Source organism: Schistocerca serialis, chromosome 4 (assembly GCF_023864345.2).
Source record: "Schistocerca serialis cubense isolate TAMUIC-IGC-003099 chromosome 4, iqSchSeri2.2, whole genome shotgun sequence".
NCBI classification, from domain to species: domain Eukaryota; kingdom Metazoa; phylum Arthropoda; class Insecta; order Orthoptera; family Acrididae; genus Schistocerca; species Schistocerca serialis.
The window spans coordinates 562097720-562241898 of record NC_064641.1 but is presented as its reverse complement, the minus strand read 5'-3'; the positions used below and the strand labels follow the sequence as shown (position 1 = coordinate 562241898).

The 144179-nt window shown below is 39.2% G+C and overlaps 1 protein-coding gene across 2 annotated transcripts; it reads left to right on the top strand.

The window, feature by feature from the left end:
• The first annotated feature begins 46893 nt into the window (after positions 1-46893).
• On the top strand, positions 46894-86017 carry LOC126475301 (COP9 signalosome complex subunit 7a). 2 transcript variants are annotated; one of them, XR_007586691.1, is made up of 7 exons: positions 46894-47027; positions 47216-47406; positions 56167-56331; positions 56403-56490; positions 63751-63971; positions 83166-83460; positions 85543-86017. XR_007586691.1 is itself a non-coding variant. In XM_050103065.1 (6 exons), the coding sequence occupies exons 2-6, from the start codon at positions 47239-47241 to the stop codon at positions 83328-83330; spliced, it is 807 nt and encodes a 268-aa protein (XP_049959022.1). In that variant the 5' UTR covers positions 46894-47027; positions 47216-47238; the 3' UTR covers positions 83331-83657. The 2 variants fall into 2 exon arrangements, 1 of the variants encoding a protein (XP_049959022.1); XM_050103065.1 differs by lacking the exon at positions 85543-86017 and having other exon boundaries at positions 83166-83657.
• Positions 86018-144179: the final 58162 nt, after the last annotated feature.

Here is a 144179-nt window from a genome sequence, read left to right as displayed (position 1 = left end):
AACATACAAACACTGTTCCTTATGTAAATAGATCAAGTTTGCTGATGTTGATTATTGTAGGTGCAGGTGCACTGTGAGTTGGACGGTGGTGGCAGTCTGAATAGCCTGCTACAGCCATGCCTTGTGCACTTGTTCCCTCTAGAAGGTTACAATCTTGTGTCTGATTAATACATACTTATTTGCTGTCGTTGTCACATACCAGATATCTAGATCAATAAGTGGAAGTAAGGGTTAGTTTTTATTCCATTTATTTAAATATAATTCCTTTTGTTTTTAAGTTACATTTTTGAATGTTAAGAAAAATGCATTTAAGTTTCGAAGAACCCATGGGTGGTCGCCATAGAACTTCAGGGTTTTCAGAACAAGTTTAAAAAACACTGGTGTAAAAAACAGAAATACACTCCTGGAAATTGAAATAAGAACACCGTGAATTCATTGTCCCAGGAAGGGGAAACTTTATTAACACATTCCTGGGGTCAGATACATCACACGATCACACTGACAGAACCACAGGCACATAGACACAGGCAACAGAGCATGCACAATGTCGGCACTAGTACAGTGTATATCTACCTTTCGCAGCAATGCAGGCTGCTATTCTCCCATGGAGACGATCGTAGAGATGCTGGATGTAGTCCTGTGGAACGGCTTGCCATGCCATTTCCACCTGGCGCCTCAGTTGGACCAGCGTTCGTGCTGGACGTGCAGACCGCGTGAGACGACGCTTCATCCAGTCCCAAACATGCTCAATGGGGGACAGATCCGGAGATCTTGCTGGCCAGGGTAGTTGACTTACAACTTCTAGAGTACGTTGGGTGGCACGGGATACATGCGGCCGTGCATTGTCCTGTTGGAACAGCAAGTTCCCTTGCCGGTCTAGGAATGGTAGAACGATGGGTTCGATGACGGTTTGGATGTACCGTGCACTATTCAGTGTCCCCTCGACGATCACCAGTGGTGTACGGCCAGTGTAGGAGATAGCTCCCCACACCATGATGCCGGGTGTTGGCCCTGTGTGCCTCGGTCGTATGCAGTCCTGATTGTGGCGCTCACCTGCACGGCGCCAAACACGCATACGACCATCATTGGCACCAAGGCAGAAGCGACTCTCATCGCTGAAGACGACACGTCTCCATTCGTCCCCCCATTCACGCCTGTCGCGACACCACTGGAGGCGGGCTGCACGATGTTGGGGCGTGAGCGGAAGACGGCCTAACGGTGTGCGGGACCGTAGCCCAGCTTCATGGAGACGGTTGCGAATGGTCCTCGCCGATACCCCAGGAGCAACACTGTCCCTAATTTGCTGGGAAGTGGCGGTGCGGTCCCCTACGGCACTGCGTAGGATCCTACGGTCTTGGCGTGCATCCGTGCATCACTGCGGTCCGGTCCCAGGTCGACGGGCACGTGCACCTTCCGCCGACCACTGGCGACAACATCGATGTACTGTGGAGACCTCACGCCCCACGTGTTGAGCAATTCGGCGGTACGTCCACCCGGCCTCCCGCATGCCCACTATACGCCCTCGCTCAAAGTCCGTCAACTGCACATACGGTTCACGTCCACGCTGTCGCGGCATGCTACCAGTGTTAAAGACTGCGATGGAGCTCCGTATGCCACGGCAAACTGGCTGACACTGACGGCGGCGGTGCACAAATGCTGCGCAGCTAGCGCCATTCGACGGCCAACACCGCGGTTCCTGGTGCGTCCGCTGTGCCGTGCGTGTGATCATTGCTTGTACAGCCCTCTCGCAGTGTCCGGAGCAAGTATGGTGGGTCTGACACACCGGTGTCAATGTGTTCTTTTTTCCATTTCCAGGAGTGTACATTCTGTAACTTTTCTCTGTAGTTTACCATTCTTCTTCCATATTAACAACAATGAATGGTAGAGCGTCAGAATTCCTTTTAGTCTTCTTCTTTCACACTCATTTATTCTTCTTCTGTCACTATATAAATATAATGAAATGTTTCAGAATAAACTATTTTTCCTCATCCTACTATTATATTTTATTTGCAACATTTTAACTCAGCGTTTCCGAAACTTTTTAGCTATGTGGACCACATATTTTGTAAAATAATCTTAGAGGATCAATAGCTAGATATACAACAAAAATATAAACACACACAAATAGGCACTAGTGCATATATATAATTTGTACAGAAACCAGATGGCAGTTATAAGAGTCGAGGGACATGAAAGGGAAGCAGTGGTTGGGAAGGGAGTGAGACAGGGTTGTAGCCTATCCCCGATGCTATTCAGTCTGTACATTGAGCAAGCAGTAAAGGAAACAAAAGAAAAATTCGGAGTAGGAATTAAAATCCATGGAGAAGAAATAAAAACTGTGACGTTCGCTGATGACATTCTAATTCTGTCAGAGACAGCAAAGAACTGGGAAGAGCAGTTGAACGGAATGGACAGTGTCTTAAAAGGAGGATATAAGATGAACATCAACAAAAGCAAAACGAGGATAATGGAATGTTGTCGAATTAAGTGATGCTGAGGGAATTAGATTAGGAAATGAGACACTTAAAGTAGTAAAGGAGTTTTGCTATTTGGGGAGCAAAATAACTGATGATGGTCGAAGTAGAGAGGATATAAAATGTAGACTGGCAATGACAAGGAAAGCGTTTCTGAAGAAGAGAAATTTGTTAACATCGAGTATAAATTTAAGTGTCAGGAAGTCGTTTCTGAAAGTATTTGCATGGAGTGTAGCTATGTATGGAAGTGAAACGTGGACGATACATAGTTTAGACAAGAAGAGAATAGAAGCTTTCGAAATGTGGTGCTACAGAAGAATGCTGAAGATTAGATGGGTAGATCACATAACTAATGAGGAGGTATTGAATAGAATTGGGGAGAAGAGAAATTTGTGGCACAACTTGACTATAAGTAGGGATCGGTTGGTAGGACATATTCTGAGGCATCAAGGGATCACCAATTTAGTATTGGAGGGCAGGGTGGAGGGTAAAAATCGTAGAGGGAGACCAAGAGATGAATACACTAAACAGATTCAGAAGGATGTAGGTTGCAGTAGGTAATGGGAGATGAAGAAGCTTGCACAGGATAGACTAGCAGATTCAGAAGGATGTAGTTTGCGGTAGGTACTGGGAAATGAAGAAGCTTGCACAGGATAGAGTAGCATGGAGAGCTGCATCAAACCAGTCTCAGGACTGAAGACCACAACAACAACAACATATATATACATATGTGCTTACAGTGTGCAAACAAGAAATACACCATGATCAATGTACAAGCCCCCACAAACTGGGGTAAAAAAAAAGGCCCCATATCAACAGAGAAATTCACTGGAGACAGTGATGGCCAAGATCCCCAAAGACGATATAACAATTTTGTTAGGTGATTTTAACGCACAAATCGGCAGAGAAGAACATCATCAAAGAACTGTGGGAAATTTTCCGGCGCACAAATATACAAACAAAAATGGTATGAGACTCGTCGAACTATGCCAGCAGAATAACATACAGAGTATGTCAACATCCCTCAGGAAATCTCAACGAAAACAGAAAACATGGAGGTCACCTATACAAGAGATGGGAGAACTCCAAACAGACCATGTAGCGATTTCCTACCCAGTCCAGGAATCCATGCCGTTCAAGCACGCAGAGGTGCCAATATTGATTCAGACCATTATCTAGCTCGAATCAAGATAAAATTTACACAGAAGAAAATCCATGGGGAAACAACGCACACAGAAAAGTTTGACATAAAATAAATCATGGAATCCAATGTAAAACAGGAATCGGAAAAACAACCAGCAAACACATGGGAAGAATTCCATAGTAAGATCATACTAAAAGCAAAAGGACCAATACCACAGAAAAAGAACGCTAAACACCCTTGGTGGGACTCAAGAGTGTGAAAAGGCACTAGAAATACGCAAACATTCTTTTCAGAACTACAGTAGTAAAAAAGTCCCAGAAGGCGTGTGTTGTTTCCAAAATCGAGAAAACTGTCTGCAAAACTTATTAGGCAAACGAAGCGGAAGTATACGAAGGAGCAACTGGACGCTATAGAGGTAAACTTCTGCAACCACAACACTAGAGAATTCTACAGAATCTTCTCAAGGAAGATCAGTGGGTACACACATCAAAATTTGTGTTTCAGGAAACCAGATGGAAAACTAGCGCTAACTAACCAAGAGCATTGTCAAGAACTGACACGTTATTTCTCCGATTTTCTTAACTGCCCTGACCAACAAACACGTAATTAAACTAAAAAACCAAGAGCATTGTCAAGAATTGGCACGTTATTTCTCCGATTTCTTTAACTGCCCTGACCAACAAACACGTAATTAAACTAAAAAAAAACCACAGGACATCTAGTAAACACGGCATCATTGCAGAATTACTGAAGAACCTGTCCGCCTTGAGTCTCAGGGCGTGCGCTAGCTGTGCGCATCATTTATTTCAAGCAACTTCGGTTCGCAATTGACGTATTGCGATGCAACCAATGCCATTACTTTTGTGATTTTTCATGCTATTGATTGCATACGTAATAGGGAGTCTCCATTTAAAAACACACAAGTTTGTGTTGAAAATAGTATTTGTGTATGTTTTAAAATTTCGCTTAGTATTAGTTAGGTGAGACACTATATATATCACAAAGCGAAAAAAGTAGTCCAACTAAAACATTCATGTTTCTTTACGTACTACACGAATATGTAATAAAAATGGGGGTTCCTATTTAAAAAAAAACGCAGTTGATATCCGTTTGACATATAGCAGCGCCATCTGGTTTCCCCCTTCAAGCTAGACGAGTTTCGTTCTTTGCAGTTTTTTCGTTTAATGCTTATTTCTATCAATGGACCACCTTGTACATATCTGTGTGTGTGTGTGTTTTAATGTGTGTATAGACCTAACTAGCAAAACATACTGCACAACAAGGATTGCAAAATAAAATATTTACATTTTTATAAGAAAATTTTGCTGTATTCACTTAGCTGTTAGAACTAGAGGAAAATTCAGAATCGAGTCGTCAATGTTACAAAGAAGTCTATGGGTCTTTTGACATTGTTTGTCACCCACGTGAGACTCAGTATCTGCATTAAAACTGGTTGATTTTAGCCTTAAACTGATATCTACATTCAATCTATTCCCGTAGCGGTTTTTTTTTTTTTAAATAGCGGAGTTAGAATTGCTTGTTCACAAAGATAGTTGGTCGAAGCCCACATCACGTGTCTCAGTGAATAGTAATTTAAAGCATCTCCACAGGGACTGAGCGATGTCGTATAGTGGTTAATGCCCTCAACTCGCATTCGTGAGACCCTTGTTCAATTCTTGGGTTGGCCATACAGATATCCGTTTTCTGCGATCACGCTTCTCACTCCATGGCAATTGCCGGGATGGTTCCGTAAAAGGGCCATGGCCTCTTCCTTCCCCTCCAGTAGTCAGAAATCCGAGCAAAGCCCCGTCACGGGACGTAGAACACCACCAGTCCTTCCTTCTTCTTGTGTCGGAAAGTTAAATGACCGCATTCAAAAAGTCTTTCTTGTGAAACGTTGTGTCAGAGAAACTGCCAGCTCGATGCGTTACGATCACATTGTGGCATTTTACATGTTTGCACCATGAGCAGCCAGCCAAGACCACTCTCTGACCCTGTAGCGCATTCTGTAGGCGTGTGCACTTCCAGCCACCTGGTGGCACACGATATTGTAATATTCAACGTAAAAAAAAAAGAAAAAAAGAACTAGCAGTCCGTCTTAAAGTAGCAGGGCAGGTTTCGACAGGATAGAATGCCTTGTTAGTGATATAGGATACCGATGGTGTATTTCAACTTTTCTTTCATCCGGTAATCGCTGACCGTGATGATTGACGAGTGAAGCTCCTGAAGCTCCCGGTAATTTTTACCTTGTCTTCGACTCTCGACCAGCGTTCACAGTTCAGTATCACGTCTTATGCATGCCATAACCGAGCCGCGGCCCGTGGCTTGGGAACCGCTGATCTGATTGAAGTTCTTAGCTCGACCTCTTTCATAGTGCTGTGCAAATAAAGAGGACACTATTTATAGTACTATAAAAAGTGTGAAAGGAAAACATTTTATTTATAAGTAGTTTATTTAACAAAAATCAATGTATTTGGATTGATGCAGAAACCAAGACTATGTATTTAATTATAAGAGGTTTTAAGGTTGGTTATTTTTAAATTCGCTGTGGCTGGCAAGTGCCTCGTTTTCTTTGTAACAGGTACAAGAGAGCAAAGCAGGCACACGAGTCATCCACACATGTATGTGACATACATTTAACATATTACACACATATTTGAACAAATATTTCATCCCTTTCTCAAGCGAATTTCTCCCCGCAGTTTCATCTGAATTCTGAGGAAAAATGTAACTGTACCAATACATAAAGTGATTATTGTTTCGAGGAAAAGGACTGTAATTGGCAACTGTCTGATTCTCTGCTCTTTTACACCATGTGACTCTAGACACGATGTTAAATTTCTGGTATTGAGCCTTGTGGCGCGATCTTTGTCTCCGAAACACTATGTGGCTGATGCATTGAACAACGCAAATAAGTAACAGATTGCGCTCTCTGCTTTTAAGTCAACTCACTACAGGACAGAAATATGAACATGTCATTGTCGGATTGATCCACATGCCGCCCGTTTTCATCGTCACACCCACTTCTAGGACTAGGAGGGGTAACTTACTCCTACAGTATTTTTATGCAAATAATGAGTCATGCATATACCAAATTTGGTTGAAATTGCTCCAGGGATTCCTGAATAAAGCTTTTATGTCGCGCCTTGTGACGGGCCGCTTATTACCAGACGTCAGTCAATATTGTTGACCCCTACAAATGGTAGTAGTATTGACTCAGGTGTCACCGAGGTGACAGTTCGTCTAAGTGCCAAGGTGTGTGATGTTCCGCTTATATAAACTCCTTCCGAACAGGCCAACCAACTGCCGTGTCATCCTCAGTAGATACGACTCACTGGATGCGAATATGGAGGGCCATATGGTAGCACACAGCTCGTCTGGCTGTTGTCAGGTCTCGTGACCAGAGTCGCTACTTCTCATTGAAGTAACTCCTGAGTTGGCCTCTCAAATGCTGAGTGCACCCCACTTGCCAACAGCACTCGGTGGACCCGGACGGTCACCCATCCAAGTGCTAGTCAAGCCCGGCAGTGCTTAACTTCGATAATTTGACGGGAACCAGTGTTACCACTGCGCCAAGACCATCGGTGTCCGTTCATATAGGCCGCTTTAAATTATTAAAGCCAGAGATCGCAGTGGGTAAGCGGGTAAGAATGGGAAACTGCATAGAGAGCTGGGAGAGGCAATCACTGAGAGGGGAAATATTAAATGAAAATCGTTTCTGAAGGTTTAGAGCAAATTTTAGGGCGCTGCTGCTAGTAGGTGATCGGTGAACTGAATAGCTGGTCTCGAGCAGCGAGCAGCCGACAGCTGTGGGAAGAAAAGAATGCCGCCAAATAATCACCAGCGCAAAAAAAAAAGATTAAAAAACTGCTAAAGTTCTGTTCTGTTCGTATCTTTTGTGCGTTGTTAATGAGTTGTAATCTACATTTACATCTACATTTATACTCCGCAAGCCACCCAACGGTGTGTGGCGGAGGGCACTTTACGTGCTACTGTCATTACCTCCCTTTCCTGTTCCAGTCGCGTATGGCTCGCGGGAAGAACGACTGTCTGAAAGCCTCCATGCGCGCTCTAATCTCTCTAATTTTACATTCGTGATCTCCTCGGGAGGTGTAAGTAGGGGGAAGCAATATATTCGATACGTCATCCAGAAACGCACCCTCTCGAAACCTGGCGAGCAAGCTACACCGCGATGCAGAGCGCCTCTCTTGCAGCGTCTGCCACTTGAGTTTGTTAAACATCTCCGTAACGCTATCACGGTTACCAAATAACCCTGTGACGAAACGCGCCGCTCTTCTTTGGATCTTCTCTATCTCCTCCGTCAACCCGATCTGGTACAGATCCCACACTGATGAGCAATACTCAAGTATAGGTATCATGCGCTCAGCATGATAGATTCTGACCTTTTAAGTGTAATGATTGATTGTAAAAGATACTTAATAATTTTGAGTGGCTCTAACTGAACATATTATGTAAAAATAGGTACAGTGGTGTGAAAATTAATTTCTGCTGGAACTATTTTTGTAGCATTGCTCTGAAAGGTTTACTCTGCTGAACGATAGTGTTACTGATTTGGGCTGTTCGACTGATTAGCGATGGTTTCGAATGGAGGATTGACAATATATTTTAACAAATGGCGGCTTACGTATTCTGTGCAAGTGAGTTGCTCCAAGGAAGTTGTGGTCTTACTCAAGATTCACAGAATTCAAGTTCGTCCTCGACACTTTCTGAGCACTCAGACTGAAACACGTATGTAACGTAGCAGCGATGGTGAGGCACGTTAAAATCTTTGACCAGAGAGCCTATTATCGTGGTTAGTCTGCGCTTGACCGCGCGAGTGTTGCGAGCAGTTCGCTAGTAGTCGTCATGTAGAGCAGTACGCGAGTAGCAGTAGGCCAGTGCACTCTGTCGGTAGCAGTACGCTAGTAGTCGTCATGCAGAGCAGTCGGTCAGTAGTAGCAGCCCAGTGCGGTTGTGTGACGTAGTCTGTCGGCAATACTGGTCAAGATGCTGAATGAGGTATATTGTTAATTAAGGTAATCATCAGATAATGTAAAGTTTATTTATTGTAATTAATTTCCAACAAGTGCCCCAATAATAATTTTGATTTCAAAGCAATTTTTACAAAAAAAAATTCATTTAATTACGATTTCCTTCATTTCCCTTAAAGAAAAGTTTCAGTTAAATTTAAAAATAAAAAAATATATATATTATTTGCAATGCAGTTCCTCCAAGCCATGCGCAACAATAAGAGCAGAAATTTGACAAGCAGTTTCAATGAGGTAAGAATTTAATTCTGATTGTTTTGCACAAGGGCCAAAGACCGATATTTCGGTTTAATTGAATTTTCATTGTCACTGAAGTTTCATTAGCACTGAATTGTTTTTCATCATTTTTGTGACAGCTAATACTTTCAGTCAGATTGCGATTCTCATTTTTATTGTCATTAAATTTAATTGCTAGGGAGGTTACACTTGGCTCCATTTCTATTAAATATTGTCTTTTAAATTTTTGTGGGGAGGTTACACTTGGCGACACCCAGTCCAGGATCGTATTTCGTTGAGAATCTTTTGAACAACAGTCAGATATCTGCTCTTATTTGCTTAAGTATAATTAGAATTTGGCGCAACGCTTTTACTAATCTTGTGACTTTCTTTCTACAGGTCAACGGCAATTCGTTGCTCTGTTGTATTTGTGTGTTGCTTTTGCATTGTGCTTATTTATTTTGTGAATAATTTTGATTATTGTAAAAATGCCGCGAAAGACTGTGAATAGTGTATCGCGAGGTATTATGAACGAAATTACCGACTTAAACAGCGTGACCGATAGTAACTGTGACACGCAGTGTAATGATGACAATCCTGTGTTCACCAACAATCAGTGCATTACAACCACTAATGATGACTTTTATCTTAATGATGAACAAACGAACTCAATTGTCTCGTCTGTTAATTTGACGACAATTGATGACGCGGGACGCTCTATTGTAATGAGCGATGCCCAGCCTAACACACCCGGTTTGAAAAATTCTCGTGACGAACAGACAAATTTGTCTAATAAAAGTAGTCAGTGTACCGAAAATACGACGGACTCGAGTGAGAAACGTTTTTGTAAATGACAGAATGACCAAATGGTCACACAAAACGTGACAATTGTAGGTACGCAATCAAACAGCACAGATAATAGAGTAGAGAATGTTACATTGGGTCAAATTATGGCAATATTGCTACAAATTGATGAACAGTACAAACAGCGGAAGGAAATGATGGATGATTATTTCAAACAACTTAATGAACAGTATAAACAACTTAATGAAAAACTTGATAAGCAGAACAAACGACTGGAAGAAGAGAACAAACAATTTAGAGAACGGAACAAACAATTTTCTGAAGGTATTAAACAGCCGAGGGAAAAACACGATAACCTTAATGAACAGAACAAACAAGCTAGCGAACAGATTACAGCTGTTACCATACAATGTCAGGACACTAAAGTACAATTACGTGTGAATACTAAGACTTGTGCTAATAACAGTAATGAAAAAGTTGGCACTGTTGCACAAGAATTAAATAGTACACATGTAAGCACAACAGAATTACATAAAGACGAAGTTAATGCAGTCACTGAACAATGTTCAGCAAACGCAACACAGATACACGAAATTAATGCAGTCACCGAACAATGCCCTAAAAACGCAGTACTGATTCGCGACGAAGTTAATTTAGAGTCAGTGGAAGTTTTACACACTCTGAATACGGAAATTGTTAATAAAAGTGAACGACACAACAACCAAATTGACGAAAGCATTACAGTAACAGAATTAACAATTATTTCAGTCACCAATACGTCACAGAACCCGCCACGTTGCAAGCATTCGTCAGAGTCACGCAGCGTGTATAATATGAGCAATTTACAGCAACTACGCGACTTAAAATCCGAAAAGCCACGCGACTTAAAATCTGAAAAGCTAAGCAACTTGAAATCCGAAATGACACAGACAAACAGATTCACACACAAACCCGAACGTGTTTTCAAATTCAATGACGAGAACGTAGATTACGAGCAAATTTTATCCGCCAGAAAATGTAAAGAATTTAATAATGACAGCGTACAGGTACACGCTTTGCACTGTATACGACACTTTATCTTTGTACATTCACCGCTATTACCTGTAATGCAGAAACTGGCTTTGACCCCGATAGGACAATTTGCTATTGTACTTTCAACAGCATTACCTGTAATGCAGAAATTGGAATTAACAAGAATACAACAATTTGCTTTTGGATTTTTACCGCTATTGCGTGCAACGCAAAAGCTAAAATTTATTTGCAGCGCGTAATAGACCTCAGGGGATTCATTACGCTTTAATGAATATGTGCCGTAGCGAGCATAGGGCCCCGAGCTGTAGTAGTGCTGTTTCATCTTTAGTTTTCTGCACTGCTGCCTTTTCTTCTACTATCCTTTATATCTATCAAAACTGCTCTTTAACTATTGCTCTATGTAGAATTAAGAAACGTTGTAATGAAAACCCGATGTGATAAATTTTTATCGAATGTGACAATTTTCATTAGGCACTCCAGAATCATGAGAATTTTAATTACAGATAAAATCGTAATCATCAGTATGTGTAAAATTATTAGTAACAGGAACCACATTTTTGTAACAATAGATTTTTTTTTCACCACAATAGCATGAAAGTCAACCGCTTAGCATACATAACCAACAATGCAGTCTACAAGGTCAACCAAACTTTAATGTTTCGCTGCGTGCACGTATAGTCCCAGATCCAACAAATAGTAACGCACAGCAGCAAGGAAACAACTACGTATAGAAAACGCAGTATTTGAATTCTTATCGCAATGCGCCGTATAGAAATTACTATCATGACAGACGTAAAAAAAAAAAAAAGAAAAATGATGAGCACAATTTTCAGCGTACATTTAATAACAGTAGATCTTATGAGCAGCAACAACATCAGCAACAACAAATAATCATGAGTGGAACAGACAATAAGTGTCATCCATAGCGTAACACGTCAGTAAGAAATAACAGAACAGTTCATATAGTGGATATGCCACAACATTCTCCCGTAAATAATAACACGTACGATAGATTTTAACCAGATACGGCACAGATTGCATATTACAGTAACGCAAACATTACTTTTGACACGCAGAATTTTGTTCACGAGAATGTTATTTGAATCATGCTTTGTTGAATGCTCCACTTTTGTCGCACCCAGATCTTAATAGAAATTTTTCCATTGCCACTGACAGTTCCAACACCGCTTTAGGCGTACATATTTTCCAGGAAATTGAAGAAGATGGTTCAATAGTAATTAAAAACATCGCATTTGCAAGTCGCATTCTGTCACCTGCTGAACGAAATTATTCTGTTACAGAACTTGAAACATTATGTGTTGTATGGGCTTTTACGAGATTTCGGCACTTTCTTTATGGCAGACATACCACCGTTTACACAGACCACAGGGCGATACATTTTTTACTTTCGGCTAAATTCACTCACGACAGATTAAGCAGATAGAAACTTTATTTACAGGAATTTAATTTTACAATAGTTCACATTCCCGGCACACAAAATATTATAGCAGACGCACTATCCCGTTCTCTGAGCAACAATCAGCAAGACGTAGCAACCAACTTCTGCAAAACAAATTTCAGTGTCATGTACATTCAGCAAGTTGCATTTGAAAATTTTATTTCATCGTCATTACAGGACATAGCACAAGAGCAAAATAAAGACAATGTGTGGAAAGAAATTAAACACCTTTGGCAAGATAAGAATAATGTTACGATTAGAAACCATTACACTGTACGCAATGATATTCTGTTTCGCCGCTCTCATCCTGACAGCAACAATTGGTTATTATGCATTCCTGACGAACTGGTCAACAAATTAATCTGGTACACTCATTTAAGTTACGCACATTACGGAGCACGAAAATGTTTTCTTATACTGAGACAGAACTGTTATTTTACCAACATGGAGAAACGTATACGACGAGTTTTAGCGTCTTGTAAAATTTGCCAGAAAGCTAAATCAGACACCACTTCACATATTCCTCCATTATATCCCATTATACCTGTTAAATTAAGACATATGGCCGCTGTAGACATTTTTGGTCCGATTCCGAGAACTAACAGAGGTTTTTGCTACATCTTTGTCGCTGTTGAGCTCACTTCAAAATTTGTTACTTTCACTCCATTACGCAAAGCTACTGCTAAAACTGTTTCGAAAGCATTTGTAAAACATTTTCTATTTCATGTAGGGCATGTGATGAAAGTAATTTCTGACAATGGATCACAATTTCGATGTGGCGTATGGACACGTATGTTACGAGCTAGAAACATTTCTCCGATTTATATATCCAAGTACCACGGTTCTTCGAACCCTTGTGAACGGTTAATGAAAGAAATTGGTAAGCTGTGTTGGATATAGTGCCACAAAAGACATATTGATTGGGATACACACATACTCTCATTCCAAGATGTAATTAATTCCATTCCAAATGAATCCACTATGCTATCTCCGTCTGTTATACTGAAAAACGTTGAACCACCAAACAAAATTAAAGAATTAGTAAACTTCCCCAAATGTCGTCGACTAAGACACCACGAAATAATTGACATTGCGCTGAACAACATCAAACGTGCCGCAGAGCGCCGGAGAAGACAGCAAAAACAGGTTTGTAGACGCCGAGACTTTCACATTGGACAGAAAATATTAGTACGTACACACTATTTATCCAGTAAATTAAAAGGTAAGTGCAGTAAATTTGAACTTCTATACGCAGGTCCATATCGGATTCGCAGCATCCCTCACCCCAATGTTGTACACGTCGAAACTTTGAGAACCAGAAAATCGAAAGGCAATCACCATATGTCAAACATTAAACCGTTTATTGAGTGAAACCACTTTATGATGTAACATGCTATGATGCCATTTACTTATGCAATTATATTCACATGACTAATTACTGATGATTATCGTATTTTTTATTGGCAAGTGCCCGGCAAGGTAAGGTTAGCAGGTCGCTTTTCTTGTCGTTACACATCAGACCGTGCACATTTTCCACTTTTTTTGTGTATATGATTGCACTCCAGTTTTGTTTGTATTCACTGTGAAATAGTTAAGATATAACACACACCAGTTGACTTTGACATTTATTTTGCCCTATGACATCTCAAGATCGTGACTGTTTTACATTTTTTTGCTGCTGCATTGTATTATTCTGTGTACATTTTTGCATCTGAACACTGTCAATGTCTTTGACATATTACGTTTTCTGTCATGTTATGCTGTATGGTTAATTATGTTACCATAAACCTGTCATTATTTAGTGGGTATATGATTTAAATGCAAGACATTAATCTTTGTTCATCAATTTCAGAAAGAAATGATGCGTGTAAGAAATAAATTCAACAGAAATGGGAATTTCACCTACGGAATAAACGAAAGAAGATGCAATAACTTTATGAGGAAGAGTAAATGGATCAGGATTAACAAGCATTAACAAGAATATACTATACTCATCATAGAATAGCAGTCTTAACTAATTTTTTCTTTCAGAATACAAGGTGATTGATGCAGGCTGTCAGACAGAACTACACATCTTAGTTTTAGTGATGAAATATGCTAGAGATAAGGAATAGTTGTATAATGAGTAATGAAGTGATTTTTTGCAGATGATAATGAATGCTGACGAATAATGATGAAGGATATGGTATTATGAATAATGAAGTTTTTCTTTACAGGTGATGATAATAATGAAGTTATGATAATATGGATAATGAAGTGATTGATAATGAAGTTTTTTCTTTACAGATGAGGATAATGTGGAAGTTATGTATTTATGCTATGTAGTTATTTAAGTATTTGTTGCAGTTTGTTTTGACAGCAGGTGTTATATTGCATAGTAGGATGACGGAAAGTTTTGGAAAGGACAGCTATGGAACACATTTTTATACACATTTCACTACCTGTTAATTCGAAGTTCACTACTTTTCAGCATAGTGTGCGTTTCTTCTTTCAGGTCAATAATCCATTTTGTATTTTTTCCAGGAGAAGCTTTTCATGATATTACTAAACCTGTTACTTATTATACCTGTTCTAGTACTTGCATTTTTATTTTTTACCCATTTGTGTTTACCATTTATAAATGTGATCACATGTACTGCCTTGTTACATAACCTTGCTACAGCTGACTCATGACGAATGACGTTACCTATCCTCATTTGCAGCAATAGGTCAAAAGCAAATAGTGTTATGCCTCAGCAATTAATTATCGATCCCAACGCAATGCATTGCTAACAAAAAATGTATTACCAGTCCCAAATAGTGATACCAGTTTGAGAAAGTTCTGAGTAATGCTGATCAGCTCTGAATAGTATGTCACTTCAGTAATGACTTCTTAAAAATAAAAAAATATATATATATAAAATAATGCTTTGTAACTGGCTAATAACTGCCACTGTTTATTGTAATGAGACTACTTAAAATGCCCATGATTATTAATGCTATGACTGTAATTAACTGATTTTTAATAATGACTTCGTAATGATCTGAATAATACTGAATGATGAACTATGTTTTATTCTATTCAGTACTTGCTGGCCACTGAGTGCCGATAATTAATGTCAATCAATGAATTATGTTATTAATTATGCCATTAATTAGCTCTTGTTTTCAATGTTGATACTTTGTAACTGGAAAAGAATGTGATTGTTTAATAATGCTTTGTAATTAGGAAAAAGCTAATGATTCTTACTATATTGAAATGACAAATGATTAATTAACTATGACATACTTTGTAACTGGAAAAGAATGCGATTGTTTCATAATACTTTGTAATTAGAAGAAGGCTAATGATTCTTAATTATGCTTTGTAACTGGAAAAGAATATGATTCTTACTATATATTGAAATGACAAATGATGCTATGCTTTGTAATTAGAAGAAGACTAATGATTCTTAATTATGCTTTGTAACTGGAAAAGAATATGATTCTTACTATATTGAAATGACAAATGATGTTATGCTTTGTAATTAGAAGATGGCTAATGATTCTTAATTATGCTTTGTAACTGGAAAAGAATGCGACTGTTTAATAATGCTTTGTAATTAGAAGAAGGCTAATGATTCTTAATTATGCTTTGTAACTGGAAAAGAATGCGACTGTTTAATAATGCTTTGTAATTAGGAGAAGGCTAATGATTCTTACTATATTGGAATGACAAATGATTAATTAACTATGCTATACTTTGTAACTGGAAAAGAATGCGATTATTTAATAATGCTTTGTAACTAGGAAAAGAAGGTTACTGATTCTATGTAAAACAATTAATGAACATTTTTCTGTAATACTACATACATGGTACAGAAATGTTCAATAACTGGGCTATGAATGCCGCAAACTACTAATGAAGAATGGTATGTGACATAATGTCCTTCACCTTATGAGCTAACTACCCTGAATTACTGCAATGTCCATTTGTCCTGTCTATCCTAGTGATCATGGAGCACTATCTTTGGTTTTGCACTAATTCTACGTTGGTGTGCCTTGTAAGAGCGTGGTGTTGACACGACATGCTGTCCACCACCGTGAGCGATGAAGACGTTATTATGGTCCCACTGTTTGGTGTACCTAATCTACTGCCAAAATGAAAACATGGAACATTACTACGACAGTTCAGTGTCTTGGCTACGCTGATAAATTCTGATGGGAAAAGAACTTCAAATTGTGTCACTTGGTGTTGTACTTCTGTGGAAAGATATGGACTTTCAGAACAGCTGTGTGCAATCTAAAGTGCTACAACCATGATGCAATCCTTCCCTTTCCTATCCTAATTCTTGTCACATAGTGAAAATCATTTTTTGCTAACATCATTTATGTTCATGGGTTATACATTTTTTTTCCGATTCGCTGAACTCCAGTGCGAGTACACTTATGGCACTTGTCGACATGTTTTTTTGCCATTATGTTTATTTGTTGTGAAAATGCTAAAGACATTTTTCGATTTGTTCTGAAGTACAGTATATGTGCACTCTTGTCTTTTATATTGTATATACATTTTTATTTTAATGATATGTTCTGAACTACAGTGCATGTGCACTTATATTAGGTGTTAATATGTTTTCTACTGAACTTCAGTGCCTGTGCACTTTTCTCATTTTTCAGTATGATTTGTACTCATTCTGTATGTTCAATACTTTAGTGCGTATGCACTTATGTCATTTGTTACTAATTGTATATACATTTCGTCAATTGCTAATATGTTCTCAACTCCAGTGCGAGTACACTCATGTCACTTATCAACACGATTTTCTGCCATTCTGTTTATTTGTTCTGAAAATGCTAAAGAATTTTTTCAGTGCATGTGCACTTTGTTTTCTGTCAAATAATTTGTATATACAGTTTTCTGATTTACTACTATGTTTTGTACTCACATCCTGTCTTTGTCTGATATGTTTTGTACTCGGTGCATGTGCACAACATTTAATTTATGTACTAAATTTGAATATCCTATAAATTGTAAAAATTTCTTGCGATGGCGAGTCCAAATGACTCACCATCGCTGCCAAATTTTTGCCCCCCCAGTGGAGGGTTATGAAACACGTATGTAACGTAGCAGCGATGGTGAGGCACGTTAAAATCTTTGACCAGAGAGCCTATTATCGTGGTTAGTCTGCGCTTGACCGCGCGAGTGTTGCGAGCAGTTCGCTAGTAGTCGTCATGTAGAGCAGTACGCGAGTAGCAGTAGGCCAGTGCACTCTGTCGGTAGCAGTACGCTAGTAGTTGTCATGCAGAGCAGTCGGTCAGTAGTAGCAGCCCAGTGCGGTTGTGTGACGTAGTCTGTCGGCAATACTGGTCAAGATGCTGAATGAGGTATATTGTTAATTAAGGTAATCATCAGATAATGTAAAGTTTATTTATTGTAATTAATTTCCAACAAGTGCCCCAATAATAATTTTGATTTCAAAGCAATTTTTACAAAAAAAAATTCATTTAATTACGATTTCCTTCATTTCCCTTAAAGAAAAGTTTCAGTTAAATTTAAAAATAAAAAAATATATATATTATTTGCAATGCAGTTCCTCCAAGCCATGCGCAACAATAAGAGCAGAAATTTGACAAGCAGTTTCAATGAGGTAAGAATTTAATTCTGATTGTTTTGCACAAGGGCCAAAGACCGATATTTCGGTTTAATTGAATTTTCATTGTCACTGAAGTTTCATTAGCACTGAATTGTTTTTCATCATTTTTGTGACAGCTAATACTTTCAGTCAGATTGCGATTCTCATTTTTATTGTCATTAAATTTAATTGCTAGGGAGGTTACACTTGGCTCCATTTCTATTAAATATTGTCTTTTAAATTTTTGTGGGGAGGTTACAAGACATAATATTAATTCAGGGCTGGGTTACTATCGTGAGACGGTAAATAATTATGGGGCTAATCAAACAGTCCTCATATTCGTGTTGTCCTTCCTCGTCCTCAACTTGAACGCGGCACACCTAGGTTCCTCTGAGCCAACTAGTTGACGAAAGAGATTATCCCGAGCGTAGTAAGATCCTGCAGGATTGAAGAAAATTGCCTCAACCTTTTCACGCCACACGCTCAGCTATAGGGGTGCTGGGTTGTTATTATCACGGTAAATTTTTCCAGTCAGAGAGTGATACGTGTAGCAATTCCTCCAGGAGTTACAGAGATATGCTGATACGACACTGTATTTGCGGCCCCGTCCCTTCTCCCACCTCTAGGGTGAAACGTCATCGATACTTACCAATAAGCCTCCCTCATAATTGTCATCCATATCGCGGTATCACTGAGAAATTTGGCTCAAATATGCCTATAACATTTCACTGTAATGACACTAAAACGTGGCGACTTGTGACGTCACCCTCTGGCTCGGAGACGCTTCTAAACAGTACAGTGTCGTTACACACCAAGAAAAGGCCAGAGCTCAGAAGCTTATGTCAGGTGTAAGCCGGGTTAATGATGTGTCATTGGCACCAAATTTCACTAAAATCCTACCCAACGCCATCGTGGACGTTTCACTCAGTGCTAAGGTCATCGCACTCCTTCATACCATTTTACTCCTTCCCGTGACGCCTCGCAGTGGAAGTCAGACCCTCGACGCCCAGGGCACAGTCACGCGGTGTTCTTATGGTGGCCGAAAATAACATTTCCAACACGACGCCGCTCAGAATCGACATGAGAATGCCTCAGAGGGTGACACAAGGGGCGTCAATGAAACCAGCCCTTTCCTTCGAGCGATGATTTCCACACATTTTGCTGCCGAAAACGGCAGTTCGCAATGTAACGAGCAACATGACGACGTTCTTGACATATTTCGACACAGCTTAACCCTCCCCTCCCCCCTATCGGATGATTCAACACTTCTTTAAGGGCTTCAGCCGCGCGGGATTAGCCGAGCGGTCTAGGGTAGTGGGAGTAATCCACCGAACTACAGACGTACATCATTGACGTCGGTTTGCAGTAGGCTTTTGGAGCATATACTGTATTATGAATCACCTCGAAGGGAACGATCTATTGATACGCAATCAGCATGGTTTCAGAAAACATCGTTTTTGTGCAACGCAGCTAGCTCTTTATTCGCACGAAGTAATGGCCGCTATCGACAGGGGATCTCAAGTTGATTCCGTATTTCTAGATTTCCGGAAAGCTTTTGACACCGTTTCTCACAAGCGACTTCTAATCAAGCTGCGGGCCTATGGGGTATCGTCTCAGTTGTGCGACTGGATTCGTGATTTCCTGTCAGGAAGGTCGCAGTTCGTAGTAATAGACGGCAAATCATCGAGTAAAACTGAAGTGATATCAGGTGTTGCCCAGGGAAGCGTCGTGGGACCTCTGCTGTTCCTGATATGTATAAATGACCTGGGTGACAATCTGAGAAGTTCCCCTAGATTGTTCGCAGATGATGCTGTAATTTACCGTCTAGTAAGGTCATCCAAAGACCAGTGTCATTTGCAAAGCGATTTAGAAAAGATTGCTGTATGGTGTGGCAGGTGGCAGTTGACGCTAAATAACGAAAAGTGTGAGGTGATCCACATGAGTTCCAAAAGAAATCCGTTAGAATTCGATTACTTTATAAATAGTACAATTCTCAAGGCTGTCAATTCAACTAAGTACCTGGGTGTTAAAATTACGAACAACTTCAGTTGGAAAGACTACATAGATAATATTGTGGGGAAGGCGAGCCAAAGGTTGCGTTTCGTTGGCAGGACACTTAGAAGATGCAACAAGTCCACTAAACAGACAGCTTACACTACACTCGTTCGTCCTCTGTTAGAATATTGCTGCGCGGTGTGGGATCCTTACCACGTGGGATTGACGGAGGACATCGAAAGAGTGCAAAAACGGGCAGATCGTATTGTATTATCACGTAATAGGGGAGAGAGTGTGGCAGATATGATACTCGAGTTGGGATGGAAGTCATTAAAGCAAAGACGTTTTTCGTCGCGGCGAGATCTATTTACGAAATTTCAGTCACCAACTTTCTCTTCCGAACGCGAAAATATTTTGTTGAGCCGAACCTACAAAGGTAGCAATGATCATCAAAATAAAATAAGAGAAATCAGAGCTCGAACAGAACGGTTTAGGTGTTCGTTTTTCCCGCTCGCTGTTCAGGAGTGGAATGGTAGAGAGATAGTATGATTGTGGTTCGATGAACCCTCTGCCAAGCACTTAAATGTGAATTGCAGAGTAATCATGTAGATGTAGATTTGGAAGGCGCGGCAGTCATGGCCTGTGCAGCTGGTCCCGGCGGAGGTTCGAGTCCTCCCTCGGACATGGGTGTGTGTGTTTGTCCTTAGGATAATTTGGGTTAATTAGTGTGTAAGCTTAGGGACTGATGACCTTCGCAGTTAAGTCCCATAAGATTTCACACACATTTGAATATTTTTTTAAGGGCTGCAACCCCAGTGAAAGCGAACTGACCTCATTGTAGCGTAGCGCATCCGAAGTTTTGCTGTGGTGTACAGAGTGCAGCCTCTAGGGACCGTTCAAAACTATTCGACAAAATCTGAGCGCGATCCGAAGCAGCAAAGGGTGTGTAATGCGTTTTAAGCCCTTCCGTATCGCGCCCTCATGTGGCCTGATCACTGGGAGGTGTGGCTTTGACACATACGTGAATAAAACGACGAAGGTCCCTCTCAGAATACCCATTTCACCAACACCCTCGTTGCAACCCGTGCACGTTTGTTGGCCACATAAAAAACGTACCTGAGCAGAGACCTTGACACACATTCAGGTAACTGGCGCTACGCTGCTGCTCTACTGCTGTAGCGCCTTTTTGTTGGCATCTGGTATATACGGTTTGTCCAAGGGGTTGCTTGTGCTCAGACGCTAGAGCAACAGCGGAGCACCTCTTAGCTGAAAGGGTTTCGAAGTCTCTGTACAGGTACATTTTTAATGTGATTAACAAACGTGCCCTGGTAGCAAAGAGGGTGTTGCTGAACAGAGGGTCTTCTAGGAACCCCTTGCGTTTTATTCGCGCACTTGTCAATGTTGCAACCCCCCTCACTGCACCTTCACGCCACGGAGGACCACACAATAGAAGGACTGAAAAGCGTAGACGCCCATTTCTGCTTCGAATTTCGTTGAATGGTTTTGAATGGGCCCTAGTGGTTCCACCATATATACCAGCAGAAATTGTGATTGCACTACGCTCCGAATGGGGCCACGTCACATTCGATGAAGTTGCAGCCCCATGACGTCCTTACACAACCGTTGAAAAGTCCGAGGGGTGTCAGCAGTGTTGAACAGTGTCAAGAACGTCGTCCTTTCTGCTCATCACACTGTGAACTGTCGTTTTCAACCGCAGAATGTTTGGGACTTAATGCTCCAAGGGAGGGGGTGGTTTCATTGACGCCTTTTATGCCACCTCCTGAGGACTTTTTTTGTCGATTCTGAGCGGCGGTGTGTCTGGAATGTTTTCCTCAGCCCCTCAAGAAAACTGCGTGACTTAAACGCTGGGCGTTAAAAAATGGGTGAAATGTGGGTGAGATGGAGTGTGACAACCATTCCATCGTGTGACACGTCCCTGATGACGTTGGGCAAAATTGTGGAGAAATTTGGTGCCATTGTGACATCATTATCCCAATGTACACCTGACATGAACTACTGAACTCTGACCTTTCTTCACATGCGCCGACACCTTGTTGTTTGAAGCGCCACCGAGCCTGAGGATGACGTTTCAGAGCGCTATGCTTTTACACCATTACAGAGGAATGTTGTAGAAACCTTTGAGACAAACTTACTCATAATTAACTTACTCATAATTAAGTGTGTTGCACAGTGTAATATCCGTCATTGAAAAATATTTGTGTATGTGACGTCTTCTCATTCCAGAGCCCCCCACTTAGGAGTACTTGGGTTGATCATCCTTACATTTTGTTTATACAAAATACTATACAAATAACGAGTTAAGTACACACAAAATTTTATTGAAATTGCTCCAGACACTCCTAAGATGAGCTTCTAATTCACCCCTTTCTCACGACCACCCCTTTGGATGGTAGGTGGTTCTTAGCCCTGCAGAAACATTCATTGGGACAAGCACAACAACTCATCGAACTGCCATTGTACTAATTGGATAGATGATATAGGAATGCACAGTAAAAGAACAAACAAATATTCATGTTTACATATTAGATTAGATTAATCGATTTTAAGGTAAAATAACTATGTCTGAATGGTTTTTTTTGTAAATTTATTTCTGTAAGAATATAGAAATAATTTCTACGTAGATCAACAATATCGAAACATGCCTTAAATGCAATAAAACAATAAGTGAAGAGGAGTTTGCTAAAAAAAATTATGAAAACTATGATCTGCTTGTAAGGAATGCATAAATCAAGATACCAAGGATAGATATAAGCTGAAGGCAAAATATGTGTAATACAAAATAAAAGAAAATCGTATAAAACCTTGTACTAAATTTAAAGAAAACAAAGATCATAGACGAATTTGGAAAAAATAGGAAAGGTATGATATCTTAGTAAAAAATTTGTAAATTCATTTGCTAAAAACTGACAACTAATAATCACTTTTAGAAAATAAACCATTGTATTCTATATTCATAAAGTCATTCTAATTTTTTGTGTAGTATAAATGGACCAGCTGCTCACAAAGTTGAACAACATATTCCAGTTTAGTAAAAAATGTGTGGCTGATACCAATAATAAATACACTCCTGGAAATTGAAATAAGAACACCGTGAATTCATTGTCCCAGGAACGGGAAACTTTATTGACACATTCCTGGGGTCAGATACATCACATGATCACACTGACAGAACCACAGGCACATAGACACAGGCAACAGAGCATGCACAATGTCGGCACTAGTACAGTGTATATCCACCTTTCGCAGCAATGCAGGCTGCTATTCTCCCATGGAGACGATCGTAGAGATGCTGGATGTAGTCCTGTGGAACGGCTTGCCATGCCATTTCCACCCGGCGCCTCAGTTGGACCAGCGCTCGTGCTGGACGTGCAGACCGCGTGAGACGACGCTTCATCCAGTCCCAAACATGCTCAATGGGGGACAGATCCGGAGATCTTGCTGGCCAGGGTAGTTGACTTACACCTTCTAGAGCACGTTGGGTGGCACGGGATACATGCGGACGTGCATTGTCCTGTTGGAACAGCAAGTTCCCTTGCCGGTCTAGGAATGGTAGAACGATGGGTTCGATGACGGTTTGGATGTACCGTGCACTATTCAGTGTCCCCTCGACGATCACGAGTGGTGCACGGCCAGTGTAGGAGATCGCTCCCCACACCATGATGCCGGGTGTTGGCCCTGTGTGCCTCGGTCGTATGCAGTCCTGATTGTGGCGCTCACCTGCACGGCGCCAAACACGCATACGACCATCATTGGCACCAAGGCAGAAGCGACTCTCATCGCTGAAGACGACACGTCTCCATTCGTCCCTCCATTCACGCTTGTCGCGACACCACTGGAGGCGGGCTGCACGATGTTGGGGCGTGAGCGGAAGACGGCCTAACGGTGTGCGGGACCGTAGCCCAGCTTCATGGAGACGGTTGCGAATGGACCTCGCCGATACCCCAGGAGCAACAGTGTCCCTAATTTGCTGGGAAGTGGCGGTGCGGTCCACTACGGCACTGCGTAGGATCCTATGGTCTTGGCGTGCATCCGTGCGTCGCTGCGGTCCGGTCCCAGGTCGACGGGCACGTGCACCTTCCGCCGACCACTGGCGACAACATCGATGTACTGTGGAGACCTCACGCCCCACGTGTTGAGCAATTCGGCGGTACGTCCACCCGGCCTCCCGCATGCCCACTATACGCCCTCGCTCAAAGTCCGTCAACTGCACATACGGTTCACGTCCACGCTGTCGCGGCATGCTACCAGTGTTAAAGACTGCGATGGAGCTCCATATGCCACGGCAAACTGGCTGACACTGACGGCGGCGGTGCACAAATGCTGCGCAGCTAGCGCCATTCGACGGCCAACACCGCGATTCCTGGTGTGTCCGCTGTGCCGTGCGTGTGATCATTGCTTGTACAGCCCTCTCGCAGTGTCCAGAGCAAGTATGGTGGGTCTGACACACCGGTGTCAATGTGTTCTTTTTTCCATTTCCAGGAGTGTATAAGGCTTAAGATAGTAGAAAGTTAACTATATTTGTAATGACAGTTGTAAAATTAGCTTACCCAATAAATACGTTAAGAAAACAGAAAAAATTGCTTTGAAAATGGTAAATAATAAATCTGTTTCAACAACTTATGAAGGCAAGAAGGATATAGAGAATGGTATGCATGAAACTGAATTATCTTAATATGCTATTGTGGCCTATAAAGTTTTTAAATTTACATTTTGATTTGAGTGTGTGAAGCCTATATATTCAGGTTACTTTATCTTAAATTTAGCCTGTAACAACTAAAACGAAAAAGTGGAAAAATTGGGTTTAGCAAAAAAAAGTACGTAAAAGGTGATCCTACACTAATGTTACAAACTTTCAGGGTTGATGTAGGAGGGTAAATGTATCAATTTGAGGAAAGGAACCCTAGTCCAGAAATGCCTGAGACGAAAATTATAAGCTAAAATCAGTCTGATATCTCTGACAGCATATGTCTTCTACTGCAAGCTCCACATTCAGGTGGCAAATTCCAAATTTTGGGAGGAAGTGGTGTGAACAAAAACAAGAAAACAAGTCCAGTAAACATGGACTCCTATCAACTATATATTTGTTCATATTACTGAGCTTCTTAACCGATTAAGTTCAGCTATTCTTGCTCTTCAATTAAACAGAAACAAACGAATTAATCTTGTGACATATTTTGCATATTTCCACTCAATAATGTCGTATGGAATGATTTTCTTGGATAACTCACCACTCAGAAAGTAAGCATTGATTGCACATAAGTGACCAGGAAAAATAATATGTGGTGTTCACCCATGGAGTCTTTAAGGACATAAGCATTATAATTGTACTGTCACAACAGGTATGTTCACTCATGAAACTTATCATAAATAATTCTTTACAGTTTAAGAAGAACATTGAGGTCCATACCTACAACACTTGAGGGAATAATGACCTTTATTGCCTGTTATTAAAGTTGTCAGTTTCTCAGAGAGAAGTGCAATGTGCAGCAACAAAAATCTTTGAACATTTGCCCAGTAACATAAAATGTCTGACAGGTAGCAAAGAAAATATTGTATCTAAAATAAAATCATTTCTCCTGGGCAGCTCATTCCATTACACAGGTGAATTTTCTATTTAAAAACTGTTAGCCAGTAAAAACAGAAAAAACCTTGTTTTTAGATGCAGCTGCATGAATAGGGGAAAACAATAAGGTGTTCATCAATATTAACACTAGTCATTTACACATGTCCTGCAAACATCATTTTGATAAAAGAATCTTTCCTGTGATCAATGGTACATGTAATTAACTAACTAACAAAATTTGCTGCTGTGAAACGTATCTCTTCTTCTGAACAAGTGCTGATAGCTTTTAAGCACTTTAAGAGCCCATGTTTACTAGAAAAATTTTTCTTGTTTTGTACTGATACCACATCCTCCCAAAATACGGAAAGCAAAGACCTTGTAGTAAACAGGTCCACTGTCAGAAGTATCATAACGATTTTCGCTTATGACCAGGATCTCTTACCTCAGACTGATACATTTACTCTTTTTCATCATCCACGAAACTTTGTAACACCATCACAAAATCACTCTTTATTACCTATCACTTAGGGTTAAGGGCAAATTTGGAAGAATTAAGCACCGAAGTGTACTAATGGGGCCAGATTTTTTTCTATTACTATGACTATAATCTCATACAAATACTTGGTTGACAGTCTCTGTGATATGAAATGTCATGGTGACACTGACTAAGTTCCAGGTAAATCAGATGGCAAACTTTGACTCACTGGTAGAATACTGGACAACGAAGGAGATTTCTGACCAGACATTCATATGACCTATTGTTTCATTCCCTTCTGTTGTCTTGTTTACTGGGAATGCAAGAAACATGATACAATGGCGAAATTGCTGCTGTTATACGTCAGTTAACAGGTAATGAGATTTAAGTATTTTGGTTTTGCACTGCCCATCAGTGGAAATGTCGAAAAGGAATTTAGAGAACAAACAGCAAAAGCAGATAAAGTGGCAGGGTGTTTATATTTACTATTTGGAAAAATAAGTTTATAGGAAACGATGCAAAGGCCAGAATAGTGAGACAAATTATGGCATACACAGCTTCGACAAGATCGGAAAAATCAAAAACAAAAAGCCTTTTGGAAACCACAGAAATGAAAATTTTGCGAAGGATGACACAGGGAACACACAGCGAGACAGAGAGACAAATGAAAGCTTTAAAAGTAGACTCCATTATGAGTATCTACATAAGAGAAAGCATTGATGGAAGAAACACATAGAAAGGATGGATGAACAGAAGATTTTAAAAACGTAATAAATGAATCATCAGCTGGTAAACGAAATATTGGCCGTCCAAGAAAAAGATGGAGCGACAACCTCAGGGTACTGAGGGGTACCGAGAGAAACAGGCTTCAGCCTGAGAAGAAAGGAAGAAGAAGAAATACATCGGTTTAGTTTATATTTGCATAATTCACGAGTATATTTAAATACTGAACTCGCCAAGTTTGCTTTGTTTTGTTCACAGTCATTGGTGTGCAAAACAGTTTCATATCATTAACCATAGTTTGAGCATAGTTTACTTTCATGTCTATGTGACTCTGATTAAATAATAGAAATCTCCTTGTTTATTACTGAAAACATGTGGTAAACACGATTAAGTCTTGGATGTGTCACGTTAGACTGAACAAATGAATGTCAACATCAGGCCTGGTCGTTATAGGCATATTATAAATCCTTTTAAGCCTTATTAACCATCTTATGGCGAAGTTTTGTTAACTGAGTTACATCGCCACAGTGCTGTGTAGATACAACACCTTCTTAGAATATTGCTCACCCCCCCCCACCCCCCCATAAACCATAGACCTTGCCATTGGTGGGGAGGCTTGCGTGCCTCAGCTATAGAGATAGCCGTACCGTAGGTGCATCCACAATGGAGGGGTATCTTTTCAGAGGTCAGACAAACTTACGGTTCCTGAAGAGGGGCAGCAGCCTTTTCAGTAGTTGCAGGGGAAACAGTCTGGATGATTGACTGATCTGGCCTTTTAACACTAACCAAAACGGCCTTGCTGTGCTGGTACTGCGAACGACTGAAAGCAAGGGGAAACTACAGCCGTAATTTTTCCCGAGGGCATGCAGCTTTACTGTATGGATAAATGATGATGGCGTCCTCTTGGGTAAAATATTCCAGAGGTAAAATAGTCCCCCATTCAGATCTCCGGGCAGGGACTACTCAGGAGGACGTCGTTATCAGGAGAAAGAAAACTGGCGTTCTACGGATCAGAGCATGGAATGTCAGAGCTCTTAATCGGGCAGATATGTTAGAAAATTTAAAAAGGGAAATGGATAGGTTAAAGTTGGATATTGTGGGAATTAGTGAAGTTCAGTGGCAGGAGGAACAAGACGTTTGGTCGCGTGAATACAGGGTTATAAGTACAAAATCAAATAGGGGTAATGCAGGAGTAGGTTTAATAATGAAAAAAAACAATAGGAATGTGGGTAAGCTACTACAAACAGCACAGCGATGCATTGTTGTGGCCACGATAGACATGAAGCCCCCGCCTACGACAGTAGTACAAGTCTATATGCCAACTAGCTTACAGATGACGAAGAAATTGAAGAAATGTATGATGAAATAAAAGAAATTATTCAGATAGTGAAGGGAGACGAAAATTTAATAGTCATGGGTGACTGGAATTCGGTAGTAGGAAAAGGGAGAGAAGGAAACGTAGTAGGTGAACATGGATTGGGGGTAAGAAATGAAAGAGGAAACTGCCTGGTGGAATTTTGGACAGAGCACAACTTAATCATAGCTAACACTTGGTTCATGAAGGAAGGTTGAAACATGGGAGAAACCTGGAGATACTGACAGGTTTCAGATAGATTATACCATGGTAAGACAGAGATTTAGGAACCCGGTTTTAAATTGTTAGACATTTCCAGGGGCAGATGTTGACTCAGACCACAATCTATTGGCTATTAACTATAGATTAAAACTGAAGAAACTGCAAAAAGGCGGGAAGTTAAGGAGATGGGACCTGGATAAACTGAAAGAACCAGAGGTTGTACAGAGTTTCAGGAAAAGCATAAGGGAACAATTGACAAGAATGGGGGAAAGAAATAGAGTAGAAGAAGAATGGGTAGCTTTGAGGGATGAAGTAGTGAAGGCAGCAGAGAATCAAGTAGGTAAAAAGACGATGGCTAATAGAAATCCTTGGGTGACAGAAGAAATATTGAATTTAATTGACGAAAGGAGAAAATCTAATAATGCAATAAATGAAGCTGTCAAAAAGGAATACAAACGTCTCAAAACTGAGATCAACAGGAAGTGCAAAATGGCTAAGCAGGCATGGCTAGAGGACAAATGTAAGGATGTAGGGCCTTATCTCACTAGACGTAAGATAGACACTTCCTACAGGAAAATTAAAGAGACCGTTGGAGAAAAGAGAACCACTTGTATGAATATCAAGAGCTCAGATGGCAACCCAGTTCTAAGCAAAGAAGGGAAAGCAGAAAGGTGGAAGGAGTATATAGAGGGTCTCTACAAGGGCAATGTACTTGTGGACAATATTATGGAAATGGAAGAGGATGTGAATGCAGATGAAATGGGAGATATGATACTGTGTGAAGAGTTTGACAGAGCACTGAAAGACCTGAGTCGAAACAAGGCACTGGGAGTAAACAACATTCCATTAGCACTACTGACAGCCTTGGGAGAGCCAGTCCTGACAAAACTCTACCATCTGGTGAGCAAAATGTATGAGACAGGCGAAATACCCTCAGACTTCAAGAAGAATATAATAATTCCAATCCCAAAGTAATCAGGCGTTGATAGATGTGAAAATTACCGAACTATCAGTTTAATAAGTCACAGCTGCAAAATACTAACACGAATTCTTTACAGACGAATGGAAAAACTGGTAGAAGCCGACCTTGGGGAAGATCAGTTTGGATTCCGTAGAAATATCGGACACGTGAGGCAATACTGACCCTACGACTTATTTTAGAAGCTAGATTAAGAAAAGGCAAACCTACATTTCTAGCATTTGTAGACTTAGAGAAAGCTTTTGACAATGTTGACGAATACTCTCTTTCAAATTCTGAAGGTGACAGGAGTAAAATACAGGGAGCGCAAGGCTATTTACAATTTGTACAGAAACCAGATGGCAGTTATAAGAGTCGAGGGACATGAAAGGGAAGCAGTGGTTGGGAAGGGAGTGAGACAGGGTTGTAGCCTCTCCCTGATGTTGTTCAATCTGTATATGGAGCAAGCACTAAAGGAAACAAAAGAAAAATTCGGAGTAGGTATTAAAACCCATGGAGAAGAAATAAAAACTTTGAGGTTCGCCGATGACATTGTAATTCTGTCAGAGACAGCAAAGAACTCTGAAGAGCAGTTGAACGGAATGGACAGTGTCTTAAAAGGAGGATATAAGATGAACATCAACAAAAGCAAAACTAGGATAATGGAATGTTGTCGAATTAAGTCGGGTGATGCTGAGGGAATTAGATTAGGAAATGAGACACTTAAAGTAGTAAAGGAGTTTTGCTATTTGGGGAGCAAAATAACTGATGATGGTCGAAGTAGAGAGGATATAAAATGTAGATTGGCAATAGCAAGGAAAGCGTTTCTGAAGACGAGAAATTTGTTAACATCGAGTATAGATTTAAGTGTCAGGAAGTCGTTTCTGAAAGTATATATGTGGAGTGTAGCCATGTATGGAAGTGAAACATGGATGACAACTAGTTGGGACAAGAAGAGAATAGAAGCTTTCGAAATGTGGTGCTACAGAAGAATACTGAAGATTAGATGGGTAGATCACATAACTAATGAGGAGGTACTGAATAGGATTGGGGTGAAGAGGAGTTCGTGGCACAACTTGACTAGAAGAAGGGATCGGTTGATAGGACATGTTCTGAGGCATCAAGGGATCACAAATTTAGTATTGTAGGGCAGCGTGGAGGATAAAAATCTAAGAGGGAGACCAAGAGATGAATACACTAAGCAGATTCAGAACGATGTAGGCTGCAGTACGTACTGGGAGATGAAGAAGCTTGCACAGGATAGAGTAGCATGGGGAGCTGAATCAAACCAGTCTCAGGACTGAAGACCACAACAACAACAGCCCGCATCTCGTGGTCGAGCGGTAGTGTTCTCGCTTCCCACGCCCGGGTTCCCGGGTTCGATTCCCGGCGGGGTCAGGGATTTTCTCTGCCTCGTGATGGCTGGGTGTTGTGTGCTGTCTTTAGGTTAGTTAGGTTTAAGTAGTTCTAAGTTCTAGGGGACTTATGACCACAGCAGTTGAGTCCCATAGGTCTCAGAGCCATTTGAACCATTTGAACAACAACAACAGAATATTGCTCAAGTATAATGTATGGGTTCCTACCAGTTAGCGCCATCAGAGGACACGGAATATAAATACATAGGGTCTTGTGACCTATAGGAGTAGCTTGAAATGGGAGTACCTTGGAGATTCTGAAAACCCAAACTGCCAGATTATCCTTCAAATGCCTACATGCACAGTTTCAATAACCAGTATTAAATGAAAAATCTAGGAGTACACTACAGCCCCCTAAGTATTGGTCTCACACAGTTCATGAAGACAAGATTAGACTAATTATAATGTGCACAGAGGTATTTAAGCAATAATTATTCCCTTGGGCTGTATGCCAAAGCAGTGGGAAGAAGACCTAATATGCAGTACATCGGGGAGTACCTTCTACCATGCACTTGCTAGTGGTTTGAAAAGTATAGAGGCAGATGTCAGATGTGGAAGATTGGGATATTCGCTTGAAGGAGCTCCTGATGATAGCTTTTATGTTCCTGAAATGAACACTTCTTTCTGAAATATGCTTGTTTACATTACTAATATAAGCCTAGATTTCACATTTTACTCAGGACGAAGTAGGTAAATCACAATGACGCAGAATTTTGCAATTGAATCAGATGGCTTAAGCATTCCTGTTATTTGTGTTGTCATGTATACCTGTAAATCGCTTTTAATCCGCCTAAGAGTATGACAAAATCGTCGTTTTTCAAAGTTCTTGCATACTATACCTTCGAAGTTCTGCATATCTACAAGCTAGAGATATTTAAATTATCCTTTTTATTTTTGAGTTCGCTATAAATCATTTTGAATTAGGTTTCAGTCTCTTTACTCATTATTTGATAAAGTGAATTGCATGGATTTCGTGCCCTTACATGTACATGTAGCACATAGAAAATTACAACATGAAGTACAACTACATAAATATCGATCTATTCCACATTTACATTGTGTAAAACATTGTAAATAAATAGCCATTGATCCAAGAGGCAACATTCGATTACTTGCAGGCATGAATATACAAATAAAAACTTAGGCTGGATGCAAAAAATTCCATTTGACATAAGTAAACACAGTTCATTAAAATCCTATCCACAATATAAATCAGTGTGTACAAATGTCAGCGCACAATACGAGTCTGCAGACAGACTGCAGTGTGTGGACAGGAAATTGCTACACATATGGCGTGCAACAAGTATTTGAGTCAACTTTTCACTCATTCTAGTGTTTTTTGTTTGTGTGTCCATACTGCTTTTAAAAAAGGATGACAAACATCAGCACCCTATACAGTGCATCACTGAATTTATTGAAATGTAAAATGCATGTTTATTGAGTTTCAGAGCAAGGAATATCGTGTCTGGGATAAGTGCATATAATTCTAAAAGTCTTTAGCAAGTGGTTGGTAGTCTTCAGGCAAGGAATGCAATCTCCCCAGATACTCAGAAACAAACTGGCCCAATCAGACCGCCATGCATGTCATCATCTCACTTCATTTGGAGAGGTGTGTCAGCCCCAGATCAAATCTGCCTGGAAGGCTAATGATGAGGGCTGGTGTGCCAACCAGCCTGTATGTGGCTTTTAGATGATTCCCCATATGTGACTAGGTGAATACAAGGCTGGTAAACACATCCTGCATCTGTTTATGATTCACAAACGTCTGTAAAATGTTTGCACAGTTTCACATGAGCTAAATATGACAAACTAGATGCAGACAACTTGGGTATACTAATTCTGTCCTGGCCGTGATGGATAGAGGAGGAGAGGGGAAGGGATGGCAACAGGAGGACATCTAGCCAACCTCTACCACTAATAATGCCAAATCCAAGACTTAACATGATGATATTGTGAAGATGCACAATAAAGGCAAGGACAAATAAAGACTCGGAAACAAAGTAAAAGATACTCTTGTTAGCCAGTCCTATAATTTATTAATGTGGATCTCCAAACACATCTTAAAACGTAAAAAAAGTTAGCTGTAACTTGTTACAATTGATATATTACATAAATGATGTACTTCACTTATCTTCATGTTACTCTTTTTCAGAGGAGTGTATATAGCCTCTCAGGTTTTCCTTCATTCACTGCTTTCTTGGACACTGCAGTCGAAAACCTTAAATATTTATAACTTGTTCCAGTTGCTAAGAACCACAGTGTTACTGTCAGCCACTTGTGTTATAAAACCGCTTTCCTCACGCAAATATTTTGTTGTACTGTGAACAGTCACGACCATCTCTGTGTTCATTCGCAAATAATTTTGCAAACTGCCAGGTTTGCCATGCAATTAGTAAGTATGGACTAAATTAAAATGTGAAAAGGGCCTTTGCTTAACGAACCTATGTTTATTTATTTTCTTACTGTCCATCTTTAAGCAATGAAAATGCAATTGATGTTATCTTTTGTGTATGTATACACTTCATAGGCCTATAAAATTACTTAAAAAGTGCACTCGCTGTAAAAGATATTTTCAGTTAATTATTGGTTATCAGTATAGAAAACTGTCCAAAAATTGTCCACCATATAGCGTATTATATGTTCAAAATAGTCACAGATATGTTTAACCTAAATGAACTATATATGTACTTATGATCATCTTTAGCACTCATTTTGAACTCTTCTATTGTATGAAATATGTTTCCTTTAAGGCATCACTATCTGGTATTTTTAATCAAGCTCAGCAATATATTATGTACCTATACTGGTAATGTGTTGGTAACACGTTAAATGGTTTTCCCCCATGTATATGAAACAATCTTGTGTAACACTTGCTGACTTAGTACAGATATAATCAGTTTGACTTTCACTTGTTAATTTCTAGTGAAGATGGATCCCAAGAAGTTTAGTGCCTTCGGCTTATTTATTAAGCTGAAGAGAATACAAATTTACAGTTTTTCTGATTAATAAGCAATTCGTTGATTTGGAGTCACTTACCATCTACTCCGAGATGATAGCCTGCTGTCATGCTTTAATGCTTGTACCTAGTTGTAAGAAAGGTTGTGTCATCTATGTAGATTGTGGATTTACACAACATAATATGAGGCTAGTCATTTACATGTTGTGAAGAGTAAAGGTCCTAACAGTGAATCCTGTGCCACATCCTGTATGATATCCAAGACATTTGATCTTATATTGTTAAATTGCACAATTTGTTTCCTATCACTCAAGTATGATCTTGTCAGAGATTTATTATTTCTGATTTAATATTTCTGATCTGAAGGGGATGCATTTAAAAAGAAAATAGCATTGTAGTAGGGACAAATTCTGACAAACACAGTCCCGTTGCATATTCCCACTGGCATTAAAGAAACATATGGTTTGAAGATTTCATTGTAGACTTGAAAGAATTAAAAGTATAGAAGATTTCCCCCAGGTGTAAGGAAAGTTCCCATAATGGAGACGAGAAGGTTGTAAGCAGGAAATACTTCATTGCGACTAAATGATACAAAAGCGTGTCTGCTCATTCATATGTCTCACTGCACACATAAGTTTTTGTTTATTGGACAGATATTCCTGTTTGGCAACCCATCTGTCCCAGCCCAATGATGGTTCCATCTCTGAGTGGTGCGTCGATGTCGATATCCCCAGAAAGCCTCCCCACTCCACCCCACCCCCTCTGCATAGTGCAAAGGACTGTGGGAAGCTCTGTTTGGGTGTCCACGACCATTTGGTGTGGGGTGTACAGATGGCATGATGAGCTGTGCGTGACTGAAGTGAGGACTGGGCATGGGTGGACATTTTTTGTAGAATTGTTTTGCAGGTATGTCTGACTGGTCATGTCATGTCAGATATGTGTTTGAGGTTCAACCTATTTCTTGGAGAAGCATTGCACAGGTGCACCTGATAGGTCATGCTGTGGCAGACACGTAAGCTAGATGTGAGCAGACTGTTTCTCAGAGATGTGTCACTTATAGTGCTGATACCATACATATGGTGAAGCAGCAGATGGTATGGAAGTTGTCTGCTGCAGCTGTACAGGGATTTGGACAGGAGAGGGGGAAGGGTTGTGGGCTGCAGCACAGGAGACCTTGTGGTAACAGGTGCATCTGCATCGATGTGTAGACTCTTGAGTAGCATCTGTGACGCTGGAAGCCTCAGGAAGACAATTGTGAGGGCATGGTATGTTGATAAACAAGCACAATCGAAATTGTGTGGTGCAGTGTTCCCATGGGCATCCATCATGAAGGTATTATTGATGATTGTGATACTTACATTCTCTGGGTCGAAGTCTTTAATATCTATATTGATAATGACAAGTTCTTCTGAGTCCAATGAGGCTGACTGCATACTGGATGGCAGTCAATCGTCACTGTCGTCATCCATCACTGTGGTGTTATCAGCATTCGGTGGATCATCATCCTATAGCACCCATGTGGGCTTTATGTGGTTAATTGAGACAGTCATCACTTTGCCATTGACCATGATGTCGAATTTGTGTGTATCACTTCAGAGGACTTTGGAAGGTCCTGTGTAGAGTGACTGTAGAGCCGATCTAACGATGTCATCATGCAGCATTACATGATCACAGGAATGTAATGCTTTGTGCATGAACATCTTAAGCATTGAATGTGGTGCAGGTATGCTGTCACATGATTACACTTAATGTTGCATAGGCTTTCAATAGCACAGATTCAGACTGTTGACCCTGATTACTTGTTGTCCTTGGCTTGGGTGAGTCAAATCAACCTATCCAATTATCTATGAATGCACAAGCTGTTGATTCTGCACTGATATCCTCCAGTGGTATCACTCTGACCCATTAGGATGCTCTGTTGATTACTGACAATAAGTATTACTGATTGAAAGAGGGGCTGATCAGGTAGAAGTTTACATGATGTCATCTATTAAAATTTATTTTAATGAAAGTGGGCCTGTAATGGTGATTGTGTTTTTAATTTTGTATTGTCTGTTAGATGCTAAATTTTGGGCTTCCTGTTTTGGATTATGCTCATACCAGACCATAAAGCTGATAGTCTGTGTAATTCTTACTTTTGGTGACAAAATTCAACTGTGAGAATGCTTAGAGAAATCTAATTGTGAGAATTGTGTCTGAAACTTATTGTTATCACAAAATCTGACATACATACATTAATCCATGTTCCATAGAACATGAATACGATATCTCATAATGATGTGGAATGTATCACTTTAACAGAAATTTTCTTTACTCAAAATTATTGATAAATTTTTTTTACAGTTACTACTTCATATCTAAGAATTCATCTATTGAGTAGAAGGAGTTGTCATTCATAAATTCTTTTAATTTACTTTTAAATGTTCGTTGGCTATGTATCAGACTTTTAATACTATTTGGCAAATGACCAAAGATTTTTGTGGTAGCATAGTTCATCCCTTTCTGTGCCAAAGTGAGGTTTAATCCAGAATAGCGAAGATCATCCTTTCTTCTAGTGTTGTAGCTATGCACTTTGCTTTGATGAAAAACTGATTACTTTGAAACTAAGGTTGGTCATTGCGCATTTTAATTAAAGAAAGAATCTGGTTTCTACACTGTTTGGCATATCTGGTTTGCACTGGATAACGCCATGCAAACAGCTCTCACTGCTACAGCGCATCTCGATAATAGAGCTCCAGAATTTAACTAATGAGATACGCAAAAGTGCAATACATTCTGTAAAATCATTGCTATCATTCTTGGTTCATAATTTTTAATAATGGTTTAAAATAGATTGAAAATTAATTGACTCCTGGGATGTGGACAATGAATCTGGGTTAAATGAATTCAACAGCAATCTCATATCATTTGACTTAATAGAATTTAATGAAACATCAATAATACTTAAGCATTCTACGAAACCACATAAGTATAACCCAAGAGTTACTAAAATTAAACGTCACATTTCCTTAAAAAAGATTCAGAAATCTAGTTTTTAAATCCATTCCTCTCACAATGATCGATAAATCCTAAGCAAAATAATGAGAAGCAAAAAAATTCCGAATCTGGATGTCTGACAAACTAAGAATGCTGCATTATCAAATCACTACCGCAAATAAAACAAACTTAATCAATACCTGTAATCTGTTCTTCACAAAGAGTGTAATCGTACCAATGTAAAATCAATTTTTTCTCTATTCACAGTAAATCTTCCACTAATACATAATTCGCAAAAATCTCCATTGCTTCCTGTTTACTAATACTAAACCAAAATTCGACCATTCATATCCAACACCAAACTTCAACTGTCCGTCTTCCCTCTTCTCTAGTGAGCAATAGATAAACCCAGTGTGCATCTTCACAGAGCAAAGGTCACCTATAACTTATTTCTGTGCACTGCAGCTACTCTGCCGAAACTGTGAGCTCATATCCAAGCAATTCAGATCTTACGATCATGATTCCGGACCTCCAGAATAAGAAAAATTCCTACGGAAATTAACACACACACCTTTCAATGGTGGAAGCAAGCACATGGTATGTCGAATTGTCCTAACAGAAATTGTGTGTAGCTTGTGAATTCGCTATGTTGGCATTCTATGCATGCTTGTGCCAAGCTGTGGCAGCCTCATTTGATGTTTGGTCACACTAATCACTGCTTTTATGAGGCCAACTGTCAACCAGATGCCTGAATGAGACAAATTATGAAACTGGCCAAAGAGTGTGATCCACATTCCTTTGGCATCAGAGGTTGGATTCTGTTGTGGCATATGTCAGAAAGTATCAGCGCTTTGGATCCGGGTAGCATTCCCCAAACAACACACAGTCCTGTAGAGACATTGTTTAACAAGTTTATAATTCTTATATTGTTGCCCTGTCCAGATGCCAACTCGTTATAATCTATGTGAAGAGAAATGACGTTGGCACATGATAGGTAATCTGGAATTGTATTGTCCCTTGTAGCTGGGGAACATCGGTAGTGTACTGTGTGATGCAGTCAAGGTGTCGATTGTGGTTGTAGCTGACATCCTTTGACAGATCACAGATTGCATTGGTGAGCAGCTTGTGATTCCTAAATACGATGAAGTGTGTCTCCTCAATATCTTCCCTAAACTACCCTCACTATTTCATAGATGACCAGTTGTTCACAGTCAAAGGCAGACACTTTGACTGTGAAGCATAGGGGCTGAGTCTCAGCTGCCATAACTTGTTGCAGTACAGCCCTAGTCATGGTTTCATTGGAGTCTGTTGTGATGGTAAGCTGTACATCCAGAATAGGATGAGCCATTGTAGATTTTCATGTTAGACTGTGCTTAGCAAGGTCAAATGCATCGTTCATTTTATCGGATCCAACTCCCTGTCTTTTCCACTCATTGTTCAGCCTGGTGAGGGCACCATTTAGGGGTGCTCTTATCACAACTGCTTGGGGTAGGTGACGCTGATCAAAATCCCTAAGAAGTGCTGAAGCTCGTGGTAATTCACATGAAGGTGGGGTTGTGTGATGAGATCAGTTCAGTCAGCTGTAGGTTTGATTCCTGCAGCGTCTAATGGACTGTTACTACAGTTTTTCACAGCTGAGGCTTCTCTTCACTAATGACCAAGCCCTCTTCCTGTATTACAGTGGAACCTGTTGGAGGCGCTGGTTGTATTGCTGGGGTGTGGCTGAAAAAAATGAAGATATCATCTAAGTAGGCATAGCAGAACTTGAACTTAAAAAGTATACCATCTATGAAGTGCTGCTATGTTTGGACTGCATTCTTCAGACCGTATAACATGAAGAGGCCAAATGATGTTATTATCACAGTTTCTGTAACATAGTCTGGGTAACAACTGCGAGTGTGTGGATGAAGTCCTGGATATTATGTATGGAATAGCTATGACACATTGTGTGAGAGCTGAGAGCTCTGTACCCCCCACAGAGTCTGACAGTCCCATCTTTCTTCTGCATGAGTTTCATTAGCTGTCCAAAGCGCAGACTATTCCTGCGTTCAACAATTCGTCGACAGCCACGTTTTTGCTGCACAGGATAGCTGGGGCTAGACGATGCACTTTGTATAAACTGGCAGCTGAGTGGTCGTTAGAATTCGATGCACCACGTCGTTTGTGATCGCGCATAGCAGTGCCTTAGACTGCAAGAAATTTGCTATGGAGGGGGCACCTACATTTGATGCATTGCCTGGCGAAGTGGAGTGCGCCATACTAATCAGTGTTGAGTGAGGTATGTCCAGGGCCATTGGCTGTGGGGGTGCTGGGTATGCTGACAATGGGAAAGGGCTGGGTGGGGAGAGTGTAGTTGCACTGCATCACCTACCCCATCTTCAGCTGTGTGGCAGGCACACACAAGGTTCTTGTACTGCTTGCACACCAGAGCAAGAGAACCGAATGTGTCTTTTATGTACTGTCGGAGCGTCGCATTTTTGGCATGTGTCTGAAGCTGAGAACCGGTCAAGGTACCACCAATGCTTTCTCAAAAGCTTTCTCGCCGTCATGATATACTCCATGATTGAGCTTTCTCACCGTCATGATATACTCCATGATTGTGCCGGAATATGTTACTTCACCAACATTTTGCACTGTTGGGCACAGCGTTGTTTGCAGGATAAGGTTGTCATTGGGGTGAAGAGTCTTAAGATGTGGTGGTTGGTGTTGTAGTACAGGAGTGACACATTCTGTAAATCTGGTGAGCAACTGCTGGTTTCCTGACGACGCTCCACATGAAGCAGTATTGCGGGGAGAGGTGCAGGGTCCAGTCAATCATTCTGTGCATCATGGTCCATGAATCATTAGTGCAAGAGTTGGACTGTTGTCCTAGTAGTGAATATTGAAATACTTTCCTTCGGTATCCTACAGATATCCAAACCTGTGCTTGGTAGGAAGTAGTTGCATGAGTTGTGATTGTGGACATACCATCTACCCCTGCCAGTGGTGTGAACCGCGAGGCGCGTGGTTTTTGTCGACCTGTTGATTTGGCATGGACTGGTGCACCTAATACAACCTGCGTGGCGAGGTGGTAGAATCACAAGGCTGATAAAAATTGCTCACAGCTTTGTCAGACTGATAGTGGTAGCAGAGCAGTGATCTTGTAGTAGTGGCGGCACTTGGCCGATCTTTGCCAGCTGGCACTGCAGTGGTTTGAGTGTCTGTCTGGGTTGCCATTGCCAGTTTCACCGTATTGTACTTATTTTGAGTGGAAGGTGTGAGTATTATATCGCTGATGAGGTCGGCATGTTCTGGCAGATGGCAAATTAGAGTCACCAATTGGGTATCATCATCTGGATTGCATATGGAAGTGAAAACAGATTCCATGGTTGTGAACCAGAGGGCAGATTATTCTGGGTGAAACAGCAATAGTTTAGGTTGAGAAGCCAGTCAGTGTATGTCATGATGGGTGTGTGGTAATGGCGGAGTAGTGGCTGAGTGAAACAGTATCACGGGCAAGATGAACTGCAGTATGCCTCATGTAGTTGTGAACATGGTAACCATATAGTGGTAATGGGTGATCAGTTGTGGAGCCACATGTGAAGCGATCCTATGTCCAACTATTGATCGCAGCACGGTTGATATGGGTGTCACATGAAATGCATCACAGTTTGAATGAAGTACTGTTTGTTGCACTGGTTTACATACAGATCACTTGGCAGTAGTCCATGTCTGAAGTCTGACAGACGATTATCTAGATGTTATAACTGTTGATGGGATTTGGGCTCGGCCCATTATGTAACAAAAAACCTATAGCCATCATGCACTCAGATTTATCTGTTGATCAGTGACTGTAACACTGATTGCACTAATAAATAAATTAATACATTAAGGGATCTAGAAATAGTGTCAAGTGCCAAATGTGTGTAAATATACAGTATATACATAAAAAAAGATTATTCCTTCAAAACTAAAACTGTAATAAGTTACAATAAACTTTCAATTAAGTGTGATGTATAGGCTAAAACTATTTTAAAAAGGTCTTTTTCATTAAAAACGTCATAGAATTTACTGTACATTCTCGAAACAATCACCACTACCATATCACATTTCCACATTCTTAGCACACTGGACTTGCATTTGGAGAACAATGGTTCAAACATGCTTCCAGCTATCCTGATTTAGGTTTTCTGTGATTTTCCTAAATCGCTTCAGGGAAATGCTGGGGTGGGTTCTTTGAAAGGGCATGACTGACTTCCTTCCCCATCCTTCCCTAATCCAATGGGACCGATGACCTCACTGTTTGGTCTCTCTACCCAAATCAACCAATCAATAAACATTTTCACATTCACGAAATAAATTAACTGAGGTAAAGACTGTCCGCAGCTCGTGGTCGTGCGGTAGCGTTCAAGCTTCCCGCGCCCAGGTTCCCGGGTTCGATTCCCAGCAAGGTCAGGGATTTTCTCTGCCTCGTGATGACTGGGTGTTGTGTGATGTCCTTAAGTTAGTTGGGTTTAAGTAGTTCTAAGTTCTAGGGGACTGATGACCATAGATGTTAAGTCCCATAGTGCTCAGAGCCATTTGAACCATTTTTTGAGGTAAAGATTAATGGATAACAATTGTAAAATCTGTGCCTAAAAAGTCGACTGGAGCTTCTATCCATTCTAGAGGCTGTTTGTTGAACATTCTCATACTCACCACTTGATAGGTGTTCAATGATTTAGACAGTCTACAGTAAGGTATCTCAAAATTACTATGATTTCTAGTACCATGAGAGTATAAATCTCATCTAAGCTGGTGCTCTGGTAAGTTATTCATTGTATACAAGAGAACAATGTAAATGTATAAGTTTAATACAGTTAACATTTTTATATCAATAAACAAATATCTGTGGAGGGCAAGCTTTCCTGAATTGATAAGAATCTTAACAACTTTCTTTTAAAGTACTAAAATACCCTGAACATGTGAGGTATTGCCTCCAAATTAAAGTCCAAAGCATTTGTCGAACTGGAAAAAGTGTTCAACAATGTAAACTGGTGCAAGATGTTCAAAATTCTTAGAAAAATAAGAGCAAACTATAGGGAGAGATGGGTAATATACAACATGTACAAGAGCTGAGAGGGAATATGAGAGTTTATGACCAAGAACAAAGTCCTCAGATTAAAAAAGGTGTAACAAGCGATGCAGACTTTCACCCCTATTGTTCAATCTGTTCATCGAAGAAGCAACGATGGATATAAAAGAAAGGTTCGAGGGAAATTAAATATCAAGGTGAAAGGTCATAAATGATATTGTTTGCTGATGACATTGCTATCCTGTGTGAAAGTGAAGAAGAGTTAAATGATGTGCTGGATAGAATGAACAGCCTAATGAGAACAGAATGTGGATTGAGGGTAAATCGACAAAAGACGAAAGTAATGAGAAGTAGCAGAAATAAGAACAGCGAGAAACTCAACATAGGAATTGATGGTCACTAAGTAGATGAACTTAAGGAATTCTGCTGCTTAGGCAGCAAAATAATCAGTGATGGATGAAGCAAGGAGGACTTCAATAGGAGACTAACACTGGCAAAAAGGGCATTCCTGGACAAACGAAGTCTATTAGTATGAAACATGGGCCTTAATTTGAGGAAGAACTATCTGAGAATGTGCATCTGGAGTACAGAATTGAATGGTAGTGAAACAGTGACTGCGGGAAAACGGGAACAGAAGAGTATCGAAGCATTTGAGATGTGGTGCTACAGACAAGTGTTGAAAATTACGTTGGCTGATAAGGTAAGGAATGAGGATGTTCTGCACAGAATTGGAGAGGAAAGGAATATGTGGAAAACACTGACAACGAGAAGAGACAGGATGATAGAACATCTGTTGAGACATCAGGGAATGACTTCTGTGGTACTAGAGGGAGCTGTCGAGGGCAAAAACTGTAGAGGAAGACAGAGAATGGAATACATCCAGCAAATAATTGAGAATGAAGGTTGCAAGTGCTGCTTTTCTGAGATGGAGAGGTTGGCACAGGAGAGGAATTCGTGGCAGGCTGCATAAGACCAGTCAGAAGACTGATGACCCCCCCCCAAAAAATAAATGCTATAACACTGTGGTAAAAAACAAAAACATAAGCTAAAGGTACAGGATTTTTAACTTTCTTAAGAAGTGCAACACTCTAGAGAGCCTACACTAGCACGTTTCATGTGTGAATCCCTTGAAAATTTACTTGCTATAACATTACCTAAAAACTTAACACTAGCTAAACAATCTCTTACTAGTATATCTCTTAAACTAAATACAATTTGTTGATCTGTATTCTTACTGAGCAAAAATCCATTAGCTTGACGTCAGATTCACACTTTTGATAAGATGTCTCTTGTCATGGGTTAAAGGGTATCAAAGCCTGAACTGACAAGGAGAAAAGTGGTAACATAGAGAAAGGAGTGGGTATTTATATAAAATGGCACCTCATTTATAATTAGAATAAATAAAATAGGTCCAAAAAATGAACCTTGTGGCACACCACACTTATTTGCCACTATCTCTCCTTTTCAATACACACAACTTGTTTCCAGTTATTAAGAAATGATTCAAAACTGTTACCAACTTGGTTATTAATAATTCCATTATAAACTAATTTGATGAGAAGTGAATCATGCTCAACACACTCGAAGGCCTTGCTAAGGTCACAAAAACTAACCTGAACAATGTTTTTCTCGTCATAAGCACTAACCACCTTTTTATTCAAAGAGTCAGTGGCATGAATAGTAGATCTGCCCTTCCTAAAGCGAAACTGTGCAACAGAAAGAATGTTACAATGTTCCAAATAGTCACTTACCTGCTGAAAGGTGATGGGTTCTAGTACTTCATATAAAATCAGTGTCAAGCATACTGGATGGCAACTAGCTGGGCAATTTCTCTCTCACTTCTTATAAACGGACCCAATTATAGATTTTAATGACTCTAGAAATAAACCTTCAACTAATCATTTATTTATACAATAAGTAAGAGGAAATAGTGTATAACTAATTATCATTTTTAGCATGTTACCAGAAACATCATATATATCTACAATATCAGTAGGCATAAAATTATTTACTATACTTAACATGACATCTGATGTTACCACTGAGAAAGAAATTCATCTTTGAAGCACAGTTTACATTATGACTTTTGATGAGATGAGATAATTTCCTCAAGAGCTAACAATGCTTTCACATATTGCATTAATAAACTGTATACAAAAGTTCTTAAGTTCAACTAGTGATACTATTACAGCCTCTTTTCGTTTGATTTAACCACTGAGTTTATTAAACTTCATATTGTCTTACATTTATTTTTGGTTGACCCTATACCAAATGCGTTATGTGGTTTCTTAACCTCATTGATTGCATGTTTATAATCTTTTCTAGCTCTTAAGAATCTTACATTAGCTGTATCTGTCTTTTGTAGTCTGTAGAAAATCTAAATATAATGAAAATCGGTTTTTCAGATTAAGTAGTTTAGAACTATAAGAGGGATTCTTATGACTACGCTTATTTGTGTCACATGTGTCTGGCAGGACTTTACATTTGAAACACTTCACTTGAAACAGTTCACTCATTTTCATCTATTTGGCAGAGTTGCGAGGGGCTGGTGAATAGTTATGTCCAATAAAAGGTGGCCACTTTGTTAATATGCATTAACCAAAACGAAACGAACACTTACTCATTGTGGTATGTGGTATGTAGTTGACACAGTGTCACCAATGTGGAAGTTTCCTCTTTTGGGTTTAAAGAAAGTTCTAATAATGGAGACAAGACTATTGTGAGCAGACAATACTTATTTTGCGACCGAAGGATACATAAGTGTGACTGCAGAGCCACATGTCTCACAGTATACTGAAGCTTTGTTTAATGCTCAGATATTGGTGTTCAGCATCCCTACTCTCTCTGCCCAGTAATGCTTGCATCTCGGAGCTATGCTACTGATATTCTCATACAAAGACAATTTTCTAAATGCTTTGAGACCACTGCCAATTTTACAGGGGTGCATTTACAAACGCATAATTATCTCTTGACACTCATAACTCATAGTACAATACAGAAAAATCTGTCTTGTATGAGGAGAGCAATTTCTCCACATGAGCGGCTGACAATGATGTTAAGATTACAAGGATCTGGCACTGCAGTTACGAAACATGCGTTGAGTGAAATCACACATGAGTCTATTTACGCTGTCGTGAAGGCAAGTGAAGAACCATACCTCTATTCTGACTAGTTACAGATAATATTTATAAAATTTTAGGCATGTTTGAGACACAGTGCATTCTTAAAAGTTATACATGTGGCGATTCACCTACAGTTCAGTTTCTTTCTAAGTCAAGATCTTCAGTTCCCTGTATGAAGTCTACTAGCAACTTTTGCACCAAACTATTAAATTCCATTCTGGAATTTACAATATATAATGGATTCACAGTATATCTGGAAAATTTTACCTCTACTGTTGTGGTGATGAATTCTACACTTCACCTCTGAAACATTCTTATTGTGAACGTATTATATTAGAAGGTAAAAGAAGTGTAATAAGAACTGTATATCTGATGGCACACTCCAATGATCTTTCATTATGAGCTTTACACAATATTCTGGTAGTACTCTTCTTTAGAACAGATAGGGCCTACTTTTTTGCCACATTCTCACGATTCACATTAGATTATGGAATGAGCCAGTACTGAGTCAAAGTATGCTAACAATCTCCCGGCTCCAAATCGACTAAGTTTTGTTATTTTGCTTATCTCTTTGCGGTAAACAGTCTGTAAAGAATTGTTTTGAAACTATGAACCGTTTCCTCTTTGCCGTTCTTTCTCTGTTAAAGAATTATAAGCAGCTGCCTTCTTATCACAATGCTGTATTCTGTGTTTTTTATTTTCCACAGACTTGTATGACTCTTATATATTTCGATAAATTCGGCAATGAACTCTCCATTTTAAAATCGAGGATACTAACGTGTGAATTTTAAAATTCACTATGAGCCCACAGAAGAGAATCACCTGATTGAACAAACTGCTGACTGGAACACGTTTTAGTGCCAGATTTGCAGCGATCTCCTGTCCACACACTCCAATTTTTCTGTGCAAATGTGATTTGAAGCTACAAATTTGGGTAATTTCACTCGGTCTTACAACTCAGGTTTATACACATCTCATAGCTGTGCAAATCTCCTGTTGACAAGTAAAGATTTATCTGTGCAGTTGTGATATCTGCATACATCTATGCAGTGAGATCCTTCTGTGTGGGTAGGCATTAACAAGGACCATTTCAGAAAAACATTTTTTGCGTATTCTTTTTGTACCCAGCAGCACCTGTTAGAAACATCACTTTACGTCTGCTCCCTGAAAATTAAACTGACTCAATATCAGTCGCCATCACTTACAATAATTTCTAAAATAGGCCCACAAATAAATAACACTCTGACATATATGTAAATAACTAGCCGACCTTATAATCCATAATAAGCAATTTCATTCCGTTATTTGGAAACCTTGTATGTCAACAGACATCAAACTAAATTCTAATAAGTTACATTCTTCCGCTCTAAAAAAAAGAAATTATATTCAGCTACTGCAGACTACCACAAAATTAGAATAAATCACAGAATATATAAGACATCTAAAAAAATTTCGCAGTTATGAAACCTAACATCGTACCACTAATTGCACATAGTGTAAATTCTAAGTTCCTACGAGGCAAACAAAGCTATAAGCCAACTTTATTTATGAAAGCTAACAACATAAAAAAGTCTGTCATCACAACAACAATTAAGTATAGTAAGTTAACTTCATTTACGAAAAGAAAAGTACGTAGGAAAACATTCTCATACGCTATCTTTATCTGAATCATGATTGTCCGTCTCATCGTCGCACTGTTCCCAGCATCCAAGCATGATGCAGAAACCACCGACCCCGTAACTGCACGTTAACCAGAAGAAACAGAAGCACGATGCTCAGTACAGCAACGTGAATGAGCGCGACGAAAGTAGATTTACGTGTTATGTTAGCAGATCTCGATACTGTTTCCCCTCCACCAACTTCAACATCAAAACTTTCTTCCTCAAACTTGATGTGACGTTACGTGATGTGGCATGACATTCCATGCTGCTGATATGGTCTGTGGAACGTTTTGTCGTGACGCGACACTCCGTTCCACCTTGCCAGCCTACTGCTAGATTGCAACTTACAAGAACTCCGATAAATAGAGATTGTCTTTATTCAGCTTGAAATTGTCTTCGGTAAAAAGTCCTGCTAGTATTGAATTAATGATCTGATACTCGTACTCTACACCAAATACAAAATCGATTATTTAGACATGAGAATAGACGGAATATGCTTTCCCGTATGGGTTTGTCTATATATGAATGCCCTAGGTAATCGTAGTTGTGCAGACCACAGACATAAATGTATTTCTGTGGTGCAAGCGAACTTATACGGGACGGAGCAAAGAAGTAAAGTATCGTTTTCCCTATCTTTGGGATGGAGAGAGAACAATCACTTGGAATGTCTGTGAAAATAAGGGTTTTGCTTGGAGTTTGAATTGTCAGTAGAGTGCAGTGAGAGTGGATGAGCCGAGAAAATAAATTTTTTTGTTAAGTGAAGTAAGATCATTCATCACACTTCGTTTCTCAATTTGAAATTAGTTTCACTTATATCTTCCAAATGCAGTGGAACTTCAGTCTTTTGTAACTAATAACCTCTTCGTTGTGGGGTCTTAAGTATTGTGATTTAAATTTTATTGTTGTTGTTTGGGCTGGTTTGACGTCCTGTGACATATAGTGCCTTATAGTTGCAGATTGGGAGAGAGTCAACATGACAACCGACAAGGGAACTGCTACGAGTAACAATCCTTTAGAACAGTTTGTTTTGTTGGCCAAATCTGCAAAAGGAGCTGCAGCAGTGGAACTTATCAAACAAGTTTTAGAAGCTCCTGGTGTCCATGTGTTTGGCGAACTGTTAGATATGCCGAATGTAATTGAAGTAAGTTTTATGCTGCAGTACCTCGGGTGCACACAGTCACATCATCTTCGGTATTTCTTAGTAAATGTGGACATTCAATAGAACATAGATTTGCGTTCAGTAGTGCTTAAGCATTTTCTTATAGTCTCGATTTCCTCGCTCTGGATTGTGGCATATGTTGAATTAAGCATGGAGCACTTTGGATTGTGTAGTACATCGAATCATGAAATTGCATGCAGAAGATAAATGGAACTTCATTGTTTTTGTGAAGAGTGGAAAGTGATTGAAATATCATTGTAATATTGTTGCATGTGCTATGAACTAGTATTTACTCCAGGTTGTTTACTGGGCCACAGAGAAATCATCCCTCTTAACCCTGCACTAAATGTTGGGGGCGGGGGGGCAGTTGTGTTGTTACTTGTTTAAGATGAAGCACAGCTTTGCTTATTGAAGACATTGTACAGTTGTTAGTGATTTGCAGTATGATTTCGAGCAGCCACTGTGATGTCTCAAGGTATGTACCAGTACAAAGTACTTCAATGAAACCCCATGTGTTGGGTACTTAGGGACCGATGACCTCAGCAGTTTGGTCCCTTAGGAATTCACACACATTCGAACATATTTCATTAGGTACTTGATGTGGAAAGTCAGTCAGGCTGTGCCCCACATCAGGATGCCATGTGATAGCCTCTGTGTTAGTTTCACAGATGTCCAAAATGTTGTTCCTCGCATACCTGTTACGATTGGAGTAAATGTGTTGAAAGTGATTATCGATATGCCTGTATAAATTAGAAATATGAAGAAAGTGTTCTGGATTAAAGATACAAACTAAATCAACTTATTTTGTTCCTAATAATGAGAGTTTATCTGTATTACATATGATCTAAATTATCTTAAAGCTACAAACATGTGTATCATCTGTAATTTGCACACTGTTTACATGTTGTTACGGGTTGGTCCATCATAAAGTACAGAGTAAATCAAGTTTACGAAAAGATGAAGTAGAACATACCTCAGATTGAATGTTATGTTGTAACCATGGCGTACTTATCTTTGGTATTTGTGGCACAAGTGAATGAGGTTGCCATTACTGTCTATAAACTACCAGCCAGTGCTTATTGCATGGATTTAAATTGGCCACTTTAATGTCAGTGCTCAGTAGAATGCTTTGTAACTTGTTTTTTTGGCATGTTGGAGACAAAGAAATTATTTTGTTTACCTCAGTCAGTAGTTTTGATTGCTCTGCCATTAACTTTTGTGATAGTACTTGAGTACTATTCTCATATAATGAAATAGCATCTGTAGAGGTCATTAGGACATCAGATTATTTTCAATGCACGTAGAGACATTTTAATGTAGTCAATCTTCCTGTGCACCATAAACAAACGAGATAGGAAGAAGCCGTAATAACTGGTACAGTGGGAAGTAGTGTCTGTGATGCACTTCAGCAGTTTTTAAAGTATGGATGTAGATTAAGATGGTCACTGAATATTTGCATTACGTTGTTGTACCAGTTATGCTGATTTGCCACAATCCAAACTCATTAAATAATTTTAACTTCCTCTCAAAGTATTTTGTTATAGATTCAAAGAACTGGGCTGATGGTAATTACAAGATAGTTTTCCTGTCAAAAGCAGTTTATGAAACAGCTAGCCTAATATCGAACAACATTTGATAGGAAAAATGTCCAATAATTATCATTAACTCAGTTCTTTGCTTCTATAATTAAATAATTTAATCCACTGGGAGTGTGATCAGGCAATGTAGTTGATACAATAGATTACAGATATTCGGTAACCATTATGTTGGGAATAGTATGCAAGTCCTGTCGTAGATGTAGAAGAAATGCCTGTAAGAAACACAGAATAATGTTTGACATAATGTTTCGAATCTTAAGTTCTGCTGCCTCTCATGTTTATTTAAAAATTTGTAAGTTCTATGGTTGGGTTTTCAAGGTATGTGTGGCCTACAGATTTCAAGTATCTTATTTCGATAGTGTTCTTGTGGCCTGATGTGTACTGACTATTGATCAGTTGCTGTGGAGTGTATTGTCACAGGTACAGTAGTTGTTGATTTATTTATTTATGCATTTATTTTACCTGGCAAGATTAGGGTCTTCAGGCCCTCTCTTACACCTAACCAGGCATACTCAGATTGAACATTAAGTTTCTACAGAACATTAAGGACATATAACGTGTTATACAGTATTAATGTTAAAGAAAAGTAAATAGAGATTTCACAACTCACTATCCCAAAGTAACACGTTAATTGATACATTGTTGAGAGGCCATTTGTCCATTAGTAGATATGCATTAATTAGCTTGCTCAGCACTTATTTTTCAATGTTCCTAACCTTTACCATCTGTTGTATGTTGTTGTGTATAATGTGTTCTATAATTACAGCAAACTAACCACGTAGCTATTGGTGAACAGGTTTTTCACCATTTACATTTAGGGTGGCGAGCACCAAACTAGTGTCAATTGCTTTTGTAGTAACTCTTACTTCTTTAGTCTGGACTACTTTAGTAAATGACTTCTGTAGTAATATACTCCTTTAGTAACTGTTGGAGAGCTCAATTTCTATTTACTTCTTTAGTTGTAACTAAAGTAGTAACACCTTTTTACTATAGTAGTAAGCCAGTTTTGCACACTGCCGGCATGTGCATTACATTCCCCCCTTAGAAAATATTGATTGTTGGCAGACTTTATTGCATTGCTTTTTGCGTAATTTATGCTTATCGCTATACTTTGAGAAGCTAGCAAGGATTATTAAAGGGCAATTCCATAGTTACGGGTGTTACATGTACACACCTTAAAATCAGGAAAAATAATGTAAGGAAAAATATTTATTGAAATTAATATTGAAAACTTTTAAGGCTTACATTATATTTCATGTTAGAAATGTTGATACTGGAATTGTTTTATTGTTCTCCTGGTTATTAATCAAAAAAGTAGTGTTACGGGTGTTACCAAAAGTAGACCTAGTCCCTGTTATGAGTTAGGGAATTCTCTAATTTCTGCAAACTTGATGAAGCTTTTATTCTTGTAAAACAACTGTCAAGAGGTATTGCCCCAAATTTTATTTTGAAATATAAATTTTTATTTTTTTGGACATCATAACTCCGTATATATATTTTTTTTGCTGTTACGGGCGTTACATTAAATGTTACGGGTGTTACATAGATGCATCAGATTTGATTCTTGAAGGAATAAATCTACCTCTTACAATTGCATAAAAAGAAAAGAAGTATTGTAGTTTATTTGGAATGAAAGTATGTACTTAAGAGAACATATTTGAAGGATAAAGCTATTTATTACACAAAAAATTTTGTTACAATTTTATAGTACAACTAGGCCAAGATATCGTTACTTACTTAACATTTACCTCGTTTTGTAGGCCTAATAAATTTATGACAAAAATGTTTTCTTATTATTGATAGGTTTAAAAACTTCATTTAAAAAACTTTTCCAGCAACATCCAATTCAAAATTGAACTCATAGTACAAACGGTTACCTTGTTTGATTTCTGGTGCTGTTGCCTTAGATAGTACTTGACTGAATTTCACAAAACAAACATCAGTTTCATCTAGTTTAAAAAGTGTTTTACTTTTTCCTACTGACTTCAGAAACATTATTTTCACATCCTCCTCTTCATCAACCTCACTCTGACAGATTCCCAAGTAACGGTGTTGAATTTTGGATAGGGTTGGCTTCTTTTTGTCACTTGGAATGTCAACCAAGACAAATAAACCAAATTTTAAATCAGACTTTTCAATTTTATTAGTTAGGCTTAACTGACGAGCACTTCCAATATTGTCTTGCGATTCAGATGGTGAAACAGTCTCCTGATTAGAATCATTAGAACTGCACATTTCATAGAAGTTTATGCATCTTTTTGCATGTAATGTTTTAACTTTGGCATCCTCAGTAATAAATACTGACATCCTTGTCATTCATTAATGACTCTGCTGTTTTTGAAGCCAGCAAATCAGTTGTGTTATTAGCCCGAAAGTGATGGCAGCCCTGGATTTGAGGAATTGCTTGTAAATTTTTCCACCTTTCATCCAAAATAGGAATGTTATGCTCCACTGTTATCTTATCAACCCATAGCACCTTAATTTTAGAAAAATTCTTCAGAGTGTAGTCATAAAAGTCAATTGCGTTGTTAATAATAACTTTCCTAGATCTAACAGCTGTCCACACACTCCTCTTCAGTGCACCTCCTATGCCATCCATGGCTCCTTTACCATGTGAACTGGCAAAAAAATTCCATTCAACTGTCAATCCAAAGTTTCAGAGCCAATTATATCGGAAACTATCTTTTTAATAACACCAGATTTTTTACTGGGGCTTTTTCGAAGTACCTTCAACACTTTCTTCACAGCTTTACCAAATGTCTGTTTACACTTGTAAGTCCCAATAGGAGAAGATTCATTTGGAACTTTTGATCTTGCGAGTTCTAGTTTTTTCTTCTCTCTCTCTCATTTTTCTTCGATTCTTATCTCTAAGACGTTGATTATTTTTCAATTTTTTTTTTTTTTTAACCTGCAATCTTCTTAATTCGTCTTGTTCTTTCTTCAAGTAAGCTTCTCTGTTTTCATGGTTATCTTTAATCTTTTCTTGGTACTTCTTCACTCTTTCCCTTGCTGGTACTGGTGCCACGGTCTCCGAAGACAGAAATCATGATAATGTAGGCATATATATGTATAAACATAACGCTGTCCAGAGAGATAAAAGTGAAAGACATTGTTAAGCATAGGCTCTTATGAATGACTAGAATCTGCCTCAATGAGCTGTTTACTGGGCCTATATAAAATTTAAAACTGAGGTTAGCAATATTGTTGTTCTTGGAAAAGTTAGAATGGAAAACATAAACTATATGTAATCTAATTTTGGGCTTAATTAACGTTTTAGGAGGATGTCAGTTGAGTCAGGTTAATGTCCTAATTAACTTTTATAATGTAGGTGTAGTGCTTAAACAAATGTATGCAGTGGAATAAAAATTTTAGTTTTCATGCTTAAAACTGTTTTCAAAAATGACTCTGAGCACCATGGGACTTAACATCTGTGGTCATCAGTCCCCTAGAACTTAGAACTACTTAAACCGAACTAACCTAAGGACATCACACACATCCATGCCAGAGGCAGGATTCGAACCTGCGACCGTAGCGGTCACGCGGTTCCAGACTGAAGCGCCTAGAACCGCACAGCCACACCGGCTGGCAAAACTGTTTTCATATGTCATAAACATAGTTAAGAAACTTTATTCATTAATAATAATACCATTTGGTTATAATTTAAATGTAGGGCCTAGGCCTACTAAAGATTGAGGTGGCATTAAACCATCCAATTCAAGTTACGGGTGTTACGCATGTGTTTAGTAACACCCGTAACAGCTCTAAGAGTGTTAAATAAGATTTCAAAATGCCATGTAATGGTATGATATTGTAAAACATGGGTATAACCTCACTTTTACAGAAAGGTATTGTACAGAACAAATTTACTAGATTACAAATTAAACTTTTGTATCTTTTTTGTTACGGGTGTTACAAGCTGCATATATATTATAAAACTAACAAAATAAAGAAATGCAATTAGCTTACCTCAGCAAAATGAATTATTATGAGCTATAACAATGTTGACTTCAATATTCTTTGCAACAATAGAACAATCAGCTATGGATAACACAACTAATATTCATCTGGAAATAGCATAAAACATACCTCTCTTTGGTGCCATAGAACAGTGCACTTTAAACACTTAGTGAAGGTAGAAATTTATTTTTTTCATATTCATGATTATTTTGCAATGAACAAATGTACTTTTAACTTGGCATTTTTAAAGTTATATTTGTAATATTGTCATTTTAATTTTTTTGTCACAAAGTCTCTTTAACATGGAATGACCCTAAATCGAATTATTAAAATTGGAAAATTTAATAATTATACTAATTATTGATAAGATCTGTGTATTATGAAACAGAAACATGCTATTAATGGATGACTCTTTTGTTAACTCTGTCATCTACAACTACAAATGTCCATTGTTTGTTCATGACACACATTAATTTAAGCACTAGTTTGAGATAGGAGCTAGCAGCAAAATGGCGGTAGCCAGAAACGTTCAAAAAACATGCCAGAAAATGAAAAAGAGCGGTGTGCTGAAATAATGAAAAAGCACATAACTACTATTGAATATAAAAAGCACAAGGTCAACATGCTAAATAGGAAAAAGAATGCTTGGGAAAATATACACATTGAATGCAATGCTCTTACACAAAGGTCATGAACAGTTTAAAGTAATTTGGAAGGCTTGAAAACCAAAGCGAAGAAAATGAAAGCTAAATGTAATTAAGAACAATTTCAAACTGGCAGTGGAGTAGGTGAGACAAAGATCGACAATATAAGCCAAATGGTTGTTGACATTAACCCAAAAGTTTTCAGGGGTATACCTGGAGTTGACAACAGTGACACATCTGATGATGATGTGATTCTTTCAAGCAACTTCGAAGATGATAACTCACTGAAGGTAGCAATGAAACTCCTGAAGGTGGAGCTTCATCCCATAGTCATGAACCTTGTCCTGCATTCTGCGGTGGGAGCATACCAAGCAGCAACTGAAAAGATTCCATACAAAACCCAAACTTCTCTTTGAAATCACTGTCACTATACATCACAAATGGGTCTCTTCTCTCCATTACAACTCTCATTCTTGGGGTGTTCCTCTCTACCTCCATCTCCATATATTCTTTGTAGTCCAGGTAATCTATAGAATTCGACACTTAAAGCACAGAACTCAAAGAGCACTCGGAAGTAAATGAAAATTTTTCTCGTGGAGTAATTTACTCCTTTAGTTCAATACTATTGATTGGAAGTTGCCAATTTCTTTCTCTCTTAGTAACTTACTACTTTAGTTTCACTCACTCCTAGTTGATGCTTGCCAAGCTTACTGTAGATAAATAAAGCGACTAGGGTACAGGTTTTGCAATTTATTGGATTATGTATCAATTTCTGTATTTTGAAATGCTAATTTCGTGTGATGAGAAGACTACTGCTTGTTGCTAAGCTTTGACCATTTTTAGGTTAATAAAAGTGTAGTCAAATGTTTCTAACCTTTTTTGTAATTTTATTATGAGATAGTGCTTTGTGCCTGTGATTTTGTCAAAGCTAAAGTTTAAAGTAAAACACAAACTTCATTTCAGTTACTATTATATTTCCCACATGTAAGTACATACTCCGCAGACAGAGCAGAACACGGCACTCCCCATTGTACCACTTCCATGTAGCCATGTGTCTGAACTGTAGTTAGTCTACTTTTGTCTTTGTGTTCCTTACAGGAGGAATGCATAGTATGTTGTAGTGTAATGAGATTCTTCATGCAGTAGTGGTCCTTGATACTTGTTATGTAGGCTTTTATGAGTTATGTGCCATCTTATATTAAATGGCCTGCCAGGTAAAGTTTTTCAGCATCTGTGGCATTCTTCTGATTCTCTCTCTCACACACACACACACACACACACACACACACACACACACACAGTGACCATATGTGCTGCCCTTATTTCTGTACATTAATAAAAGCAGTATTCTAGGATGAGTTACATTAGTTTTTTGTAAGAATTCACCTTTGTAGAAGGATTGCATTTTCCTGTATCCTACCAATGAATAGAAGTCTCTGTGCTTTAACTACATTGCTGTATTTATAGCTGAGCCATTGTGATTTCTATTCATATCCCCACAAATTGTTACACAAACATATTTGTATATTGTATGGTTTTATGTTTCTGAGCATACTGTTCATATTATACCAGTAACTTCTTATTTAACTTAACAAAAGTTTCTCTATAAGTATTTGTACCCATTTGGCACTCTAGTAGTAGTCAAATTTTCATTCCTCCCCCTCCTCAGATGATTAAACTCAGGACCATGAGCCAGTTTCAGTTCCTTATTCACTCTGTTCTTTTTTTTCCACTGTACATTCTTCCTGTCTTCTGACCACTTCAGACCACCAATATTTATTTATTTATTTATTTATTTTTTTACTCTCTCACCTTGGAATCTTTTTGTAGTAAATACTTTCCCTAAACCCTTCTGTCAGTTGTTTCTTTAACTTTTTGTATTATTTTTTTTCTAAACCCTTTTTTACTTTATGGATCCACCTTGTTGACTTCGTATCCCACAAATACTTGAAGACCTTTATAGTTAATCCACTGTCTTGTATTCGATATAAATGTCCAAAAAATACTGGTCTTCTTTTTCTCATTACTTGCAATATGTTTTCTATGTTACGATAAATTTCATAATTACTATGTAATTTCACTCTTCTCAGCTTTCTAGTATTCCTAATTTATCTAAATTAAATTTTAACTCTAGACATTTACATGTATATATTTGATAATTTTAACATTCCATTTTTAGTTTTATTGTGCTGCACACAAGTAACAAACTCTCACAGGCACACTGAAGCTAGCGCTCTCTCTCTCTCTCTCTCTCTCTCTCTCTCTCTCTCTCTCTCTCTCTCTCTGTGACACCCCCCCCCCCCCCACACACACACACACAATATTTCATGTCTCTCGGCACCCTCCATCTGTTTATCTTGGGCACTGTCAAGATATTTTGAGGTTTGTTTCGTCTAAACACTCAGATGTGTTTTTTTAACTTTCTTGCCTATTTTGAAAGCCATGCATTTCATAGAATGCAATATTGGTAAGTTTTGTAATAAAATATTCTATGAAGAACTTTGAAACATTAATGTTTCTTATTACTCATTTATTATTTACAGTTAGAAAGTGGCCCTCATGCACCCTATTACCGAGCATTGCATTTATTTGCATATGGAACTTACAAACAATATCTAGAAAATAAAGCTCAGCTCCTGGATTTGACACCTTTGCAGAAAAAGAAATTACAACATCTAACAATAGTTACACTCGCCACAAAGTCAAAGGTAATTGGAATGTAGTTGGAATTACATTTTCTGGTAAATTCTAGATATATTAATTTTTACTTTGTTTTTAGTGTATTCCCTATTCAGTATTACTACAAGAATTGGATATGAAGAACGTGAGAGATTTGGAAGATCTCATCATTGAAGCCATTTATGCTGGTAAGTTTCTTGTTTGGAAATACTGCAATGGTTGTTGTGTGTTGTACCAGTTACTAAAAAAAGTGAATAATGTATAATATCTAATTGTTTAAGGAATCACCAACATTTTCCCTTTGTCATTAAAAGTTAATGTTTTTATCTAATATTAAAAGCCAATGGAGGAGGGGTATCACATCAGTTGATGTATAATGCCAACTTCAAACATTTCCTCGTGGTTTTGCAATATTAAGCACTTGATTGATGTTATCTTTGATGTTGCAAACCATTTAGTGGAAATCTGAAATGTCTTCTTCATACTGAAACATATGTTTATTATGATCATCATCTGCTGCAGCAGCAGGAATTTTTCACCTACTGCTGTCAAAGGCCTCTTCATTTATCACAATCATTCTCACACATCTACATAGATACTCTTGTCATTTCCTGTCCTGTTCCAGTAGCAAATAGAGATAGGGAAAAATGACTGTCTGTATGCCTCCTTATGAACTCTAATTTCTCGAATCTTATCTTCATGGTACTTACGTGCAATATATGTTGGCGGCAGTAGAATCATTTGGCAGTCAGCTTCAAATGCTGGTTCTCTAAATTTTCTCAACAGTGTTTCTCGAAAAGAACGTTGCCTTTCCTCCAGGAGTCCCATTTGCATTCTCGCAGCATCTCTGTAACCCCTACATGTTGTTCAAACATACGAGTAACAAATCTAGCAGCTCACCTCTGAATTGCTTTGTCTTCCTTCAATTAGACCTGGTACAGATGCCAAACACTTGAGCAGTATTCAAGAATACATTGCACCAGTGTCCTATATGCAGCCTCCTCTACAGGTAAACCGCTCTTACCTGCAATTCTCCCAATAAACTGAAGTTGACGATTTGCTTTCCCTACCACAGGTCTCACATGCTCATCCCGTTTCATATTGCTTTGCTGTGTTATGCACATATATTTAAAGGACTTTACTGTGTTGATCAGGACGCTAGTAATACTGTAGCCAAACAGTACAGGTTTGTTCTTCCTACTCATCCTCATTAACTTACATTCTTCCACATTTAGACTTAGCCGCTATATCACACCAACAAGAAATTTTGTCTAAGGTGTTGTGTATCTTCCTAATCACTCAGTTCAACACCTTACTGTCTACCACAGATTGCTGCCCACCCTGTGTGCCAAATCATTCATGTATATAGAGAACATCAGCAGTCCTATCACACTTCCCTGGGGCACTCCTGATGATAACCTTGTCTCTGAAGAACATTTGCTGTCAAGGACAAGTTATTGGGTTCTGTTACTTACAAGTCTTCGAGCCACTCAACTGTGAATTTACTGTAACAGCCTAGCCTGCTATGGGGCAGCATGTCAAATGCCAAGTATGTTGTTCTTACTTCCTAATGTCATTTATCTCTCTTCAATTAAGATAACCAGTTCAGTCATTTGTTATCAGTAGAATACAGTAGTGCAGTTTTTAATGTGTGTGTTGATAAAGAATACATAAAGTAGTGGAAGCATAGATTTTCATTTGCAACACCACCTCTTCAATCTTCGTGCTCTCAGTCCAAACAGCTTAATAATTTGATGTTGTTGTTGTTCTCAACAGCAACTTTGTCAGCATACCAAGCATATGCTCTGTCAGAACTTGTTCTTCTATAACTGGAGATGAATCACATTTCGCCGTAGTATACATGTCTTACATCAATGTGTTTGGTTCTGCCACTGTAACCACTCGTTTTTGGCACCTTTCTTGTCACTGAGAAGTTTATTTAGGCCATTTTCAGGGAAATGGAGAAACTTCAGTAGCTATCCTTCGCTGCCAGAGAGCCTCTTGACAAGCTGAAGTAAGGGCCATGTAATCAGCTTCAGTTATTGATAGAGCTACTGTCGGCTGTTTCTTTTTCGTGGCCAGTCGGCATCACTGTACCCAGTTATGTTGTAATTCTATTTGTTAAAAAATTAATTTTAAAGTCCTTAGCTCCTTTCAAGTGTTGTGGGATTCTTTTATAATTGGTAACCAGTGAGCCATGCCTACATTTTTGCTGAAGCAAATTACAACAGCGGTTGAATATACTGGTCAGCTCTTGTTTCCTTTTGTGCATGCATTAAACTGCTCACAGCTTCTCTGTAGGGAATATTTCTCACAGCTTTTCTCTCTCTGTCTTGGTGTGCCCATAATTTGTGAGTATTTGATTGTTAAGCGGTCAATACTCCATTGCAGTCCTTCATGTTGTATTTTTCTAGAATTTGTTGTAATGGGATGGATCCATTCGTAAAAATCACCTTTTGCAATGTCTTGTGATTCTGATGTCAAACAATTCACTTCTCATGGCTCTCTCAGCTTAAATTGCTCTTTGAGTTCTTTTTAAGCTGCTCTTCTCTTGTGGATTATTACTAAAAAAATCAACATTGATAACTTTATGTAAGTTTACTTCCATTATTCTTCTTATAAACTTGTGGCTATGCTGTAAATTGTAGCTTTTAGGAGCACTTTCTTCTGTTTCATATTCCAGTCATGACCACATAGTTTAACTCACAAACTGTTTTAAGTCTCTAGATACACATATCTTTAGTAGTTCCAGTGACAAAATAGATTTCTGAGATTCTGACACAAATCTGTTCTTTGAAATCGCCTTGTAGGAATGCGGAAGGCCCAAGTAGTGTATAACTGAAGTCTTCATAGTTGCACCCTTTAATTGTACTTTGCATTAAACGGTGTCCTCAAAGATCCTTCTTACTTTTTAAAATACACTTTGTGTCATTTGGCATTTTATCTACTGTAGAACAGATGTTTTTCGTGTCATATTTTTGGTATGTGAATGCAACATTTCTTTGATCACTGGAAGCCATTCGTTTGGTTGTTCACTTTACAAACTTTCTTCCAGTGATAATTAATCTAAATTACATGTGTTAAATATTTGTTTGAATTTTCTATGAGGTTGAGAATTTTTATTTCTCCTAGGTGAGTTTGACCCTTCTGAGTTGTTTTTATTGGATTAAAGATATGAGGTGTCACAGTCCTCATAAATAACAAGTTCAGACTCAACTCTTTGTGAGTTGTTATGTTGAATTTTCCATCTTTCTCTGCGTGATTCGGAAGACTTTTCAAGGACTGTTTGTATTTGATAGTCAGCTAAGCCCTATTTGCTTTAAATATCACATGTCTTGCCTTTATTAATTCGTTTTTAAGTATTTTTAGATGCCCAAGGTCTGGTTTCGTTCTGGTAAGTGCTTCTTCTGGTATGGTGCATTTTAAGGCTTTTGTAGGTGATGAGTTAATAAAATATTCAGCTTCCTCTGGACAATATCTTTTTGATAATCCTACATCAAATAGTAAATGTATGTACTTTTTACGGCTGATGTTCTGTTGTACTTTCGTGTTACCCGTTTTGTTCAAATGTGCAAGATACTGTTGTTTGGTATCTTAATCCTTAATGAGATTACTTATCCTGGTTCGCATATTCCTTAGCATTGTCTGTGTGCTGCAAAATATGTGTTTTACTTCCTGTCCATTTTTCCACTAGTTTTTTTTTTTTTCAAATTTGTGGTAGTTTAAAGTACTTTTTTTTGCTAAGTGTGTAGAAATATATCTTTCTCAGATCCCAATTTACCTTGGCACCTTCAGTCAACACAAGTTGGAATGTATTAGTTCAAGAATTGTTCTCGACTTAGAATGCTGCAAGGGTAATTTTGCCTGTCTACCTTCTAAGCATGCAACACATGGAGAGTCAATAGCTCCTGTATAGTTACATAATGCCATTGGCCCTTTTACAAGAGTTTCGTTCTGAGAGGGCTGAAGTGTCCTAAGCTTTCAAGTGAAAAGTTAGTTCACATTATTTGATAGTAATACTGACTTGCCTTTAACACAATTATTTGGTTCATCCACTTTGTATATGGCCATTATCAAGTAATGCTGCTGCAAAATAGACTCCTGTCTGTATCATAAATGTGACAGCCTCATTTATCATAGGTGATGAAGTTTCCCGTTTTCACTGTCTTACTTACAGAAAGAAAATTTGTATTTCACTGTGGCATGTAAATAATGTTGATTATTTTAAAGTATTTTTTATCTGTTCCAACCACTGCATCAATGTGTGTCACCAGTTTCTTTAATGGGAAAATTCTCATTAGCCACAGCCAACTGTGTAGCTAATACCAATTTATGAGTGCTTAGACACAAGTGCTGATGCACCAGAGTCACTCTATTAGCCATTATTAATGGCATTATCTGATACTGATGCAATGAAGAATGTCTTGTTTATTGGCAAATTGCCACTTCCATTGGTTTTGCTCTGACAGTTTTTGCAATGTGACCATACTACAGTTATAGCACATTGTGCCCATGGGAAAAATTATGACTAAGCTTGTTATGTTTCTTATTGTCTTGAAGAGGTGCATCATTATAAGGAGAGCGAGAGTACTTGACATTCTTCCTACAATAATTTAATCTTAAGTCTCCAGTTGTTAGTATATTAGCCCATTAGCTCCCAGTTTCTTTTTAGTTAACATGTATTCTGTATTTTTGGAAAACTCTGTCGTGGCAACCCAATTTAGGGAAATACGAAGAAATTTTTTCATTTGTAGCATAAATGTGAAATTTTGACAGTCTTCATTTGAGGATGCTGGGCTCTTGGCAGATGTTTTGTCATTTACTGCTTACTAGGGAAAATGACAAGGCGTAAGGAAATTGGTAATAATAAACTCAAAATAAACATTTCAAAATTATTATTTTATTTCAGTAAGTAACATTTACAAAAGTTTTAACCTAAAAATTCTTCAAAACTGAAATTTCGTGAAGGCCTGATACGACATTTGGGAGAGCTTTCCATACAGAGCATAGCATTAAACTTCCCACAATATTCTCAGCTTTTCTTTGCAGTTCTCATACTGTCTTTGCTTTTTATGCTTCTGGATGATGTGCAGCTTCTGGTCATACTATATTACTGGTACATTACTCCTGGAAGGTAGATGAGTTTTGGTGGCTTTTCCTTAACTGACCTGATTTCAACTGACCTGGTATGTTCTCATAATCTGCCTTCTGAATTAGTTCATCTCTTGGAAGCCAAATATACATTCCCAAGTCATATTTACCACACTCATAAAAAGCCATCAGTATCACTTTTTACCATGCACTGCAATGGTATGTTTCTCTGTTAGCCAGTCATGAAGATCAACATTTCCCATGAAATTCTTGTATGTATTCAATGCATGTGATTGAGGGAACTGTGGCCTTTTCGGTTTGGGATGAATTCCAACACTGGCCTTAGACGGTAGGAGGCACAGTGTCAAAATTAGTTGCTAGTGTAACACAGTTATTGTCATTCCATTTTTTGACCTAAACTGCCTTCTTTCTGTCAAATCTGAACTCAAAATATCCCTTTCCTTTCTTTTTCAAAACATTATCTGGTGATAGGAGCATGCCCTTTTTTATAGTTCCACTTGCACGGAATCCCAGTTCCTTCAGTTGGACGAGCAGGTCATGACTAGTAAAGTAATTGCCAAAACATACTTTGTAAGTGTTCGGCTCATCAATAATGGACAACATTCTCAAAACTACTTTGGAAACCAATGGTAGATTTGCATTGTCATCATTACATGGCCCTTCCTCCAATACAGTAAGAAATTGTACAGTAGCCATCTGTACCACATATGGCCCAAAGTGTATATCCAAAGCATATGGGCGTCAATCTGATAAACTGCTTTATGGGGTGATGCCCATAGTACCTCACAATCAATTCATCAACGCTGGATTTTTCTGAAACCAGAGCCTCTGCTAATGATTTTATTTTGAAAGATTTGTCATCTTTGGTTTCAGTGGCTTTTTGTGTTGTTACTGAAATATATTGCAGTTTTCAGTTCAAGATACTGTTCACGACTCATTGTACCATTCACTATTTTAACACCTAGACAGTCGTCCTCAGATCAGTAACCTCTTTCAGTAGACAATTTATGATAGCATGTAAAGATAAAGAACCCAACAAGTACACGAATTTCATTGTGTAAAACCGAATATTTATTTAGTTTTTACACTCGCTAGTGTATTTTTCAGTTTCCACTACAATCATGCTTACAACTTCTTCGGAAAAGAGTTCAAAAACCTGCATGGGAAAGAGACCGTGCAACTTTCCTTTCAGTTCACCTGACAGACAAGAAGCTTTCATCCCTAAGCCGGGAAATGAATATTTCGGAACCTGATTATACCATTGAATTTCCTATTTTGGGCCCATTTAGGAATGTCTTTGTTGTCTCTCTCACATGATAGTTCAGTATTAACTTTAATTAGGCTTACATATGGATTTCCTAACACGTCATCTTCAATATTTTTGTCATTGCTCTGCTCATCTACTTCTGGAGGTAGAGTTACTAGGTCTGCTTCTATTTCTTCAGAAAATAAGTATTCTAGTGCCTCTCGAGCAGTTTTAAAAACATTGTGAGCCATGGCTAAGAAATCTGAAAAACCCGAAAAGCATAACATTTACCGTGGAAATGCCAAGTGCCCTCAAACAAGGACAGCAAGTTTTCATGCGCTGGGGCATAAAATATAATAAACTATTTTCACCTTCATAAGTACCAAACAGTATCACAGTAGTGAATTACACATCAGCCAGAAAATGGAAGTGATACTTGTCTTAGATGTAGCCACAAAAATAAATATAGAAATGATCAGCAGGCACTGCAAAAATGCTCCCCTTTTGTTAACAGTCTTCAACTGAATAAAGATAAAAATGGTACCAATTGTTGATGGAAAGCTTTCTTTACAACAACAAAAACCCATTGTTGGAATGGAGTTACAAACATTGTAATAATGACGGGAAAATGGATTATTATCACTCGAGGACAACGGGCGCTAATGGGTAAAGTTCTCTTAACCCTTAAACATTGGCTCGCACTAACCATGTAGCCCCGTCAATAAAATATATGCTTTCCACTCATCTTTCACTTCAAAGCTCAACAACATAACGGAACAGGATAGATAGTTACTTGTCCAGGCATCACAATTTGACTATTTAAAAGAGTTATATGGAGCACCACAGTATTACTTAATCATTGTTGAATGCATGTAGTATGTTCTCAACATTTCAGCTGTCCCCAAAGTTGTGGTGAATTTTTTGTATGGCTGATGCAGTCATTTTAGGCAGTGATCTGTCAAATAATTTTTACTACATCTTCTCTGAAGAAATGATCCTTATTAAAATTTTCACATACTTGACCAACTGTATGTAAATTAAAATGATTTTGCTGTGTTATAAATAATACTTTTGTTATTCCACCATACAGATATTATTCATGGGAAACTTGATCTGAAAAATAGCCAACTAGAAGTAGACTATGCAATTGGAAGAGACATCCAGCCTGCTGATCTCGGATCAATCGTCTCAACTCTACAAGAATGGTGCGACTCTTGTGAAACTGTGCTATCATGTGTAGAGATGCAAATCAATCGTGCAAATTCAGAGAAGAATCGTCGGCTGAAACATAAGGAAGCTGTTGAGCAAGAGGTTTGTTTGCTTATGAAATTTATACTATGGTGCCATTTTGTTTCAGTAGATTTAAAATAAGAAGACTTAAGTTCAATGTACTAGCTTTTGGTTTTGTTCAGTTTTCATAAATCACACCAAAGATAAGCAGAATATGGAATGTGAATGCTGAGAGATATCCTGCGTTCTTCGAACAGAACCTAGATGGTCACTCCTGCCATTGGTATTGAGTGTAGTTCCTGTGTTTCCTGGCTCTCATTTGTGTCCAGCTAATATGCATTATGGGAACTGGTTAGGAAGGCAGGTTGTTGTCATTCCAATTGTACCGGAAACCACTTTCTAGTGTACATTGGGCTGTATAAGTGGACAAAACACAGTCGTTTAATGTTTCTTAATTTTTCTGTTTTTGTAGACCTCAGAATTAATACCATTCTCTTTTGCCCTTGTTTATTCATCATAATTTTTATATTCTTTTGCATAAATGCTAGTACACAGTGTAAAACAATTATAATCCACTGCACTGGAGGAAGTATAGAGTACCACAGCAATAGTAATAATAATAATAATAATAATAATAATAATAATAATCGTACAGTTAAAAGGAAGTCACGCTTGATCAAGGTCCACGTCACTTTCCATTTTTAACCAGACGTAATGTCTGAGAAAGGTTTTCTCATAATAATAAAGATATCAGGCATTTGTATTCACTTTGTATCCTACATGGGGTTACACTTTTAGATCACTGTGATATACTAATGTATGTGCAATGTGCATAACTGAAGGCAATGAGGTTATTTACATTCGTAGGATGGTTAGAAATCCATGATTACTATCTTTGAATATGGTGTGTACTTGATGTGGCTGCTTTAAATCTGTTTTGGATGGGCTTTTGATAAGATCAACATACAAATAGTTTTGATAGAGATGTTCAGCACTAAAATCCAAAGAGTGCACTGGCCAAAGCTTCGGAGCGATGTCTTTGTTGACACTTTCCCAGTATTCCACCAATAAACCAAAGTCTGCCACCAGCTTTACCCACGACGGAGGCTGTGTGATAATTCCATTTCATATCCGTACAAAGTGTTGCAACCAAGTATTTGTATGATTTGGCTGATTACAACAGTTACTTGTTGAGGCTATAGTCATAGGGTACTATGTTTTTTTTTGTGAAGTGCACAGTTTTACATTTTTGAATATTTAAAACAAGTTGCCAGTCTCCGCACCACTTCAAAATCTTACCAAGATCTGCCTGAATATTTATGGAGCTTATTTCCGACAGTACTTCATTATAGGTAACTGCATCGTCTGCGAGAAGTCTGGGGCTAATGTTAATATTGCCTTCACTGTCATTAATGTACAACATGAACAGCAAGGGTCTCAACAAACTTCCCTGGAGCACACCCGAAGTTACTTCTACACCTGATGATGACGCTCCATCCAAGCTAACATGCTGCATTGTCCCTACCTAAAAGTCTTCAATCTGTACACAAATATCACTTGATACCCCATAAGATTGAACTTTTGACAGTAGGGTAGATGTGTTACTGAGTCAAATGCTGTTCAGAAATCAAAAAGATACTGCAATTTTTATATTTATTTTTTATTTTTATTTTTAGTGCATGGAGTACATCATTCTGTTCAAGATACTTCTTTATGTTTGAGCTCAGAATACCTTCTAAGATTCTACGACAAATTTATGTTGGGGACAATGGGTGGTAGTTTTGTGGACCACTTCTGCCACCCTTCTTGTAGATGCATGTGACCTGTGCTTTTTTCCAAGAACTGGGCACGGTTTTTTGTTCGAGGATTCTAAGACAGGTCATAGTTAGAAAGGAGCTAACTCAGTTGCAAATTCAGTATAGAATTTGACAGATTCCATTAGGACCTGGAGCTTTGTTCAGTTTTCATGATTTCAAGTGTTTCTCAACACTGCTGAAACTAATACTTTTTACTGTATGAATATTAAATTGGGGCAGTTCTCCTGGGTTTTCCTTCATAGAGGAACATTTGAAAACAGCGTTAAGCATTTCAGCTTTTGCCTTGCTCTGCTCAGTTTCATGTCGTGTCTCATCCGCTAGGGACTGGACACTTAAGTTTGGTGCCACTAACAGCTTTCACATACAACCAGAATTTCTTTAGGTTTTGTGAGAGATCATTTGACAACATTTTGCTACGGTAGTTACTGAAGGCATCGTACATTGCTTTCTTGACAGCCAAACATGTTACATTCAACACCTGTCTATAACCTTACACTTTGTTTTACACCTATTATGCAGTAATCTCTGTTTCCTTAGAAGTTTCTGTACAGTGACTGTATACCATGGACATTCCTTGCCATTATGAACCATTCTACTGGGTACATATCTATCCTATGCGTGGTTAACTGTTCTTTTAAACATGAGCCACAGTTCCGTTCGTCAGCATGCTCCTGCCCTGTGCTGAAAGTCTCAGGTTCCTCATTGAGATATGATACAACTGAAGCTTTATTTAGTTTACCTTGTTTTAATTGTTCTTTGTACTTTGGTAGTCATCGTTGCTACAATCATGTCATGGTCACTGGTACAAGTTTCGGTGTGGACATTCTCAAAGAGGTGAAGACTACTTGTCGCCATTAGCTCTAATATATTTCAATCATGAGTGAGGTTTCAAACTATCTGTTGTAGGTAGTTTGCAGAGAAGGCATTTAGTAATGTTTCACAGGCTGTCTTATCACATCACCACTAACAAAACTGTGTTTCCCAATTGATTGTTGGATGTTTAGTCTCCACCAGTGATTACATTATGATCGGAGAACTTGCGTACACATAAACTGAGATTTTATCTAAATTTTTGGTTACCGTATTTACTCGAATCTAAGCCGCACTTTTTTTCTGGTTTTTGTAATCCAAAAAACCGCCTGTGGCTTAGAATCGAGTGCAAAGTAAGAGAAAGTTCTGAAAAATGTTGGTAGGTGCCGCCACAACTAACTTCTGCCATTGAATATATGTAGTGCTACACTGGCATTCTTTGTAGGCACACAGATAAATACTGGCGCCAAAACTTCTGAGTCAGTAAATAAATTTAAGAAAAGGTGGAAGACGAGCTTTTTTCTCCACCCCGAGTTTCGACCATTGCATTTTTATACGTTATCCAACGAAGTATATACAAATTCCGTATTGTTCATCTTCGAACGTAACAGCATTTCAATATCCAACTGGCAAAACTGTTTGGGATGTTTGTCAATTTGGCCAACTCTACGTTCTGAATTTTTTCCTACCTGTGAGAAGAGATGGTTGCTAATAGGAACTTTTATGAATTGTGAATCACATGTAGTATTCTCTTCACCATAAGAATAATACGAATATAAACATTTTGCCATGTATTCTTTCATGTTTGCTGCTATCTCATTTAAATCCTGTCTGCCTAATAAAGTACGAAACTAGAGTGAGACAACAGCAAACGCGGAAAAATGTACATATCATGTCATGAAACTTCCTGGCAGATTAAAACTGTGTGCCCGACCGAGACTCGAACTTGGGACCTTTGCCTTTCGTGGGCAAGTGCTCTACCATCTGAGCTACCGAAGCACGACTCACGCTCGGTCCTCACAGTTTTACTTCTGCCAGTATCTCTACATCTACATCTACATCTATACTCCGCGAGCCACCTTACGGTGTGTGGCGGAGGGTACTTATTGTACCACTATCTGATCCCCCCTTCCCTGTTCCATTCACGAATTGTGCGTGGAAAGAACGACTGCTTGTAAGTCTCCGTATTTGCTCTAATTTCTCGGATCTTTTCGTTGTGATCATTACGCGAGATATATGTGGGCGGTAGTAATATGTTGCCCATCTCTTCCCGGAATGTGCTCTCTCGTAATTTCGATAATAAACCTCTCCGTATTGCGTAACGCCTTTCTTGAAGTGTCCGCCACTGGAGCTTGTTCAGCATCTCCGTAACGCTCTCGCGCTGACTAAATGTCCCCATGACGAATCGCGCTGCTTTTCGCTGGATCATGTCTATCTCTTCTATTAATCCAACCTGGTAAGGGTCCCATACTGATGAGCAATACTCAAGAATAGGACGAACAAGCGTTTTGTAAGCTACTTCTTTCGTCGATGAGTCACATTTTCTTAGAATTCTTCCTATGAATCTCAACCTGGCGCCTGTTTTTCCCACTATTTGTTTTATGTGATCATTCCACTTCAGATCGCTCCGGATAGTAACTCCTAAGTATTTTACGGTCGTTACCGCTTCCAATGATTTACCACCTATGGCATAATCGTACTGGAATGGATTTCTGCCCCTATGTATGCGCATTATATTACATTTATCTACGTTTAGGGAAAGCTGCCAGCTGTCGCACCATGCATTAATCCTCTGCAGGTCCTCCTGGAGTACGTACGAGTCTTCTGATGTTGCTACTTTCTTGTAGACAACCGTGTCATCTGCAAATAGCCTCACGGAGCTACCGATGTTGTCAACTAAGTCATTTATGTATATTGTAAACAATAAAGGTCCTATCACACTTCCCTGCGGTACTCCCGAAATTACCTCTACATCTGCAGATTTTGAACCGTTAAGAATGACATGTTGTGTTCTTTCTTCTAGGAAATCCTGAATCCAATCACAAACCTGGTCCGATATTCCGTAAGCTCGTATTTTTTTCACTAAACGTAAGTGCGGAACCGTATCAAATGCCTTCCTGAAGTCCAGGAATACGGCATCAATCTGCTCGCCAGTGTCTACGGCACTGTGAATTTCTTGGGCAAATAGGGCGAGCTGAGTTTCACATGATCTCTGTTTGCGGAATCCATGTTGGTTATGATGAAGGAGATTTGTATTATCTAAGAACGTCATAATACGAGAACACAAAACATGTTCCATTATTCTACAACAGATTGACATAAGCGAAATAGGCCTATAATTATTCGCATCTGATTTATGACCCTTCTTGAAAATGGGAACGACCTGCGCTTTCTTCCAGTCGCTAGGTACTTTACGTTCTTCCAGCGATCTACGATAAATTGCTGATAGAAAGGGGGCAAGTTCTTTAGCATAATCACTGTAGAATCTTAAGGGTATCTCGTCTGGTCCGGATGCTTTTCCGCTACTAAGTGATAGCAGTTGTTTTTCAATTCCGATATCGTTTATTTCAATATTTTCCATTTTGGCGTCCGTGCGACGGCTGAAATCAGGGACCGTGTTACGATTTTCCGCAGTGAAACAGTTTCGGAACACTGAATTCAGTATTTCTACCTTTCTTCGGTCGTCCTCTGTTTCGGTTCCATCGTGGTCAACGAGTGACTGAATAGGGGATTTAGATCCGCTTACCGATTTTACATATGACCAAAACTTTTTAGGGTTCTTGTTTAGATTGTTTGCCAATGTTTTATGTTCGAATTCGTTGAATGCTTCTCTCATTGCTCTCTTTACGCTCTTTTTCGCTTCGTTCAGCTTTTCCTTATCAGCTATGATTCGACTACTCTTAAACCTATGATGAAGCTTTCTTTGTTTCCGTAGTACCTTTCGTACATGATTGTTATACCACGGTGGATCTTTCCCCTCGCTTTGGACCTTAGTCGGTACGAACTTATCTAAGGCGTACTGGACGATGTTTCTGAATTTTTTCCATTTTTGTTCCACATCCTCTTCCTCAGAAATGAACGTTTGATGGTGGTCACTCAGATATTCTGCGATTTGTGCCCTATCACTCTTGTTAAGCAAATATATTTTCCTTCCTTTCTTGGCATTTCTTATTACACTTGTAGTCATTGATGCAACCACTGACTTATGATCACTGATACCCTCTTCTACATTCACGGAGTCGAAAAGTTCCGGTCTATTTGTTGCTATGAGGTCTAAAACGTTAGCTTCACGAGTTGGTTCTCTAACTATCTGCTCGAAGTAATTCTCGGACAAGGCAGTCAGGATAATGTCACAAGATTCTCTGTCCCTGGCTCCAGTTCTGATTGTGTGACTATCCCATTCTATACCTGGTAGATTGAAGTCTCCCCCTATTACAATAGTATGATCACGAAACTTCTTCACGACGTTCTGCAGGTTCTCTCTGAGGCGCTCAACTACTACGGTTGCTGATGCAGGTGGTCTATAGAAGCATCCGACTATCATATCTGACCCACCTTTGATACTTAACTTAACCCAGATTATTTCACATTCGCATTCGCTAATAACTTCACTGGATATTATTGAATTCTTTACTGCTATAAATACTCCTCCACCATTGGCGTTTATCCTATCCTTGCGGTATATATTCCATTCTGTGTCTAGGATTTCGTTACTGTTCACTTCCGGTTTTAACCAACTTTCCGTTCCTAATACTATATGCGCACTATTTCCTTCAATAAGAGATACTAATTCAGGAACCTTGCCCTGGATACTCCTGCAGTTTACCAATATTACGTTAACTTTTCCTGTTTTTGGTCTCTGAGGACGGACATTCTTTATCAACGATGATAATGTCCTCTCTGGTAAGCCGTCAGGTATTTTATCGTTTCGCCCAAGGGGGGGTCCCTCTAACCTAAAAAACCCCCGTGTGCACGCCACACGTACTCATCTCATCTCCTAACTTCCAAACTTTACAGAAGCTCTCCTGCGAACCTTGCAGAACTAGCACTCCTGAAAGAAAGGATACTGTGGAGACATGGCTTAGCCACAGCCTGGGGGATGTTTCCAGAATGAGATTTTCACTCTGCAGTGGAGTGTGCGCTGATATGAAACTTCCTCGGTAGCTCAGATGGTAGAGCACTTGCCCGCGAAAGGCAAAGGTCCCGAGTTCGAGTCTCGGTCGGGCACACAGTTGTAATCTTCCAGGAAGTTTCATATCAGCGCTCACTCCGCTGCAGAGTGAAAATCTCATTCTGGAAACATCCCCCAGGCTGTGGCTAAGCCATGTCTCCGCAGTATCCTTTCTTTCAGGAGTGCTAGTTCTGCAAGGTTCGCAGGAGAGCTTCTGTAAAGTTTGGAAGGTACGAGATGAGATACTGGCAGAAGTAAAGCTGTGAGGACCGAGCGTGAGTCGTGCTTCGGTAGCTCAGATTGTAGAGCACTTGCCCGCGAAAGGCAAAGGTCCTGAGTTCGAGTCTCGGTCGGGCACACAGTTGTAATCTGCCAGGAAGTTTCATATCAGCGCACACTCCGCTGCAGAGTGAAAATCTCATTCTGGATATCATGTCATGTTTATATTCGTATTATTCTTATGCCTAATAGTGATACAGTCAGAAATAAAGCACGGCAATTGACTAGATTTTTAAATCTAAGATGACTCTAATTTCTGTGCAGAATGTAATGTACTAACGAGGCATCCAAATATTTTCAAAATGAGAAAAATTTTCGCTAAACTCTCGTTCAGAACATCTATCATACGCAGTCTATTATTTGGTTCTTGTTGAGCATATCGTCATTCATTCTTTAAAGCAGCACTGTAAGTAACAACAAGTAGTAGTCTCGTGCCATTGTTTCGCTAATGAGGTGATTCCTCTTTTTTTTTTAAAGCCGCGGTAGCGAGCATAGAAGCAAGCCATGCCGCGAGCGGCGACATGCCGTAAACACTCACTATCAGAATGCGACAAACAATGTATGACACAGTACAGTTATGCATTTTCAGCTTAGAGTGACGTAAACACCTATAAAAAAGAGAACGGCACTTATCAGATCAAAGAAAAATAAGCAATCGATTCAAACCAGACGAAGCACGTGAAAAAGGAAGGGTACCCGTATAAATACGGACGGAGCGCCTGACTCATAGCAATGGCCACCTGGTAAAGCTCAACTGCTAAGCTAACGACTCGAACCAAACTACTATAGCTGTATCGTCATTCATTCGGCCTAAACTGTGTCTCATATTACAATGGACCAACTTTGTTTCGATTTGGAGGTGCGGCCTAAAACATTTTTCTCACCTTGAATTTCGAGTCTCAAATTTCAGGTGCGGCTTAGATTCAGGAAAATTATTTTCTTGATTTCGAGTCCCATTTTTCAGGTGCAGCTTAGATTCGAGTAAATACGGTACATTAGGAGACGGATCTGGCAGGCGATAGAAGGATCCAGTTATTTTATGCTGACCCCTGATACTGAATCTTACCCAAACAATAACACATGCATCTTCAATTTCTGTCTCAGTGGTTTTGAGTTCCTTGTTTACTCATCAAATACTCCCTTAATTTCCCCTGTGCCTATCCTTTCAATATAAACTTAAATTTTCTGCATAGTTCCGACTGCTATCAATTTCAGAATGCAAAAACTATAGATGAATTGCATTCTTCCCCCTATTTATGTTCTCTAATGGACTATCGGCAAGAGCTAACGAATCCCTGATGATGTGTGTTGGACATTATTCACTTGATTATGTTCACATATCTTTCATTGTAGGAAAGGGAAGGTCTGTTGTGGTTTTGAACTTAAGAAAGCTACAGCTTACATTTGATAAACTGTATTGTGACTGATTTGTTTTGTTCTGAGAGTGAATCAATATCCTACAGATCCCAGAAAATGAATTGCTGAGACATTAAATCAGCTGTACTCAACAGTATCAGTCTCAACATCTATTCCTCCTGGTTCTTTAATATCTGAGCAATGGCCCTTGTGTTAATAACATGTTTTGCGAAAACAACTGAGCAGAACAGCATTTATTATTAACACTGAATCATTTTCTGTAGCAGGTGTGTTCACCAATCTACTCAATGAGCTGGCTCACAGTGGAGAGGAACCTGAGTGATTTTTCGGTATGGCCTCAGTGTTCCATTTCCTGAGAGATCTGCAACCATCCGATGTTTGACGTTAGTGGCTTTATTTGTTTTGTTCACTTTTCTTAATGCTTACTGAATGGACCTCTAGTCAGTTCCATTCAACAGTGCTACAACAGTCTCGATAGAACTTTGTCTCCTTGTATGTGGGTGGGTGCAGAGAGAGAGCATTAATTTCCCTCCAAGCTACTAGAATGACCTTAGCAACTGAACTTCAAACTTTTGTAGTCATCTTCTTTTACAACAACACAATCTTGTATAATAAGTGGATATACAGGTCATCTTAAACATACGTAGCCTATGCCAAAGCAAGAAAAGAGGTATCTCTTTACATAAGCCAACTTGTTAGGCGTTTATCACAGCATCCGTTGAAGTCATGACCTTCTCTCTTTTTCTCTTGTCTTTTTGTGTTCTAAGGAGATTTGTGGGTGGCTTCATGGTGGCTCATTAATGCAGTTCATGGGAAATTCGCTTTATAAGGCTGTTGTGTTAATGAGAAATGACAGTAAAGTGAAAATTACATCTCTCTTAATATTCTGATGCAGCAAAGAACATGGGGCACCGATGAAACATGATATTTCTTACAACTGATGCAGCCTTATGATTTACCTTTTAGGACAAAATTAAAATTGGCATAAACCTCTATTTCAAGATCATTTTATTCAAATGTTAAACATAAAATACTGGATGTCAATTAATATTAATTATTTTGCTATTCACTGAAGCCTGAATGTTAGGTATCACTTTCTGAGAACTGCGGATTCGAAAATAAGATAGTAAGTTGAAGTCTGTCAGTGAGCTTCCATGGGTGGTTTTCATTCTTATTATTGTCTTATTACTGTATTACTGTATGATTAAATGATGATGGCGTCCTCTTGGGTAAAATATTCCGGAGGTAAAATAGTCCCCCATTCGGATCTCCGGGCGGGGACTACTCAAGAGGACCCCGTTATCAGGAGAAAGAAAACTGGCATTCTACGGATCGGAGCGTGGAATGTCAGATCCCTTAATCGGGCAGGTAGGTTAGAAAATTTAAAAATGGAAATGGATAGGTTAAAGTTAGATATAGTGGGAATTAGTGAAGTTCGGTGGCAGGAGGAACAAGACTTTTGGTCAGGTGATTACAGGGTTATAAATACAAAATCAAATAGGGGTAATGCAGGAGTAGGTTTAATAATGAATAAAAAAAATAGGAGTGCGGGTTAGCTACTACAAACAGCATAGTGAATGCATTATTGTGGCCAAGATAGACACAAAGCCCATGCCTACTACAGTAGTACAAGTTTATATGCCAACTAGCTCTGCAGATGATGAAGAAATTGATGAAATGTATGACGAGATAAAAGAAATTATTCAGGTAGTGAAGGGAGACGAAAATTTAATAGTCATGGGTGACTGAAATTCGTCAGTAGGAAAAGGGAGAGAAGGAAACATAGTAGGTGAATATGGATTGGGGGGAAGAAATGAAAGAGGAAGCCGCCTTGTAGAATTTTGCACAGAGCATAACTTAATCATAGCTAACACTTGGTTCAAGAATCATGAAAGAAGGTTGTATACCTGAAAGAATCCTGGAGATACTAAAAGGTATCAGATAGATTACATAATGGTAAGACAGAGATTTAGGAACCAGGTTTTAAATTGTAAGACATTTCCAGGGGTAGATGTGGATTCTGACCACAATCTATTGGTTATGAACTGCAGATTGAAACTGAAGAAACTGCAAAAAGGTGGGAATTTAAGGAGATGGGACCTGGATAAACTGAAAGAACCAGAGGTTGTACAGAGTTTCAGGGAGAGCATAAGGGAACAATTGACAAGAATGGGGGAAAGAAATACAGTAGAAGAATGGGTAACTCTGAGGGATGAAGTAGTGAAGGCAGCAGAGGATCAAGTAGGTAAAAAGACGAGGGCTAATAGAAATCCTTGGGTAACAGAAGAAATATTGAATTTAATTGATGAAAGGAGAAAATATAAAAATGCAGTAAATGAAGCAGGCAAAAAGGAATACAAACGTCTCAAAAATGAGATCGACAGGAAGTGCAAAATGGCTAAGCAGGGATGGCTAGAGGACAAATGTAAGGATGTAGAGGCTTGTCTCACTAGGGGTAAGATAGATACTGCCTACAGGAAAATTAAAGAGACCTTTGGAGAGAAGAGAACCACTTGTATGAATATCAAGAGCTCAGATGGCAACCCAGTTCTAAGCAAAGAAGGGAAGGCAGAAAGGTGGAAGGAGTATATAGAGGGTTTATACAAGGGCGATGTACTTGAGGACAATATTATGGAAATGGAAGAGGATGTAGATGAAGATGAAATGGGAGATAAGATACTGCGTGAAGAGTTTGACAGAGCACTGAAAGACCTGAGTCGAAACAAGGCCCCGGGAGTAGACAACATTCCATTAGAACTACTGATGGCCTTGGGAGAGCCAGTCATGACAAAACTCTACCATCTGGTGAGCAGACTTCAAGAAGAATATAATAATTCCAGTCCCAAAGAAAGCAGGTGTTGACAGATGTGAAAATTACCGAACTATCAGTTTAATAGGTCACAGCTGCAAAATACTAACGCGAATTCTTTACAGACGAATGGAAAAACTGGTAGAAGCGGATCTCGGGGAAGATCAGTTTGGATTCCGTAAAAATGTTGGAACACGTGAGGCAATACTAACCTTACGACTTATCTTAGAAGAAAGATTAAGAAAAGGCAAACCTATGTTTCTAGCATTTGTAGACTTAGAGAAAGCTTTTGACAACGTTAACTGGAATACTCTCTTTCAAATTCTGAAGGTGGCAGGGGTAAAATACAGGGAGCGAGAGGCTATTTACAATTTGTACAGAAACCAGATGGCAGTTATAAGAGTCGATGGGCATGAAAGGGAAGCAGTGGTTGGGAAAGGAGTGAGACAGGGTAGTAGCCTCTCCCCGATGTTATTCAATCTGTATATTGAGCAAGCAGTAAAGGAAACAAAAGAAAAATTCGGAGTAGGTATTAAAATCCATGGAGAAGAAATAAAAACTTTGAGGTTCGCTGATGACATTGTAATTCTGTCAGAGACAGCAAAGGACTTGGAACAGCAGTTGAAAGGAATGGACAGTGTCTTGAAAGGAGGATATAAGATGAACATCAACAAAAGCAAAACGAGGATAATGGAATGTAGTCAAATTAAATCGGGTGATGCTAAGGGGATTAGATTAGGAAATGAGACACTTAAAGTAGTAAAGGAGTTTTGCTATTTAGGGAGTAAAATAACTGATGATGGTCGAAGTAGAGAGGATATAAAATGTAGACTGGCAATGGCAAGGAAATAGTTTCTGAAGAAGAGAAATTTGTTAACATCGAGTATAGATTTAAGTGTCAGGAAGTCGTTTCTGAAAGTATTTGTATGGAGTGTAGCCATGTATGGAAGTGAAACATGGACGATAACCAGTTTGGACAAGAAGAGAATAGAAGCTTTCGAAATGTGGTGCTACAGAAGAATGCTGAAGATAAGGTGGGTAGATCACGTAACTAATGAGGAAGTATTGAATAGGATTGGGGAGAAGAGAAGTTTGTGGCACAACTTGACTAGAAGAAGGGATCGGTTGGTAGGACATGTTTTGAGGCATCAAGGGATCACAAATTTAGCATTGGAGGGCAGCGGGGAGGGTAAAAATCATAGAGGGAGACCAAGAGATGAATACACTAAGCAGATTCAGAAGGATGTAAGTTGCAGTAGGTACTGGGAGATGAAGAAGCTTGCACAGGATAGAGTAGCATGGAGAGCTGCATCAAACCAGTCTCAGGACTGAAGACAACAACAACAACAACAACAACAACATATTGTCGAGAAAAAGTTACCCATACAAGCGTGGACATAATCATAGTTATGTGCTTGTAGTCATGTAAATTTATGTTAAGGAACATTTTTACAAAATTCTAAAATACTAATTTTGTTGTCTGGTCCCTTCAACCCCCACAAACCAACCAACCAACTAATTTTGTTATGAAACTTACCATATAAGTGCCTGACTGTGCGTAAAAGTTCTAACTGTAGCTCATTTTCCACATTGTTAACAAGTGAAAAATGGAAGTCAGATGACGTCAAACTTTTCATAATCCTGGAAATATACTCGTGGAGAAAATAAACGATACATCCATCCATCCATCCATCCATCCATCCATACATACATACATACAACAATATTGTGAAAAGGATATATTGCTTCTCACCATAAGGTTGAAACGTTAAGTTGCAGGCGGGCACAATGAAAAGACTATTACACGTTCAGCTTTTTTCCAAAGCCTTCGTCAGCAAGGAAGCGCACATTCACACAGGCAAGCAGACTTGACATCTATCTGTGTTCTCCAAACTAAATGCAACTGTCAGACTACAGGAAGAGGAAGAGAAGCGAGTGTTTCCTGCCGTAATGTTTAGGGATTAGATGGTGGCAAGACAAGGCTGCCAGGCCTGCTGTTGGGAGGCTGTGATGGAGAGAGGAGGTAGGGGGTGAGGGTGGAGAGTGGAAAGGGAAAGGAGCAGAGAAGGGGAAAGGAACGTTGGATGCATCAGCAGAGAGCAGTGTAGAGTTGAGGGTAAAAGGACATGAATTGGAAGGAGGTGATAGGATAGAGGTAGTGGAAACTGTTGGGTGGAGGTTGTGTGAACAGTAGGTAACCATAGGTTGAGGCTAGGATAATTTCAGGAGTGGAGAATATGTTATAAGTGTAACTCTCATCTGTGCAGTTCAGAAAAGCTGATGGTGGAGGGGAGAATCGATAGATAAATACATACATTCCAAGAGCACTGACCCTGTACACCAGGTGCCAACCTTGTGTTTCTATTGGACAAGTTTCTTCAATAATAACACTGGTTCTCCTCACTGCATTATGGGCTTAAAGTTTGGTCTTAATTTGCAGATTTTTTGATGACTTTATCTGCTTGAGACTGAAATAATTTTTAGACTTGTTGACAATAAGCTGAATAATTTCTTGTTTGTATGCCTGTTGAATCAAGGGATGTTGGTATTTAAAATTTTCTGCTCGGGCATTTTCCTTGTTCGTACCTGCGATGGGGTGCTATTAGGGGCTTCGCTGGATATTTCTATCATTAACATTTTAGTCTTCTCCGTATTAATCTCCAGTCCAATCTTAATGTCATTCTTTGCTAAGTCCCCATAGTTTCTGCCATCCTTGCACACCACTATGGCCTCAATGTCATTTGCAAATCCCATAAAAATGCTCTGGTCTGGTTCAGGTTCATTGATGATATCTTCATAAACTGCACTCAGTTCATTCACAGTAGCAACACCATTTCTCCCTTCCACTTCATCTGATCCTCTTCAATGCAGTGTGTCACCTTCTTAGATGTTGACCATCTCCTCTGTGGTGGCACCATCCACACCTCTGTCCACATTAAACCCTCCAGCCACCAACAGCAACTGTACTTGGACAGCTGCCATCCCTTCTGCATCAAAAAATCAATCCCATATTGCCTGGCCACCCAGGGACAACATATCTGCAGTGACAAAAACCCTTTTCCCAGCTCCTTTACAGACAACCACTATCCCCACACACCTTCAATCCTACCACCACACCAAAGAGCCAACTACAAAAGAGTGCCTCCTTTGTCACCCAGTATCAACCTGGACTGGAACAACTGAACCACATACTTCGTCAGGGCTTTGACTGTTCATCATCATGCACTAAAATGTGGGACATCCTATGCAAGGTCCCTCCCACCTCTCCTAAAGTGATGTTTCATCATCCACACAATCTCTGCAACATCCTAGTCCATCCCTATATCACTCCCAAACCCAACCCCTCGCCAAAGGGATTGTATCCCTGTGGAAGACCCAGGTGCAAGACCTACCCAATCCGATCTTACCACATCAAAGGCTGGACCACCTGTGAAAGTAGTCATGTTGTATGGCAGCTCTGCTGTAAATGTTGTACAAATTTTTATATCGGGATGACTGTCAACCAGCTGTCCACCGGGATGAATGACAACTGCCAGACTTCGACCAAGAGCAGAGAAGACCACTCAGTGTCACAACATTTAGTTTAACACAGAATGCTAGGTTTCAATGACTGCTTCACAATCTGGGCCATCTATATCCTCCCCTCCACCACCAGCTTTTCTGAACTGCACAGATGGGAGTTATCCTTACAACACATTATCTGTTACCAATATTATCCCGACCTCAACCTGCTGTCCCCGCACCCTCCACCTGACAGTTTCTGCTACCTGTGTACTGTTGCCTCCTCCCTTTTCATGACTCCCACCTTCGTTGTGTGGCACCCTCTGCCAGTGCACCCACCTATCCTTTCCCCTTCCCTCCTCCTCTCCTTTTCTGTTCTCCATCCCCCCCCCCCCCTCCCACACACACACACACACCTCCACATGCTATACCCTCCAGGGGTGTGAGTTCATGTGTAGTGCACATGGGATCCCGAGCAATTTCAGCTCATTCTTCCTTCCCTGGCTGCATTTCCTTCACCGTGCCCCTCCCACCCCATCCTTGCTCCTTCTATGCTGCCCCCTCCTTCCACTCTCTCGATGTTCTGGTTTATGTTGACGTGGCTGTCCATTGGTTCTCTGTATTTCTTGAAGTTTTGTTCATCTTGCCTGTTTGCTTTCATCCTTTGTGGCGGTTTGGTCCCCCGCATTGGAGTTTGACCCCTACTTCTAAATTTCATGTTCTAGTGTGAGTCATTTGGGGAAGAATTCCCTCCCTAGTGTCTATAGTATGGATTCCTCTTGCCCTTCCTTCCCTTCTTCCTTCCCCACTGTAGCTCCCCCCCCCCCCTCAACCCCACTAGGTCACCAACATGTGTAGCCAGTCTGTGTGGTGGGGTTGTGAAGTATCCATGTGACTGAGTCGGTGACAACACAGGGATCACACTACTCATACGTGAGATTTTACCATCCCACATATGCCAAGGAGTGGCTGCTTGTCATCCTGGAGCATCAGAACTTCCAGCAGTGGCCGCCGTGTCGGGTGGCCCTGGCTGTGGCTGGGTGGCACCCATGTAGATAGCCCCTAATAGGTGTGGGTGAGACCGGAGTGGATGCTCCAGCGACAGGCATAGTGCGCAAAGGTGTCGAAGAGCGTAGTGGCAAAGGAAGTTCTAAGAAGATCACAGTCAGGGCGAACATGAGTCATCGGGAGTTTGAGTATGCAGAACTGATGACTCGTTTCCGGACTAGGACAGAAGACTGAGACTGTTCTCTTAAGGAGGGATCAGTGTCGCAGAAGAAGCTGAGTAGCACAGTCACCGTGGTGTAGTGGTTATGATACTAGGCTGTTGCATGGAGGGTTGTTAGTTCAATATTCACCTGAACTGTAAAATTTTAATTTCTATATTCAGTTCGAGTACATTCTAGAAGTATCCACAAATGCCAAGAATCATTGTACTGGAATATTATATAACTGTATATATACCGTATGTGTTCTGACCAGAGGCAGTTCGCTCTGCGCTCTTGTATATGCAAGTGCTGAATAAACCTTCGTTAAGTGAAGTTAGTGTTCGTCATTCATCTAATTACACCTTCTTCTACATGACAATATAGTACACTGTTCCGTGCTGTACAGCTGATAGTGTTGGGTATCATCTGAGTGATCTCCAGGAGCTATCTAGTGAGTTCTACTTCTGGAAAATCTCCAGTGATCATGCATTCGACAGTGTTACCTATGTGGCATAAATTCTCCCATGCTAATAAGTTAGTGGATGTATCAAGAAGGTGACGGCCCAGAAGATGCTGTAGCAGACCATAAAATGAAGAAAGAAAGAAAGAAAGAAAAAAAATCTGCTCTTAGGATAGGGTATAGTACATCCGCCACGGCGAATTGCCACATAATGTGTCAAACAACCATATGTATTGATTGGAGAACCATCAGTAGCATGGAGGCAACGGTTGTCACTGCAGTGGAGAGGTAGTTGAGAAAATGGGTACACCAATATGTTGTACTAGAAAATGCAATTTTGCTGAAAGTTCAGTGAGACAGTTGACAGCTGCTATCTGGGAAGTCAGTTGCCATTATTAACAACTTGGGGGTCCGTTACCCATCTCTCATGGGGAATGGCATTGGTGAGCTTCTGAGCCAAACCATCTATGGCACCAACACATCCTTTCAGCTGAAGGAAAATGGTGGTGTTTCTTTGGTGAGTGTTGGCATTATGACAAGCAGCTGGAATGTTATATATGAAGAGTGACAGTGTGTGTGGTAAGCTCAGTGATTTGTACTTGAAGTGAGGCCAGAGAACTGTCTGATAATGGAAATAGGACTACGACACAAGTGGACAGATATATCTCAGCAGCATGGTTCACGGGTGTGCTAGGACCTTGAGGTCACCTGTGCATACAGTGAGTATTTTCTGTGGATCAGGCAGTAAGTGTTTTAGAGAATGTTTTCATTGACAGCATTGCTACCTAAGGCCTATGAACAGAGCAATTGGGAAGGGGCACGATTCCTGTGCGGAGTGACTTTTCCAGTCATTGGGCTTTAGACGAAGATGAACAACTGGTCACAGCTTTTTTTATTGGCATTGTGTATGTCGTCACTTGGTGGTAAGGCAAAAATATCTTGGACTTATATGGCCATGTACTCATTGAGAGTAACAACAACATAACTATATTTGGTTTTGTCCAAAATTATATGGGTTAACACAAACTGGCTTTGGAATTGTGTGAACCACACAGCAGTATTCTCTTGCCAGAAGGTGGAGATTTGACTCTTCCACAGCTCACGAATGCATTCGTAAGAACATTGATAGTTGGCACCAGATTTTGCAGTAGTAGATTTTCGCATATCTAGCCTTCAATTTGTCACAGCTTGAAGCATCAATAGTTGTCAAAAATGTTGTGTTTTAGTATGAATACTTTATTGACTGTGTTTTAATATACATGTGAGAATGTGAAGAAGAGCTCCCATAAAATATCACAGTCAGTGAACAAAAATGAAGTCAACGAGTAAACGAAAAGGTTGCAGTTCATAGGGAAATAAGTGTCTTTATTACACTTCGGGCTTATAAGCTCAATTTGGGACAATGATGGGCTCCTGGTGATATGAGTCTGGATAAATTTCATATACACCTATATGTGTCCTCGTACATGCTATCTCCCAATGAGTCTTATGCATAACACAGCACAAATACCTAGCTCAGAGTGATAAGTTATGCGTGGAATGGGACGATATTGTTGATTCCACATTATACACATGCACACCATGTCTGTGGCAGCATGAGGTTTGCGATTTAGTACCAAATCCATTGACACATTTATTTTTAGCTTGCAGTACGGAGTTGGCCTTGCATGAAGTAATGACCTTACAACTTTAGTCCTCTTTCCTACCACTTCATGACCTTTTCTCTGCCTAAAATACAAAATAAAGAAAATCTGTACACAGAAACAGAAAAATAAGTCTCAACAGCTACATTGTTGGCTGTGGTTGTCTGTGGCTGTCTGTGCGAATGGTGACCTTAGGTAACAGAGCGATGTCTTGTGTCATTAGCTTTCTTCTTACTTCATTTGAGAATAGTTACAGATGTTAATACCTCCTGTGTATGAACTCAAATTAGTTTTAAATTTACTTTCATGATTATCGCACAACATGTATATGGGGGTTAGCTCCACTAGATTTTTATGATATTTTCAATCAGTTTAGAATTTCTGGAGTATGATGAGCACATCTGACAGCAACTAAACACTCCTAAAATTCTGTGGATATTATTTGAACAGCTTTTTATAACTGTATTAATCTTGTTCTGCTAAGGGAAACATATAGAGTGTCAATAGTGGTCGAGGATCATGGGTTTTTAAGTGATCTGATTTGTAGATGTTACACTTTCTAAGGATTCCTTCTGTGAATTTTGGGTCTTCTGCTTTTCTGACATCTAGATACTGTTGATGATTTCATCTTCAGTCATTTAGGATGGTGCACTTAAAATATTTGACAAGTGTCTTAATTCCAATGACTTGTCGCCAACAATGTAGACAACCAGTATGGAATCTGCTTCTGCAGTGATCTTTCTCTCTAATTATACTTGCAACCTCAGATTTCTTTATGTGTGTTTGTTTCATTTGGAAAATAGCTGCTAGTTACTAAAAAATAACTACACAAAAACAATATGTTCATAATTCAACAACAAATCAGTTACAGTAAAAGTAGCATGTCAGCTTTGGTCACTTGGTGCACAATCCTTTCTTTGTCTTACAAGACACCACATTTTTTATTTTGCCCCCTCCATAGCATCTATGTCTCTACTACATTTGCATTACGGGAATGCTTCATTGTAGGAAGGAATCCAGTTTATGTGCATATTTGTACCTGACAAAATAAGCAATTTGTGTGATCTCCATTATTTTTACTGTAGTTACTTCTTACTTCCTCTCAATGCAAACTGCAGCATTGTGCTTGACAACTGTAGTACAAATGCCTCATTTGGCACTTATTACATGTGGTATTGTAATTTCTTTCCTTTTTTCCAGATTGTCAATATCAAAAAAACATTGAAGACTCAAACTCAAGACACTGATGAGGCGATGGCAACAGATACCCGTGAAACGGCATCGCAGACAGGAGACAAAGGGAAAAAACCTTTCAAAGGCAAAGGAATTCGCAGCAGTTCTGGGAAATTTTGGCAAAAATCCTGAAGTGTGAAAGTTTATTATGTGACTAGACATCAGAGTTCTACCAAATAGGGATTGTTGCCTTCATTGTGCCTCATCGAGGGATTGTGAGACTGAAGTGATAAAAGAAACTGGACTTTGAACTGCAAGCCATGTAAATGTCTGTCGTGTTGATTAATAAGTTCTTAATTATCATTTACATGATTAAAATTTTTTATTTTTTGATTGCAGCTGTTTAGTGAAATGACTGTTTCTTAGAAGCTGTTGCCTTCTAAGATATTTGTGAAAAGCATTGTTCATTTATAAGCACTGTGCTCACAAGGTGTGAATATAATTCCTCACACATTTGAATGATCCATTTTGTTCCTTAATTTGAATAAGACATGTGTATATATAACAGTTCTTAATGAAATTTAATTGCTTATTTATAGTTTTTGAAAAGAGTATAATTTAATTTTCTATAAGCTTTCTTTTCAATGTGGCAGGATTTTACCCATTTAAGTACCCAACTACATATAGTATTAACAGATGATTTGTATTTAGTAAATGTCAATTTCTTGGTGATTGAGACTTGAAAGAAAAGTTTACACTATCTTTTATTTTCCTGTGAGATTATATATCTTTCGGTCTGAGATGAACGAGTAAGTAAATTGGATTATGATGTGCTCGACTTGCATTTATCATAATCCAATTTTCACTTATGTTAAAGCCACCCTTTTGAGATTTCCATTGTTTTCTTGTATCCTGCGTGTATTAAGAGTTCCAGAAAGGCTGCAACTTAATCTCATATCACCTTGTTTCTGTCAGAGCATGCCACATTTTCAAGTTTCTCTATCAGATGAACTTGAAAGGCCACCAAGTGTCTGTAATTTTACTTGAAGTACAGTATGATTTCAACTTTATTTGTTCATCACTCATTTAACTGTTCACATATAAGTCCTTCATTGTCTGCATTAGTGTTTGCAGATAATCCATATCCAGTGCTGGTAATCTGTGTAGAAAGTTGCAGAGAGTGATCATAAGTTTAGAGAGTATTTGTTTGTTTCTGACAACAAACTAAAATAGTGAGAAGCTGTGTGTGTAAAAAGTGTTCTTATTGGAACTCTGGTCTTGGTTGTTATAGTTTGTTTCAGTGATGTTTTCCTGTACGGTCTCTTTCCTCTATCAGCCTTTGCTTTCCTGGACCACCTTCTCATATTCGTTACTTTTCGAAATTCTTGTTTCCTTACAGAAACAAGACAAAATCCAAAAGTTAAACATTCAGTGTAGGTCAGCCCTCAGGTTGTTGATTCCATTTACGCAGTTATCAAATAACTGATGCTCTTTTGTCCCATAAACTGTTAATAATCTGTTTTCATAGTCATATTTACAAGTAAAACAAATATTAATCATGTGGGCCAAAAAATGAAAGAAAAAAAGGCAAGGTATGCCACATAAGGTTTATTCTGTCTAATTCTAAGGACAATAAAAAGGAATATCTGTAAATCTCTGATGTGATATGTCTTCCCTCATGACTTTGCCAAAGTTTTGACTTGTACATTTCTCCTTTCTGCCATTGCACACTCAGTTTTTCTACTTACCGCTCGAGAAATGGATCTTTGGTTCTGAAACATTGAGATTCTGTCTAAGTGTTTTACTGTAGCCATTTGCTGTACAGTACCCAAAGATTTTGGAAATGTAGAGTTTTTATCAACTTATAGTGTGGTATATGTTGTTTTCATGATTTCTGATACACAGACATATAGTGGGGGGATGGCGGGGGGGGGGGGGGGAGCATGAAATCTTTTTCCATTACTGGGAGTAAATGACGTAATGGCGGCAGTTGTTTAACAGTACATTTGTCACTGTCAGCTAGTATACTGCCGTTGCTAGGTCTCCATACGGGCAAGACTGCTGCTGCTGAATGACCACACAATCATCCTTCCAACATTCACTAGCCTTCCTCTGCAGGACACAATAGGGACCTGTGTAATTATCCCATCATTTGAACTGCGTCTATATGTTCAGCCCAAACAGACTCCCAAGACATTACTTGAAAATCTGCTGTGCAGCTCTGGCCTGATATCTACTACTCCATTTACACTACATTTGTGTATCACCTGGCTTTTCTGTCTACCACTCACTCCATTAACGTTTTGGCCTCTTTTGTTCTTCTCCATGTATAAAGCTTTTAGTTCGTGATCAGTTCAGATGCACCATAATATACTTCTGATTGATGGTTACTTATTAATTTCAGAGATCACAGCAGGTTATCAGCTGAAATCTTGTGAACACTCCCTACGGCTGCAACACCATGCAAGGTGACCCTACACCAGTGCGCAAGAGACAACTGGAGAAATGGATCATGAAATAAAACTGTAACTGCAAACTGAGGCTGTTCTACTACCACCACCACTAATACTTCTACCACTACTACTACTACTATTACTACAACTATTACACGAGACTGTGTTCCACCCAACTGCTATGATGCTTATTGAAGATGATTTATTTTTGTCTTGTAATTTTGTGTGTACTCTTGCACACTTCATTTCATAATTTTGATGGTTGTTCTGTGCGTGTTTCACCTCCATTTACTCAAACCATTTGTTTCATGCAATATATGTTATTATTCCAATTATAATGTAGTGTTTTCTCAGTGTTCTGTCTTCGATAATAATGCAGTGCCATTAAGGTATTTTAGAATCTTGGACTGTACTCTCTAATTGATGTTCTAGCATGTGTACCTGTGACTTATTCTTTTCTGTATCTTTGAAATTTTAACCATATATTGCCAGTTATTCATTTCATGTTGTCCATTAAGACTGTGTTTACTTCTTGTCATTATATGCTTTATTTACATGAGGTTTTTTTTGTACATATACTTCTGGTCTTTTTTTTAGTCAGAGCTTTCATGGGTGATGATGGAAATATACACCCAATGAGCCATCAATCTTTGTTCATCTTTTGTGTGGATGTAGCAGTTGCTCAGATATAACATATGCTGTTCTAATAAGATGCACTTCTCAACTGTTTTCAAGAAATCAATGTTAAGTTTTATGGGTCTGTTGAATACCATACAAGAGTGCCAGCTATTGAGCTGTGGCATTAGAACAATTAGCTAAGGCACCAGGCTAAAAGTCTGCCCTTGCTACTACTGGGTCATACTTTTTCCCCCTCTCCTAATCTTCCTCCAAACACTTGTATTATTGCAGTGAATCATATTGCTTTATGAAGAAGAAGAAGAAGAAGAAGAAGAAGAAGAAACAACAGTTACAATCATAATCATCATCATCATCATCATCGTGGTATATCCAGTGTATGGTTTAATTGAAGTACAATAAGTAATCGTGATAAAATGAACATTTATCATCAATATCTTAGTCGTGTGTGTATCACACTGACCTGTACTTGCTTCTAATAATGTAGAATGTATGTGTGATATGCTCATGAATATGTTGCATTCAACAGACTTTTAAAACTTTGAGCCCAATTTCTCAGAAACACTTGAGAAGCACATTATTCTAAAGCAGCATTTATTACTCTGACCCTCAGCCAGCCATCATTGTTGTCTCCTGGCACTTAGTGAATTATTTAAAACTGTAGGTTATGCTTATATTGTCAATTTTAGTACTTGGGAGGACTGTTTTAAGGATTTTGCTTATTACTTGGTACTCTGGTGACCGTTTCATTTATAAAAATTTTGCTATGGAGAACTGTGACTTAACTTTTATTTAACTTGATAATTTTCCTTATTATAATGGAACTATGAAGTACCTAACTAATAGTAGGCCTACACTGTTTATTGTTTGGTCTTAAATGGATGGGCCTGGTTCGTTCAACTGGCTGAGTATAGATGATACATGTTTACAGTGAATTGATTTCTTTCATGTATGGTTTTTAAATAGTAAGATTGTAATGTAGTAATATTGTTTTATCATTTGACATCTCATTACTGGTCTGATTTAATCTTGAACTCTGGTTCATCGTTAGTTACTAGCGCCTCTATGCATCTCCAGGCTCTTTATTCCAACTGTCATCCTTTGATAGTATATTATCAGGTTTTTATTACTGTTTTACGGACAATATTTAGACTCCTAATTTGAGGCCAGTCAGTAAGCACACGCAAGGGAGACTACTGCTTACAGCACTATAATATGATTAGGTTGCACATAGAAATCAAATTGTCAACTCATGTGAAAATCGAAAACATGCCATCAGTCACCTGTACAAGAAATCGTCTGGAATAATTGTCCATAATTAAACAAGTGTGATTTGGGTAAATTGGAAATGGCTCATGGGGAAAAAGTACTTACTATCCTCTTCGTCACATCACATACTCCAGATTTTAGTGAATTGACATGGTGTGCTGCGGGAAGAAGTGGTGTTGATTTTGTTTCACTGTTAGAAAGATACAGACATCTTTTTGAAAGTATTTCATTCAGGCGTGAATAACATGCCGAGTAGGTGAATGAGCATGTACTGAATCTTTGTTGTACAAGACACGTGGAGATTCTCCCTGAATGGAGGACATTTTCTTTAGCAAACTGAAAAACTTAAAGATGTTTTGATGGAGACATTAGCTACTATAAACTCACCAAATCAGCTTAAGAGTTCAAGAATGCAGTTCCTCACTAAATGTTTCTAATTAAAATCAAAGTGCCGAAAGACCCAATGAAGCAAAACACTTCGTTGTTGCTGAGGAGAAAGAAGAGGCTTTACAGTGTTTCTTTTTACATACTGTATGAGTGACAAATGAAATCTGCATAAGGTGAGAGAACATTTATCCGAATCTAGAACAGTTATGTTCTCATGACAACTACCAAATCTTGTTGGATGTTTGGCATTGCTAAACTGCACTAGATATCATTTTCCTCCACGTATGCTGTGGTATTATGTTAGCATTTTTCAGACAGCTGCCTGAGGAGTGGTTTGATGCAAGCCTCTTGACTTCTGCACCTACCTCCATTTGAACATAACTATCTGTTTATGCTGTATTAATTTTGACTATACATAGATACCTCTGAATGTGTCCTATTAATCAATTTGTTTTTCAGTCAAGTTGTGCCATTAAGTGCTTTTTTTCTCAATACAGTTCAGTACCTCTTTCAACATTCTTCTCTAGCACCACAGTTTGAAAGCATCTGTCCTCTTTTTGTCTGTTGTTTATCATCCATGTACTCCCATATATGACTACATTCCAAACAAATACTTTTGAAGAGACTTTACCATACATTACATTTATAATAAATGTTAATATATTTCTTTTTCCCAGGAAAGCTTTTCTTACTATTTGCAGGTTACATTTTGTGTCCTTTTTATTTCTGTAATACTTTGAAATATTTTGCTGCCTATATTGCAAACCTGTTTCCTAATCTAATTCCCACAGAACCATCTGAATTGTTTTACTTACATTCATCTTATAACCTTTCTTCAAGACACTGTCCAATTATAACATTTGCTGTTCCACACCCTGTGCCATTTGTGACAGAATGACAATGGCTTTGGGAAGCTTCAAAGTTTGTTTTTCTTATCTGTGAACATACATCCCTTTTCCAAATTTCTCCTTGGTTTCCTTTAGTGCTTGCTCAATGTACAATTTAAATAACAGTGGGAAGAGGCTACAGCTCTGTCTTACCCCATCTCAACTCCTGCGTTTTCATGTCCTTTAATTTTTGTAATTGCAGTCCAGTTTCTGTGCAGGTTGTAGATAACCTTATGCTCCCCACTTTTTATTCAGATACCATCAGAATTTTTATAGAATGCAATCCATTGATTATGTGAAAAGCTTTCTCTAAGTCTACAAAAGCTATAAGTGTAGGTTTGCTTTTTTTCCATTCTATCTTCTAAGGTAAGATGTAGAATCTGTATTGTCTTGCATGTGCCTACATTTCTGTGGATCCAAGACTGATTTTCTGGCAGTTTGCCTTCTACCAATTATTCTATTTTCATGGAGATAACTTGTTTTATTTTTCTCGGTCACTACTTAGATTGCTGTCAACACCTGCCTTATTTGGATTTAATGTATTACGTTCTTCTTAAAGTCTGAGGGTATTTTGACTGTCTCATATATCCTATAAACCAAGTGGAACAGTTTTGTCATGAAATGTATTCACAATTGCGAATATGGACAACCATCAGCTGTATAATGGAATGACGACAATGAAAATTTGTGCCGAACAGAGACTTGAACCTGGATTTCTGGCTTATTGTGAGTGATCACCTTACCATTAGGCTATCATAGCTCGACTCACAGCCAAACGCAAACTTCCATATGTTGTCAATGATGTAATTACGATCTTTACTCATACATCCCTTCCATATATTTCCATACAAGGGAGACATTTTACTTGAAAGTCACTTGTCCATGTCAGTGAATAAATAAGATATTGCAGTGCCTGTGTTGTTCAAAAGTATGCAAAATTCCTTCAACATGCTTGTATGCATAATTCGGAATAACACAGGCACTGCAATGTCATAATTTTGTCATGGCTCATTCTCCCATGCATCTTGATTATTGTAAAGGGATGTCATCTGCTCCAGGTGTCTTATTTTGATTTTGGTCTTTCAGTGCTTTTATCAAATTCCTCACATTAATGCATTGTCTTCATCCACTTCATCAGCTCTTTCCTTATCATCACCATTAAGGTACTGCCATTGACGTATATTCCTTCAAACTTGATTGCTTGTTATAGGACAATTGCTTCTCTTTTCATCTAAAAGTTAGCTTGTACCTTTCCTAGAATCAAGTGTGTTTCTTGAGCTCTATATATCTCCTAATGCCATTAATGCTTTGCTGTGTAGCATTTTCTGTCAGTATCATTTTTTAGCCACCTGTTTTCCATTTTGGCTATTACTCATCAACATCTACATCTGCACACATACTCTGCAAGCCACCATATTGTGGGTGGCAGAGGCTATCTTGTACCACTATTAATCATTTCCTTTCCTGTTCAAGTAGCAAATAGAGCGTGGGAAAATACTGTTTATATGTATCATCGAGGTCCTTTCACAAAATGTATGTTCGTGGAAGTTGACTCGTTCTCCAGTCAGCTTCAAATGCTAGTTCTCTAAATTTTCTCAATGCTGTTCCTCAAAAACAAAATCTCGTTCGCAGCAGGGATTTTCATTAGAGTTCCTAAAGCAGCTCTGTACTGCTTGTATGTTGGTTGAATCTACAAGTAAAAATGCAGCCCACCTCTGAATTGCTTCGATGCCTTCCTTTAATCGACCTGGGAGGGATCAAAAAAATACTCGAGCAGTACTCAAGAAACTAGTGTTCTGTATGTGGTCTCCTTTACAGATGAACCACACTTTCATAAAATTGTCCCATTAAACCAAAGCTGACTTTTCGCCTTCCCTACTACAGTCCTTACAGGCCCGTGTTTAGTATCATTTTGCAATGTTACACCTAGATATTTAACCCTTTCATACCGCCACTGTGATCGTTGCGTCATGCGCTGTGGACGAGTGGCAGTCACGCCTGGCCGTGCCCACTGTACAGCACATTTTTTTGCACTCCCCGAGGTACTACTCTGTCCTGCTTTCATGCTTGTAGTGTTATCACAATTATTGGACTTTCTACTATATATTTATTCAGAAAAATATTTATACAAATCGTAAGTTTTTGATATTCATTTTGAATAAAAATGGCTTTCTCGAATCTTTCAGATAATTTGCATAATTTTTTCATATATTCTACAAGATCCGTGTTTGGATTCAACTCTGGTGGAGTGGGTGGGTGCTTTATTATTTAAAACGTACATTAAATACTATTTTTGTTTTAACTTGTTCAATAATATTCGTTTACAACTGGTTTACATCACATTTCAGTAGGATTACATTACTAGAATATCATTAAACAGTGTTACATTTCCAAAAAGTCTTTTGTGTATGGTAAATCATGAAGCACGAAAAGGCGCAAAGTGTTGTATTGCATTCCTTACAACAAGTTTTAGTCTGCATTTGCTTCTTCTGTGCTCTACAGAAAACGCAAGTTCTGTAGCTGCTCCACTCGTCACCTAGGTGAGGCCCTGCTGTCAGTCTCGAGGAACGCTCTGATCTTTTTCCTCCGCTGGATCTTCTTTTTTCTGCTTTATATTTTTCCAGCATTCCCTGTACGACTCCCATTTGAAAGCTGGAGTAGCTACTTTTCCTTACAGATTTATTATATAAGCAGAAAGTGTTAAAAAGGGACATGTCCATGATTTGAATAAACAGCTTGCGATACCTGTACTGGATTTTCACATATCTCATTGATTTATTGTAGTCTAATACTACTGAAGGTTTCAGTTGCTTCGAGCCTATTTGACAGCATACATACGGTATATCTTTTTTGTCACGCCATTTTAGTGCCAATAGAAATTCCATGCAGAACAGAAAATATGCTCTCCTTTCTTTAGTTTCTCAGGCATTTTAGATGTAGCTTTTCTTGTATGCTTGACTGTTCCACAAGCATTTGTTGCCCGGTCATACACCAACAAAACAGGGCAGGACTTGTATACCAATTGTCACAGTAGAAGGTGTGTCCCTTCTGTAAATATGGCTCTACTGGTGTACCTACAACATTTCCTGAGATCATAATTTTCAATATCTGTATGTCAGCCACAGTAGACAATAAAATCTAAAATATAATTTGTGTGTACATTGCAAATAACGAATATCTTTATCCCAAAAGGGCTACATTTAGCAGATATATACAGCTTGATTTTTAGTCTGCCTTTGAATAATAGAAGACTTTCAGCTATGCACAACATTTTTTTAACTATACAAATTTTCCTTATATTGTTTTCTAAAGTTGTCAGTTACTGGCTGTAGCTTGTACAAATAGTCATTGTCGTGTAAAAACCGCAAGATATGTTGAAATTGGTCTCTAGGTAGCAGCTTAGAAAATATTGGTGTATGAATAACTGGATTCTCAGACCAATATTCAGACAGGCCCAATTTCTTTACTCTTTTCATGATAAACATAGTGACAATAAAGATGTAAATATCATTTACATTCACATCACTCTGTACTCCTTGGATCGTTTTTGGAATGCGACCAGCAGCCACCATTTGAGAAAAGTATCTGTTAGTTTCCTCACACAAAGTGTTTATGATACTCATGCTAAAGGCTCAAGTTGTCTTTTTCCACATTATTTTTGTCTTGTTCAGTGATTCTGATGCCTCTTCGTCTATCTCACTATCTGTAGATTCTTTTTCTGTGCACAAATCCAAGTCTGGTGATGTCAGTGGAACAGCTGAAGTAGCACGTGTACCTGATGTAGAAGCGGCTACAATAGGTGTTTCATCTTCATTGTCAGATTCGGACGATGATTCGTTTTCATCTTCAGAGTCACTACCCAGTATGAGAGAAAGAGCTTCCTCCTCAGTATATTGCTTATCTGCCATATCACTTCTAGTAGAAACTAACTGAGGTTAACAACACATTACTTCAGATTAGAAACAAGGTGGGAAATGAGAAGTGAATTTCAAGCAAAACTGAATGCAACTGCCATCAAGTGATTCTGTTGTTAACTGCAGACTTTGAACAAAGCCGCTGGATGGTGCATAGGTCAAACTTCCACACAAGTCGAGCGTAGTGAAGCAGAGAAACTATGTGAGGCAGAACTGTTGTCCACTGGCTGGGCAGCACATTCACTCCCGACTTCTACAGTAGTTCACCATAGCGAAAAGGTTGATCGACGCGACTGTGCTAGGTACCACACTACTAATTCTGTGTTCGAGCATTACAGGATGTTTTTCCTACTCATCTGCATTAACTTACTTTTCTACAGCAGTCCTATCTCTCACTTCCTGCAGCCATTCTGATGATACCCTTGTCTCTGACGAACCCTCACCACTGAGGGCAGTGATTTGGTTTCTATTACGTAAGAAATCTTTGATCCATTCGCGTTTGTGGGAACCAATACCATAACCTTAAAAATTCCATAACCTTGTACCTTCGTTAACACCATGTCTTTTGCTGCATTTGTACATTTTCTCCTTTAAGTAAAAAAAATGTAATATCTCGTGTTATCCAAGGATTTCTTATGGATCATTTCTTTGGCATAGTTTTCCTCTGTTGTCTTCACTATTTCATCTCTCAAAGCAATCCGTTCTTCTGTTGTATTCCTTTTTCCATTCTTCAGTTAGTCATTGTGTGATGCTCTTTTTGGAACTCCCATCAGTCTGTTTCAACTTATCCAAATTATTTTTCTTTAAGTTCATACCATTCTATAGTTCTTCAGCTTGAATCTGCATTTTGTAACCATTAAATTACAGTTGGAGGCCACATCATCTCCTGGAAATGTTTTGCAGTCTAAAACCTGGTGTTTAGATCTTGTGAGTTACCATTATACAATCTTCAACTTTTCAGACCTTCCCAGTGGATCTGGTGCAAATAAACTTTTCGGGTTTACTGCCGGATAACACTGTGCCAGTCCTGCAATATTTTATCAAATAACTGTTCGACATCTTCAGGTGGCAGTAATTGCTGTTGTCTTTGCTGCAAGATGTGGCTGGTGAAAATTGTGTGGCGATGAGAGCGTACAAGGACCTTGTCATTTTACCTACCAACAAGGGGAATGCCACCGTCCTACTTCAAAAATTCTAGACCACCTCAAGAAGAACTATGTTCAGAATAAGGTCACCAAGGACCTGCACCAGCAGACTGCTGTTCCCCAAAGACTATAGAAAAAGATAAAGGCTGTGTCCTTTTTCTGTCCTGTAGTAAGCAACATCAGAATGCTTACCTATTTCGTGACTAAACATCTTGCTTTATTGGTGGCATATTTTGTGAGCAAATGTGTTAATCATATTTTTAATTCAGAGGACTTCATTGAATGTATGAAGACACTTAAACTACAACTGTCAGATCTTTTGGTTCGTGTTGACTTAGTATCAGTATATATGAAAGTGCCTCTACAGAACCATTGGATCTTGTTAGTAGCAAGTCTGAAAAAGACAGTGTGGTGATGTTTAAACATGTGTGTACCTCAGCATATTTCTTATTTAATAACCGTTGTCTTGAACAAGTGGACAGTGTTGCCAAGGGAAGTTTCCTATTTCCCACCATGGCAAACTATTTTATGGAAGACTTTGAGGAAACAGTATTGAAGTCTTCAACTCTCCAACCTTCCTCCTGGCAGTATGTAGACGGTATATTTGTGGTGTGGCGCCATGGAATGTTGACAGTACCTATGTTTCTCCAGCATTTGAACTAGATCCATCTGAATATTCAGTTCACCATGGAAGTGGAAGAAGATGGTAGCATACCATTCCTGGATGTCATGGTTAGATGAAAAGCTGACAAATTGCTGGGACATAATGCCTACTGTAAAGTGACTCACACAGTTACACTGGCAGGATAAAAGCTGTCATCACCTTGCACAATATGGTGGCGTCGTTTGCTTCCTGGTACATCGAGCACATGTGGTCTCAGATCCTGATAGCTTGCGAGGTGAACTGCAACACCTAAGAACAGTGTTCCAGCAGAACAGTTATTCTGATGAACAGATACATAATGCATTCTGACCAAAGTGAGTTCAATTTAGGGATGTAAATGAAGATGCAGAGGCATCCACTACAATGGCCTTCTTGCTCTATTTTGACGGCATGTTTCCATGAATAGAATCATCAAGAGAGACAATATTAACACTATCTTTCGTCTACTGGCAAAAATGAGGAATTTGTTGTTTGGTGGAAGATGATCTGGCTTAAGAAACAGTAGTATATATAAAACCCCAAGCCAGTGTAGGAGATCTTACATTGGTTCAGACATGTTGCACTGTGTAAGAGCATTGTGTTAAATGCCATTGACATGGGCCAACCTGATAAATTGGCAGTAGCGGAATGTTGTCTGAACATGGGATGTTGCCTGTGTTATGAGAACACTTCTGTTGTATCATTGTTTTGGAATTTTGTTTTTAGTAGGCCATTGTACATAACTGTATGGTGGACAGTCTTACATGTGGGGATGCAGAATATCAACTAAGCACTTTTGGAATCCAGCACTGGCTGCCATTAAAACAAAAACCTATTTATGAACTGCTGAGCACATTGCAGAGTGTTAATGTAGCTTTTAACCATTGGAGTGTACAGCAGCACAGTCACTGCCCACTCTCTTTCGTTTCTGATAGAGGGCACTGTGAGCAACTCCTCACTCATGGATGATTCCTGCTCCTAGACTGATGAATTTTACTGCTGCCACTCGATTTGCTCCAATTGCACCTTGCAGCAGTGACAGTAGCGACTACCACTGTGTGAAGGTACCGAACAGTTGTTTCAGTGGAAAATTGGAGGGACATTCAGTGTTATTTGGCCACAAACCCAAGAAGTGTAATTGCATTATGCATAATTCCATGTCAATATAACACAGAAAAGTAAGACTTTCAACCTGACCACCTCAGGTTTCTTTTACATTTGGTGCATCCAATCATCCAGATCAGAGATTTTGCAGAGGTATATGACAGTTGTGAAGAAAATGACAGGTCTGTAAGTTGTGTGAAATTTACGTGCACGTCTTGACATAAATGACTATAGTTCAGGTTCTAATCCAGATACAGCAATGAAATTTGTATCATTGAAAAGCTAATGAGTACAACTCACTGATATGCAACACGGTGGGTTTCTAAGAATTTTCACATTCAAAGTCACTGACTTGAACCTTTGTCCTTAAATATCTCAAAGCATGATTTAAAAAAAAAAAAAAATACACTGCATTTCTCCAGTATGCTACTATAAACATGGCAGATATTATGATGGCCCATCAGTCATCATGCCCAAACATTTATTTTGTCAGTATCAGTACACTATCAAAATGCAGAATGTAAAACATAGATATGAAACACAAGTTATTAAAAAATACAATTCATAAGCAATGTCAAAAATAAGGTTTATATTATTGTATTGCTATTATGAAACATTTACAGTGTAACTGCAATGAAAAAATTGTTATATCTTGCTTTGCGAGTGTCCAGTTAAATGTTCACTAGATCCATTCAGGGAGAAAGCATGTTCTTCCAGCAGGTGTGACTGGGTCTAGTCTTGCAAGAATGTCACATCTGATGACACAAGTGTCTGGTGTGGCAGGAAACAAAAATGATGGATAGGGTCCAAGTGGATGCAAGAATCTGGTTTTTACTTCAACTTCGCAGTGCCTTAGTCATGACGAGGAACAGATGTATGGTTGAAGACACATGAAGGAATATTTTCTTTGCACCACTGACACAACTATCATGGTGTCAAAATATGGTTTTCATGAGGTTGCTTGAGGCTATCAAGTGTTACTAATCTCTTCACAGCCCGTGCAACCACAACACAAGGTCCTTCAGCATGTGCTGTAGCAAAAAAAGTGCTGTTCAGAGTCTTCCTGATTTTTTTTTTTTTTTTTTTATCCAGCTGTAGTCCAATCCACAGACAATGGCGATTCATGGATGTCGAGGCACAGATGGGGATTGCATTATTGACAATTCCAAACAACAGTTCCAGTATGCACATGTGGGTGCTTTCCGCTAGAAGAAAGTGTTTATCCTGCAAATTATGTCTCTCGCTTGCTTCTGCAGAGTTTATCACTTACCTCCACTATCAGCAATGACGACTCACAACAAATGGAATATAAATTCACTAAACAACTCGCTATGATCCCGTTTAATGCTAGCATTAACAGCAGAGTGCTGCTACCAATGCTACTAAACACTCAATGGGTTTCAGAGATTGGCGAATTGTAACCTGTGAATCATTCCAGTGAAATCAATGCAAAGTTCTAACCATTAGCTTTTCAATGCTACAGGGTTCATTGCTGTATCTGGTTTAGAACCAGAGTTTAGTCATTTTTGTTGAGACAGTCACATGTAAATTTCACACAATTTCCAAACTTTACAGACTTTTAACTTTCTTCACAATTGTCATGTACCTCTACAAACTGGTAGTTCTCCATTTCTTTTCTGGACATTGGACGCACTAAATTTGAAAGAGATTTAAGGTGGCTAGGTTGAGTGCTGCATTGAATTGAGGAATATAAAATTATGTGATATATTTGAAACTTTCTGGTGTCTCCAGATCTTCCACAGTAAATTCTTGCTTCATGATTCTTAAGCTAAGTGCTTACAACAGTTGTTCTGTGCTAAATTCTACTTGACAGCTGGCACTTTCTTTGTTGTAACCCAGTTCATATTCTGCTCTAGTTCTACCTCATTTCTCTTTTTTCGCTTTGGAATCCCATTCAACCATCGCAATGAAATTTTGGCATATGAACATACTGAATAATTCATCAGCATTCATTTTTTTTTCAGTCTCTTCTTCATCTGCAAACCTAAAAACTGATTAAAATTACTCATTATTTGACACTTCCAACCCTGGAATTGATTTCCTCCAATCGGAGCTTCCAACATCAAGTGCTAACTGTACACCCTTGCTGCTACAGTGCCACAACAAACTGTCAGTTCATGTGTGGTGTTGAATAGAGTGGTTTATAGAAAATACTTGTCACGCTACTGACCTGAAGTGTTGTAATCATTGTGTGTGGGCCAAATGTAACAACAGAGGAAAGATTTTACTTTAGGTCATTTGTGTCAGTACATGGAAATATATTTAAAAAGAAATGGCAAGTGTTGGACCCCTCTTGCTAGTTTCCAAAGTAACTGTGGGAGTGACAGGTGCAGTGGCTTGAAGTGGAATGACTGTGTGTTAGAAAATTATGAGAAGGTAGCCATTGATACACGAAGTAAAAAGAGAAATGGTTAGAAATGCGTACCAAAACTAGATCGTTTCCCACAAGATATGATTTGACATCGTATAAACAGATATAATCATCATAGACTTTATGTAAGATTGTTACTAAATTGTGTGAATTCAAACTTTGAGGGCGGTAAGTCATTGTTATGTCATGATTCTCAGTTTCAGATATAAGATTTTTTCAGGCTGTAAAATGTTGACAGAAGGAGTAGACATAGCAACATTAGGATACTGATGTTTTTTATGTGGGGTTTGGATCAATTGAATGTGGTTAAATATTAGTCACATTGTTACATAATGTTTGACTGTTGCCATTGGAGAATGTACGGTGTTTCTCACTAACAAAGATGGTAAAACTGTTCTTTTACATGCCATGCACTTATTCACAGCTGACAACTACCTTTTGATTGAAGGAAATGTGCAGAAGTACTACGAGAAAATTAATAATGACACATTTTTGAATTGGTTTAGAAAATTTATCAGTAATTACTATAAACAGTCCACACCACTCCTTTATGAAGAATGTCAGGGTGTATACGACCCAGGACAACCGGGAAAAACCCGGGAATTTTTTCATCCGGGAGAAAACCGGGAATTTTTCGGAATTCCGGGAATTTTTCATTGTTTTAGCTTTCAGTTAAATTTTTGTAATTTTGACTGCAGAATTGATTCTCTAGCAAAGAATGTTATTGTATCCTGCTAATGGAGAATGATACTGCAGCAATAAAATATAAACGAGAGGGAAAAAAATAAAACTTAGTGGCAAAGGAAATGTGCAATTTACGACAACAAAACACCGTGCACGCACAAGCGTCTGCAGATAGTAAAAATATGTCAAAGGCCGTAGGGCGCAGACTGTAATTCTTCGTAACAATAAACTGCTTGCTATGAGCATGACGTCGCAACTGTTCACACAATGTTCGTTTGACCAATTGCCAGCGGTCTGTTGCGCATGCGCATTTGACTGGCGTATAAGCAGTACCTACTCCCGCTACTTGAAGTTTGGCTGTTAGCTGTATCGGTAGTAGCAGCAAGCAGCCGGATGCAAACGACAAAAATTTTTCTCGCGCGCCCTAGTTGCCAGATTCACGCTTGCACAGAGTTGTCTCAGTTGTAGTGGGGAGGGGGTTAACCTCCACGTGACCCGTGTTTACGTTAAGTGATATCGCTGCTTCTCTTCGCGTACAGCTCCCACGTCAAATGAAAACAAAACGGATTTCTGTGGCCGGGAGCTATCAAGTGAATTAAAATACATTCACATAATTACGGAGGGGAAAAATATATTTTAAATTTCAGTTTTCTGATTTTATTTTATTTCCAAGTTAGTAGCAGTCAAGCATTAATCGCTCTGCAGAACAGTGCAGTTATTTTTGCAAGTTTGCTAAAGAAATTTAGCTTTATTAATCTTTCCGCCGAGGCAATCATTTTATTTGAAACTGTTTCATACTACAGTATTGGCTAGTTCCAACTGTTCGCTGAATTTCAAGTGTACGTTATCATCTTCTGCCATATATGGCATTATGTTAATAATAAAGAACCAAAAATGAGATCGTAGAGTACTGGTACTCCAAGAAAATTTACATCCCAAAAACCACACTGAAAAGCTTAATATCAGATGGGACCTTCTTCATTGTGAATCTGAAAAAAGGCCAATTTGCACTTCAAGCCGAATTATGCATTTTAGTATGGTTCACAAAATTCCGATGCCCTTTGGAGTATCCTCTGATGCCCTGTTTCTTTTATGGTGTAATGTAAACTCTCTTAGTGCTTTATACATACGGGCATCCTACACCACTGCAGTTGCACACGCACAATAATGCCTGTTTTCTGGCGCTCTCTGGCAACTGGTAAATCGAACCTATTTCTAACAGTCTCCGGATAGTATTGCGAACGGTGGTTAGAAAAGCGTTACTTTCAAAGTAAATTTCTTTTTACGCAAGATGAATTATGTTACGTGTGAGAAAGGGAATGGATATCTAAATCAAAGAGCGTTCGAAACTGAACAGTTTGAGGATCAGCCACTTATAAGAATTTCGAGCCGAGACATTTATGTCATAATTTTAAATTTACTGGCACATTTGTGTGATGTGTCTTAAAGTATAACACACGCAAAAAAGATCAATATTACATGTGAAAGCTCAGCTTCTGTTGTAACGTGTTAATCTTAGAGACTAATATTATATGTGAAAGCTTAGCTTTTCTTGCAGATATACGGTACTGTGTACAATAATGTAAACCGTTAACTTTTCCTCTTGCGTGTTCGTGCTATGTAACTAGTCAGAGGTGGCAAAAAATAACGTAACTGATAGAAATAACCGGCTCTTGAGAAGTAACGGTTACTGCGATAACCGTTCCTCTGATACAGGCAGTTATTTCAATAACTGTCTAATGTCAACAGTGCCTCGCGCCATCTGTTGACCGAAGATCGTACTATGCTTTCCCGTCAACTCATCGGAGATCTGGCTAAGAACTAGGGAGAGGGTAGACCATTTGGTAGGCGTTCTATAGGCCATGGGAATAACTGTGAGACTGCGCACCATCTGTTGATAAGAACTGTGTACGATATCGTGCGTCTTCGTTACTTTTAGCACAAACAATTAAATAAAGTTAATGTCCGAGCGGTGGCTGATAGGAGCTACAGTACAGGCATTAACAAGAACGGTCGTTCCCTTAAGCCACCGCCTCATATGTCAATTTAGCTTGGACGGGCAGTATAAAGAGAGGTACCATAAGGAATTCGAGCGACTATGGCACTAACTGTCAGAGATCGGTATTTTCCTCTGGCAGTTATCGTTATTGGCTCACAGTTCTCGCTCTCTGGCAGTTATCGGGCTACAAGTGATGGGCTAAACTGCGATTTTCCGATATCAGTGATTTCTGTGAATGCTAATTTTCAGTATCTGTTATTCTTAACTGTGATTTGTCGCAGTTAAGGAACCTAGGTCGTGTATCCCTCTGCTACTGCTATTTCTGCGATTTCTGCTACTTACGCGATTTCTGCGACTTCTGTGATTTCTGCGACTTCTGCTACTTCTGCGATTTCTGCGACTTCTGCTACTTCTGCGATTTCTGTGACTCCTGCGACTTACCATCGTATGAAAAAGTTACATCTGTCCACACAGAAAATTGCATCTCAACAAACCTGTCATTGGTAAGTATGTTTTACGTTTGTTCTTCCGTTGGCTTTAATTTTGTATTGAAGAAACAACTGTGAAAATATTAATCATGTAATTAATATGTAAGTAGCCATACAGTAGCGTAATAGTTCGTGTTTATAAAATGAATTCTACCATATTGTTATGTTCACAGGTACGCGAACTACATTTTAGTCACTCAGTAAAGTGATAACTCAAAATATCATTGTCAACAGATCTGGAGAAATTGCCACTGTGTCTTTAGACCGTTTTCGTCAGACGAGAGGTTAGTTTCTAAGTGTTTCGATGGTCTTAATTACTTCAGTGAGATCGTTCTTGCAAATGTGAAATATACCCCATTGAGTGGCTTTCATTAGAGCAGATTTTAGCAATCTACTCTGTCAATAATATTACTTGTAATTGGTGACAGCAAAAATTGTTTAATAATCCTTGTGATTTTGCAGACACAGTTCTGACTCTGATTACTGGTTGCTGTACGTATCTATCCACATCAAGGCTGTTGAGAGAGACTCAGACAACTCTTAGAAGATTTTGCAGTTTAAAAGTGAAATAAGTGTGCAGATGAGTAATTAAACTGTCTTTTATTGAAGTTGTTGTGCGATTTTAAAAGAATAATAAATGTTAAATACAGTGAGTGAATAATGAAAATCTCATTTTCCACATGTTTAAGCCGTCCTATACCCGTAATTTTCCGCCACTTATTTACTGGTAAACACTAGTTGGAGAGTGACATGCCGCCCCCCCCCCCCTCCCCGTCTCCACAATCTTGGTGTGACACTGACCTGTAACATATCCCAAAGTCTACAATATGCATTTTGAGGCTGTTGATATGAAAGTGGGAAGTACAGATCTTCCATTTAAATCAGGAATAGGTTAAGTGCATTACTTGAAAGTAACACAGGAAAAGCTTACTTATGTAGGTGGTAGTAGTGTCGGAAAAAAGTTCTTGTGTGTGAAGTTGCCATGTAGAACACCAAGTGTAAAACTTTTATCCCGAGTCTTGAACTGTGTCGGAACAAAAGTGAGGCATTCATATGACCCAATAATACTGTTTTCATTTCACTACACTTATACAGATGTCTGAGTTCCTCTGTGTTAACATTGCAAAGTCCTGTAGGCATGTGGAGTATTAAGCAAAACTGTCATATTGGAAGCAGAATCAAACACATTTGTTACGTTACTTGATATTTTCGGGAGAAAAAGGCAATGTTGCTTCTTATTAATATAATACTTTCAGAGTCACAGCTGTGTTTGACCAACCATAACTAATGCTGAATGTGCATGTCGTCATATAATGTGAAGGGCTTATTTCAATAGTGGTACAAGTCCATTACCTCCACTTTTCTGTCTATAATGCTTCTGAAATTAATGATCCAAACAAACATAAATAAAGGTTCATCTCTAGCAAGAAGCCATATGCTTGAATATTTCTGGTATATCAACTGCAGATTTTTCAGCGCTCATTTAACTTTAGGACTCTGTATCTCAAAATGAACAAAAATGGACTTGTACCACTAATGAAATAAGTCCTTCATATGCACACACAGCACATCGATCTCGTGAGGCACAAGGCTCTCATAACGAAGTACGTATGTCGGTCAACAGATGGCACTAGGAAAAGAATGTTAACTGCGCTTTTTAGTTGCTACTTGTGATTCTTAGTTGCGATTTGTCACAGAAATCGCAGTTTCTCGGTAGCGAATAGCGTAGTATGAACTTTGCTCAACAGATGGCACTGCTAACTGCGCTTTTTAGTTGCTACTTGCGACTCTTAGTTGGGACTTGTCACGGAAATCGCAGTTAGACTCGATATCGTATGGCAGAGATAGATGTATTACGAACTTTAGCCAACAGATGGCACTGTTAACTGTGATTTTTAGTTGCTACTTGCGATTCTTAGTCGCGACTTGTCACGGAAATCGCAGTTGGACTCGATAGCGTACCGCAGAGATGGACGTAGTACGAACTTTGGCCAACAGATGGCACTGTTAACTGCGCTTTTTAGTTGCTACTTGCGACTCTTAGTTGCGACTTGTCACTGAAATCGCAGAAAGCAGTGCTAAATTCGACCAATAGATGGCTCACGCCTTTGAATGTGAAATACTGCTTGCGATTGCTAACTGTGACTGAAATCGCAGTTAGATTCTGTAAAGTTGTTATTGTGATATCTGCGACTTCTCAGTCACTGTGATTTCTAACAGATACGCGATTTCCTGCCAACCACTACTCGGAGAGTTAAATAACGACATAGTTGGAATCCATCAGTTTAGTTATCAGTATAACTGCGAGTAGTGTGAAATGGCAGGAATGTCGTATGAATCGTGTCATAACCTTAGCTTATTAACTCCGGGTAAATTTTAGTTGATGTTAGAACGATTATTTTTTAGTGTTTCATATTATATGTTTGTAGGTTATCGGTCGCTATTAGAAATATTATCTTCGCAGCTGCATCAGAAATAACGCGGAACTTCGCCACAGCACTGTTTAAGTAAAATGTTAACAACGTGCGTTTTTAAGTATGAAGTAATATGTAAACTGAGTACTGTAGGTTAAATTCGAAGCTTAATTTCTTGTGCTGCTCACATAATAGAATAAAGTGTACAGCCTTGTAATACAACAAAAAATTTACGTAATGTGACAGATTCGTTTACTCCTGTGCTGTAAAAGATAGTCCTATTGGGGAAAGTGTGAGTACGCTAATCCAAGTTTTATGTGAGATTTTGAAACTGCTCCATTTCTCCAGCTACAGCATGTTTATAACACATGAAGACTTGCAAATCGAAAAGGAGGTTGACAGTGTTACATTTCTGGGACTACAACTCGATAATAAATTCAACACACACACACACACACACACACACACACACACACACACACACACACACACAGAGCATTCTGCTACACGAACAAAAATCTGCAGGAATGGGACACTTCCCTTGAACACTATAGATCAACCATAGGTGACCATACCAAAACACCAATACCCACAAACTAAAAACATGACAATTGGAATCGGACATTTCCCTTGACCTACATGGGTAAACCTCAGACGACAATAGCAAAACATCAACACGTACAACTATGAAAATGGGAATCGGTCATTTCCGGTGACCTATATAGGCCCACCACAGCTACTGATGCCCAAAAACCAACACCTACAACTGCGAAAAATAAAACCACAATCCCAAAAGTCTACAAATCAATCATCCCTACATAAATTAAATCAGATTCAATACTCCATAAACACACAAAACATCACAGCTAGGGAAAAAAAAAAATAATAATAATAATTTCCACCAGCAAATTCCGGCACTGCAAACTTGATCGGCCAGCCGCCCCCCCCCCCCCCCCCACATACACACACAAACCAACTCATAAACACCGTGCCGTAATGACATTCACACACAACAACACCTTTTTACTTCGAAGCAGACGGGTGGAATCGGACACTTCCATTGACCCCTCCTTCTACTCTGTAGATGAATATCGTAACAGAGACTGATGACCAGCTTAGGTAAAAATTCTGCTATATTTCAGTTTTGACAGCACTTGGTTGCAACAGTCAAGATCGGGTATTCTGTGTATGATAAATTTACTAAAAGTGCATAACTGTGTTTTATTCTGACAGTGTATCAGTTCTGTATATATTAGCAGTTACTGTAATATATTCACATATTTTGACAACCTCCTGACAAATGATGAGGCTAATAATTATTATATTCAACTGTATTATGTTATTCTTCCTGACATGTTATTTGTCATTCGCGATGGCCAGCGGCTATTTCCGAAGAAGTACGTAAATATTTGTTCGCTCCAGTAACTATCGTCTCTGAAATATCACTGGGGTGTAAGACTGGAGTCACTGCATCAGCAACACAGACACACAGTTATTCCGTTACGAACTTCCAGGTTACCTGTAATGGTAGCCCATAGTGGTGGGCAGGAAATCGCGTATCTGTTAGAAATCACAGTGACTGAGAAGTCGCAGATATCACAATAACAACTTTACAGAATCTAACTGCGATTTCAGTCACAGTTAGCAATCGCAAGCAGTATTTCACATTCAAAGGCGTGAGCCATCTATTGGTCGAATTTAGCACTGCTTTCTGCGATTTCAGTGACAAGTCGCAACTAAGAGTCGCAAGTAGCAACTAAAAAGCGCAGTTAACAGTGCCATCTGTTGGCCAAAGTTCGTACTACGTCCATCTCTGCGGTACGCTATCGAGTCCAACTGCGATTTCCGTGACAAGTCGCGACTAAGAATCGCAAGTAGCAACTAAAAATCACAGTTAACAGTGCCATCTGTTGGCTAAAGTTCGTAATACATCTATCTCTGCCATACGATATCGAGTCTAACTGCGATTTCCGTGACAAGTCCCAACTAAGAGTCGCAAGTAGCAACTAAAAAGCGCAGTTAGCAGTGCCATCTGTTGAGCAAAGTTCATACTACGCTATTCGCTACCGAGAAACTGCGATTTCTGTGACAAATCGCAACTAAGAATCACAAGTAGCAACTAAAAAGCGCAGTTAACATTCTTTTCCTAGTGCCATCTGTTGACCGACATACGTACTTCGTTATGAGAGCCTTGTGCCTCACGAGATCGATGTGCTGTGTGTGCATATGAAGGACTTATTTCATTACTGGTACAAGTCCATTTTTGTTCATTTTGAGATACAGAGTCCTAAAGTTAAATGAGCGCTGAAAAATCTGCAGTTGATATACCAGAAATATTCAAGCATATGGCTTCTTGCTAGAGATGAACCTTTATTTATGTTTGTTTGGATCATTAATTTCAGAAGCATTATAGACAGAAAAGTGGAGGTAATGGACTTGTACCACTATTGAAATAAGCCCTTCACATTATATGACGACATGCACATTCAGCATTAGTTATGGTTGGTCAAACACAGCTGTGACTCTGAAAGTATTATATTAATAAGAAGCAACATTGCCTTTTTCTCCCGAAAATATCAAGTAACGTAACAAATGTGTTTGATTCTGCTTCCAATATGACAGTTTTGCTTAATACTCCACATGCCTACAGGACTTTGCAATGTTAACACAGAGGAACTCAGACATCTGTATAAGTGTAGTGAAATGAAAACAGTATTATTGGGTCATATGAATGCCTCACTTTTGTTCCGACACAGTTCAAGACTCGGGATAAAAGTTTTACACTTGGTGTTCTACATGGCAACTTCACACACAAGAACTTTTTTCCGACACTACTACCACCTACATAAGTAAGCTTTTCCTGTGTTACTTTCAAGTAATGCACTTAACCTATTCCTGATTTAAATGGAAGATCTGTACTTCCCACTTTCATATCAACAGCCTCAAAATGCATATTGTAGACTTTGGGATATGTTACAGGTCAGTGTCACACCAAGATTGTGGAGACGGGGAGGGGGGGGGGGGCGGCATGTCACTCTCCAACTAGTGTTTACCAGTAAATAAGTGGCGGAAAATTACGGGTATAGGACGGCTTAAACATGTGGAAAATGAGATTTTCATTATTCACTCACTGTATTTAACATTTATTATTCTTTTAAAATCGCACAACAACTTCAATAAAAGACAGTTTAATTACTCATCTGCACACTTATTTCACTTTTAAACTGCAAAATCTTCTAAGAGTTGTCTGAGTCTCTCTCAACAGCCTTGATGTGGATAGATACGTACAGCAACCAGTAATCAGAGTCAGAACTGTGTCTGCAAAATCACAAGGATTATTAAACAATTTTTGCTGTCACCAATTACAAGTAATATTATTGACAGAGTAGATTGCTAAAATCTGCTCTAATGAAAGCCACTCAATGGGGTATATTTCACATTTGCAAGAACGATCTCACTGAAGTAATTAAGTCCATCGAAACACTTAGAAACTAACCTCTCGTCTGACGAAAACGGTCTAAAGACACAGTGGCAATTTCTCCAGATCTGTTGACAATGATATTTTGAGTTATCACTTTACTGAGTGACTAAAATGTAGTTCGCGTACCTGTGAACATAACAATATGGTAGAATTCATTTTATAAACACGAACTATTACGCTACTGTATGGCTACTTACATATTAATTACATTATTAATATTTTCACAGTTGTTTCTTCAATACAGAATTAAAGCCAACGGAAGAACAAACGTAAAACATACTTACCAATGACAGGTTTGTTGAGATGCAATTTTCTGTGTGGACAGATGTAACTTTTTCGTACGATGGTAAGTCGCAGGAGTCACAGAAATCGCAGAAGTAGCAGAAGTCGCAGAAATCGCAGAAGTCGCAGAAGTAGCAGAAATCGCGGAAGTAGCAGAAATCGCAGAAATAGCAGTGTCAGAGGGATACACGACCTAGGTTCCTTAACTGCGACAAATCACAGTTAAGAATAACAGATACTGAAAAGTAGCATTCACAGAAATCACTGATATCGGAAAATCGCAGTTTAGCCCATCACTATCCCGGAGTATTCGGTATTCGCTAGCGAAAAATAACTTGGCAGTTATTAATAACCGTTAACAATAACGGTTATCAGAGAATAACTGGGACTGTGATAACGGTTACTCCAGAATAACCGTTTGGCCCACCTCTATAACTAGTGATCTTGCTATTGGCTGACTATAACACGTGTCGTATGCTCTGAATAGCTGCTGTCATCGGCTGACGAGATCTCGTGGCTTGAGATATGACTCGCTTACAAAAGGACATAGTAACCTCGGTTTCAACGCTCCGGAAACTGACGCGCTGTGTTTGGTGCAATTCGAATTTATACTTTCGTAATACGAAAATATGCAGCGTATATGTTGCTGCAAATCAAAGGTCTTTCCAAAACTTCTCTCTCTCTCTCTTTTTTTATTTTTTTTATTAAAAGTCTCTCCAAAACTTCTTTGCCCCGTCCTTTCCTTTTTTTCCGGGAAGTTCTACGCGATTGTATAAAACGTTAACCATTCAAAGGATTGATAAGTTTTACAGTTCCGAGGGAAAATCTACCGGAAACCTACTGTCACTTAGCACAGAAAAAGTGTATTTTCGCCCGGGAAAAAGCGTATTTTTTAAACTGGATATCCGGGAGAAATCCGGGAATAATCCGGAAATTTTTTTTCCTTGTCCCCGTATACACCCTGAAGGTGCAAATCTTGCCCTCTTTGTGGTAGAAATTTTTGGATGACTATGAGAAAAACTGTCTGTGACACAACTGAAGGGGGGAAGTGTAGTTACTGGGACTTGACACTCCACACACTGTAGCTCATATATTATCAGCACGGAACACCTCATGACAGGCATTTCCAACGTTACACTGGGAAACACATAAGTAACTTCAAAAGTGATTCACTACAACCATGTTGCCCCTAGCTGCCGACAGCAGATGTGAGTGCACTATAGTGTCACGTGGAAAGTGTGGAATAAGTAGTTTCATAGTGCATTATGTTTGTGTACTGTTATTATTATGTTGGGTAATTGCTTTGTGTCGTACCTTGGCATTAATAATCCACCCACTATGCTGTTCGTAGCAGTTGACATGCATTCTTATTGTCTTGTTTATTATTAAATGGTCTCCTGCAGTGCCCTGTACTCACTTGAACAGAAACCCCATTTTTCCTGCTTCATCATTCACTAATTCTACCTCTATTTTCAAATGGTCTAAGATAACTACATGATTAATACACCTTATCATTTCAGGCTTCAACACACAGAACACCAGATTCATTGCTTCTGATAACATCCTCCTGTGTTGTTCCTGTCCGGAGATGGGAATGGGAACTATTTCCTCCATAATATTTTATCCAGGATCATTAAAATCATGCAGTAGAGCTGCATGTAATCAGAAAATATTGTGGCCGTACTTTCCTCTGGCTTTCAGCATACCCCAATACCAAGCAATGTTACGTGCTGTTATGAAACCAGATCAGTTGATCATTCAGACTACTGGCCTTTCAGCTACTGAAAAGACTGTGGCCTCTCCATAAGTCAGTCTAGTCTCTGCACAGATAGCCTTCCAATGCGGCTGCACCTATGGTGTGGCCATCTGTGTTGTTCAAGCACATAAGTCTCTCCACCATGGTGACACAGCATATGGGTCACGCGGGCATTATGGTGGTAATATATATTGAAAGAGAAGTGTGGATTCTGTGTTAGTGGTAAACAACATATACCACAATGTTAACAGAAAACTGGAGACAACTGTGTTCACACTGACTTTTAATTTCTGTACATGTCTTGAATGTATTGAAACTGGATTTAATTAATTTAAAATTTATATGCCATGAAAAAGAAAACACTGTAAAATGCACTGAACATTAGGTTCTGTATTTGTCCCCAGTCATAAATTAGATAAATACCAGGCGGCTTGAAGTAGATTTCATCTTAAATTGAAGCAGATTTTGTAGGTGAGTAAACAACCTGATTGGTGATTACTTTTTTTATAACACAGGTTTACATATGATAATAGGATCCACAAGAAGACAAACCACGAAGAAATTACCCGAATGGGACGGAAATCAGTAATGTGATGTATATAAATACAGACAAACAAATGGTTTCTATTTCAGAAGAATTGGATGATTTATTTAAGAGAATGTGTTTCACAGATTGAGCAAGGCAGTAATGGGTTGGTTCATCTCTGGCCCATATGCAAGCAATTGTTTGGCTGGGCATTGATTGATAGAGTTGTTGGATGCCCTCCGAGTGATGTAATGCCAAGTCCTGTAAAATAGGTGCATTAGAGCATCTAAATCCCGTGCGGGTTGTAGGGCCTTGCCCATAACGGTCCTATCTTTCTCAGTTGGGGAGAGATCTGCTCACTTTGCAAGCCAAGACAGTGTTTGGCAAGCACGAAAACAAGCAAGAGAAACTTTCACCTTGTGCGGTGGGTATTATCTTGCTGAAATGTAAGTCCTGGATTGCTGGCCGTGGAGAGCAACAAAATGAGGTGTAGCATACTGCTGTGCTGTAAGGGTGCTGCAGATGACAATCAAAGGGCTGCTTCTCTGAAAAGAAATGGCACCAAAAATATCACTCCCGGTTACTGGGTTGTATGGTGGGTGACACTCAGTTTGATATCCCACCACTGTCTGGATTATCTCTAGAAATGTCTTCAGACTGGAATCTCATTGACTGGCACAGAGTTGCCTTCAGTGATGATTAGTGCTTTGAACTGAGGCCCAACGACCAGCGAAGATGTGCCTGGAGATGCTTTTGACAGCAGGGAGTATTAACCTGATTGTCACTCACCATATTACCCAACAACCAGGAGTTATACTTGAGATGTGTTATTGACTTGCTCAATGTGTGAAGCTCTTTCTCTTGAATGAATCATCCAATTTTTCTGAAATAATAATCATTGGTTTGTCTGTACGTGTACAACACATCTCAGTAAACACACACACACACACACACACACACACACACACACACACACACACACACACACACACAGTATTGCATCAGTATGCCCAGTCCTTTAAATAACCATCTATATGGCATTTTAGATTGGCAGTTATAAATTATTTGCTAATGAACACTTTTTTTTCAGTGAAGTTACCCCACAGTATGCTCCCATAAAGTGTCAGTGAGTAAAATAAGTCAACTTTTTGACATTTTCGTTTCTGGAATCTGCTATTGCCCTAATGCATAGTTACTGAACTTGAACATTTAAAATTATGCTTGACTTCCAGTTAAGATTCTTACCGGTCTAAGGAATTTGGATATTCTGTTTAATTTATGGATTTTTCCACCATGCACCATTGTTTGGGGTGTCATCAAGGCTTATGAAGTTGAGAATTGTGTTTTATCGAAGTTCAGTGACAGTCCATTTGCAAAGAGCCTGTTAATTTTCAACTGACACAGTGAACGCTCTCATTGCATACACTGGCAAGAAACACAGTTCAAACTTTATGACACTCCTATCATAAGTGGTTGTAGCCTCCATCGAAAGGACAACAGTGCATACCTTGTGGTTTTAAGTCAACATGCAGGGTATCGAGAAAGTACATTTTGCTAATAAAAATGGAAATCTAATGGAACGTATTGCTTTACTTAGTTTAAAGTACATACTTTGGTTTATTTTTACTGTTATCTAGGTCAACCCTTTTTATGTATGGCCTACACAATGTGATTTTCTGCTTGTTGCTTGGCACATCATCCACAGACTGCACTTTATTAAATGCTCCAGTGCTTCCTGTTGAACCATACTTCCCATTCTGATTGAGTTTCGTACCGTTCATGCTGGAGAATCTGATAACCTTTAACTCTTTCATCAGTGCAAAATTAGATAATGGATGTTCATTTCAACTATTTCTATGAAGAATTCACTGAAGTTAATTTATGTGAATTTAACATAAATGTCTACTGTCATTTCCCTTGCCACATATATTCACCTACGCTTAGTATCAAAAGTTCAGGTTTATGGGACATCAAATGAAATTTGTGACTGGAGTTAGGATTTCTTTGTAGGGAGTATGCAGCAAGTTATCATGGATGGGGAGTCATCAACAGGTGTTGAGGTAACTTTGGGAAGTTTGCTGGATCCCTTACTATTTCTTACACAAGGGGCAGTCAAATGAAATCAAGACAGATGAAAAAAAGAAAGTAAACTATTTGTTATTTCAAAAGTAATCACCACAGCTGTTAACACATTTATCCCACTGTGAGAGAAGATGGCCATTGCCATCATGGAAAATAGTGCTGTTGCCTATGGAACCATGGTTGTAACCAGGTGTGCCCTTCTTCTTCCAAAGCAAATTTATGGCCAAGAATGTCTTTCTTCAGAGCTTCAAGAATATGGAATTCACACAAGATGAGATCAAGATTGTATGGAAGATGTGTAAGAGCTTCCCAGTGAATCTTCTGTAATGTAATCGAAACTACCTTGGCAACATTGATTCTGTTATGGTATAATGCCCGTCCACATGTTGCCAAGGCTGTTCAGACTACACAACAGAAGTTTCACTGAGAAGCCCAGTAACGATCTCTCCTCATGCAGTTTATATATTTTTGGAGCCCTGAAGAAAAACGTTTGTGGTCATCGACTTGCTTTGGCTGAAGAGATGATGCCTGGGTACAATCATGGCTCCGTAGGCAATCATTTTGCCATGGAAGCATTGACTGTTTTGTGTCACAATGGGATAAATGCATTAATAATTAAATTGGTGATTGACAGATAAACGCATTGTCGTCTGTTGTGTGGAATATGTATCAGGGAGGAACATACATGCTCAAAATGGGCAGATAGCTGTGTGCAAGTAATACAGATATCTGTAACTTATTTCTTTTTACCAAAACAACGACTACAACCCCTACACATCCTCAGAATTACCTTAGTGGCAAAGCTAATGGAAAAAATAGATGTAGCACAGTGTCATCAGGTAAAAGCAATGAAACTTTTTCATATCATAGTGGAAAATCACAAAGTTCTGAAAAGTATTTTTACTAAGGGTTGAATCCAGGATATCCTAGGTGCAAATCCCCATGTAAGGAATTTGTAATTTCGAGCAAAGTGAGCTAGCCATAAATTTTCCCACCTCAGAAATTTTAAATTTTCCATCATTTTCATAAAGAATAGCTTTTAATTTCCTGCCAGAGTTTAAGGGAGAGTTTCTTTACATAATACAATAATTTATTTGAATTTCCTGCTAAGAGAGAGGCAAGAGAGCAAGAGTAATAACACTTTCGTGATACAGTAAGTAGCTTACTCACTGTTGCTATAGGTAGCAAAGAGGAATTTATGAATGATTCAGTTATTTTTATGATTAATCTTACCTTTTTCCTAATTGCTGGGTATGTTAAATATTTTTTGAATCTTAGGTTTATTTTTGTGTTATTCAGCTACAGGTTGGATAATTTGTGGAAATAGCTAGCTGTACACCAGCATTCATGTGTTGATTGTCATGGAAGGCAAATGAATACACAGCTGTATAGAAAGTGGTCATAAAGTTTGAGATGCAATGAGAGACGGAAAAGTGATTAAATATTGTGGAGATTATTTTAACTAAATTGGAACGGAAGTTGGTATTGTGAAGTTGGAAAATGCTAGCATGACTAGAGGTCACCTGACAAAATAGTAGACACCCCATTAAAAGGGCACAATGGTCACTTTGGAGGGCTGTAGGTGTTACAGCACTGGTAAAAGGCTCTTATGTGACCCTCAATCAGTGACGTAATTCGTGGCTCTGTCTGGAATGCCAGAAAGGAACTTTGCACTTGGACGCACCCATGATAACATTATGGATGTTAAGAAATTTACTTATATGTCAGCACATGCAGTTTAATATCTTTGTTGCATCCTGAAAACCTTCCTTCCAGTATGTGTAAAACAGATTGTATAATACATTCCTAAACCAGAAAATTTTCTACAAAGTAGTATATTTTTTAAATCATTAACTCTAATAACGCAATAACAAAGATGTCGTATTAATCTGTTGATATAACTTAGCAGTAAGTACACTTACCGACAAAATTCTGTGTGTTTACAAGGGATGGTGTACCACACACATCCATGTAATGTGACGTAAGAACAGTGGCTTAAAAAGGACCCTTGCAGCCACGTAATGTGGTGTAAGAACAGTGACCATATGAGTAAAAAGAGTGCACTGGCAGGGACTGGAGATGAGTGTCACACCTTGTCAATGATAATATCTATTTATCTTACAGCTTGAAACATATATTTAACATGCATGGGCAATGTTACAGTAATTACATTTAGATTATTGATACACAATTTATTTATTTTATTTAGCGTATGGCTATACATGCAACATTAATATATCAAGTGTTAGACATTAAAATCTTATAACAATCATAAATATAATTTATGTTTATATTAGTCAGTTAAAAGGTTATACCGAGGTTTGAGATCCATTCTAGCACCGATGGGGATGCCTCCAGGAAGTCGGACCAGTTCCCTGCATATGCTCGCAAGGAGCATTCGCCATGGATGTGGTGGATCGTCTGTCTAGGGGCACCACAGTCGCATTCTGGTGACATCGCTCTTCCCCATTTGTGTAGTGAATCCGCACACTTGCCATGTCCAGTACGTATTCGATTTAATGCTGACCATGTTTTCCGTGTTAGTTCCATTCCAGAGATGTTGCAGTTATAGCTCTCAAACCAGGTCTGTAGTTGGTCATTTGTCTTTTCATTTGTCTTTTGGTTCCAATCTAGTCTCCATTGTTTCATGTGGTCATAGTTATTATTTTGAAGCTGCTCAGCTGTGCGTATGGGTGACTTTCTTGATTTCAATCGAGTGTGTCGCAGTTGTGAGAATTCTTCTTTAATTGGTAGTTCTGGTTTTGTCTCAATCTTTCTGAATTCATGCAGTAGGGCCGCTTTTCTACGCAGGTCCGGGGGCAGGATATTACATAGCACCGGTAACCAGTACGTGGGCGTTGATTTAACAGTTCCAGAAATCAACCTCATTGTGTTATTTAATTGCCTGTCAATAAGTTTGGTGTGACAGCTATTAATCCAGACTGGAGCGCAGTACTCAGCCACAGAGAACACTAAGGCGATAGATGAGGTGCGTAATGTTTTTGCGTTAGCTCCCCAAGTAGTACCGCTAAGTTTTTGGATGATGTTATTCCGTATTCCAATTTTTGCAGTGGTGTTCTCCAGATGTTTTCGGTAAGAAAGAATGTGATCCAATGTTATACCTAAGTACTTTGGAAACTTATTATGTTTGAGGTTGGTGTTTCCGAGTTTTATGTTAATAATTTCATTTGACATTTTGTTATTAAGATGGAATGTAGATACTTCAGTTTTGTTAGGGTTTGGCTTGAGTCTCCATTTCTTGAAATAATTGTATAGTATTTCAACGTCATTATTAAGGACTTCCTCTGTATTGAAGAGATACTTGTCTCTGGTAGCCAGTGCTATGTCATCCGCATAGCAAAATTTTCTTGACTTTGTGTTTGGGAGATACACAATATATATAGATTACATGCTATTAAGTAAAAGATCATTTAAGTATATTTAACATAGCATTCCTGAGGTCAAATCATATCAGCACCATACTGTATGGGCACTTCAATATGAACCATTTTTTAACTCATTTTTAAAAATTCTACCAGAAAGCTGTTTCAGGTTGTTTGGCAGAGAATTATAAAATATTGCTCCCTTAATGAATGGGGTATTTGTTGTTAGATTCAATCTTCTGCTCACCGTATGAAAGTCTGATTTGTGTCTTGTATCGTAAACATGGATTTCCATATTACTGTTTGTCACTTTTTTGTATTTTTTCACTAATAATATTGATTGAAACATATATACTGCATAGATAGTCATAATATTAAAATTAATAAACAGGTTTTTGCATGAAGTTCTTGGTCTTACTTTTGCCATAGTTCTTATTACTCTTTTCTGCAATACAAATATCCTTCTTATATTGTATTGGCTACACCCACCCCACAATACAATTCCATAAGATAGATGGGGATACACCAACCCAAAATACGCTATTTTTATTACTTCAATATCTAGATATTGAATTAATCTCCTTAGTAAATACAGACTAGATGTTATTTTACCACAGACATGATCTATTTGCTGATTCCACAAAAGTCTGTCATCTATATATATCACCAGAAAATTACATTCTGAACAGGTATTTTCCTGAATATCCTCATTTACAACAGCATTTTTATTTGAGCCACTTGTCTTAAAATAAATTAAATTAGTTTTGTTAATATTGACCCTCAGGTTTTCTTTTTCAAAATGTGTTTGGGCTTTTTCAACAAAATTCTGTACCATTGAATTTAGGCCATCATTACTACATGCCCAGCAAACCCCAGAGGTGTCATCAGCATATATAGTAATATGATGACTGGTGTCTAATACTTTTGGGAAATCATTCACATAGCAAATAAACAATAGTTTTCAAACCTGACAGAAATTGTTGTTGCCAATGAATGCAGCTCCATATTAACCAGTTTTAGAGCAAACAATGGGTAGGGAACTGCATGCTGTGAACATATCAAGTTGAGTACCTCACAAAAAGAAAGTATGTGATGACACTGAATGGGTAATTCGGTATGTGAAGGGAAATGGAAAATGTAAGGAGCATGGGGGACTGGAATACAGTAGTAGGGAAATAAATAGAAGACAAAGTTACATAGATTATGAGCTTGGTATTAAAAATGAGAGGTGAGAAAGACTACTTGAGGTCTGCAATAAATTTCAGCCAGTAACAGCAAATACTCTGTTCAAAAATCTCAAAAGTGGGACATATACTTGGAAATGTCTTGGAGAGACAGGAAGTTCTGGCTCAGTACATGAGGGTGAGACAGATATTCCAAAATTAGATATTGGATTATTAGGCATATTCAGGAGTAGATATAGCCTTGGATCACAATTTAGTAATGATAAGAGTGGATCAAGTTTCAGAGAATCGTTCAAAAGAATAAATATGGAAAGAAGTGGGATACTGATGTATTGGGTTATGAGGTGTGGTTGAAGATCTTTAAGGCTATAGATACTGCAGTAACAAATTCCACTGCAGTTCCGTTGAAGAGGAATGGGCTTGCCTAAAAAAAGAAATCTCAGAAGTCTGGCAGACAAACATAGGTAGAAGCAAGATAGCCGTGAAGAAACATTGTGGGACAGAAGAAATACTTCAATCACTCAACAAAAAAAGGAAGGACCGAATGTTCAGAGAAAGATAGGCATAAAGCTACAAGTCACTGAAAAATGAAATAAATAGGTAGTGCAGGGAAACCAAGGTGACATTGCTGCTGGAGAAATGTGAGATAAGAAATGGTCAATGGAAGTAATCATTCAGATTTTTTTTTTTTTAAGTCATCAGTCTTCTGACTGGTTTGATGTGGCCTGCCTCGAATTCCTCTCCTGTGCTAACCTCTTCATCCCAGAGTAGCATTTGCAACCTATGTCCTCTATTATTTGCTGGATATATTCCAAGCTCTGTCTTCCTCTACAGGTTTTGCTTCCATAGCTCCCTCTAGTACCATGGAAGTCATCCCCTCATGTCTTAACAGATGTCCTATCATCCTGTCCCTTCTCCTTATCAGTGTTTTCCACATATTCTTTTCATTTCCAGTTTTGTACAGAACCTCCTCATTCCTTACCTTATTGGTCCACCTAATTTTCAACATTCATCTGTAACACCACATCTCAAATGCTCCGATTCTCTTCTGTTCCGGTTTTCCCACATTCTATGTTTCACTGCCATACAATGCTGTACTCCATACGTACATTCTCAGAAATTTCTTCCTCAAATTAAGGCCGATATTTGATATTAATAGACTTTTCTTGGCCAGGAATGGCCTTTTTACCAATACTAGTCTATATAAATGGTCTAGACCTGAACATTCAGTCACAAATAAACACTTTTTCTGTAGATGACGCAAGCATCCTAATTACAGGAAATACTCCAAGTCAGCTTCAAACAGCTGTTAATGACACTACAGGACACTACAAAACAGCAGTTTGAGGGAATAAACTTATGATAAACATAAAAAAACAAATGTGAATGTATGCTTTCCCGGCGTATACAGCTGGCGAAGAGTTCTCGGGCTTCCAGCCGGGTGGCGGTGTCTTCAAACAGCGACGTTTCGACGAGTGACATACTCATCATCTTCTGGCGAAGTGCCGAGACTTTGCGGATGCCGGTCCCTTTATACCTGCGGTGTGCCCCCCACCACCTGGCCGCGGGAGGCTGGGTCAAGAGGAGCCGGCGGGCGAGGTGGAGGGGGAAGCGGGTGCGCCGTTCGTGTCTCCGTCAGAGCATTCTGATTGCGTCTCGTGAGCTGGACGGTTCTTGTTGCGTTCCTGGCGTATTGCGGCTAATGCTGGATTCCAGGCCGCGCTCAGTTGATAGCCTTCGTCCCTGTTCACAAGGTTCTCGTGGACCCGTATTTCTATTGATTCTTTAATGACGCTATCCCAATAGCTCCCGGCTCGGCATAGCACCCTGGTGTTTTCGAAGTCAAAGGTGTGGTTTTCTTTGATGCTATGTTCAGCTATAGCAGATTTCTCTATCTGTTCAAATGGCTCTGAGCACTATGGGACTCAACTGCTGAGGTCATTAGTCCCCTAGAACTTAGAACTAGTTAAACCTAACTAACCTAAGGACATCACAAACATCCATGCCCGAGGCAGGATTCGAACCTGCGACCGTAGCGGTTTTGCGGTTCCAGACTGCAGCGCCTTTAACCGCACGGCCACTTCGGCCGGCTTTCTCTATCTGTCCAAGTCGAACATGCCTGATGTGTTCCTCGCACCTTTTAGAGATGCAGCGCTGCGTTTGACCAATGTACTGCACACCACATTCACAGGCAATGTTGTATATACCAGGTGTGTTTAGTTTGAGTGGGTCTTTAGCTGTGCCCAGCAGCTCTTTCGTCTTCGGCGGTGGTCGGAAGACGGTATTTATGTTAGATTTTCTTAATAGCCTCCCGATTTTGGCTGATGTGGGCCCCAAATATGGAAGAAAGGCGAGTCTCTTATTAACTTCCTCTTCCTCTTCCTGAACTTTGTCAGCCTGTCTCCTCTTGAAGGCCTTGCCAATCTGTGTTTCACTGTACCCGTTTTTCCGAAATACCTCTCTTAGGTGGTGTAATTCGTCTGAGAGGCTTTCTTTGTCACAAATGACGTGCGCCCTATGCACCAAGGTGGTCAGTACTGACTGGCGTTGCGCCGGATGGTGGCAGCTGGTTGCATGGAGGTACAGGTCTGTGTGTGTCTTTTTTCTATATACTGAATGGCCCAGCGTGCCATCCGCTTTCTTCCTGATCAGTATGTCCAGGAATGGAATACAGCCATTCTCTTCTACTTCCATCGTGAAGGTTATATTCTCATGTATGCCGTTTAGGTGGTCCATAAACTCCTCCATGGGATCTCTCCTTGCTCCAGGGATCGCGAATCTTTATATGGAACACTTTGAGGAGGTGGCACTACAAACTGCTCACCGTAAACCCAGGCACTTCTTCCGCTATGTGGACGACACTTTCGTGATTTGGCAGCATGGCAGGCAGGCACTGGAGGAGTTTATGGACCACCTAAACGGCATACATGAGAATATAACCTTCACGATGGAAGTAGAAGAGAATGGCTGTATTCCATTCCTGGACATACTGATCAGGAAGAAAGCGGATGGCACGCTGGGCCATTCAGTATATAGAAAAAAGACACACACAGACCTGTACCTCCATGCAACCAGCTGCCACCATCCGGCGCAACGCCAGTCAGTACTGACCACCTTGGTGCATAGGGCGCACGTCATTTGTGACAAAGAAAGCCTCTCAGACGAATTACACCACCTAAGAGGGGTATTTCGGAAAAACGGGTACAGTGAAACACAGATTGGCAGGGCCTTCAAGAGGAGACAGGCTGACAAAGTTCAGGAAGAGGAAGAGGAAGTTAATAAGAGACTCGCCTTTCTTCCATATTTGGGGCCCACATCAGCCAAAATCGGGAGGCTATTAAGAAAATCTAACATAAATACCGTCTTCCGACCACCGCCGAAGACGAAAGAGCTGCTGGGCACAGCTAAAGACCCACTCAAACTAAACACACCTGGTATATACAACATTGCCTGCGAATGTGGTGTGCAGTACATTGGTCAAACGCAGCGCTGCATCTCTAAAAGGTGCGAGGAACACATCAGGCATGTTCGACTTGGACAGATAGAGAAATCTGCTATAGCTGAACATAGCATCAAAGAAAACCACACCTTTGACTTCGAAAACACCAGGGTGCTATGCCGAGCAGGGAGCTATTGGGATAGCGTCATTAAAGAATCAATAGAAATACGGGTCCACGAGAACCTTGTGAACAGGGACGAAGGCTATCAACTGAGCGCGGCCTGGAATCCAGCATTAGCCGCAATACGCCAGGAACGCAACAAGAACCGTCCAGCTCACGAGACGCAATCAGAATGCTCTGACGGAGACACGAACGGCGCACCCGCTTCCCCCTCCACCTCGCCCGCCGGCTCCTCTGGACCCAGCCTCCCGCGGCCAGGTGGTGGGGGGCACACCGCAGGTATAAAGGGACCGGCATCCGCAAAGTCTTGGCACTTCGCCAGAAGATGATGAGTATGTCACTCGTCGAAACGTCGCTGTTTGAAGACACCGCCACCCGGCTGGAAGCCCGAGAACTCTTCGCCATAAAAAAACAACATTCCTAAATTTCTGGTGATGCATGCTGCACTAGTGTGACAATAAACTCCAATAAAAGTTCTTCTTCCCAGAAACAAAGTTTTTAGGCTTATGGCTTCAAAATAACTTCAGATGGCACACACATATAAACAAAATTAATGGGACGCAAAATAAAATATGTTGCAGTCTGCGAGTACTCTCTGTAAAAGGAAGTTACAGCACTATGCAAACTTCCTACTTTGTCCAATTACTACAGCATCCTACTGTACGGAATTATATTCTGGGGTAATACACCACCTAGTTCAGTCTTCTTCTTAACTCAAAAAAGAATTGTAAGAGCAATGCAACATGCTCGACAAACAGATTCTTGCAAACCCCTCTTTCAAAAGTCATCAATTCTCCCTCTTCCCGTATGCATATACTAGAAATCTGTAAATATATTTGAAAGAATTTAAAAGGTGTAAATGAAAATTTTAATATCCATGAACATGATACAAGATAAAAGGAAAAGTTTCAGGTCCAGTTAATAAGGACTTCAGCTTATAAAACCTCCACAGTAGACAGCACTATACAAATTTAGAATAGTCTTCCGTGTAAAGTAAAAGACATATCATCATTCTTACTCCTTTTGTAAAACCCTAAGGGCATTCTTATTGGATCATTGCTTCTGTTCAGTAGCAGAATTTCTAGATCATTTAAGATACAAAAAACTTGCAGTGCAGCTACTGCAAGAACTTTTGTGGATTAAACTAAAATTCATGTATATTTCGACAGACACCAGTAACAGTTTTGATTTCATCCTTGCTCCATCCGTTACTTGTTATTTTACTGCCTAGGTAGCAGAATTCCTTAACTTCACCTACTTTGTGACTATCTAACGAATACATTAGACTGTTCACTCCATTCAGCAGATTGTGTAATTCTTCTTCACTTTCACTCAGGATATCAGTGTCATTAGCGAATCATATCATTGATATCTTTTCACCTTGAATTTTAATTCCACTCCTGAACCTTTCTTTTATTTCCATGATTGCTTCCTTGATGTACATATGGAACAGCAGGGGCAAAAGACTACATCCTTGTCATACACCCTTTTTAATACGAGCACTATGTTCTTGGTCATCCACTCTTATTATTCCCTTTTGGCTGTTGTACATATTGTATATGACCTGTCTCTCCCTATTACTTAGCCCTATTTTTCTCAGAATTTTGAACATCTTGCACCATTTTACATTGTCAAATGCTTTTTCCAGGTCAACAAATCCTATGAACATGTCTTTATTTTTCTTTAGTCTTGCTTCCATTATTAACTGCAATGTCAGAATAGCCTCTCCCATGCCTTTACCTTTCCTGAAGCCAAACTGGTCGTCATCTAGTGCATCCTCAATTTTCTTTTCCATTCTTCTGTATATTATTCTTGTCAGCAACTTGTATCCATGAGCTGTTAAGCTGATTGTGCGATAATTCTTGCACTTGTCAGGTCTTGCCATTTTCAGAATTGTGTGAATGAAATTGGGCAGTAGGTATCTGGAAGAGTGTAGTGTTTTCTGATGAGTAATGATTGTGCCTCTTGTCAAACAATGCAAGGTGTCACATTCTTTGACGGCTCAGTAAGGCATTTAATGCACATTGCATGGAGGGTGTAGTGTGAGTTGGCAGAGGTCCTGTGATGTTTTGGGGATGCTTTTTGTACCATGACTTTGGCCCAGTAACTCATATTAGCATGAAAGAGGACCAGGATTTTATCATTCTTGTTGGTCAAATGTTGCCTTTTATTTTATATCTTTATGATGCTGTGAACATTTTTGTCTTCCAAGATGACACCAGACATTTTCACGGAGTTGCCCACATATTTTCCCGCTTTGGTAGCCACTCAGACTTTCTGTCACATCACAACTGCCCTGCCCTATTTTTTTTTTTTTTTTTTTTTTACTGTCCCTAGAAAATGACTGTGACTATTTCGAACAGTGCGTAAAATACAGCAGTTGACACCTGGTAACTCTATAGATTGCAGCTCATCAGTGAATGGCTATAGCATGGTATGAAATACCTGAAGAAACTAGTGGACACATTTTCTCCTAAAATGAGGCCATTATCAAGGCTACAGACAGTATTACGTGGTATTAGCATGATATTTCCTAGGGTGTGCATAATTCATTTTAAAACAAATAAGTGGATCCAACCTCCCCTGGTGCTAATTAGTATAATATTGCAATCTCAGAACTGATAGAAGATTTTCATTTAAATTACAAATGCAACAATGTAAAGAGGATTGTACACTAATACTTCAGCTCTGCTGTAAGGGTTAAGAGTAGCTATCTGCGTAAGGTTTAATATTTGGAGAACAGCCATAATTCAAGCCATCCTTTAAGGCTCATAATTGTGGAGAATTGCTTCATACATCACAGTGATAATAATAATGAGCGTATGGCATTGGTGGCCGGGAGACTCCTCGCGGGGCGGTTCGGCCGCTGCTCCACAAATTCTTTAACGCCACTATGGTGATTTGCGAGTGAATGAGGATGAAATGATGATGAAAGACACACAACACCCTGTCATCTCAAGGCAGAGAAAAATCCCTGACCCTGCCGGGAATCGAACACGGGACCCAGTGCGCGGGAAGCAAGAACGCTACTGCAAGACCACGAGCCGCGGACAACATCACAGTGAATGCTGGAAATACAAAATATCATGTATCATCCTCCATCTACTGCAAATAACCACAAATGAAGATATCCATGCTCCACTAGGTTGTCATGTCATATATCACGTGATTCAAAAATATATCTAATTTCATAACTACATTCATGATTCATCTTGTAAATCCTCATGGTTGAGATGATGACAGAATCTTTCTTAAAATTCAGGAAAATACATTTTGTGCCCTTCTAGAACTCATTCGTCCCTACAAATTAAGTACCCGGTCCCAGTAGCATTGCAGAAGACATGAGCTAAGCATACCACTGGCTCTTCTTAACACAATGTAGTGAAACACTAACTAATAGCAGCAGACAAACTAGTATTGTATTTTCGGCTAAGCTTTTTGTTATCAGTTGATTGACAACATTCACTCACTGCTTCAGCTCAGACTTCGGTAACGCTTGGATTCTTCTTTGATTGGCGGTGCTTACTCTTGTTAATGGGCACCGCTTATATCTACATCTACATGTGAGTACATATTCTGGAAACCATTCTAAATTGAATGACAGAGGGTACTGTGCATGGTACTATATGCTAGGATTTTTCCCCAATTTAATTGTGGATGGAGCAGGTAAGAATGGCTGCAAATGGTACTGATTGTATTGTGTTCGGCATGTGAGTGTCATTTACTTTGTATAAAAATGTTTCTGCTTCGAAGAGGACAGAGCTAAACTACATTTTCTTCCTTCATCACAAGTGTAACTAGTACCTTGATCACATTACTTAATGGAGTAGGCTTGAACATGAACAGTTATTACTGTCGCTTACTACTAAAATTATTGTATCAGTTTGTTGCTCTTAGTATATTAATTGGTTATCTAATTTTCTATTCATAATCATGCAAACTTGTTATACTATTAGATGGAACTGTTGTTATTGCCCTATATGTTCTGACTGAGGGACTCAGGAAACCGTAAGTAATGATGCCTGAACTCAGATATGCAGTGCAAGTGTTTCATTATATGAGTACAGCATCTTTCCATTTCTTCTTAAATTTAAAAATAAATACAGTAGTTGTTTACAAACTAGGATGTAGTTTCTGTTGTATGACACAAAATTCTTTACCATTATGGAGATGCACAAGGGAATTGTTTGATGCTGAAGAACTTAGGTACACACACCATAAAGAACCACCTGCAACTGATTGTGCAAGTAATTTAATATCAAAACAACAAGCAGTGTCGATAGACTGTATGTAGCTGTAGCCATAGGCTTGTCAACAGTGACCACTTCATGAATTGGAATAAGGCCCATAAGTGTACGGTAGTGCAACTAAAACTGAAATGAATGTGCCTGGTGCTGGATGTCCATTTGTTCAGTAGGCTTACTGCATTAATGGGTTATGACTAAGAGCACCTTTATTTTTTTTTCTTTATACTTTTCACTCTCCTGACATAATTATAGAGTGGAATGGACTGTTTGAGATCTGACTCACTGTAGTGTTTGATTATTTTCAGCCAAATCCCAGGGAGCTGGTTGGGCAGAGGAGTATCCAATCGGGGTTATTTGGGAGTTGATTACTACATTAACATTTATACTTCTCAAGCCATCTTATGGTGTGTGGTGGAGGGTATGTCTGGGATCCCTCACCCCTCCTTTCCAATTCCATTCATGAATAGAGTGTGGGAAAAATAATTGTTGGTAAATCTCTGTATCAGCTCCAATTTCTCAGGTTTTCTCATTGTGATCAGTATGCAAAATGTATGTGCCAGGAACTAATATTTTGCCCAACTATTCTTGGAATGTACACTCTCAGAATTTCAATACCAAACTTCTCTGTGATGAATGACAACTATCTTTTAGCATCTGTCACTGGAGTTTGTTGAGTACCTCTATGAAGCTGGGGGCTAAGCTTGTTGTAGTGCAGCTACTGGCATGGTCTCCCACACCAGACAAGCCTCAGCAGATGAACTAGACAAAGCCTGTCCCACAAAGCCCCATTCTCCCATATCCACTCCCAAAGTCTTCCTCCAATTCCAAGATGTGACATTAATGGAGCTCCAGAGATAGTGGGCGACCTTCCTGTGGGGTTTGTGGTCTTGACCAAATAGATCCTCAATTATTGTGGGATCAACATAGAGATCACAGAAAATAAAACAAAAACTAAGGGACTTGATGAGACCTCAAACACCCAAACAATTGGGACTGAAAATGGTGGAAACTGTTTCTTCAATTTGATCAGGCAGTAGGCCAGTTCAAGAAGAGGAAGCTGTTTCTGAGAAATTTGACCAGGATAAGATCAAATCCTTGCATGGGGCTCAGGAGGAGCAAACTTCTCAAAGAACAGAAAGAAAAGGAAGGTAAAGAATGACTTTCTAAACGTAAATTGAGGGAATTAAAAGGTTTTGAAACTAAGACTTCCAAAAAAAGACTGTCTCACAGTGAATGGAATAATCAGACTCCGTGTAGCTCTAAGACAGGTAGGCCTAACCAGAGAGCAAGGGAGGAGTCTCCTACTACCACTTGCAGGCTAAACAGATCCAGAAAGAGCGTAGGCAGGAAATTAACATAGCCATAGCACTGAAGTCTTAGTTTTCAGGATGGCAGTTACCCAACAGGGACAACCACTGATCAACATCACTTTGCAGCAGATGGAGGTTGTTCAGATGGCTGGCTCTCTTTGAGAAGATTGGGAGAGGGGCACAAGTCCATGAATCAAATTCAGGAGGGTCTATGTGGACGAAGATGCTCTTATGTTTGTCTGTGAAAGGATGAGTACAGTGGATTGGCTTAAGGAGTTGGTTCTCAAGATATCACTGTGGGAGGAGGAGAAACTGCTGGCCAAGACAATGGCTGAGTTCTTTAAGAGTGCAAACATATCAATATGGGTATGAAACCTTCTTAAGGGTACTCCTCAAAAGACTCCTGCATAGCCAGGTCTCGATGGAGGATTAAAGAATAATCAACCGAAATGTACTGGACGGCCAAACCCTTGTGGTGGAATCACATTCATACTGATGGCAGACTTCATTTCTAGGAACTTAGTGACTGTTAGGATGAAGCAATGTGAGGAAGGGAGTACAAGGGCAATTGTATTGGCTCAGTTTACCTTCCTTATGATGGCAATACTCCTACTTCCCAGAAAGTGAGTAGAATGGTAGATAGTTGCCCACAGCAGAACAAACAAGTGCTGATTGGTTGTAATGTCAGTGCCCACAACCTGATGTGGGGGAGCAGCATCACCAACAGCAGAGGTGAGCACCTGCTCCAATTTCAAGTAGAGAATGATCTGGAAATCTAGAATGGGGATGGGGAACTTACCTCCAGGAATACAAGAAGAGAAGAAGAAGTAACTGACATAACTTTGGGTCCACTATAATGGGTAATGATGTCAAACAATGGCATGTGGTGATGGAACCATCCATATTTGATCACATGTTTATCAAGTTTGAGGTTGAAATGAGTGTTAAACAGATCATGACCTGTAGGAATCCTATAAAAACAGACTGTGACTCCTATAGGAAAGACGTTATCTGAATTCAGAACTTCAATAAAGAATCCCGTAGATTTTGAGAAAATGCTAAATGCAGTGTAATATACTATTAAGACCTCAAGACAGTATTATGAAAAGAACAATTGCTACTAACCATATAGCAGAGATGCTGAGACACAGATAGGCACAACAAAAAGACTATCAAACAAAGGTTTTAGCCAAACAAGCCTTCATCAGAATTAGGCAAAAACACCCCCCTCCACACACACAGATATATATATATATATATATATATATATATATATATATATATATATATATATATATATATATATATATATATATATATATATTCACGCAAACACAACTTCTACATCCAGACCACAGTCTCTGGGTGTCAAGGCCAGAATGCAAGCAGCAGCTATGTTGTCTAATTCTGATGAAGGCCTGTTTGGTTGAAAGCTTTGTTTGATAGTCTTTTGTTGTGCCTATCTGCAACTCAGCATCTCTGCTATATGGCAAGTAGCAGATATCCTTTTCATAATATAAGTCATTACTCCATCCTTGATTTTCCAGTGTTTGTTTAAGACCTCAGGAAGTGCACAAAGTGAACGGTACCTTCGTGTAACAACAATCTGGATGTGCAAAGGGAGTATGTAAGAAGACTTTCAACCTTACAAGAAAGAAAGGACAGTGGCAAAATTTGTGAGGCCCTTGTCAAATAAAACCATATGATCAAGAAAACAAAGCTATCATCCTGTAAGGTATTTTGTGAGGAGCTCGAAGGTACAGCTACTTGTACAGAGAGATGTTCTTATGGAGCAGCCGCAACTGTATAAGTCCATTTTGTAAAATGAAGAAATCCCACAACAGGTGCTTAATCCACAATCTTTTATTGTGTACATGATTAGTTTCAGAACACTTAAAGTTCTATCATCTGGTGTAAAAAATAAAGTCACTTACGCATCTGAGGTTATCCTCACTCAAGTGTTGCCATGTAGTATGTAGTTTTCCTGTTTGTGTTCTGGTTGCATAGCTTGGGGTAATAGTTTTTGTGGAATTATGTCCGTTTTATCCTTTTGTCACAGAACCTTTGGGTCCATGACAGCATTGGGGTGAGGATGATATCAGATGCTTAAGTGATTTTATTTTTCACATGAAATGATGGCACTTTAAGTGTTCTGAAAACAGTCATGTACACAATAAAAGATTGTCATGTGGTTGTTCTTGTATGGTTTATTCAATTTACAAAACAGCTACTTGTACTAGACTTTATAAAAGACCAAATAATCCAGTATGTACTCTAAGGAAGGAGTATTTGGGTGTACAAGAACAGTGAGTGAGTCTGGATGTGCTCCTCTACAGTCACTTCCCTCAATGCAATCTGGCAAATGATGTAGATGAGGAGTCAGTCCCTACTGGCTTACAGGTAATCAAAGAGAAAGCTGAGAATCCATCAGAGAATGTGTTGTTTTCAAAAGAATCCAGTGGGTGGTGGGAACATTTCAACCATTCCAGTCATCAGTCTCGAATGGTATCTTTACCTTTACTGGAACAAACAGGAGAGTATTTAATTAGATTATTTGTAGTGTGATTAGTCAGCTTAGCAGCAAGATAAATTCCTAATGCTTGGAGGACAGTGAGGGTTTATTCTGAAGGCAAGGAAAATCGATCATGCCAAGGCTAAAGATATGGGACCAATCAATCTGTCCCCCTTTCTTCTAAACATTGTAGTGTTTCGAGAATTTCCGCATAAATTCCAGAACCACTCGTCCCTCTACCATCTTGAACACACAATATTTTAAAAATAAGTGTGAGAGAATGTACATACTACACAACACTTGTTTGTGTGTGGAGGCTGGAAAGGAGTCATGAGCACAAGGTAGAAGCAACAGTCGAACAGCACCGACAAGTATTTGCCGCTCACGCCATGGAAGCCGTATTGGAAGAGCAAAAAATAATCATGTAGTATTACTTGCTGTTTTAGTGTCTGTGATTATTGTTAAAGAAAAATGAACAATTGATTATAGACATTTAATTGTAATTCATGTCTTGGACTCGGAGAAGTCAAGATGCATGTTCGTATTTTCATATGGTTTTTGAACCATCTCTTATGTCTCAATGTACTTAAATATTTCTAAAGTTCGAGATACAAGTGAAACGACAAAGATATTTATATGTCAAAGAAGAGAATTTTGTCCTGCATAGCAGTTCCAATAAATTGCTAATCAACGAGTACGTTGACACTAAAGTTCCTATATGTGATCAATAGATTACAGAAATAAGAAGATATTATTTTCTGTCATCCGGAAAATGTTAGAACATGGTAACCAGTGGAAAGGACTCAAAGAAATGGGAATTTTGAGAGAAAATTGAAGCAGGAGATTTGATGTGTTGCCATAGCAACCAGGTATAAAAAGACACGAGAACTGTTTCATGGAATTGGATTCAGCCTAAAAGTTCAAATGGTGAAAAGTAATAAATGCAATAAAAGAGAAGACATAAGAAAGATATTATGGTAAAAGAAAAGAGAGAAGATTCTGACGTATTAGACTAAGAAGAAATACGATGAGAATAATTCATCGAAGAAGATCCGGTGTGGGGAGTAAGCCACATTACAGAGGCACAGACGTGGAAACCAGCATAAGTCCAATGATGCTGGCACCAGTTGCTGATCACCGATGCTGATTCCACATATGCTCACCGATGCCGATGCTGAAACCAACATTCGACGCTGCCGGCGCCAGTGCTGTTACTGGCACTGATTACGCCTTCGCTCACCAACACAGCTAGAATTCTACGCCAGGTGAACATGAAATAAAAACTTTATTACTCTAGTAAGAAGTGTTACAAAATACTGTGGGGTGAACTTTTACTGTGTAATTGGTATAATTATAATTAGTATTAAATGCTCACAAGAGCTAAAGTTTATAGAAGCAAGTTGGAGAGAAATCAGAACCAGCCATGGCTATGAGAATTGCTAAAGGAGGGCCTGACTGGTCTGAGTTAGTAAACTCAAAACTTTAAATGCTAAATTAGATGCTCACTTCAAAGCCCAGAGTGGAGCTTTAAGTGTTCATTTCAATACTAAGAGTGCAGCTTTAGATGTGAATTTAAAAATAAAGCCTAGACTTAATAAACTCAATAAATTATAAATTAAAGGCTCAAGGAGATTCTAAATAAAGGACTAGATTTAATAAATTCTCAATTAAAGGCTCAGAATGAAACTGTACATATTCAAATGACGAATATAGGTTCGTTAAATGTCAAAGTAGACACTCAAAGCAAAGAATCTAGTAATCTATGCGAAGGCATGGGTGCTTTAAAAGCTGAATTCAATGCCAAATGTAATAATGTAGAATCAGCACCTATTGAAAACTTAGAATCTTTGGAAGATGTGTACAATAGTGAATACAATAATGTAAGACAGGGAATGAATACTTTGAAGCAGAGTGTAGATTAGCCTAAGGAATTAATACCGATTATTCAATCGCAAATTACAAGTGTCAGTACTCGAATGGATAATGTCAATAAACACTTCAAAGAGAATATATCTAACTTTGATAATATAAATGTATGTAGTTTATAGGAGTCGTTTGAACAAATTATAGATTGAAAAGTTACTGAGAGTATAACCTCTGGAAACATTTCGACTATTGCTTCTTCCAAACTTAATGACACTAGCAAGGTTATAGATGACATATGGAAAGAATTCAAGCTTACCCAAAAAAAGTAGAAAAAAAAGTGTTGTCAGCTAATGTTATGTTACCTAGGAAAGTGGTAATTGTTTTGCAGTGGGGAGACTTTCAAACAAAATTTAATGAGAAGTACTGGTCTGCACTTGCTCAAGTGAAGTTAATATCAGATCCATGGGACCCGAGCGGAATTATATAACCCCCACGGACGTTGATGTTCTGTGATAACGGGCGGAGTGACGACTGTCGGATCCCTAGTTGTTTTCGGTGTTTCTTTGAACTTAGTTTTCCTGCACCAAATTCCCTTCAATTCTTAAACTATTCTATAATCTATTCTTGATTTCTTAAACTATCCTATAATTTTAGTAATTAGGAAACTGGATATGACTACAAGATTAGGACCAATTTAAGAGAATCACAGATGAACAGTGATCTCTAGACATGAAATGAAATGAATAAAATATTATTTGAGTGAAAGGTATAAAGTGATGGTACTATTTAAACTGAGTGATCTCTAGAAGACATAAACTGAACAGAGTATTTTATGTGTCTATAAAATATAGGGTAAAGTGCTTAACTAAACAACTATTTGATTGTAATGTATAATTTTCTGTTTTTATAGAACATTTTATACCTTTTATGAGATGTGATGTAAAAGGGTGGATTTGTATTGATTTTGGAAGGGGTGGGTATTATAGATTAAAGCATGATTTACACTAACTAATAAATCATGGCCAACACAGAACACACACTACACCTTGCAGACAACCCCCGCAAACAAGTGCGACTGATTCTTCATCATTTGCCATTCCATAGGGGCTGCTAAGGTTTTCTTTGGGGACTTCAAAGGTGAAGCTGAGAAAGTTCGTTCTGTAGGAGACATTTAACATCATACCTCCTCCGGCTTCTCACTCAAGTACTGGCGAAGTAGGGATCCTGGGGAAGGGGATGGGAAGGGTTTCCTGTCTTTGGGGCTATCTTCTTTCTCTTCTTTGATTTTAGCAACCATTTCTATTTTTTCCTTTCTTACTTCTCTTTTGAGTACCTGCCTATTTTTTCCCTCTTTCCATATTCATCTACTTCTATCGCAGAAGTCTTTCATATTCTCTGTGGTTTTCAATAATCTACAACTTATCTCTAGATAAGAAGGCTGAAGAATCAGGTAGCACAAACACACATAATCATAAACACAAAGATACACGAGTACGCAAACAATGAAACTACTAACTAGAAACTGTTGAGAGGTATGAACCATCAAGTGTTGTAGGTTCAAATGGCTCTGAGCACTATGGGACTCAACTTCTGAGGTCATTAGTCCCCTAGAACTTAGAACTAGTTAAACCTAACTAACCTAAGGACATCACACACATCCATGCCCGAGGCAGGATTCGAACCTGCGTCCGTAGCGGTCGCGTGGTTCCAGACTGTAGCGCCTAGAACCGCTCGGCCACCCCGGCCGGCAAGTGTTGTAGGGGGAAGGTATGTGTACATTGGGAAATATGCACACATTGTTGTTTATTGTGATTGTTCTACATCAAACATATATATAAGAAAATATATATATACATATGAGAACTATGATGATTTCATATCACATATATACATAAGTATAGAAAAACTATGATGATTTTTCGAGTATACATAAGAAGGAGGCATGAGTAATGAAGGACAACACAAGCCGGATTGGAGTTAGTTATGATGCTTAATTAAGTAAAGTCAGTGTAGCCACAAATACTCTGATGGAGTGATGAGTCGTAGAGTAGTGGGGCATGATCATTGAGTGTAGACATAGTATATCCTATGAGTTGAGTAATATGGGTAGACATAGTATCTACTAAGGATTACAGAAGCTGAAAAGAAGAGGAGGACTATAGGGTATTAAATGAAGTATTAGGATGTGAGTGGGAAGTGTGAAATATATTTTTATTTTTCCAGGAAATATTTAATTATTGTGTACATAAAGATGTATACTAGGACAATGAACCATGAGGCCTACTCGGGAAGGATAAGGCGGGTGCACCCAGCATTTATTGAATATAAAAGGCATATAGGCAGTCCTAAGAAAGGATGATCTATACTGTGCGGACAGGGGCACCAAGAAAGGGATTGACCTGTACCATAGGAAAGTAAGAATTAAGAGGGGCGTACCTACCAAAACAGAAGGAGGAAGTGTACTCTTAGGGTAGGGTGTCCATTCGTCCCGTTATTCCCGGGACAGTCCCGTTTTTTACCAAAATGTCCCGCTGTCCCGAAAGTTTTTTTGGGGACGCTCAAATGTCCCGTTTTTTCATGATTCCACTTGGCTAGAGTATTTTATGTTACTGGTTGTTTTACTTGCTAGTAACTGCTCAATTATTTACGCTAGGAAGCGTGTGATGACTTTCAGCATACCCCAAACATGTACCGAACTGTCAACAATCACAAGTAATTTTAAACGCACTATAGGTTAGGAATAACAACGAAGATTCTCCTCTTCTAAATCGATCCACTGAATCCGTCCTTTCAGTCCAGAGATACTCTACACCACTAATACTTGCTCTCTGGCTTTCGTCATCTCACTGTTAATGTTTTGCACTGTGCAATCACTGTTTCATTATGCCAAAACGAAAGTGTAATTTTAACAGCAATATAAAAAGCAAGTTTCCTTTTATCACTGGTAGTGGAGAAACTGTAGAATGTACGTTGTGCAGATCAAAATTTGCTATTCATCATAGTGTAAAGTCTGACATTGTGAATCACATCAAGACCAAGAAACATCACATGAGTGATCAAACGAAAAGAGCAAACAAATGTGTGAGTGACTACTATGTAAACTTAAAATCAGTAGCAGTAATGGATAGGCAGTTGGCAGCACAGGAAGCTACGTTTGCATACCACAGTGCAATGCATGACCAAAGCTTTAAGTCAATGGATTGTACTACAGCAGTTGTTAAAAAACTTTTCAATCCTAAATTCACATGTGGACACACAAAATGTAATGCAATTATTTCAAATGTTATTGCACCGTATGCAGCTCAGCAGGTTTTAAATGAACTGAAAAGTTCTCGATTCATTTCTGTAATGATTGATACATCGAATCATCTGGATTTGAAGTTGGTTCCTCTCCTTATCAGGTATTTTCACAGTGAAAGTGCTCGAATTGCTTAATTTAGCTGGAGAAACTTCAGATTTACTTCACAATTATGTGCTGGAGGTTTTAAAGAAATATGATCTTCAGGGAAAGGTGGTTGTAGTTTCTGCAGACAACACTAACACCAATTTTGGTGGCAAGCAGAGGAAAGGAAAAAAAAAACAATTTGTTCTATAAACTGCAACAGAACACAGTGAATAAGATAGTAGGTGTTGGCTGTCCCGCACATGTGGTGCACAATTCCTTACAAACTGGCTCAGATTGCCTACCCATCGACTGCCAATTAATTGTAAACAAAATCTACCAGCATTTCCACATATATGCAGTAACGGTTGAATCTCTGAAGTAATTCTGTAAGTTTACTGAAACTGTATACAAAACTGTACTTGGGCACAGCAAGACAAGGTGGCTATCTCTGCTACCAGCATTGGAAAGAATTGTAGAGATATTTCCTGCTTTGAAATCATATTTCATTTCCCCTGATAAGTGTCCTGTTATCCTTAAACAATTCTTTGATAACCTTGTGCCTATTGTTCTTCTACATTTTCTTGCTAGCTAGCTAAAACCTTTCTCCACAACAATTAAATGTATTGAGAAACAAGAAATCACAATAGTGGAAGTTTATGAAGAAATAATCAAATAATTGGGCAAATTGCAATGTAGAAAATCTGAAAGATTTCCCACATCCTGTGTACATGAGACTCTAAGAAAGCTGGAAGAAGAGGGTGAAATTACTGTAGAACAATTTCATATTTATGCTGACATTTTCTATGACTCTTGCATTGAGTATATTAAAGAATGGTGTTTACCATTTCTCACGCCTTTTAAAGCATTTGACTGGGTTAATACTGAAAAGGAACAGCTACAGTAAAGGATATTCAGGACTGTTGTGTTTTTGTGAAAAGTATTGTACCAAATTTTCCTGTTGATGAAGACGAACTGTTTGATGAATTTTCATGTGCACAGAACTTCATAAAAAGTCAAGAAGGAGACAAAGAAAGTGTTAGTGCAACGTGGTCTAAAATATTTGCTTATTTGAAAAGTAAAAACATTAACACGAAAACCATGATTCATTTGGCAGAGTTTTGTCTGGCAATTCCCGGGTCAAATGCTGCTGTGGAACGTGTGTTTTCGTTAGTGAACTCTTTGTGGTCAGATGAAAAAACCAGAATGAAAGTTGAAACAGTGAGCGCCTTGCTCATTGTCAAAACACACTTTAATGGTGTATCGTGTACTTACTTTTATGATACAATTTCAAATGAATATGCACTTCTTGATAAAGTACATAAAAGTGAAAAGTACGGTGATAGTGTGGCAGAATAATTGTAAAAAGTTATTTGGGGTTATCTGAGTGCACGTTTTAAAGGTAAACTTGTATGTGTATTAAATTAGTCTATACAATATTTACGTCCCATTTTTTTTCTTCATTGTCCCAGGTTTTTCTCTAATTTATTTTAAATGTCCCCTTTTTCAATGAAAATGAAATGGACACCCTATCTTAGGGTCAACCCAGGTGTAAGGTATAGATGTGGATCCTAGGGGAAAAGGTCAGTATCATGACAGAAGTCACACATTTAATAGGAATTATTCTGGTAAGTTTGAATTCAATATTTCACTAGTTATTATGTTTTATGTGAGTTTACAAGTGTTGAGAAGAACACTTTCATTTGCCCTAATAAAACATGTTCCAGATGTGTATCTGCAGTAATTTTCCAGAATATCCAGAGATGCAGAGATTATTATACAAGTAAATTTGTTCACTTTCCATTAAGAATTTAGAAAAGTTTATGCGATTGTTGGCAACTGTTGAGTTGTTCTTGAAATGAGCTAAGTTTTCTGTATTGTTCAGTGAAAGAACATAATAAAAACAGTGTATTTAAGTGAAACCACATAGTAACTATTGTAGTTTGTAGATTATTAATGAAACAGGGATGCCTTTCAAATTTATGACAGAGGAATACGCTGATATGGTCTTTATTTATTGCAAATGTGATGGTAATGCTATGGCTCAGGTAACAAATGTCGCATACATTATCCAACTCTGAGGATTCCGAATGCATGAACCGTCCGTTAGTGGAGTGTTTCAAATGTTACAGGAGACAGGTTCTCTACCTAGTGTTCATAATCAGCATGAGCGCTTGATACGTGAAGATGATTATGAGGATATTGTGGATGCTGTTCATTATAGCCCCGGTACCAGTACAGGATGTATCTCTCAACGATTAGGAATTTCGCAATCTAAGGTATGTTGTACTCTGAAGTACAATAATCTGTATCCTTACCATAAACAAAAAGTGCTCATTTACATCTGGGAGATTGAATTTTTAATGATGTGCGCTCCTCTCGCTAAAATTAATAGTAATAGTTGCCGTGGAAGCAGCAGGGGGTCAGTAAAAGTGCAACCTAGTAGAAATTTTGACTCGAACAAATGTCTAAGGTGAGTTATGTATCATCCCACGTAACACTCTGTGCACAACTTGGCTGCAAAATCGTTAGATTTTATTCTGAGTTTCCTTGCAATTGATGAAAGTTGCTGAATGTGGCAAAATTTGAAAATAAAATTAATGAAATAGGAATTTATAACTGAAATTGAAAAAGTTTACTTTATTAAATAAAACTGAATTAACTTGCAAATGAATGGCTCACAATACAAAACAGTTTTGCTGTGAAAATTCGTCAGCAGCTTTCACATACACGTGTGTAAGAAAGCCAGCAGTAGTGGAAGGTGGGGGAATTACACGCAGTTTGAATGGCGCAAGCTGTTCCCAGTTGGTGCTACACCCTGCCGGCAGGAGTAACAACTACTATGCGGCTTATGCCAGCCATTTTCCAGTGGCATTGTTGGAGTAGTGAAGTATTGTTTATTTTCGGCGTGTCTCATGTAATTTTGGTCAGCTGTATTTTGCAGGGTAAGTGCTACTATAAGTTGCTTTAATGTAATTCTTGCGTATCAACTACTAACCCTAGATGAAACCTTTAATTTCATTGTAGATTTGTCCCGCTGTCTGAATTAGGTGCCGAGTTATGCTTAGGTTAGTCATCGAACTTACAGTGGGGTAATGCCACGCAGCTGTTGAAGTGTGTGGTATTCCCCCTTGCAGGTTATATTTTCAATACTAACGAGTTTTTTTAAATCTCAGATGGGTAGATATTATGAAAGAAAAACCCAGAAAGCAAAATGGATGCAAGAGGGACTTTGTAAGACTCTTGATGCCATCAAATCTTGAAGAAAAATAAGAGAAGTATCGAGAGCTTTCGGGATTGATGAAGCTACTCTGCGAACGACAATGAACGTTAAAAATACCGAGGGTCCAAAACTTGGAAGAAACCCAACATTTTCGACAGAACAGGAAAATGAGATTAGGGATCATGTTATTACAATGGCATTACATGCATCCAGCTGCGAAAGATTGCATTTGAGTGTGCAGAGGCTAACAACATTGCAAACAATTTTGATAAGTCATCTAGGTTAGCTGTAAAGGATTGGCTAGCTCTGTTTTTGAAAAGAAACCCAAGTATTAGCATGAGAAAGCCTGAAGTAACTAGCATTAACAGAATACAGGCATTTAATGAAGAAGAGGTTAATGCACATTTTAAAAACTTAGAACATGTCTTTGATAAATAGAAATTTAAAGAGTGGCGAGTGTTCAACGTCGATGAAATGGGCATAAATACAAAAGCCCGAGAGAATTTTGGCTCCTAAAGGTGTTAAACAAATAGGTGGGGCCACGTCTTGGGAAAGGGGTAAAAACATGGCGTTTTCAGAAGATGTCTGTTTAGTTTGTAGAGAGTTTGGGAAGGATGGAGAATTATGGTACCTATGTATTTCTTGTAGCGGATGGAGTCATGAAGAATGTAGTGGCTGGAACACTCCAAAAGGTTACAAGTGCGATCTTTGCTGTATGGTATGAGAAAGTGAACTCTTTTTTTCACATAAAAAATGTAAAAAACGAAAATTATAAGAGATGTTTCTAGAATTACATTATTTCGTTTTTAAATATACTGTTTACTATTTGTAGTAACTAATAAACAAATAAAAATAGCAAGTATTGTACATTTTTATGGTTTGTTTGTTTTTCGTGTCATTACCCTCAGGGGTGGGGAATACCACGCATTTGCACTTTTTTTTATTTTAATGTTCAAAATTAAGGTACTGTTTATAACTATTTATAGACGATTGGAATATGTGGAGAAATGTCCATTGTATGGTATGTACTTATTTTTGTAGGTTTTAGTGACGTAACGAATGGTTCACATCGATTTTTTCTTAGGTGCGTGTATTTCCCCCAATCTTCCCTACATCACATCTGAAAACAGTGGACTTCCATACCAAATACCTATCACACGTGGACGCTTAGTTTCAAAGTCGAAAAGTGCTTTAACTTCATGAAAATCGGAAATTTTAAGCTAGTTAAATGGTTCTGTAGTCGCTGAATGGCGGTAATAAGACTTTTCAATAATATCTATTTAGCTTCTCAGTAAAGCTACTAGTTGGCGAGAAATTAATTTAAACAGGCTTTAGTTCAGTGCAATACATCGCGACACACTGCAAAATGTTAAGCTTCAGCTCGCTGCAGTGTCTAACAACCATCGAATGTCAGTTCTTGCAGTCTGCACGAAGTTATCGCCCGCAGATGATGAAATAAGATACAGTTGAACACATATCATAAAATTTAAAGTCGTTCACACTCGACGAGGACGATACTTTGTATAAAGGTATCTCTCCAGAGCTGCTGCCTATTGCCGAACTTACTGACGAGTCTGCGACCGCGACTGGGACACAAAAGGTCCCACGGCAATGGCGCTTGTTGATTATAAAACGTCGCTGACGTCACATTGCCATGTTCGTTACAACGAAAATAATTTTTATGACCATTAAATTTTGCAAACTAAACATTAAAACTATACATATTTAAACAGAGCTCTCTTTCTTGCGGTCATTTGCCGCCTATAAACTATATTGTAAGTCTGTTGGGTCCCTTGTTATTGACAAAATACATACTGATACTTTTTTGCAACATTGTCTTACACAAAGAAAACATCCACAAATTAACATTAAAAATTGCGTTCCAGTTACTCCGAATCGTCTTTTAGTGTCCTTTCAGTGTCCGCAAAATTTACAGTGAGGGTGTCCATAACTAAAGTTCCAGTTTCAAAACGCTGTAGAAAGTGAACCACTGTTCAGAACCTCGTCAGATTTGAAAATCATACTATTGACACAGGAGGGAAACGTCATGGGCAAAAAATCATGAAAATTTTTCTTAATGGATGCCGTAGTAAGCGTCTGTAACGTAAATGGGATCGGCTACAAATGACTGATGAATCGCAATACGACGGCTGTTGTTTGAATTGCACATTACCCCATCCGTACTGTTCAATGTACATGTCTGCACAGGTTCGGCAGTTAACAGCTGTGACACTGTTAGTTATATAAGACCACGCATCACTGCAAGGTCGTACCACATATGATGGGGAAAAAAATCGGTTTTAAATTGTCTTGACGCCAAAAACCGCATAAAAAGAAAAAAAAAGACATTGGTTTTTAACTGTTCTGAGGCCAAAAGCCGCATAAAAAGGAAAATGACATAGGTTTCTAACTGTCGCGAGACTGGTGCAAGACATGTTGAATGTGCCGTCCACCATTTTCTGCTGCGAGTTGAAAGTGAGAAACAACACGTTCTACAACAGATAGGAGTGTTTCGGAGTCACGTTCAGAATGCGCTGCACAATGCATGCCTTCAGTTCAGGTACGTTCGTAATTGGAGCACTGAGCACAACATCTTTCACATAACCCCACAGCCAGAAGTCACGCGGTTTAAGATCAGGTGGCCTGGACGGCCATGATGCAGAGAAATGACGGCTGATAATTCTAGCACTTTCGAAAAGTCTCTGCAGCAGCCACTAAAATGGCTGTGCGATGTACAGAGGAGTGCCATCTTGTATAAAAATAGTCCTACCCTCGCATCCACGTTGTTGAAGCGTTGGAATGTCATTGGAGCGCAACAAACTATCACAGCATTGACTAGTGACGGTACAGGTAACGTGACCTGCATGACTCATCTCTTCGAAAAAAATACTGCTCTACGACGAACAATGCCGTCAATCTACACCACAAACTCAGCTTTGCAGAATGAAGTAGTACAGATTGATGTTCGTGCAGATTTTGCGTTGCCCATATCCTGTAATTGACGTATCCTTGGAGATGGAAATGAGCTTCGTCTGTTCACAGAAAGTTCATGGTCATTCATCGTCCACTTCCATGTGAGTAAGAAATTCCAGAGCGAACGTTTATCTTTGTTGACAGGTCAACAGGAGGCAACTGCTGAAAATGGGTGATTTTGTATTGTGGCAACGCACAGGTTTCGTAGGATTTTATGCACCATGCTCGCAGGCAAGTCCAACATTCGGGCAATTCCCTGTGCACTGCATGTCTGCATACCACCTCTCGAACCCTCCTGCAATGCTGGAACCACATCTCCGACAGTCGTCGGATCAATTGCATTCCTCCCTCTGCCACATTGCACTTCAAAAGATCCCCCCTTTTCGAATTTTGTAATCATTTTGTCCAGATCCTTGGCAGACGTCAGACCAATGCCCTTTTTCATATCCTTGAGTGTCTGCTCTGGAGCATATTTACCATTCTTGTAAAAGAGCTTCACCAGCTGCACGCAATCCTTCTTGGGGGCAAAGATGTTGGGTGTCCGGATGTAAACTGAGGAACAGCCGCGTGCCGCGAGTCTTTTGGTGGGTATAGTCTGACGCTCACAGCGCCATCTGTTGATCAAATCTTCGTTAATTTTTTTGTTCTTTCATTGTTCTCACTAATTCGATAATATGACTTTCAGTTCGACGTCGTCCTGAGCAGCTGTTCTTTTTCTACAGCTTTTCGAAACTGGAACTTTAATTATGGACACCCTGTACACGCGGGTACTCATATGGCAAATGCCTTTATTAGGGATAATTTGAATAAATTTAATATTACTGTTAAAAACATTTAATACTACAAAATCACTAAGACAGGAAACAGGTAATGGATGTGCTTACATTGTACCGACTTCACAGCACAGATTACTGTGGCGAATTGCGTATTCTGGTTTTATTTGTTTAGCAACAAAATTGTTTGTAACTTTTAAACTATTTAGCGTAATTAAACATGTTCATTGTCTCTTCTGCCTTGCCATGTCCGTGGTAGTCAAGCGACATGGTTAAGCTCCTCTCCTTCGGCTGGACTTCTCACATGTATGCACGTTTAGAAAACGAGCACTCTTGTGTGTGATCTCAACGTTCGTCATGTTCCGACGGGATGTTGTTGGGCATTTGCATACAGATTACGTGCCTTGCCCATTGCATACGACTCCAATGTGCAGGTCACGTAATCCATAGGCCAGAGTCGCGACTTCCTAAGCAAACTTTCGTTGCCCCCATTACAACAGAAATATGCCTGGGTAAGCCAAGAAACAGGTGGGAAAACGACGTGAAGAAAGATGCGGAAGCTTTGAGTGTGGTCAACTGGGAGGAAACAGCAACAGACAGAATGCAGCGCAGAGTGATTGTTGATGCAGCACAAGGCTTACACGACCGGTGATCTCTGGATAAGTAAGTAACTAAGTAAGTAAGTTAGGTAGTTAGTGGTGGTTTGGTCTTCTCTATTGATTATTCTACCACAGTATCGTTCCTGGTGTTCTTTCTTTGGTAAGCTTGTCAGTCATTTAACAAAAAATGGTTCAAATAGCTCTGAGCACTATGCGACTTAACTTCTGAGGTCAACAGTCGCCTAGAACTTAGAACTAATTAAACCTAACTAACCTAAGCACATCACACACATCCATGCCCGAGGCAGGATTCGAACCTGCGACCGTAGCGGTCGCTCGGCTCCAGACTGTAGCGCCTAGAACCGCACGGCCACAACGGCCGGCAGTCATTTAACAGTTGTGTACATCTGGCGGATCCTTTTGGACAGGTTATTCTGACGATATGAGTGATTTATGATTTTTTCAAAATTGTTATTTCAGCTCCCCGTGAAGGTCAGGCTGCCAGTCTATAAACCCATTCTTCAGCCAACGGTTTTAGGCAATAGAAGTTTTAAAATAGATAAAGAAGGAGATAAAATGAAGTCGTGGTTGTAGAATAACTTTAGTGGCGAATTTTTTGATGTTTAAAACTTTTTAGGGAGTTTGCATCACAGTTAACGCGCAGCTACGATATATTGGTGATACTGATGGAACATGAAAATGATTAAGTTTGTGATGGAGATAGAATTATGAGTATGACTATGTGGCCTTGTGGAGCCACAGGGAACGTCACGTAGGGGTAGGAAGGAGAGGGGGGGGGGAAGTGGAAGCATGGTTTGAGGCACAGCATTGTGACTAGACTCAGCGCGAAGGGTATTTCTCAGGACGAATTTCATGATTAGGTTGTGGGATCTGCTTGAAATTCCGGCACCAGATGATGGATAAAGCATGAGAGTGCAAGAAAGGTGGGACATTGTTGTAGTGGCGCAGCACGGTACCTGGACTGCTAATTAGTGGATAGGATACCAGGTTCTGGGACTGACGGTTTTGGGCTTTGTACTGAATGGGAAGGAGGTGCGCTGGATGCTAGTCTTCCGTCTAGGGTTAGTCCTAAATATTTTACTGCGTTAGTTAGAGGATTGGTTGCTGATGGAGAGGAGGAAATCTGGACGACGGAGTGTTGAGTGGAGCGACCAAAGATAGGGCTTCACTTTTTGGTAAATTTATAAGGGGCGTTCAAGAAGTAATGCAACAATTTTTATCTCGGCCAATTTCGGTTGAAGAAATACAGAATTTCTTGTCGGACATCGTGGAATATTCTCGCTTCAGCCGCTATGGTTTCGTGTAGTTCCGATAGGGGATGGTGCTACACGTTGCCTTCAAAATGATGTCTGTAACGGAGGTGCATTCCTAGGAGTGAGCTGTCATTGAGTTTTTCTGGCGGTAAACCAGAGCATCGTAAGGTATTCATAGGCGCTGGTGGGATGTCTACGGAGACCTGGCAGTGAACAAAAGCATGGTGAATCATTGGATGGGGCATCTGTCATCATCGCAACAAGACTGCACAAGCCTGCCTGATCTCCTGAGCGCCGGCCGGGCACACACAGCTATGATTCCTGCTATGTTGGGAACGTGCGGCCACTCTACTTCGATGCGATCGACAGATCACAATGAAACACCTGGCTGTACAACTGGACATCTCTGTTGGTAGTGATGACACACTCGCCCGACTGCTGGGGTACTCAAAGGTGTGTGCCCGTTGGGTTTCTCGCCACCTAACAGGAGACCGTAAAGAGCAACGAAGGACCATCTGTTTGGCGCAATGCAAGACGCACTCCACGGGAAGCCGTATGTGGATGATGGGGAGGTTACTGATGCAACAAGACGTTGGCTCTGGTGTCGGTTAGTGCAGTGGTATCACGTGGGCATATATGCCCTTCCAGTAACTGGCGTAAGGACATCGCATTGAACGGAAATTATGTTTAAAATTAGGGTTTTGTAGCCAAAAGAGTGGGTATTGGAATCCTCCATGAAACCAACCTGCTTAAAAAAATGTGTTGCATTACGTATTGAACACTCTCGTGCTTGAAGTTTCCACGCATTACACCACTCGACCAGGAGATCTATGTGCCATTGGAAGGGTGTATGGGAGAGTTGGGGAGTGTGGTGGGTAGCTAGGTAAGCGATGTCGTTAGAATATTCCAGGAGGTGGGTTAGAGATGGTACTTTGGGAATGTGTTTTATGAAGGATGTAAAGGAAGTGGGACAGGACAGAGCCTTAGGTACATCTGCAGTGAGGCGAGAGATGCAGGAGCAGTTATGGTAGACTATAATACTTTTACTGTATTACAGTGTGAAGGAGGGATGCTACAAGGGGGAAAGGGGGACGTAGTTAACTGGAAGTGCGTAGATGTGTAGCTTGACGAGCAGTCCAATATGCCACAACGGTCAAAGGTATTTTTGAAAGCAACGGAGATAAATATGGGGGATTTTCTTTATGCTCTGATGGCACACCGTCTTTTTAAGCGAATGGCTCCGCCCTACACACACACACACACACACACACACACACACACACACACTGTCGTTGGTTGACAGTGACATGAATCGCTCTGTGGCGCTCTCTTTGGTGGGGTTATGTCCATCGTTTCTCCTCCGACTTGCTGTCAATACAGCACTTTCCATTGTCTAAGCTGAATGTGAGCTGCAGGAACCATCAAACTATTTTTAAGGGTAACTCTGCAGATACAGCTATTATTACTTACAGTGAATGTAAGCAGAGAGCGATTGCAAGCAGCAATGCTCTCATATTCTTTTCATCCTTTGTATGCATTTCAAACAGTCGCTACTTATATGACGCAACAACTTTGACTACAGGGAAAATCCAGCCAAAACAGTTTCCAGCGCCATCAGTCTGAAACACTTTGCCTGTAGCAGGACAAAGTGCTGAATGCTGAATGGAGTGCTAGCGCTGCAGACCACCTGAGCTTGCCTTCGTTGCTGGCACTTTTGCCGTTCGGAGCTTCCAGCTTTGGTTTACACCTTCAAAATTTATTTCGTCGGAAAGGAAACTGTAACGACCAAATCATTTCAGGATATTGATCACATCTGCTACTTTATATAGACTGTTTTTCCTGCTTGCTCTACACATGTGTAGATAGTACAACAATGAGGAGATCAACAACGTAGCAATCTGCTGTCTCTATAAAGTCGCGATTGACAAATTGTACAAATTCTAATATCACAGTTAGAACTCGATTACGGTAAAAGAAATAAAGTATTACTACTGCAGAAGGGAAGCTAATTCTATCGTAGGATAGTCGACCCTGCGTTATGTGTTGCTTCTGATGCTCACGTAACTAGAAAGTTATTTGTTTATTTTACTGATTGCTTGTGCGTCTTCGATGCAACACAACAACAAATGTCAACAGCGGAGCAATTACTGCAC

Bases quoted from the DNA above. Each gene is read 5' to 3' on its own strand.
- LOC126475301 (XM_050103065.1), top strand. From the start codon at position 47,239: ATGACAACCGACAAGGGAACTGCTACGAGTAACAATCCTTTAGAACAG. The intron at 56,491-63,750 runs GTAAGTTTCTTG...TCCACCATACAG, and splicing joins CATTGAAGCCATTTATGCTG to ATATTATTCATGGGAAACTT. The intron at 63,972-83,165 runs GTTTGTTTGCTT...CCTTTTTTCCAG, and splicing joins AGGAAGCTGTTGAGCAAGAG to ATTGTCAATATCAAAAAAAC.